Source organism: Onychomys torridus, chromosome 18 (genome assembly GCF_903995425.1).
Source record: "Onychomys torridus chromosome 18, mOncTor1.1, whole genome shotgun sequence".
NCBI lineage: Eukaryota > Metazoa > Chordata > Mammalia > Rodentia > Cricetidae > Onychomys > Onychomys torridus.
In genome coordinates, this window is record NC_050460.1 from 12,705,433 (window position 1) to 12,849,611 (window position 144,179).

The window sequence follows — 144,179 nt, forward strand, 5'->3', positions numbered from 1 at the left end:
GGTGAAAAATCCCAAAAATATAATTAAACTTATAAAAACATACCAGCTAGCTTGGGGTTAGAGTGAAGCTTCTGAGAATTTGCTGCTCTTGTAGAGTTTCCCAGTACCCAAGTTGCATGTCTCACAGCCCCTGTAACTCCAGCTCCATAGACTCCAACATTTTCTTCTGGCTCCCATAGCCATCCACCCCTTTTTATACACTCACACACATATTCAAACGCACTCACACACATATACAAACACACACACACACACACACACACACACACACACACACACACACACACACACACACACACACACACACGTACACACACACGTACACAAACATACACAAAGTAAAATCTTTAATTAAAATATCTAATTGTATCCTGGACATCAGTAAATTGTGGACATATAGGTTATGTTTTAATGAAGCAGTTGTTTAAAAAATAATTTTCTTAAAAGCAACTGTAACAAAATTAGGCCTGATATTGTATATATTCAAAGAAAATAAAATATCAGACTGCATTTAAATAGATGAATATTCAAATAAATTATGAAATAAATGTCCAAAATATGCACTATGGGGGGGGATTTTCAAAAACATTCCTTTGTGGCTTGCATATATAAATAGTGACTCGATAGTCATTTAAGCTCTTAAATAAAGCACATTAAAGATAGGGCTTTGGAATACTTAACAAACATCATCCTGAATATAGCTATTTCGTTTCATTACCATATGCTGTACTGATGTTGTAAAGCCCAAACACAATACCAGCAATTCTTATGGCAGCCTTAAATTGAACTTTTTTTTCTGAAAGCAAATTTTCAGTATCTTCCCTATAATATGAGATAAAAATAGTCTATCTTTTACAGAGGGGACTTTACAAGATTTCCCCAAATTAAGGATTTCTGTGCAAGATTCATTTCATTTAATCTGGTTTTTAATTTTTAGAATAATGGGCTCTAGTTTGAAACTTATTATTCCTAAGCATAGTGTTTGAGCTCTAACACGTAACTAGAATTGATTCATGCAGCTCAACATTTAAGGATGATTCACAGATGTGAAGAAAGGAATCTTTGATCACTACTGGTAGATTGCAAATCACTACATCAATTATGGAAATGAGTTTGGAGGAGCAGCCAAAATTTAAAATAGAAATACCATGTGACTAAGCTATTTCACTCCTGGGAATATACCCAGAGAACTCAATATCTAATACAGAAAGATCTGTTCACCCTCTTGTTTATTGATGCCTTATTCTCTACAGCAAGAAAATGAAAAGAACCTAGAAATCAATCAGCAAATTAATTGGTAATAAAAGTCTGGAACATACATAAAATGAAATGTTATTAAGCTCTAAAGAAAAATAAAATCACTAATTTATAGGAAAATCGATAGACATACAATATTTGATATCAATTGAGGCCACACAGTCTCAGAAAGAAAAAGCTACATGTTCTTCCTCATATGGAAATGCTAGCCTACAATTTATGCTTATATGTGTGTGTACACATCAGTATTGGTGGGTACAGTATAATATGTAGAAAAGAGAGCAAGAAAGAATGAATATTACATGATGAGGAAGAACAGAAGGAAGATGATAAACACAAAAATGATATAAAACTATTTTTTCTGGTTATAGTTCTTTTATGAACTTTTCATTTTGCAGGTCAAGGAGATAAGGGCAAAAACTGTAATTGATAATTATAGTGTAAAATCCAGTGTGAAATGCAATAGCTTCAGAATGGTTCTTCTAAGTATATAGACATTCATGTATTGAGATGTGTAGACTTTAGGTTTGACCAATCTTATTGAGTGACTTTTTATTTAAAAATCATTTGCAATAAAGTTTTTAATAACAAAAAAAATATGATTCAGAAACCCTTCTTCCCAGGGGGCTACCTCTCCTAGTATTTGAAAGTGCAATACATACATACTTCCAATGAGAAAAGTAATTAGTGCACTACTCAATTATTAAGCTTGTGAATCAACTCAGCTGGATGTCTCAATGTTGCTGTAGTTGCTGTGGAATAATCCTCCTGTACACTGTTAAGATTTGTCACTTGAATTGGTGTAATAAAACACTGATTGATCAATAGCCAGGCAGGAAGCATAGGTGGGGCAACCAAACTAAGGATGATGAGAAGAAGGGCAGAGTCAGGAGTCACCAGCCAGATGCAGAGGGAGCAGGAGATGAACATGCCATGATAATGAAGGTACTGCCACATGGCAGAGCATAAAGAGAAATATGAGTCAATTTAATGCAAGAGTTATATAATAACAAATCTGAGCTACTGGCTGAGCATTTGTCACTTATGTCAAGCCTCTGAGTGCGTGATTATTGAGAGTGGCTACAGGACACAGGAAAACTTCCATTTACAAGTAGCGGCACTTATATCATGAGTACAACCAACATCGTTTAATTGGACCTGAGGCTCACTTTATACTACAGAATTTGTTCTTGGTGTTGCTAACCTAACTATCCATGACTTGAGGTTATAGACCTTAGGGGAGATCCTATGAATACCACTTTCCTAAATTGATGTAGCATCTCACTACATTCTAAACACTTATCCTTATCTCACAAAACCGTATTTTTTGAGCAACTAGAGTTCACTCCTGAGATCACAACTGGTCAGCCTTCAAAGAATAAGTAACAGAAATTCACAGCCCCAATTTGTACATCTACAACACAACCATTTCACTAATGACTCATGGAACAAGCAAAGGGGCAGAAAACTGTAAAAGGCATACAATGCCTGCTAAAAGTTAATGTCTTCTAGACATGACAGATAATCTTCACCCATGAAATTTCAGCACTACCTGAATAATGATAACACCAGCCAACATACCAGCAAGACACACACACACACACACACACACACACACACACACACACACACACACACACAGAAAAATATTGGTTCAGTAACTTTGTTTTTCCCACAGGTGTAGTCAGAAGATTTCCTGTGGCTGGCAGTCAGGACAAATCTCTCTGACTCATGTCCCTGAAGTAAACACACAGAGGCTTCTATTATTTGTAACTGCTTGGACATTAGCTCAGTCTTATTACTGACTATTTCTTACAGTTAAATTAACCCATAATTCTTATTTATGTTTAGCCATGTGGCTTGGTACCTTTTCTCAGTTCTGCCTTGTCATTTTGCCTCCTCTGTGTCTGGCTGGTGACTCCTGACTCAGCCTTCCTCTTCCCAGAATTCTCCTTGTCTACTTATACCACCTATGCATCCTGCCTAGCTACTGGCCAATAGGCATTTTATTTATAAAAAAACAAAACAAACAAAAACAAAAAACAAAAAACAAAGAAACACACAATAACAGCATACAGAACGACATTCTACAGCACACAGGTTTTCACTGTTTAGGACTAAGTTCCACCTAAGAAATTCCTACCTTTCCCACTGTACAACAGAATAATACCCAGATAGCTTGCACTCAGCCACATCCTATGCTTTAGAAAGCAACTATTCTATCGCTTATATTACTTCTTTCCAAGAGCAATATACCAAAGTAAATCAGGGACATAAAAAGTAAGGAAATGGAATTTCACAGTGATTGTCAAATTCAAACGTTTTCAGAATTTCTTTCACTGGAGTTGCCCTCTAAAACACACTTAAGTTAGAGACAAATTAATAAATTTCCTATTGAGTAGATATCTCCCAGCATTGTAGTTTATCTTAAGGCAAATTTAATCACATTGATTCTGTAAATGATTTTTTAATTATTATTGTTTTCTTGCATTTAAGATAATTAGAAAACAACAATGCATTTACTTTTCTTTTGCAGATTATACATAATATTAAGAGCAATAATGACAGAGCACAACAGCATATTAAAGTTATAGGTGAAGTAGATATGGATTATGTTTTTAATTTTCATTGTGATCTTTGTGGTAAAGTCACTTGAAACATTTATCCCACAAATATTTATTTAGTATTCTTTTTTGCATACACTTAATATTGCACTTAGTCCTATATAGAAAATAAGATGAGTAACTGAGTGGCAAGGAAACTATTTTAATAAAATGCTGAGTAATACAGATAATATAAACAAAATATTTCCTCTTGGACTTGATGCTTGAGGCTCCCCAAACACTCTTGAACCAGTAACAACTAAAGTAATTACCTTAGGCAAGGTGCTGTGGGATGTTCTCTATGCTGTTAATGCCTTGCTCTGATTGGTTAAGAAATAAAGTGCTGATTGGCCAGTAGCCAGGCAGAAAGTATAGGTGGAACAAAGAGAGAGGAGAATTCTGGGAGGAGGAAGGCTGAGATAGAGAGATGCCACTAGCCTCCACAATGAGAAGCAAATGTTAAGATACCAGTAAGCCACAAGATATGTGGCAACTTATAGATTAATAGAAATGGGTTAATTTAAGATATAAGAACAGCTAGCTAGAAGCTTGAGCCATTAAGCCAAACAGTTTAAATAATACAAGCATCTGTGTGTTTATTTTATAAGTTGGCTGTGGGACTGCAGGGGTTTGGTGGGACCTGGAGAGAAAGAATTTGGTGATATATTATTTGCAATTTGTTAAATAAAGCTTTCCTGGAGATCAGGGGGAAAGGGCTAGCCATTTAAAATAAACAAAGTCAGGCAGCACACACCCTTAATGATCACTTATCAGGCAGGGTCTCTGTGTGTTCAAGGCCACACTAGAGAACAGCCAAGCATAGTGACACATGCCTTTAATCCCAGTACCGACCATAGAGAATTGGAGGTCTGTACAGACAGGCAGTGATAAGGAAGTGAGGTAGCTGGGCTAAGCGCCAATGAGAAGGCAGAAAAGCAAGGCACATAAAGGCATGAGTAGACAGGGAAGTAGCTCACATTTGGAAGCTACAGATTTGGTGAGAGAAGGTTGGCTGGTGGCTCTCCCTATTTCCCTTATCGGTCTAAGGCTCTCATTTTGGTATTTGGTTCTGTGTTTTTTATTTAATAAGACCATTTAGAAATTCATCTACAGGCAATTAGATGCAACAGAAAACAAACTACATTTTCTTCAGTTTCTGTTATCTGTGTTGTCATTGCCAAGTTAACGTCTCCAGAGAAAATGACTTCTGAACACTTCTTTAGTGTGAGTGACATAAGTATGGTAGCTGTGTGTTTCACTCTAGCCAGAGGTCTCTGACTAACAATTTCTTTGCTTGTTTGAGACACCTGAGTTAAGTATTAAGGCAATGTGTTATGATGAACAAATTAATCAAGCAGCTTAAAACCAGAGAGAATGTCATTCTTCCCCTATGTTTTCAAGAAGCTCAGAGATCCCACCCATCATCTTCAAGGCTGGGCATCAGGAGATAGTGCATGCTTTATATAATAAAATGCAAACCCGCAAAAAGCGATCTCATCAGAAAACAGAAACTAGGCCTTTAAAAAAGAATTTGTTGCTGTTATAAAGTTTTCTTTTCCTTTAGGTAGAACTTTTGTGTGGCATTATTTTGTGACAGATGGTGAGCCACATGCCATGCAGTACAAGCAATTGCCTTTGCTTCCAAGAGTAAAGGAGAGTCCAGGGGCCAGAGGGCATGCATTTACCTTCTGTTCCAGATGGCTTAAGGGGTTTTTCTTTAATTCTCAATGTCTTGCGTTACAGTTGTGAAAAATAAAGCAATCCTCAAATTGAAATTTATTTTTATAACTCATTCATCAAAGAATAAACACCTTGCAATAGCCTTAGCAAGAAGGAGCATTTGGTACCTCATAACTATTTTGTATAAGGAAATACTTTAGATAGCATAAAAAATTTTTTTTGATGTAAGATTTTTTTCTTTTTTTATTTATTATATTTGTGTTTTAATTTTACACATCAGCCTTGGGTTCCCCTGTCCTCCCCCCATCCCGTTCCCACCCCCACCTTCCCCTAGCCCCTCCCCTCCATTCCCATTTCCTCCAGGGCAAAGACACCCCTGGGGATTCATTTAAACCTGGTGGATTCAGTACAGGCAGGTCCTGTCCCCTCCTTCCAGGCTGAGCAAAGTGTCCCTGTGTAAGCCCAAGGTTCCAAACAGCCAGCTCATACACTAAGGACAGGTCTTGGTCCCACTGCCTGGATGCCGCCCAAACAGTTCAAGCTATTCAGTTGTCTCACTTATCCAGAGGGCCTGATCCAGCTGGGGGTTCCACAGCCTTTGGTTCATAATTCATGTGCTTCCATTCGTTTGGCTATTTGTCCCTGTGCTTTTCCAATCTTGGTCTCAACAATTCACACTCTTACAGTCCCTCCTCTTTCTTGACCATTGGATTCCTGGAGCTCCACCTGGGGCCTGGCCGAGGATCTCTGCATCCACTTCCATCAGTTATTGGATAAAAGAGTTCCAGCACAACCATTAGGGTGTTTAGCCATCTGACCATCAGACTAGGTCAGATCAGGCTTTATCTCAGCCATTGCTAGCAGTCTACAGAGGGTGTATCATTGTGGATTTCTGGGGACCCCTCCAGAACTCTGCCTATTCCTGTTCTCATGTGGTCATCATTTATCATAGTCTGTTATTCCTTGTTCTCCCTTTCTGTTCTTGATCAAGCTGGGATCTCCTGCTCCCCTAAGCTTTCTTTCCCTCAAACCTTGCCATTCATTACTCCCACTGTCATCCAGGTTGTTCATGTAGATCTCATCCATTTCTCTGTCATTGGGTGATCCCTGTGTCTTTCCTAGAGTCCCGTTTTCTCAGTAGCCTCCCTGGAGTTGTGTAGCAGTCTGGTCATCATTGTTTTACATCTAGAATCCTACTATGAGTGAGTACATATCATGTTTGTCCTTCTGAGTCTGGGTTACCCCACTCAGGATGATTTTTTTCTAGATCCATTCATTTGCCTGCAAATTTCATGATGTCATTGTTTTTCTCTGCTGAGTAGTACTCCATTGTATATATGTACCACATATTCTTTATGCATTCTTCAGTTGAAGGGCATCTAGGTTGTTTCCAGGTTCTGGCTATTACAAACAATGCTGATACGAACATAGCTGAGCAAATGCCCTTGTGGTATGATTGAGCATTCCTTGGGTATATGCCCAAGAGTGCTACAGCTGGGTCTTGGGGGAGACATATTCCCAATTTTCTAAGAAAGTGCCATATTGATTTCCAAAGTGGCTGGACAAGCTTGCATTCCCACCAGCAGTGGAGGAGAGTTCCCCTTGCTCCACATCCTCTCCATTAAGCTGTCTTCTGTGTTTTTGATCTTAGTCATTCTGACAGGTGTAAGGTGGTATCTCAGAGTCGTTTTTATTTGCATTTCCTGCATAATTAGGGATGTTGAACAATTTCTTAAATGTCTTTCAGCCATTTGAACTTCCTCTGTTGAGAATTCTCTGTTTAGTTCTATAGCCCATTTCTGAATTGGACTGTTGGGCATTTTGATGTCTAATTTCTTGAGTTCTTTATATATTCTGGATACCAGCCCTCTGTCAGATGTGTGGTTGGTGAAGACCTTTTCCCATTCTGTAGGCTGTTGCTTTGTCTTGTTGACCATGTCCTTTGCTCTACAAAAGCTTCTCAAGAGGTTTCAAGAGGTCCCATTGATTGATTGTTTCTCTCAGTGTCTGCGCTACTGGTGTTATATTTAGAAAGTGATCTCCAGTGCCAGTGCATGCAAGACTACTTCCTACTTTCTCTTCTATCAGGTTCAGAGTAACTGGATCTATGTTGATGTCTTTGATCCACTTGGACTTAAGTTTTGTGCATGGTGGCAGATATGGATCTATTTGCAGCCTTCTACACATTGACACCCAGTTATGCCAACACCATTTTTTGAAGATGCTTTCTTTTTTCCATTGTACATTTTTGGCTTCTTTGTCAAAAATTATATGTTCATAGGTGTGCGGGTTAATGTCAGGGTCTTCAATTCTATTCCATTGGTCCACATGTCAGTTTTTATGCCAGTACCAAGCTGTTTTTATTATGGTAGCTCTATAGTAGAGCTTGAGGTAGGGGATTGTGATGCCTCCAGAGGTTGTTTTATTGTACAGGATTCTTTTGGCTTAGATAGCATAAAATTTTGTTCAACATAAGTTTTGTGATATTGAAATATATTATATGCTATTTTTTTTGCTTTTTCTGACTGTCTCTCCATGAATATAAAGACCCCTGCCTGTGTTTTTGTAATAAAATTAGCTCTGGTGAACCAGTATTATCATCAATCTCTTAGTGGTTAAGACAGAGGGAGATAATTTCATTTCATCTTCAAAATGAGATTAGCAGTTGTTTTTGAGGACAAGATAGAGGATGATTTGAATGTTATTTTATGAAAATTACTCTAATATATATTCTATTTATATATGCATATATAATATCAATAATATATATATGGAGAAAGAGTTGTGTGTGTATGTATATGTGTTTGTGATATTAAATATGTGTCTTAGTTAAGGGTTTTGGTGCTATGGTAAACATTATGACCAGAAGAAAACTTGAGGAGGAAAGGTTTTGTGTCATGCTGATATAATTTCATCACTGTCCATCATGGATGGAAGTCAAGACAGAAAATCAGGGTAAGAAACTAGAGGCAGGATGAAAAAGACATGAAAGGCATGGAGGAAATGCTTAATGAATTGTTCTTCATGGTTTTCTCAGCCTGATTTCGTATGCCATCCAGGACTACTTGCCAAGGGGTGGCACTGATCACAGTTAACTGGACCCTCCTACATCCAACATAAATCAAGATACACCATAGGATTTCCTGAAGACCAATTTTATGGAAGCAATATTTCAATTAGCATTCCACCTTTCCAAATGACTCTGCCTGTGTCACCCTGACGTAAAACTAGCCAGAACACATGAATTGGTATATATTAGATATTTAATATGTAAAGACACTAGAATAGCCTCAAGAATGGGGTAAATCAAGGTTGAACGTGCTACATATTTTGTTTGGTTCATAGATGTTTATGAAACACTTCTTTGGCTCACTAATTTGAAAGAACAAAGTCAATGAATGCATAACTTTTCTCTGTGAAACCTTGCAAGAAAATGTTGGCTGAAATTCTTCTTAAGCATTGATTGACATGGATTCCAGAATTTTCTCTTGTTCAGAGAAGATAAAAGACAGATATTCAAGAGTTCTCATTAGAAGTTCTGCCAGAAACTAAATAAAATAGAAAATTTAAACAATAATAAAAAGATTAAACACAGATAATGAATCTACATTTTTCTTGTCTACATGGTCATTTATCATATGTAAGTAATGGGCTATATGGTTTCCAGTGTATAAATTGTTTGAGTTCAATTTACCTGTCCTTTCAGCAATAACAAATTTCATATAATTCAATAATCCAAGAAAAAATTTATTACTCTCCCCAAAAAGAAACATCAAAGGATGTAATTCATAGAGCTATGAGTGACTCAATGATATGAACTTCCTAGCTAAGCCAATTAACATTGATCCAAATACATTTAATCGGAGTTCAGTAATGCCAACAATTCAATTAAGCTCAAGATTCAATAAAAGCTATATTTTGTTATCAAATGACATGAGCTGATGCTTTATTTTGTCCCTTGCTTTCTTTTAAAAGGAAGAACAAATTGTAAGCTTGGAGGTATTCCAGTTATTGAAAATATCTAATGGCAGATAAGTTGCTACCCATTGATGTAAAAAAATAAGAGTGAGCATAGTATAGAACATTTGAGACATACTCTGAGGTAAATAAACAATATACATTACTGGTTCTGAAGAACCGTTGGAAACTTGGGGAATAAGATATGATAATTCTATTTAAGGTTATACTTTAAATTTAAAAAATAATACTCAATAATTTTATTACATTTAAATGAGTAATAAGATAATATCTCTTAGGAAAAAATCAAATTTCCTATTTTGACAAGCAGTTTCAAAGTTTTAAAAATCAATATACCAGAGCCATATTGTAAAAGTTATCAGTAAACAGTTATCAGTAAATAAACAACACCAGGAAAATAGCAATATATTTACTCTGTTGCCAAGGTCCTTAAGAAAATGAATACTTCTACACATAGAAAACTACCAGAATCCCAACGTAATGTTTAGGGAGAATTTTGAAGCTCGCTTTTCAGCAAGTTGGATTCTTCAAAATTCTTTTTCTCTATTTTATTTGATTTTACTCAATCAAATAGTAAAGTTTAATAAAAAATTTTAGCTGTTGGTACACACCATGATTGGATCCCATGGACAGAATTCCCTTGACCATAGCCTGTAACTGTGTCTATATGCCACTAGATAACAAAGAACAAGTTTGTATTGATGAAAAATTAACGTTCTTGGAGGTGATCACCTGCTCCTACAGAGACAGGGAAGGAAGCTGTAGAGTCTTCCTCAGAGCCTACCTCATACATGGATTCACTTGTGTAAGCCTCCAGACTTTATAGTCAACCTACATTTGTAAGTAGCTTTTTCCTGTATTCTAGTCATTTTAGTATATTATTTCATCTGAAGGGGTTAGGAATTAAGATTCTGTAGGAACTACATTATATATGGCTTTCATGGAAGCATAGGCGACTTTACTGATTAATCTGCAATGTTCATGATAATTTTGGTGTTTAGTTTCAGACGTGAATTACAATACAGTTGATTGATGTTTAAACTCAATATAAGTGCACATTAGTTATTTGGAAAGAGGTATTCCTCATACATTATTTCTTTAATTTACAACTCTAAAATTCCCACTTCATATGCCTGCTGTCCTGTTTCAATAAAATACACTTGAGCCTATATGCAAATGGTATACATCTAATAGGAGTGAATCTAATTAGGAAGAAGTAAAAAATTCTCTTTATATTTCCATTATTTAAAAGAAATTATACTAAGAAGAAAATTTGCTCTGCATTTTTTTTTCGGTGTTAAGAAAACAAAACAATGACATAGTATACTTGCAGGGAAAAGAGGGATATGTTGTGATACCTGAGGTCCTAGTCATGCTTGAGTGGGCATGAATGAAGACATCATGGTAGTGTGTGCATAGGAGGGCAAGCTGCCCACCTTATGGGTCCCAGAAAGAAAGAGAGCATAAAGCGTTGTGGTTCAAATACATTTTAAGGACGTTCCTAAGTGGCCTGACTACACTTTACCTTTAACTTTCAGCCACCTCCCCATAATGCCCTAGACTGAGGACCAAGCCTGAAGCACATAAGCCTAAATATCCAAACTATAGCCTTTTAGAAAGCAACTGCTCAAACACCCATGTTTCAGAAATATCTAAAAATATGATGTGAGAGTCCGTCATCTTTCATCATATTTGTATTTTAATTAGAACACAAAGTGATTTTTAACAAGATTAGCTTTCTTTCAAAAGTATACACTCTATGAAGATTGGGAAAGCCAATGTTTTATAAAGAATATCCATTACAGCAATGGTAGTTCATAAGATAGCATCCACGTCTGGTCACAGATGTGGTAATGACTGATTCACTGTTTGGGTGGTTGTATTATGAGAATTTCAAAATAATATACCTGGCCAGCACTTTAATTACTTTCACTTCTGAAGCTACTTTAATGATCTTCCTGGTAGCAATTTTTAAGGCCCTGGATGAGCTTATTTATAATGAAGTTAAAGGCATTAAATAATTAGAAGAGCTAGAACATGTTTGTACAGTCGCTGGTGATGTAAATGATTATTAATGTTTGTTCTTCATACAAAGAGCTTCAGCAACTAATACTGGTAGCTTCACTGCATTTTGAATTACAGTGATACATTTATAAGGAGGATAATGTTTCAAGGAAAATTTTGTTAAACAGGTTCACATAATTATTCCCTGTATTTGTAACCAAGCTTTTGAGCAATCACCAGAATTACAGGTGGGCAGTGTAAGGGATTCTGCTTCACTCCAGGTTATCAGAGCCAGTTGACAATCAATCTGTTTGCACTCATGGTTAATAGAGGAGAATCTGACATCCCTAAATCTATCAGCTTTCTGTGTAAGGAACTGGATGGAATGTTGCTGAGAGCTGTGGAAAATCACCAAAGGTCTGAGGTTGATAACGTGATTTGCAGAGGGGAAGCCCTGCAGAGTCTGTAACCTAAGGTGGGCTTTTACTCACCTCCTTCAATTTCTCCTTCATTCTGAAAGGACCTGGAGCACAAAACAGGTCATTCAGGGAAAGCCAGAAAGAAATAGCCCATGTCTTCAGACCTCTTAGGGTGACAGCTGCGTTTTAGTTACTTAATTCATTTTATTTAGCCTACTTTCCACAGTTTGACCCTTAGTCATGGTAGATGGCCCCTTAACCTACAATTGAAGAGAGGGAGTGAGAGGGAGGAAAAGAGGGAGGAAGGGAGACACAAAGAGACAGAGTCAGAAACAGGCAGATAGACAGAAATAAACCATCTTCTTTATAGTTAGGTGACTCTCCTATATGATTAACACACTACTAAAGGAATTAGATATTTATTCATTATCTGAAACTTGGAGAGCTAAATTCCCTGTCATCAATACCATCCTTAATTCTAGAAATGTATAGTTTACCAACACCAACACACAATTCTTATGGCAGATATCCTATCTGTAATGCCATAAATATAACTCACCTGTTTCCAGTTGTGTATCTTTGCTTTTCTTTCCCCCACCATTATGGATTTGTTCATCAACTGTGCAGAATATGACTTTCTCCCAAGTCCACTCAGCATTTGAGAATGTGACAAATCCCCTTGTATTTAGGCTATTAATTGTTTCTTAGCTAAAGATGATGAGCTTAGCTTACAGATGATTGTATAATATGTCTTATCTATGTTTTTAGGATGTTGGATATTTCTTGTAAGGTTTTAAAATACTTTGAAATTGAGGACTACACATCTGTAATTCTTGCATCATTGTTGACATGTAAACATATCAATGGCTAAAATAGCATCAGGTGATCCTTTATTCTTATGCTGTAAAGAGTGCACAATGGAGTTTTATTAAGCCATAAGGACAAATGGCGCGTTTGCTGGACAATGTAAACAGCTGTATGTCATCATGTTAAATAAAATAAGACAGATTCAGGAAGATAATAGTGTATGATTTCTGTCATTTTCACATCCTAGAATTCTTTATACATGAAAACAAAATAGTGAGAAGTCAAAGGAAGCAGAGGATTGGGAGAGGTAAAGGGAGATGACTATGGGAGGGATGAGCATGGCCAGAGTACAGTGTACACTTGAAAGATATTGTCTGTATGAAACACAACACTACAAATGTTGAATATATGCCAATAAAAGTAAAGACAAGTTTGCATTGGCTACTGACAAGAGTTGGGATGAAGGGAACATCACTCCCTCCTACTCATTGCTCTCCTTGGCGAGTATCTAGTCCCATGAAGAACAATAATGAAATGACTCCGACAGAACCATTATTCATTTTAAGACATTGGCCAAAAGAGAGTTTTAAAGCATGTGCTTGACATTTTTCTAAAATTGTCATGTAATAATACTTTCTGATTTTCTTTTTTAAAGTATACTATTTTTTCCATCAATGACAAATGACAACACCAGGAAGACTGGCACGTGCTTATAATCCCAGAACTTGGGAAACAGGGGCAAGATGGATTTGGAATTGAAAACCAGACTGCTTCATAATGAGTTGGAGATAAATCTGAGCTACATGAGATCATGTCTCAAAAATCTATTACAAAGAGTAGCAATGAGCATTGTAGTCCCAAACACAAAGCTAGCTTGAAATTTGTTGCTTTTTAAAATTTTTGACCAAAATACAAGCACTTAATATACTGTTTGTTGAAAAGAGTGTCTTCTTTGAAGGATGGCAGTATAATTACCTGGTTTCTGTGGTAACTCAGTGTCATAAAAAACCAGACAACCAGGAAGCCTGCTGTGAAATAGTCTCTCCTAGATATGGCTACATAAAGAAGACACAAATAATAATTATTTATTAGTGACCATGGTAATGTGGAAGGAGGAAGATTTCATAGAGTAGCACATGTAAATAAAATGTGTCAGACAGCTAACGACCACTGGAAGGAAGGGAATGAAACTTCTGCCAGGGTGAGTCTCTTTATCATGGTGGTCAGCCATGAAATCATACACACACACAACAAAAAAATGACACAGCAGGCTTTAAATATATATTTGTCCAGACATATGCATACATGCATATATACAATATATGTATCAGAAGTCAAAGAAAAAGAGGCTACCAACTTGAAAATGGGTGGACACAGTAGGAGTTGGACGATAAGCACCCAGGAGGGGCTGGAAGGAGGAAAGGGAAGGAAAGAGAGAATTCTATTTCAATAAAAAATATAGTTTTAAAGTTTACTATAAAATATGGGTATTTAAATGAATCTCAGAAAATTGTCCAGAATAGTTTATAAACCATACAATCCAAGTCTCTCTCTCTCTCTCTCTCTCTCTCTCTCTCTCTCTCTCTCTCTCTCTCTCTCAATCTCTCTCTGTATGTGAGGGGTGGGGAGGGGGGCTAGTACCTAAGATAACAGCTTATAAGGTTGTTCTGAAATAGCCATTGATTTGCAGTAGCTTCTATGTAAAGGAACAAAATTCATTTAAATAAAAAAAAAATCTCCTTGCTTATACTTCCAAATGAAACATCATTTGAATTCCTGAAATTGATTAGGAATTAGTGCAAACAAATAGAAACCTTCTTCAGACATCTAGATTTAATTAAGGCTTTTGTTACTCCACTCCACTAATGTGCTTGTCTTTATCAACCTTGCCTCCCTTTGCCCTCTCTCCCCATCACGGTTCTCCCTTTCTGTGCTTCAGATAATACAGCAATGGTTCTCAAGTTATGCCAAGTAGGTGCTGATTTTCTCAATGTCATCAGGTCAGGAATAAACAAATACCCGTCTCTTCCCCAAGTTCTGGACGCAGAGAGCCAGGCATTTTCCTGACTCTGACATGGTGCTTTCAGAGCTACTTGTCTCAGAGACGGCTTTTGCATATTTATTCTTCTTTTTTTCCTAAACACAGTTACCTCTCTATCTTATTTTTAATTCCATCAGATAATTAAATTCCCTCTCAGTTCTAGAGAAAAAAACTTTCCTGGAACTATTTTTATTAATATTAGCCTCCTATCTAGATTATTTAATTTTGTGCAGAGATTTGTTAGCATGAGGAGAAGGAGCTGGTCTGGTGACTTACATGCTTAGTTTTCTGAATGTAATGTTCACTTCTGGAATTCCGTAAACTCTCTAATTATACTGTTATCTGTAGATTATAATAGTGTCTGACTTCATCCTATGTTTTTCTGATCTGATGAAATGTCAGAATAATCTTTTAAATAGAGGTATAAGTATATATAAAGGTGAAGTATGTACTTTATAAAAGACTGTCTTGGGAATATTAAGGATCTTGTGGTTTTCCTATGCTGCTTAAAGTCCTTACATGAAATATGTATATAATGAAATGAATCACTGAATTGGTATTTCATGATTATCCCACTGTGTAATTTCCAAATTCCCAGCCACAAGCATTTCAAATAACTACCAGCAAAGAATTGTGTTAGGCTAAGAAATTACCTTAATTTTTAAGTATTGTTAGGAATTTAGGAATATTTATTCTAGTAATTAATTAAGACTACATGCAAACTAATATATCATGTATATAAGTAATTTTCAGAGAGACCCCAGAAGGATGATAACCAGGAAATCCAATCAAACTCAAGAGTGCACATGCACAGCAAATTCCATGGAATTAGAAATATGCAAATGAAGTCATGTCACCCTATTGCCTAACCCCGCACAATAGTCCTCATTGCTTTTTCTGAGCTCTCTCAAGTCTTGAATATAACTGGCTCTGGCTAGATCTTCCCAACTTCACAACCTTACTAACTCTTCACTCACTGTGCCACAGCTTCCTTGATGGTTTTGAACATATGAAGCTTCTTCTTCTACACTGCTATCTCTGGGTGCCCAGGACCTGCCTGAGGATCATCTGTCCTGCACCAGCCTTTCTGTCCCACTTCTGGTCTTTGCCTCTTCAACAATATTGTCTACCAGCTACAAATCAGAAACAGGATATGGACTTTTTAAATAATAACTTCCTGTTTGATTCGCATGTGCCATATCAGACCCTGTGCCTCTGGAAAGAGAATATATTGACTATTTGAATTCTTGGTCTTTCATATCCTGGCAATAAATGTGAATTATGCTAATGTTTATAAAGAGAGGTTAATATGTAAATGTTATATACAAATGAATGATTAACAAGTGAAGAACTTGAAATATTTGATGGGGCACTGAAGGGTTCATGGCAGTTAAATTGGTATGAAAAGACTAAAGTTGATTTTATTAAATTTATAGTTGTGCTGAGCAGAGAACACTTCACTTATGACAGTTTACCTTTGCATTGTATTTTGAAGAAGTTATTCATGATAGGTATGAGTTTATTGTATGTTCAAGTGTCTTACTCCCAGTATATCACACTTTATATCATTTGGCTTACATATGACCATTACCAGGCTTCTGGAGTCAATAAATTTTAGAATGGATGACAAATTTGCAAGTATGCCAAGGAAAGTTTAAGATATGGTATTTTATACTTAAACCTGTTCTTCTTTAATTGTTATCATAAAATTTTACCAAGAGTAATACTGATTAAAATGTTAAATATATTTAAAAATATATTATGAATAATATTATAGAGCACATATAAATCAAATATTAACACTCTGATGGTGTCTTTTATGTTTTGCTTTGCTACAAAAGAATAGTAATAAAATAAATACATTGAGATAGATGGATTATAGATAGATGATGATAGATAGATGATAGACAGATGATGATAGATGACAGATCAATAGGTAGATAGTGTGTAGATAGATATTAGATATATCACATGCACATTCATATATTTATATGATAACAGTAGAATACCTTTGTACTTAATCAGTTTATAGCATTTCTAATTCTTTGGCACACTGAGCTATTACATGATAGTTAACTAACACCACTAATTTTTTTCTCAGGATGCCTAAATTTGAAACCTTCCTTTGCCACTTTTACTCATCTTTGAGACTTTGAGTAATTGTCTTATCACCAATGAACCCCAGTTCCTTATCTACAACATGATGGTATATATCATCTTAGACTTTGCAGGTCAAATAATATTAAAACCATAGATCAACAATTTGTTTATACTGTATTTTCAAAACATGTTTGCATTTTTTAAGTGATACTCACCATGTAACTTGAAATTTAAAAAAAAATCTAACAAATTTCAAGAGAAATTCCTTTGGTTGTCAACATTTAACTTTAACTTTTTCCGTTCATTTGTATGTTTGCTTAGGGAAAACATGGTTTACAATGATATAACAATGATTAAATATGAGCTTTAAATGGTCACAGCAGAGTACCTGGCTTAACATTCACAGAACTGTTAAGCTATTGTAGCAGTAGTTCATGAGAATGACTTCAATGTAGCTGAAAAACCAGCCTGTGAAAGGACTAGAGATAATGGGTTGAATAACTCCATACAAAGCATAGTGTGACTTTTCCTTACCTTGCTGCATTCTTGTCTGCACAATCTCTGTTAAGAAGCTTGTTTGTCCTTAAAAAGCCAATGAACCCTCACTATCATGATAACATTTCTTCTGTAAGGATGTATCTGTGTTATGTAAATAGGAAGAGCTGTATTTCTAAAAAAATAACCAAAGTCCACATTTGCTGGTGAAAAAATCATGGCAAGGTATAAACACACACCTCTGTGAAAAACTTCTTAAGTACTTCCCTAGGCATACATCTTCCCAAATGCTTTGCTTTTTAAGAGTTTTTCCCTAGTTTTAATTTTTTTAATAATTGTATATATCATTACTTTATTCACATCCACTTACACTTCTCCCTCTCTCCCTCCAAATACTCACATTTTCCCCAACTCTGTCTCAAATTCAACCAACATCTATTATTATTGCATATGTATATTTATCATTGTTACGTGTGTGTGTGTGTGTGTGTGTGTGTGTGTGTGTGTGTGTAGCCTACTGACTCTTCTTTAAACACTGCTCATATGTGTGTGTGTTTGGAGCAAACCACTTAGGATTTTAGGATTGGATAGTATTTCACCTGGCTTGATCCTGGAGGATACAGATTCTCCCTCAACACCCACTGATTGTATGTAGCTCTTCATTGAGGGGTAGGGAACTGTGGAATTTTCCCGATCCACAATGGTATGCTGACTGGTGTTGTCCTTAAGTAGATCTTGTTTATGTAACCATATTTCTGAGATTCTATGAGTGTATTTTCCCTCACAGAAGATGTCTTGGTTCTCTTCTGTGATGTTCTCTGAGCCTTTAGTGTAAAAGCAATATTGTATATATACTAACTGGGGCTACACACCACATGGTTCCTTATTCTCTGCATCTTACCAGCTATGGTTCTTCATAGCATTCTCTCTGTTCTCATCATAAACCTCCTACTCATATGATAAAACATTTGGCTAGTGTGATACTCACTCTCTGAATTAGGGAATAAATGCAAATGCTGTGATTTTCATTTTTTAAGATAGTCAACATCATTTTTTTAAATTTAACATAATTTTTTATTGATTCTTTGTGAATTTTACATCATGCACCCCAATCCCACTCATTTCCCAGTCATTCCACATCCACTCTCCACCCTTGTAGCCTCCTCCCAAAAGGAAAGAAAATAATAATAATAATAATAATAATAATAATAATATTAACAATATTCATAATAATATAACCAACTTTATTCCTCCATCTTGTCCAGCTCTCCATCACATATCTGTTCACAATAGTGGTATTGGGAGCCACATTCCCTGTGTCCAGGCCTCCAGGGCCAGCTCTCCCACACCCATGCCACCAGGGATGCTGACTGGAGGGGCTAGTTCTCCTGGTGTCAGCAAGGGGTAGGGGCAGCTCATCACACCTCTGGGACATCAACATGGCTTTAGGCAGCAGTCCAGACAGTGTGCATCCACATGGCCTTTGATGGTAACAATGGCCATGGATATCAACACAGATCCTGGCTGCAGTAGAGCATGGGTCCAGATATGGCCCTTGGCAGCAGCACAGGTGTGTACATCAGCCTGGTCCTCACTGCTGTGGCATCTCCAGTTCTGTCTCTCTCCATAGCACATGAACCTCTCTGCTTCTTTTTCTCTCCCATTTCTTCACCACATGTTTACTCATTGGAGAGCATCTGGCTCTGAGTCTCTGACAGTTGTCTTCGGCCTTCCTGCATTACATGGCAATGAATGGCCACTCAGTTAACATCTCTTAAGAATGGCTAACACTAGAAAACTCCAGAACTTCTAGGATGTGCTTGTCTCATCTCTCCTCATTTATATAAATGTTCTTCCCCCTCCCAACCCATGCAAACTTTCCCTTGAATTCTACCTTTCAGTTAGATGAGCTCCCCATGAGAGAAAGGGAAGTAAGAACAAAAATAGCTTCCCTTGTTTCCAAAGGTAGAATTCAAGGGAAAGTTTGCACCCACTGTTAACATTGGCCCACTGCCCACTCAGCTATCGCTAATGACCTCCCATCAGTATGCTCCTCCTAGTGTTACAGATGCCGAACAAAGCTACTCCATTTGGTAACTTAAAACAGTTCTGATTTATTGCTGTATCTGGCTCTGTTCGTTATGGTTTGCATCTGTTATCCAAAGTCCAGGAATTCAGCCAGTATGACTGGGAATGCAGCAGAGGTGATGGTGGCTGACTTAGATGTGTGGGTGACTTCTTAAGGGAGGCTGACATGAACATTCAATTTTGCTAAAAATTTGACTGGTGTGGCTAGATTTATGGATTGCACTTACCACAGATGGTAAACATTATTCTTCAAAGTTGTGCAAAGGGATAACAGATGGGTGGTGTCGTCTTCTCGGTGGCTCTGTAACTCTTCCTCCTCTTCCTACTCGGATGTAAACTCATGAGGATATTTTTGAGGCAATCTGAATTAAAGACTAGGTGTTTTACCAGCTTACTATCTTTTAAAGTATTCTCCTTCCTGTTGTGTTTGGCCAAACATTTATGGTACTATACTCAATGGAACTACCTTCCTGAAAAGTGTTGTCTCTCTCTCCAAAGCCCTGCTCTGGATGTTGCAAATTCTCATCTGTCCAGCGCCTGCAAATCAGTGGCAGGTTGGAAAGTTCGAATTTGAGAATGCCCTTTAAGAATTTTGTTTCATTTGTGTGCTCATGATATTCTCCTGAATTACAATGAGTTGTCTGCTTTCATGACAACAGATGTTTCTGTTATCTATCTGTTCTCCCAACTACAGAACAAAAGCCAACAGAATGGATGTTGTGACTGTGTTGCTTACTCCAGCCTGATGGCCTTTCTTCAAAAATATTCTTTGAAGTATTAATAGATGATAATATTGAAGGATTAATAGATGATAGAAAAAAGCAAAAGAAAAAGGTATTTTCCACATATTGAGTTTCTACTCTTTTCAAAAATCCTGATTCTCTTCCTGGTCATAAAACATGAATGCACTTGAAAATCAGTAAGTCAGAAAATGGCTTCCAGCTAGACATTTGTAAAAAGATCACTCATATTGATAACCACTCTCTCTTCTTAAAACTGGTGACTAGGAAAGCCACCTTGTTTGAGAATGTATGTGGCTTTAGTTGCTGGTATTTTTTTTTTCTATCTTCTTATGTTTTTGATAGTTTAGTGAAAGGTTACATTGCATGTTGCCATATCACTTCTAAATTGTTATATTTAAGTGTCATTAAGTGATAATTTTGGACTACTATAGTTTGTGTATAAGATATTTCCTAAAGACTTTATGTTTCCCATATGTATTAGGTCTCCAAGCTTGTGGTATTAGTAAGAAATGAAGGATGCTATATGAAATGGAGCCAAAGGGAGATTTCCTTCTTGAGGATACTGGGACCATAGCCACTGCTCCCTCTTTTTGCTTCCTAGCTCCTGGGAGTTGAAAAACTCTGTCATATGCTACCAACATCATACACTATGTTGTCCTACAACAACAACAACAAAAAAAAAAAAACAAAGCAAGGGTGCCCTATGTGGACAAACTGAAAATTCTCTAGTGATGATCCAGTATCAACCTCTCCTTCTTTTAATTAGTGTCAGGCATTTTGGTGTATAACAGAAAGGTGATTAAAAAGGGATTGCTTAGAAAAGAGCCCCTGAATAATGAGTTGTAAGATATAGGCAGTTGCACTGTCCTAAGTAATATGTACATGGCTGATGAATTAAAATTTAAAAGTTATTGTCACTTGTTGGTGGAAGATTCTTTTTTTTAATTTATTTTTATTAATTAAGTGATTTCATTTATTTTACATCCTGACCTTAGCTTCCTCTCCTCACTCCTCCCATTCCCTCCCCCCAACCTCTTCTTGGCCTTCCCTCCACAATCCAGCCATCCTCTCCCTCTGTTCAGAAAGGGACAGGCCTCCCATGGGTGCCAACAAAGCATGGCCTATCGAGTTGAGGTAGGACTAAGTAACCTAGTGTTAACTTTTAAAGCGTTGATTTAAACTGGCAGAAAGTACTGTCACCATTTGGATTTCAATCCTTACATGTATGTGAATCAAACTATTTCTACATTATACTTATGTATATGTAAACAGTTTATCAGTTTGATCCTGTATAAAATTTTCAGGAGATTTAACTAAGGTCATTAAGCTTGGCAGCAAGAACCTTGGTCCCCAGGTCATCTCTCCAACGCTACCTCTTCCTCCTGAGATTCCCACTGCTAGAACTTAGTGAGAGTCATGTTGGGAGGCCAAATGAAGAAGCTCCTCTTGATGCATCAGTCAGTTGTTATCAGTAACCACTGCTAAATGAGTGAGCATGCCATCAGATGAGTCACTCCACCATACATAACTTACCAGCCGCAATTCAAACATACCAGCTGATATATATGCCAAAGAATGTCTTCTCTTGAATACTTCCCCCCCCAAAAAAAAACTGTGAGCAAATTAAATCTTTGTAGCATCCATATGCAGCTTCATGCCAGGTGTTGTATGCAGCTTTAGATACCCAAAGTAGGTAACATTTATTATTTCATCTAAAAATTATTATCTATGAATTAAATGTGGGATAATAAAGACACCTACTTGGTAAATAAATATATCAACTATAAATTTGGAAAAGCATGCATATCTCTTTTCAAAAATAAATTATAAACCAGCTGTTCTATATTGTAGCAGATTTTATAGCTCTGAATTCTAATAAGAGGTATGAGAATTCAAGTGGAGATTATTATTCAAATTATATGTCATATCTTTATCCTTTCTTTAATAAACCCTCAACTCTGATAGTTCTTGATAGAAGGATATAGCATAGAATAAACCCCAGACAGTCATCTTGACCTTAACTATTTGTCTTATATTTAAATGCCAATCATTTTAAGTATCTTAAACAAAAATAATAATATTTTTCTGCTTTGTCCTGTCTCTGAACTCAGTAGAAACACTGGGCATTTGCCTTTGTAGTTTACTCTTATCCTATTATTTAGCCAACCTCTTTATGAATCATTGAGTCAGTCAGATACCAATATTCATGTTAAATTTAGGAGTTTTCAAGTCTTACCAATGTGCATGTCAGACTGAGATATTATTTTGTATATAGTAGGTAAATTATTTATAAATATGGCAAAAATATTCTATATGCAATAATTTTTTTCCAAATAGAAATTTTAAAGTAGTCATTCTTATCTACCATTCAGTAAAAATGCCTTTTTCATGAAACTAGAAGTCTATGGAAAATGTTAGATTACAACTAAACACAGACAATTCTCTTATTTTGTCAAAGTTTAATAAAATCTCTAAGAAATATGGAATGCGTTACTGCAATTAAGATGGCCATGTCTTAGATTTCCAAATGTTCCTATCAAAACTTGAGAAATCTTTAAATTGGGACATGTCTTCAGAAGAGTGTCTGTGGGTGCCTATTTGACATTGAAGCAGGAACCTTTGTTTTAATGGTTAGAAAAAGCTAAAGTTAGACTCTAAGGTAAAGCTACATGGAACATCCCTGGTATTTCAATTGGACTGTTAATAGAAGGGAAGGCAAACTGAGTCTTAAGAAAGGGGTCCAGCTAGTTAGAGATTCAATATTCAGAGCACCAAATTTTAGAATAATATTTTTAACCTCTTTTTATTGCCATTAGAAGTTCTGGTTTATGAATTTTACTTCTTGATATCCAACCACTATAATAAACCCCTGTTGTAATTATCTCTGTGTCATTCTGGGAAACATTGGGAAAATTTATGGTTTGTTTTTCAAAAGTGCAATCTTCCTGAGATGTACAGAGCCCTTCTCTGCAGTATGGTACCCAGTATGGTACCTACACGTCCCTTTTTCAGTCAACACCAGAATTAAATTCACATTGCCTAGTCTCATATAATTGTTCTCATCCCCCTATCGAACTAAGTGTTTCTCTGCATTCAGAAAAAAAAATAAATGCTCTAGTTTGCTTTCTGTTGCTCTAATAAAATATACTCAACCAAGGAAGCCATTTGGCGGAAGGAGAGGGTTTATTTGGCTGACAATTCTAGGACACAGCTCATTAGTCAGGAAAGTCAAGGCAGAAACTCGACAGGAATCTGGAGATAGGCTTGCTTGCTATCTCTCACAGCGTTACCCACCACCTAGGAAGTCATTTCACAGCAAAGCAAGAACTGCAAAAATCTATAGAGGATGCTCATGGTTAACTGGCAAGAAACTCATACTTTGCAAGCTTTCTTATATAGTTCAGAAACACCTGCCTAGGGAAAGGTGCAACCCACAGGGGGTCGGACCGTCTTACATTAATCAACAAGATACTCCCCACAGACCAATATGATCTGGCAGTTTCTCAATTGAGAGTCTCTTCCCAAATTATTCTAGTTTGTGGCAAATTGTCAGTTACTGCTAACCAAACAAGAAATGACAATATTAATATACTTGATTTACATCATATAAAAGCCACAATTTCTCCAGGAGGTTTGTGTGTTAAGTAACATTTAAACTTTTCAAGGGGGAAACTATGATTTTAGCACATTGGGAATCTCTCTCTCTCTCTCAAGGACTGTAACAAAGAAATTGTTGAAGCAACAGGATATAATACCTGTGATCAATCATTAACATGTTTTGCCATATTATTGTGTATACATGAGTATTGATGTCAATTCTACAAGGAATTATGTAAGTGAGGTTAGAATGTATTAACCAAAACTACTTTTGAAAGAACAAAACATGAATTAAAAAGCTAAATCAAAAGTGGGGGAAGTGCTGGAGACCTGGTTTCGAAGTTAAGAGTAATTGCTTCTAGTTCAGAGGACCCAGCCTCAGGTCCAAATTCCCACATGGTGATAAAACAGCACCTGTAACTTAAGTTCCAGGGCATCCAACACCTTCTTCTGGTATCTACAGATAATATACCCATATGGTGCATAGAAATACATGGAGGCAAAAACACTAATACACATAAAAAAATCTTTTAAAACTGGGTTAGAACATGGGGAAAAGTCAGGTATTCTCTGTAGGTTCATAATTTTGAAAAGATTCATAATTCAGTGATACACAAACATAAGATTTACTACAACTTTCAAAAGTCAAAATTAATACAGAAATTTTAATGAACAAAATATAAAACTATGAACCTTAATTATCCTACCCCAGTCTACACTGGTTTCAATCAAGTTTATTGTTCAAGGGACTATCTTGATAGACCGGACTTTGATATTATTAAAGCTTTGCCCCTGACAGCAGATTATTGGTTGAATAACCACTTCATCATAGTTAAAACAGTCTCATTAAAAGGTTTGCACATGTGGGTCAGCACTGGAATTCTTTTTTATTATTCTTTTCTTTTTTTATTGAAAATAGATTTTTTTCTCATACAATGTATCCTGGTTATGGTTTCCCCTCCCTCCACTTTTCTCAGTTCCTCCCCACCTGCCCTCCTTTCAAGATCCACTCATTTTCTGTCTCTCCTTAGAAAAGAACAGGCTTCTAAGAGGTAGCAACTGAATATGACAAAATAAAATATAAGATAAAGCAAACATTATCATATTGAAGTTGGAAACAGTAACCCAACAGAAGGAAGAGTTTCAAGAGCAAGCACAAGTGTCAGGCACACTCGTCCTCACACTCAGGAGTTCCATAAAAAATACTAAGCTAAAAACTATGATATATATTGCAGAAAACCTAATGCAGACCCATGTAGGCTCCGTGTTTGCTGCATCAGTCTGTGTGAGCTTATATGCACCTTGCTTAGTTGATTCAGAGGGTATTGCTTTTCTGGTGGCCCCTATCCCCTCTGGTTCTGCCTCATCTTCCATGGGGTTCCCTGAGTTCTAAAGTGGGGGGATTTGATGGAGACTCCCAATTTAGACTTTCTCTGCATGTCTTGTTGTGGTTCTCTGCATCTGTTGCCATTAGCTGTTAGAGGAAGTTTCTCTGATGGTAACTGAATTAGGCACTGGTCTAAGAGCATAGAAGAATATTATTAGCAGTCTTTTTTACTGAAATTTTTTTGACAAGTAGTGTTTTGTCTGGTTTCCAAGCTATCTAGTCTCTTATTCTTGGTTACCCAAGCAGTATTGGACTGGATTCCTGATAGTGAAGTGGGCCTTAAGTCAAATCAGACATTGATTAGCCACTCCCAAAAGTTCTGTGCTACCCTTGCCCTAACACATCTCCAAGGCAGGACAGTTTGTAGGTCAAAGTCTTATTGCTGGGTTTGTATTTTTTTTTTTTTTGCTCTTTTGAAAGCCTGCAGAGTACCTCCCTGAAATAAAGAGACTAGAACCTAGGGATGAAGGCTCCATGTAGGCCTGAGTTTTACTTCTTCATGTTCAATTAGTTCTGTGGGTGTTGTCCTCACTAATGGGCATCCTTTGTCTTAGCAACAGCCTGGACTGCTTGGGAATGTCCATGTGACCCCTTTTTCCAACAATTCAATTGAATGCAACCCAGACAGACTTGCTACTGGAAATCTCAATATTTAGTATGTTGATGCATAACTTGGCCCATGGAGTGGTTACATTGTATTTTCTTATGAATTCTTAGGCTAAATATTTGTCAAATCATTCAATAAGGCTGTACTTTTTTATTTGAAGGGAATGTTCAATATCCAAGTATCATGAATATGCCTTTACTCTAGTTATTTTTGTGCTATGATAGCAGGATTTTAGAACTGATTTTGCATATATTAGAGGTTTAAAAATTCCAAGATGCTGAGTTTTTTGGTGTGTGTGAAGGACTCAGCCTCCATTTCCAAGTTGGCACATAAATGCCACATGAGAGAGAGAAAGAGAGAGAGAGAGAGAGAGAGAGAGAGAGGGAGAGAGAGATCTACTCTGCAGAGCATAGAAGAATGAGACAGAACTCATGCCTGTAGACATTTCTGTAGCAACAATGGTACATTCATGATGACAGGACTGGCAAGAGCTGAGTACATCTCATCAAGGCTCAAGTCCCAATACTGATTGAATTTCAGTATAGATTTTAGTAGGAAAAAATATCAAAACATGAATAAATCAAAATCAATGAAGACTTCACCAGTGACAGGGTGTCACTATCAAATAAAATTCTTGAAGTTAAAGTTAGCATGGGATTAATTTTAAGATAATATCTGTCACTCAAATGGACTTCAGACGGACTTTTCATTTTCTAAACTTATCCTAGACATAAGTTTTCCCATCAGAGGTTGTTAATAATGATTATGTATGACTCAGTGTTTAAAATGGCTTTTTCTCTTATTCAAATATTATAGCTAACCATATCAAATATGAGAACAAGAAAATTACCATTTTAAAAAAATGCTTCAACAAATTCCTGTACCATGAAGTATTTTCTTCTCCATTATGTTGTACAGGAATCCTGTGTGTGGATTTTTTACTGGGTAGCAGAAGTACAAAAAATATTAGCTGCTTTATAAACATTTCTATTTTTTGGATATGCTGTGGATATCGCTCTGTGTAAATAAAGTGCTAATTGGCCAGTAGCCAGGCAGGAAGGATAGGGTAGGCAGGACAAGGAGGAGGAGAGTTGTGGGAAGTGGAAGGCTGGGTAGAAAGATGCCGCCATGACAAGGAACATGTAAGTGGGCTACTGGACTGCTGGGGCTTAGTGGGACCTGGAGAGAAACTCTCCAACTACAAAGGAAGGATAGGGAAGCGGGACAAGGAAGAGGAGCAGGTGGGGAACAGGAAGGCTGGGAGGAGAGACTGCCAGCCACCGCCATGACAAGGAACATGTAAAGACACCAGTAAGCCACAAGCCACTTGGCAAAGTATAGATTAATAGAAATGGGTTAATTTAAGATAGAAGAAGTAGATAACAAGAAACCTGCCATGGCCATACAGTTTGTAAGCAATATAAGTTTCTGTGTGTTTACTTGGTTGGTTCTGAGCATCTATGGGACTGGTGAGTGAGAGAGATTTGTCCTGACTGTGGGCCAGGCAGGAAAACTCTAACTACAAATGGCACCCAACATGTTGGCAAGAGTTTCCACCTAAAACCTGACCAAAAAAAGATTCTAAAACAGAGCTAAAAACAGCTTCCTAGTTGTCTCTCTCAAATTAGCGGCAGCCTGCCTGTTTGACCTACTATGGTGGGTTCCTAGCCTGTGTGTCTGACCTGCACTGTGGCATGAATGAGGAATTAACAAGCAGTACTTTACTCTGCTGCATGGTGGATTTAGCCTTTGCTAGTTAAAAAAAAAAAAGTTTCTGGGCTATGCACTGCTTTTATAGAACTGCTTCTGATAGTTAACGGTACACATGGCTCTAGACCCAGAGCTGGCCGTAAACTGTACCACTGCCATGTTGGGAAGCTGAGGTGGGCAGAGCCAGCAGCCACAACAGTGTTTCAGTCTTACAAAGATGGATATTACACAGAGAATCTGGTTTGTGTTATCTTTGGGATTTTTAACTACAGAAAAAGATTTGATTGTAAAAGCTGTTGAGTTAAACAAATATGTCAATTTTAAAGGTACCTTGACTTCAAAATTTGGATGTAAGGATATGTTTCTTTGGAAAAGAGTCTCTGCTTTTGTTTCCACAGAAAGCCAGAGGCTGTGGATTTGTTCCAGATTAAGATACATCATGTTTGATCAGCCAAGACCACCTGAAAGGTCTCCAATGACACCATGGCCCAGATGATACCACATCCAGAATGGTTTCAAGGCAACTGGCTCAGAGGTTTACCTTCACAGACTACTCCATAATCCTAAAATTTTCTTTGTGTCCCCATAAGATACAGAGCCCCCCTCCAGCAGGAAGTAGTAAGAAAAACTATGCCCAATTTCCCAAAATTATCAAGCTGGCTTTGGAGATGGAATTGGCTAACTCCTTCTCTAAACACACACATATTGCTAAAAGAAAAGGTTAAGAGATTCTTGTGTCCCAAATCAGAAGAGCCCTCTGGTGTGGGACAGAAAAAAAAAAAAAAAAACAACATTTTTATTTAAAACAGGTTGATTATAAATGTGATCTCTTTCTAAAGAAGAAAAGGAGATATGATATAGATATAATAGGATGAAAGGGTAGATTAAGGAACTTACTTTTAAAGAACAACAACTTGTTTAAAATGTCTTACATTGGAATAGATTTTAGTCTATTGATACAAACTTAAAGTTAATTTTGTTATACTGTATATATATTTCTACTCTTGTTTGAGGTATTACATTTATGCAACTCATTTAAATTGTAATGGATAATTAAGAAATACAGATCAGTTAGTCTTCGATGATAGTTAAACTTATAGTCATGTTAAGTTTTCTAGGTATACATAGATATATTTCAGATAGACAGGTAATCTTCAAACACTTCAAAGGACTACAGAATATAGCTTTTAAAATATTTTTAAAATTTAGACTTTCTGGACAGTGAGACATATCTGCTCCTGGCAGCACCAATTTACTTCAGAGAGGAGGATGGGCATTGAAGACACTTCATATGGAGTTTATCTTTACCTTGGCAAAAAAAAATAGCCATTTGGGCAAGAAACTGTTCTTGCCTGGACTGCTTGATCAACTGGACATACAGGACCCATAGAAAGGTGACCACTGAACTTTGTTTGACAAAATGGTCCTTCAGGTTCCTGCTTTGCAGAGGAAACTGCCAGACATTCTAAAGGACACTGAAAAAAGTGACCAAGAGACTCTAGCCCTATGGGCTGAAGACAAATGCCCCAACTTTACAAAGGAACATTAGGTGACTGTCCAGGCTGCCAGCTGTCTCTGTCTACCCTACAAGACTCCCAAATGTTGCTTGCATACTTCTCCCAGTTCTCAGGTAATAATATATCCTTCTGAGGTCTTTGATGTGCTTGAAGACTAGATAGTTATAATTTACTCAATTATGATAAAAGATAAGTTAGATATAAAACCTTAGACTCACAAATATAAGATAGGATATCTTCTTTAATCATGTAACTGTAATTCTTGCTTGATAGTTTTTTTGTTATCTGTAATTTTACTATGTAAAAGTTAACCCTCCTTTTTTTTAAAAAAAAGAAAAGGGAAAGTGCTGTGGATATCGCTCTGTGTAAATAAAATGCTGATTGGCCAGTAGCCAGGCAGGAAGTATAGGTAGGAGAAGCAGAGAAGAGAATTCTGGGAACAGGAAGGCAGAGGGAGAGAGATTGCAAGCCACCACCATGAGAAGCAAGATGTAAGGTACTGGTAAGCCACGAGCCACGTGGCAACTCATAGACTAACAGAAATGGGTTAATTTAAGATATAAGAACTAGATAGCAAGAAGCTTGCCATGGCCATACAGTTTATAAGCAATATAAGTTTCTGTGTGTTTAATTGGTTGGGTCTGAGTGTCTGGCGGGTGAGAGAGATTTGTCCTGACTGTGGGCCAGGCAGGAAAACTATGACTACATGGATATCTTTTTATTTCAATATTTGTCATTAGATTTAGTGATAGACATTTGAAATAACACAAAGTGAAATGCTATTCAAGTTGTTAGTTACCTAATTACTAAAGAAGGATATGATTGAGTGAAAAATGAATAAAATAAGGTGTGTGGGTATGTGTGTTTCTCTTATAATGTTTAAAGTGAGTCTTGTCATAAGATATGTCTCAAGACGACTGTTAATAAAATAAAGACATAGCTATGAAAATAGACTGCTAAAGCTGAGTAATATATCAATGAAATATTAAATTGAAAACATTAAAAAATCTAAAGTGTATCATTTATCCTTTAAGTCTTAATAGGGGAGTATAGTGAAATAAAGTAAGCACCAACATTTATATTCAGAGTTTTTTAAACCGAAACTAACCAATTCCCTACTGTCATGTGGTTTTCCAGTTTTGCCTAATCAATTATGACTGTGCTTCATTCCAGATGTCTCCATGATGTACTCCATAATGAAGACAACACTTCTGGAGATATCTGCATTCCCATAGACAGGAACAATCCTCCATTTTATAAGCTTCCATCAATACACATTTTAGTCATAAGGGGAAATGTATTCTGTTTTCATATGGATTATCTGCAACATCTAAAACTAAATATCTAATCAATTGTCAAAAATTTAGTTTAATAAAGTTTGCTTTAATATTTGCAGTATGCAAAGTATATGTTTTTTCTCATGTTTCTGAAATACAAGTAGCTGGCTTATTATAGCGGAAGAGTACAGGCCCAAGAATAATCCAGACAAAACTTCCTGCATCTCTTGTCTCATAGGTTAAGTCTACTCCTGGTTGTCATCTTTGCATTGTGGGAACTGCAGCTTCATTTCTTTCACTGTCCTAGGCTCTGGGCACATGGGAAGGACAGCAGTGTGCCTGGTCCCCCGCCACACACACACACACACTATGGTGAAGGCAGCAAGGGAAGGAGAGCGGACTCAAGGTGAGCACTGGAGGACCATGGGATCATGGGGCTGTGACAGGGAGGCAGAGAGCAAAACTGTGTACTGCAGGTCACCATGCTGTGGCAGTCTCCCTCTTCATGCCCCTCAGACCTACAGGAACTTTTGAGCATTCATGATCTTCACTGATAATTCTTGGTTGTGTTTGGTGCTTTGCTCTGCACTAGTTACACAAAATTATGACCCTCTGTACTTACTTTCTCAGTCTTTTAATTCCTCATATCTTCTCTTCTCTTCCCTTCCCCCACTCTCCATTCCTGTCTGTTCCACACCTTTCCCTGTTGTTTTTCTAATTTCTTTCTTTATACATTATTAACTCAGTCTTTATAGTTGCTTTTTACTCTCGTTTATATAATGAAAGCTAGAAAATTAGCTAATCAGTTCCCTACCTTTCTACCATCAATATTTAATAATAACTACTTAGCTACACTGAGAAAGAAAATACTCTCAGAAGTCTCCTTACACTTGCACTCAATTGTGACCTCCCTTCTCTGTGCTTCTGACTCTAAAATCCCTATCTGCTGTCAAAGAAAAGCCTTCTTAGAGAAAGTGATAGCTGAGCTCAGGTGAGAATAGTCGTTAAATAGATGAAGAAGTGGGAGAATAATCTGGACAGAGTGTATCATGATTTCCAAGGCCCTTTGGTGTATGAGTGTTAAGAAATAATTAAGGGGAAGACCATCAGTTACTCAGCAGTGAGAGAAACAAGGAAGTGGGATGTTGTGGGATGTTGTGGGGATGGAATTGAAAGCAAAGCACTAGCATGTATGTGCCTTGGGAGTATACTCACAAGTATGGCTGAGATTACAAAGGAGTCAGAGGTAAGCAATACACAAGGAAGCACTTGTGTATAAGGAGCCTAGACCAAGGTATTATCTGATAATAATTAAATAAAAGTGTATGTATTCTATAGGCAAAATATGCAGTGAAAACATATCCAAGATTTACACAAGAAAATCATGAAACTCAGAAACAGATTATAGATAAAAAGCAAGAGAAAGAATCAGGCATAAAATGCTTCTTAGGTGTAAGATCCAGAAGGGGTAGAGGACACCAAGAAAACAAGTCCCATTAAATCAATACTGTCAAAGCACATATGAACACACAGAAACTGAGGAAATATGCATATATCTACACCAGATCCTCTGCATATATATTATGGCTTCCAGTTTAGTGGGGGTTTTTTATGGGGGGAGAGGAATTCCTGAGTGTGTAAACAAGTGAGTCTCTGATTCTTGGGCTCTTTTCTTTCTGTTTGTTTGTCTTGCCTGACTCTGATGCTAAAGTTTTTGTTTCATCTTAATATATTTTGTTACACTTTTAAAAATTAAAGGAAAATCTTCTTAAATCTCTGGGCTGAAAAGTAGTCCATGTCTGAGAAAAATTTCCTTTAATTTAAGCACAGTTGTGGTAAAAGATTCTGAGTTTTCAAAGGTCAAATTTAATGTGAAAGAAATAGGAATCAATAAAGGAGAAAGATTCATTTGATACAGACTGTAAATGTTCTATTTATATTCTTCTGTATTTCTATACATACCATACTTTAATCACTCAGGGCATTTTACTGTTACCTGGATGAGTCCTGGATACATTTTAAATAAAGCTCTGTTTAGGTTTCAATCCTTTGTGAACACACAAGTAGACAATTTCATGACTATTTAATCTGTACAATACTGAGGGTGGAGAAGATATTAAAAAATAAACCACCTATTCCTGCAGGTAAATCATTTTAGCATAGTTCTATGTATATTTATATATACATACATTCACACACCTATACATTCAAATAATGTGAGTTGAGAATAATTAGGAATGCTATTTTGTAATCAGCACCTAAAGCAGAAAGCCTTGGTAACATAAACTGAATCTTGAACAATGTACTAAATATCCATTACATACAAATGGGTAAAGGAATGACAAACTTTCTACTCTATATGGGTAAAATAACTCACATTTGCCTGTATGGCATAACTATTTGTATCTTTCTATAGTATATATTTTCTTCAAATTTCTTTCTAAATTTGTTTTAATTGAAATATAACCACATTACTTCCCCTGTTCCCTTTCTTCCCTTCTGGCCCCTTTCTTCCTGTCAATTGATTACATAGCCTCTTTCACTTTGATTATTATTATTACATATAGAAGGACAGACATATGGGCAGACAAATAGACAGATTCATAGGTGCAACTCTATAAATAAAACTTCCTGAGTCTATTTTCATTATTTGTGTTTATATAATTTCAGGGCTGACCACTTTCTACTAGATAACCAATTAGGGGTCATCCCAGTAAGAAGCCAATTCTACATTTCTCAAATTTCTTAACATCTTGTATTAAAATTCAGTACTCAAAGCACTGCAGACTGAAGGAAAGTTTCTCAGTTGAGGGATTGCATTGAGGGACTTATTCAAATGAATATGTTCAAATTTTCATGCATTCAGAATGTCTCTTTACCAAAATGTTTAGTAACTTCCTCCTGTAATATAATAGTTTCAATTGAAAGTTTATTTAGGTTTCATTGTCTTTGCTACTGCTTAATTTACCATAGTATTCATGAGTCCATGTGGAAACTCAGACTATTACTAGAGCTGTCCTGACCACAGACACTCCATTCCCACAAAGAAATGTTCATTTTAATAAGATACCTCCCCTGAAAAATCTCCACTGGTGTCATCCAAAGAAAACATGCTCCAAAATAGATCCTGTTTTAATAAGGTCATCAGAAGATCAGTGGAAAATAAATTTATCCTAGCTATTATACAAATGAGCCATTAATCGAAATCATTAGTGGAAAATTTAAACAGAAAAAATCTTCAGAATTAAAATATGTTTCTGTGGATGTTTAAAGACTTATTGAGACAACCAAGTACTATTAAATAAGCCAAAGAGAGTAGCTACTTATGTCTCCATTAATGAAAGGAAACAGACTTTCAAAGAATCCCCTTGCACAAATGAACATTCACATTTTCTTCTAGGTCACCTCCTGCCTAATAACAGTTTCCAGATTAGTTTTGTTAATGGAGGGATAAGTTTGCATATTTCAAAGGAAATTATTCTACTTAATTCAGGCATACTGCAATGAAATTAATCACCATTTTATATGCAAAATTATGATCCTCTCATATTTATTTGTATTAATTTATTTAATTTTTTGCTGACTTATTACAGTGAGAATGTTTTCCCCAGGGAGAAACAATCACAGGCAAAAGAAGTAAGAAGGTGAATACATTGAATGGTGGGGGGAATATTAATATTGAAGTATTTTGTACTAATACTAATATTTTTGGTGTGATAGTGATTGATTCCAATGAAATATTTTACTTTTTCATGAAATTCCCTAATAATCCTGGAAAAATAATATAGAATATATAGTTTGTCTGGACACTAAATCAAAACCCAAACAATACTCCAGCACACACACACACAAACACAAATAATTACACCAGTGTGAAAGAGAATATTCATTAATGTGGAACTAACCACCAAGTATAGAAAGAAGGAGGGATAACACACAAGTCAATTATATTCCTAAGTATTTTCAATGAACCATTATAATTTTATAGTAAAGATGCAGTGATGATTACATTAGCAGTCAAAAATAAACACTTAGGTATTGATGTAGCAAATATGTACATGAGCTGCAAAGAAAATCACGCGTTTTGATGAAAGTAAAAGAATTGTTCAGATAGTAATAACCAATATTGGCTATATGTGAGTTCTTCCCAACTTCCCTTTCTCACTGGTCTGACCAAATTTAAGAAGCAGCTTAAAGTGAGGGAGGGAGGGTTTCTTTTAGCTGACAGAGGGCATAGAGTCCATCATGGGGAAGGGAAGCTGCGGGACACGCTGTGTCCACAGTTATGAAGCAGAGAGATAAATGTTGGTGCTCTGTTTGTTTCCTTCTTTTAATCAGTCTGAGATCCTGTCAAATCCTAATGCTCCTGCTACTCACACCCAGGGTGGTTCTTCAATTAACCAAATATAGGAACCCCTTTATTGACATGCTCAGAGGATTTTTTTCCCTTGTAGTTCTAACTTCTGCTAAATGACTATCATTATTAGCCATACCATCAAATTCACCTAATCAAGAGAAATACCAATAAAATGTTATTCTCTAGATACAGACAAAACAATCCTAAAGATTAAATGGGAAGGACAAAGACCTCACAACTACAACCCAAAGCTAAAAGCAAAACAAAGTACTAACACTATCCAAGGTTAAGGCTCACTAAAATATCTATAGTAATTAATACATAGTGGTGTGATGGAATAAGAGAATCAATGGGAAAACACTGGGAGCCTTGTAAATTCCTTCTCTAGCTGGTAAACCTGTGTCAAACTGAAAAAAAAATTGTAACATAGTCCAAAGAAAGGACAGTTCTTTCAACAAACAGTATTGGAATAACTAGGACTTCATACTCAAGGTAAAATTTATGTAAGTGTAGATATTCTACATTTCTGCCAAATTAATCAGCATTTATCATAGACATAAATACAAAATATGGACTCATAAAATTCCTACTAAGACAAAACTGTAGATATGACTATGTCATTTTAGAGAAAATCCCCAAATCACTTACAGAGATCAATAATAAAGAGAACTCCATCAAAATTTTTAAGAAATTATCACTTAAAGGATAAACAGGACAATGAAAAAGGAACCAAGTAAAAAACTTTGCAAGCACATGTATTGCAAGAATATTATATGTGTGTATAGATATATGTATATATTATGTATGCATATACATACACACATTATACATATATAAAATAACAGAAAGGATACAACAATAAAGTAATCCAAAGGCTGGAGATGATTCCAGGGTTAAGAGTTCTTACACACAAGCATGAGAGTTTGAGTTAGAATCTTCAGCAACCACATAAATACTGGTCATGGCTGCCCAGTAACATCTGTAACTGTAGCTATGTTGCAATAGAGACAGGATTGTCTGTCACAAATGAATAAGAAAAATGATAGAGTGGGATACCCAATATCTTTTTCTGGTGTGTCTGGGTGCCAGCCTACTTCAGTGCATGGTGACATGCATCTTGAGCGTATACTACAAACACTTACATCATACCCATAAAACACACATACACTCACACACACACACACACACACACACACACACACAGAGAGAGAGAGAGAGACAAAGACAGAGACAGAGGGAGGGGGGCAGAGACATAGATGGAGAGACAGACACACACAAACACACACACACACAAACACAACAATTAAGAGGAAAAATGTCTGACTAGTTAACAAAGAGAATGTGTAGATTACAAACATATCAAGAGATGTTCATTATTATACATAATTAGAAATTTCAAATTAAAACAACAGTGTGATATTAACGCTTATTTAAATAGCCTAAATACAAAACACTGGTAGCATCAGATATCATTAAAATCATAGAGCAACAAGACCATCATCCACTTCTGGTAGAAACACAAATGGTTCAGCCATTTTGGAAGAATATTTCCCAAACTTATTTCAAGACTGTGTGTCATATTTCATGAAATACAAAAATAGTGGTGGTGGCACACACCTTTAATCCCAGCACTTGAGAGGCAGAGCCAGGCGGATCTCTGTGAGTTGGAGGCCAGCCTGGGCTACCAAGTGAGCTCTAGGAAAAGGCACAAAAGCTACACAGGGAAACCCTGTCTGGAAAGAACAAAAACAAATAAACAAAAAAAGAAATACAAAAATAGATTACTTGGTGTCTTAGTTAAGAGTTTTTTATTGCTGTGAAGAGACACCATGACCACAGCAACTCTTATAAATGAAAACATTTAATTGAGGGGGCTTCCTTACAGTTTCAGAGGTTCAGCCCATTATCATCATGTTGGGGAACAAGGTGGTGTGAAGGCAGACATGGTGTTAGAGCTGAGAGCCCTACATCTTGACTCAGAGGCAACAGGAAGTCAACTGACTGTCGCACTGAAGGAAGCTTGAGCAAAAGAAACCTCAAAAGCCCACCCCCACAGTGACACAATTCCTCCAACAAGGCCACACCTCCAAATAGTGCCACTTCCTTTAGGGGCCATTTTCTTTCAAAACACCACTTTCCACTCCCCTACCCCAAAGGTTTATAGCCATATCATAATTCAAAAATGGATAGTCCAACTTCAAAAGTCCCCATAGTCTATAATAGTCTCAAACTTGTTTCAAAGTTCAAAATCAAAAGTCTATTCTGAGACAAACGGCAATCTCTTAATTGTAATCCCCTGTAAAATCAAAATCAAAAAGCAGATCATATACTTCTAACATATAATAAAACGGGATGCACATTGCCATTCCAAAACTCAGGGAAGGGAACATAGCAAGGAAATAATGGACCAAAGTAAGACCAAAATCAGCTGGGCAAACTCCAATATTGTATCTTCATATCTGATGTCAAACACTCTTCAGATCTCCAAGTCTGTTCAGCTTTGTTGGTTGAAACATACTTCTTCTGTTGGGCTGTTTCCACTCCCTATTAATGACTCTCCACAGCAGGTATCCTATGACTCTGATATCTCTAAAGTCTTGAGGTCTCCTAGGCAATCCAGGCTTCAACTTCACAGCTTCACACAACAGTATTTCTACTAAGCCTCTATTCAGGAACACCAATGACACATGCCTGGCCTCAGGAGCTTTATTCCATAACTCCTTTCTTCTTAACTCTAAGCCCAGCACAATATAGCCAAAGCTGCCAAGGTCTGGGGCTTGCTGGGGCTGAAGCATAGACCTCTTGTTTAATTACATCTTCACCAGCTTTCCATTTTCCTTCACTGCCTAAGCTTGGCTGTCCTTGAACTTGATCTTTAGACCAGGGTGGTCTCAAATTCAGAGATCTGCTAGCCTCTGCCTTCCCAGTGCTGAGATTAAAGGCATGCACCACCACACCTCGCTCTAAACTTCTCTTTAGTTCCTTTTCACAAGTTAGAAATTTAGGGGGCTAGGATTTTGCCCTAAGGTCGGTATTGCTGGACCCTAGGCTCCCTCAGGGGAGGGGGTGAGAAGGCATGGTGTCAATGGCACAGACACAGGCACTGTTGAAGGCAAACAACTTGTTTATTCAGTAATGGGGAAGGACTTATATACCCTTTTCCCAACATCCAGTCTTCGTTGAAATCTGATGGCATTGTGTGGTTGTCCCTCATTGGCTAAGTATGATCAGGAACTCTGACAGAGCCTGTTGCTAGGCCTTCAAGCAGACTTCAGGTCGGCTCATAAGGAAATATATTATGTGCATGCCTTGGCAACTGGTTTGAACCAATTTCCTCAATCCTATGGGCCTGTCCTACCACTGGTCATCACTCCCTATATTCCATTTCTTAATCCATTTATCTCCTTGAACACAGAATTTAGTTCTACTCTACTTCCTGGTGCTCTTTTCATCCTCAAAATTTTCATTTTGTAATTTACCCTGCTCAGCTTGCTACTTTTCATTATAAATCTTCATTAGAGTTATCATTAAAAAACACAGGACATCATCTACACTGGGGCTTTTTGAGATTTCTTCTGCCAATGGAATTAATCCAAAACTCTTCACTTTAGCCTCAGGCAGACTATAGCCAAGGACAAAAGACAGCCACTTCTTTTACCCAAATATCACAGGAATGATCTCTAGACAACATATTAAAATTCTTCTTTGAAAACTTTTGACTCCTTCTCATAGTCCAAATAACTCTTAGTACCACTGTCTTCCATGTTTCTACTAGTATGGCTTATTAAGCAGAGCTTAAATTATTCCACTGTTTTCCAAATCCAAAGTAACAAAATACAAATTCCTCTAAACAAAAGCATGGTCAGGCCTAGCACAGCAATATCCTACTCAGACTACCAACTTCTGTCTTAGTGAGTGTTTTTATAGCTGTGGAGAGATACCATTAGCATGGCAACTCTTATAAATGAAAACATTTAATTGAGGGGGCTTGTTTACAGTTTCAGAGGTTCAGCCCATTATCATCATGTTGGGGAACAAGGTAGTGTGAAGACAGACATGGTGCTATAGCCAAGAGTCCTACATCTTGACTTAGAGGCAATAGGAAGTTGACCTATGTCACACTGGGGAAGGCTTGAACAAAAGAAACCTCAAAGCCTGCCCCAACGATGACATACTTCCTCTAACAAGGGCACACCTCCTAATAGTGCCACTCCCTTTGGGAGCCATCAACACTTGGTATCATTGAAACCATCACACTTGGTATCTACCCTAAAATAATGAAGTCATGTTTTCACAAATTCTAGCAAATAAATGTTATGGTAACTTTATTAACAAATGCCAAAAATGGGGATGAATTGCTACCTTTTCTTTTTTGTCCATTTTATCAAAAACGTTTTTTTTTTTTCTCAGCCAGGCAGTGGTGGCGCATGCCTTTAGTCCCAGCACTCGGAGGCAGAGCCAGGCGGACCTCTGCGAGTTCGAGACCAGCCTGGTCTACCAAGTGAGTTCCAGGAAAGGTGCAAAGCTACACAGAGAAACCCTTGAAGAAAAAAACAAACAAACAAAAAACCAACAAAACCTTTTTTTCTCAAATAATATATCCTGACTACAATATCCCTTCCTTATACTACTCCCAGGCCCACTCTACCTCCCCTTCTATACAGATACACCTCCCTTCTGTCTCACTGGAAAATAAACAGGCTTCTAGGGGATAAAAATAAACTACAATGTATTGTAATAAAATAAAATATATAAGATAAAACAAAGCTAGCACATTAGACCTGAATAAAACAAATAAACAGAAGGAAAATATCCCAAAAGAAAGCACAAGAAAGCTGGGCAGTGGTAGTACATGCCTTTAATCCCAGCCCTCTGGAGGCAGAGGCTGGTGGATTTCTGTACGTTCCAGGCCAGGCTGGTCTACAGAGTGAGTTCAAGACAGCCAGAGCTACACAGAGAAGCCCTGACTAAAAAAAAAAATAGAAATAAAGTACAAGAAACAAGAGACAGATACATTTGCACACTCAGGATTTCCATGGAAACACTAAACTGGAAACTGTAATGCATATGCAAAGCACCTGTAGATTTTATATATATATCAACAGCATCTTTGGGGGTTTTTGTCTCATAAAATTGTGTCAGATCTTCTTTTTTAAAAAAAATTATATTATTGCATTTTATTTATTTTTTTTGCCTGGCCATGAGGGCTATCTTTAAGAATAGATTGTCTCACCAGTGAGATTCCCTTGCCAAAAACTAAATTTTCATTTCCAAGTGATCATCAATTGGAGATAACTTCTGGGTTTGGGATAGGGGTATGTGTCCACGTCTCTCCTGAGTTCTAGGGCCCACCTTCTGCATGTTGGGTCCAGAGTCACTCAATAATGGGGGACAGACCTCCAAATTCTATTAACTCAGAAGCAGACTTTATTCCAAAAACTAATGAAAAAAAGGGAAATATTACTGCAGGGCACAAGACTGCTAGCTGAGACCACAGCCAGTGTTTGGAATTCTGAGGCTGTGGAAGTTGGTGGGGGATTATGAGCCCCTTCATATAGTAAGGGGTAAGCATTAGACATGGAAAAAGGAATTTTTACAATTTTTAAGTCAAACTTTTAGAGACAAATTGTTTTTAGGTTTTTACAATTTTTCATTAACAAGATTTTAGGAGGTTTCAGGTAAATAATATTTGTATATCCCTGCAGCCCTTCCTGAATCAGTTAATTGATGTTTGCCCAAACAGGCAACTTCCCCTGACATACCTGGGTTCCAATAGCAGCGGAATATGAAACAATGCAAGGCAGATTGTCAAATATAACTCATTAAAAGTTAACTTTGGTTTCAGTTATGAGTGGTAGGGGGTTATTCAACAGTAGCTAACCCCAAGGCTACAAAGGGCAATCTTCAGTAAAAGAAAACTAACATTTGGGTTGTCAACAGAACTGCCCAATGTAAAACACGAAAGGGCCCAGTTAAAGGTTAATCCCTTTGTGCTGGCCAAACTGATGGCTGTCAGTTTCCATCCCTAAGCTTATTCCTATATTCCCATCTTGTTCCTATATTCCTATCTGATTCCTATATTCCCATCTTATTCCTATCTTATTTCTATCTTATTCCTATATTCCTATCAATATTCCCATCTTATTCCTATATTCCTATCATCTGATTCCTATATTTCTATCTTATTCCTATATTCCCATCTTATTCCTATATTCCTATCCAATTCCTATATTCCTATCTGATTCCTATATTCCCATCTTGTTCCTGTATTCCTGGACCCTACAGTGCAGACAGGTGCAGCACCTGTGCATGCTGTCTCAGTCTCTGTGAGTTCATGTGTGCATGGATCCTGTTGATTTAGAAAGCCTTATTTCACTGGGCAGTGGTGGCACATGCCTTCAGTCCCAACACACAGGAGGCTTTGTGAGTTCAAGGCCAGACTGGTCTACAGCGCGAGTTCCAGGAAAGGCACAAAGCTACACAGAGAAACCCTGTCTCGAAAAACCAAAAAAAAAAAAAAAGCCTGTTTCCTTGGTGTCGTTCTTTCCCTCTGGCTTTTTACACTCTATCCGTCTGCTTTTCCTCGGGGTTCCCTGAGCCCTGAGAGAAGGGATTTGATTGAGACATCACATTTAGAGCTAAGTGTTCCAAAGTCTCTCACCCTACATAATGTCTGACTGTGGGTCTCTGTATTTGTTCCCATCTGCTGCAGAAGGGAGCTTCTCTGATGATGGCTGAGCAACAGACCAATTTGCTTCCATGGCTGAGTTATCATTGGTATGTTTTAACACAGGAATGGATAAACCATTCATTACACATCCGTAAATGTTGTTCATCACAAAAGAAATGCAAATACTTGCAAAAGCCCTAGAAAACCACCAAGGAGTATTGCTGAAATAAAGTAGCCAGATTGAAGGCACAGTACATAATTATAACTATGATGGTCAACATTAGTGCAAAAATCATGATTTAATAGTGAGAAAAGACGGGCATATGGTAGTGTTTGGAGGGAGGCGGGGAAAGAGGAAATTATATAATTATATTATCATCTTAAAACATGTTTTTTTTTTTTATTTAGAAAGATAAAACCTGTAAAGGAAAGACAATAAAAGGAGCAGGACATTGAAGTTTCCAGGGGATCAAGTCCAAGGAGGGGGATGTAGCAGGAATCTTAAAGAGTCTTATTAATAAAAACAAACCTGGAGCCAGGTATGGGGGTGAATGCTGGAAGATCAGAGAAGCAGAACAAGACACAGCTACTTCACCTTGCCAGCTCCTCAGCTGATCCTGTTTCCTGAGACTGGAAGCCTCTGTGTCCTCATCTGAATGGGTCTCAGCTGAACTGTGCTCAAAAGCCTAAAAGCTTAAACAGCTCTCTAGTTCCTCATCCTCACGCCTTAAATACCTTTCTGCTTCCTGCCATCACATCACGATTAAAGTTGTGAGTCACCATGCCTGGCTGTTTCCAGTTGGCCTTGAACTCACAGAGATCCAGACGGACTTCTGCCTCTGGAATGGTAGGATTAAAGGCTTGTGTGCCACTACTTTCTGGCCTCTGTATCTAATGGCTGTTCTGCTCTCTGCCCCCAGATAAATTTATTAGGGTGCACAATATTTTGGGGAGCAAAATACTACCACAGGAGGAAATAGACTGTCAGATTTCAGAGATTTCAGGTCACTTTCACTGTTGTATATGATACTGTAATGATGGAAATGTGATATTGCACATTTGTCAAAACCCCTAGAACTGTACAGCATAAGGATTCAAACATAATATAAATTAGAAACTTTACTTAGCTACATTATACTGATATTGTCTGATCATTTTTAACAAATATAACTTACTAATGAAAATATTTATATAGGACAAATAGTTCTGGGGAGATTACAAGATGTGGTAACTACATTTGCTGTTCATTTTTTTCTGTAAACCTAAGGCTAATAGAAAAACTAATCAATTAATATTTTTATGATTGTAGATGAACAAAAAAGAAGTTTCATCTATAAAAATGGGAAAAAATATCATGCAATGGTGAATAATTAATAGATAAATATTCACTGACTTGATTACAAAGGAAATTTTAAATTATAATTTCAGTGACTAGCATTAAGATTTGATGATGAAGGAAGTAGAGAAAAGAGATTATGCTGATTGTGTCATTGCTCTAATAAGTTGGTCTTCACAACTATAATAGGCTAAGAATAATACATTTATTATTCATTATACTTTGTACTATATGTAATTTTCTTAAAAATACAATGTATACTATACTTAAATATCAACATTAAATACTGCATACACATTATTATACACAATATAAAGGTAATTAAAATGCTAACTTCCACTGATAATAAAATTATTTTCTTGAACACATGTGTAAGTCCTGAGGTACATACCCACCCAATATGAACCACACTGAAGAAAGATAATCCAAACGTAACAAAAAAATAGGACATAAACCTCAATTACCACATAGCAGTGGTGGCGCACGCCTTTAATCCCAGCATTTCTGTGAGTTTGAGGCCAGCCTGGTCTCCAAAGCGAGTTCCAGGAAAGGCACAAAGCTACATAAAGAGACCCTGTCTCGAAAAACAAAAACAAAAACAAAAACAAAAACAAAAACAAAAAACCAACTCAATTATCATATCATATAATACCAAAGGGACTACCACTTCATTTAAAAATTACACCAAGAATAAAACTCAGGGACACAGAGGTAACATAGTGGGGAAAGGCTTTTGGCTCCAAGGTTGTGGACTTGAATCTGAGCCTAAGGATCTATAAGGTAAAACAGAAAACAGACTCCAGCAAGATCCCTCTAATCCCCACATGAATGTCCTGGCACATACCCGTTCTTCTCCACATAAGCAATAAAATGTAGCAAACAAAATGCAAAGTCCATTTAAGCAGTGGAAGTGATAACTATTTTCTAAATATTTGTCTTTCAACCCCAGGCAGGTGTAGTCATCTCTCCTCATCATTACAGAAAACCACAGCCAATCAAGATGCAGTTGTGGAGGCCAATCCAATGGATACACCTAAAAGACATTCCTACACCTCAAGCTCTAGGATCATTGCAGAAAATTTGGCATAGATCTCGCAAGAAAGAAGAGGAGTTTGCTGTGTGACTGTGTCTACTAGGAATGTCAGAAGTTACACCCATAAAGTCTCACCAACAGGGCTGCCTAAACATGAGCTGAACAAGGGCAATAGAGATGCCAAAGTCAACAGGTACTGGGGGAAAAGATGAAGCCTAAACTCCACACAAAGAACTACAGGCAGCTAAAAGATGCTGAGAGGAGAAATAGTCCCCCTGGGAAGAGCACTCCAAATAGTTATCCAGTAACGATGGTTAGCCTGAAGACAGATACAGTCAAAGTAACACAGACTGAGCAGATGAGACTTAGGAATATATGTGTATGCTTATTACATGTAACAAAAATCCATGAATCTGAGGCAGAGCAAGGAGGGTACAAGGGAGGTTCGGAGGGGAAATGGTGTACTTATATTATAATCTCAGAACTAAAAGGAATGAAAGGACAAGAAAGTGCATTCCAAGAAAACGCAAGGTAAAGGAGAGCAGACTATGCAGTTTTAATAACATAGGAGGCAGAACAGAAAATGTCGTCCTGAATGAGAAAATCGATGTGGTTAGAATTCTCTACTATATGACATTCATGGTAATTAAGAGAGTGTTTTGACACAAAGATAAACAGCTATAGTAATTTAATATAATGTAGGGCATAGAAGCACATGCAGGAATGTATTTACTCTTAGCTCATACCTGAGCTGCCTCTGAAGCATATTGAGAAGACTCTTTTTCAGTGTATGCTATTGAATACCATTTACACTGAAAAGGAGAGTAGATGAGGAAATACTAGGTTTTTTTTCCTTTTATTAAAATAGATTTTTTTCTCACAAAAATCCCCCCCAGGTCCTCCCCACTACCCCTCCCACTAAGATCCTCTACCTTTGTGTCTCTCATTAAAAAACAAAAAGGATTCTAAGGGATTAAAATAAGATAAAATAAAACTATATATATATGAGTTGATCATGTTGATTTGGAGGGCTCTGTTTTCTTGGTGTCTTCCATCACTTAGGAGGATGCTTCTCTAGCAATGGCTGATCAAAGCACTGATGATCCAAGAGAATAGCAGAATGTTAACCCACTCTCTAGCCCAGGCTGGCCTCGAACTCACAGGGATCCACCTGGCTCTGCTTCCCTAGTGCTGGAATTAAAGGCCTGCACCATCAACGCCTTGTTTAGCAGATTGTTCTTTGAAGTAATTTCATTCCCACATTTTGTTTTTGTTGTTGTTTTAAACCAGTAATATTTGATTTTACCCTCGGCCCCTGAGCTATCTAGTCTCAGGTTCTCGCTAACATAAATAGTTCCATCTCATGGAGTGGGCCATAAGTCAAATAAATTATCAGTTGGTTACACCCACAAGCTGTGTGCCACCATTGCACTAGCATATCTTGCAGACAGGACACAATTGTAGATCAAAGGGCTGTGGCTGGGTTGATGTTTGTTTCTCTTTCAGTAGCACTCAGAGTACCTTCCTATACCAAAGACGCTGGAATGTAGGGGTGACATTAGAATGTAGGGGTGACGGTTCTATGTGAGTGCTGGCTTGACTTCTCCATAGTCAATGAGTTGTGTAGGTGTTGTCTTCAGAAATGGGGACTTGCCATCGGTATGTGGGGAGCAACTTACAGTCTTTGCAATTGCCTGAGCCTTGGGGATTAATATGGGACCATTTGGCAAAAAAATTCAATTAAATATAACTCATTCTGGGTACTAAGCTTCATTTGGTGACAAGAGATTCCATTTGGGGCTGTTTCTCTCCAATTATTTGATTATTTCATTTAAATATCCTTCATATATGTATATATTTTAGGAATCTTCTATTGTATTGGGTTTCCCTACTCTCCCTCAAATGGCCCTTGCAGTCAAATTTCTAAACGGTCTTATTAAATAAGAAACACAGAGCCAAATACAGAGTTAAAGCCTAAGACATCACAGCAAGAGCTACAACTTCTTTTAGCTTACCCCTCGCTGTCATCCTTCCCCTCAGAGAGAGAGAGAGACCTTCTTACTGTGTGTCTTGTGTTTTATTGCTTTCCTGTTCTGCTTTCTCATTGGCTCTAAGCCGAGCCACATGACTTCCTCATCTCTGCCTGTCTATGCAGACCTCCTGGTCTCTATGGTTGATACTGGGATTAAAGACTCAAGGGTCTTGATCCAGCTGAGATCTCCCGCTCCCCTAAGCTCTCTTTCCGTCAAAACTTGCCCTTCATTACCCCTACTCACATCCAGGTTGTTCATGTTGTAAAACTCATCCATTTCTCTCTCACTGGGCAATCCCTGCATCTTTCTTAGGGTCCTGTTTTCTAGGTAGCCTCCCTGGAGTTGTGTAGCAGTCTAGTCATTATTGTTTTACATCTAGTATCCTCCTATGAGTGAGTACATACCATGTTTGTCCTTCTAAGTCTGGGTTACCTCACTCAGGATGATTTTTTTCTAGATCCATCCATTTGCCTGAAAACCTCATCTTGTCATTGTTTTTCTCTGCTGAGTAGTACTCCATTGTGTATATGTACCATATTTTCTTTATCCATTCTTCAGTTGAAGGGCATCTAGGTTGTTTCCAGGTTCTGGCTATTACAAACAATGCTGATATGAACATAGTTGAACAAGTGCCCTTGTGGTATGATTGAGCATTCCTTGGGTATATGCCCAAGAGTAGTATAGCTGGGTTTTGGGGGAAATTGATTCCCAATTTTCTAAGAAAGTGCCATATTGATTTTCAAAGTGGCTGTACAAGCTTGCATTCTCACCAGCAGTGGAGGAGAGTTCCCCTTGCTCCACATCCTCTCCAGCATAAGCTATCTTAAGTGTTTTTGTTCTTACCTATTTGACAGTTTAAGGTAGTTTCTCAGAGTCATGTTGATTTGCATTTCCCTGATGATTAGGAGGGGTGTTGAGCAATTCCTTAAATGTCTTTCAGCCATTTGAACTTCCTCTGTTGAGAATTCTCTAATTAGTTCTACAGCCCATTTCTTAATTGGACTGTTGGGCATTTTGATGTCTAATTTCTTGAGTTCTCTATATATTCTGGATATCAGCCCTCTGTCAGATGTGGGGTTGGTGAAGACCTTTTCCCATTCTGCCAAGAACAGAGAGGGAGAACAAGGAATAAGAGACTATGATAAATGAAGACCACATGAGAATAGGAAGAAGCAAAGTGCTAGAGAGGTCCCCAGAAATCCACAGATACTTTCACTGTAGACTACTGGCAATGGGCAAGAGAAAGCTTGAACTGACCTACTCTGGAGATCTGGATGGCCAAACACCCTAACTGTCATGCTAGAACTTTCATCCAATGACTAATGGAAGTAGATGAAGAGATCCATGGCCAGGCACCAGGTGGAGCTCCAGGTGTCCAATTGGAAAGAGGAAGGATTGTATGAGCGAGAATTGTTGAGACCTAGATTGGAAAAAGCACAGGAACAAATAGCCAAACTAATGGAAACACATGAACTATGAACCAACAGATGAGGAGCCCCCAACTGGATCAGGCCCTCTGGATAAGTGAGACAGTTGATTAACTTGATCTTTTTGGGAGGCACCCAGGCAGTGGGACCAGGACCTGTCCTTAGTATATGAGCTGGATGTTTGGAACCTGGGGCTTATGCTGGGACACTTGGCTCAGCCTGGGAGGAGGGGACTGGACCTGCCTGGACTGAATCTACCAGGTTGAGCTGAATTCTCAGGGGAGTCTTTGCCCTGGAGGAGATGAGAATGGGGGATGGGCTGGGGGGAAGGTGGGAGGAGGGGAGGACAGGGGAATCCATGACTGAAATGTAAAATTAAATTAAATTATAAATTTTTTTAAAAAGGGGTTCAAGGGTCACCATGCTTGGCTGTGTCCTGACCACACAGAGACTCTGCCTGCCATGTGATCAGATTAAGGGCGTGGGCTCCACCTTACTTCTATTCCTGGCTTGCTCATGACCTCTGATCTCCAGGCAAATTTTATTTATTATGATATAAATAAAATCACACTTGAGCACAATTAAAATATCACCACAGGACCTTAATTTTATCTGTCTCTTCCCTAACTTCTTTTTTGTCACCCTTTCCCTTCTCTTTTCCACTTGATTTAGCCTGGTCTACAGAGTGAGTTCCAGGATAGCCAGAGCTACCCAGAGAAACCCTGTCTCAAACACCTCACTGTAGTTAGAGTTTTCCTGCCTGGCCCACAGTCAGGACAAATCTCTCTCACCCACCAGGCCCATAGATGCTCAGAACCAACCAAGTAAACACACAGAAACTTACATTGTTTACAAACTCTATGGACGTGGCAGGCTTCTTGTTATCTACTTCTTCTATCTTAAATTAACCCATTTCTAGTAATCTGTACTTTGCCACATGGCTTGTGGCTTACCTGTGTCTTTACATGTTGCTTGTCATGGTGGCAGCTAGCAGTGTCTCCACCCAGCCTTCTGCTTCCCACAATTCTCCTCTCTCTTGTCCCGCCTATACTTCCTGCCTGGCCACTGGCCAAAGAGCATTTTATTTATACAGAGTCATATCCACAGAACTTCCCCCTTTTTTTGTTAAAGGAAGGTTTTAACTTTTACATAGTAAAATTACATATAACAAAAAAATTATCAAGCAAGAATTACAGTTACAATATTAAAGAGCATATCCTATCTATCTTATATTTGTGAGTCTAAGGTTTTATATCTAACTTATTTTTTATTATAACTGAGGAAATTATAACTATCTAGCCTTCAACCACATCAAAGAACTCAGAAGGATATAATATTACCTGAGAAATGGGAAAAGGATGCAAGCAACTTTTGGAAGTCTTGCAGGGTAGACAGAGACAGCTGGCAGCCTGGACAGTCACCTAATGTTCCTTTGTAAAGTTGGAGCATTTGTCTTTAGCCCACAGGGCTAGAGTCTCTCAGTCACTTCTCTCAGTGTCCTGTAGAATGTCTGGCAGTTTCCTCTGCAAAGCAGGAACCTGAAGGACCATTTTGTCAAGCAAAGTTTAGTGGTCACCTTCCAATGGGTCCTGCATGTACAGATGATCATGCAGTCCAGGCAAGAACAGTTTCTTGCCCAAATGGCTATTTTTGCCAAGGTGTCTTCAATGCCCATCCTCCTCTCTGAAGTAAATCAGTGCTGCCAGGAGCAGAAATGTCTCACTGTCTAGAAAGTCTAAATTTTAAAAATAATTTAAATGCCATATTCTGTAGGTCTTTGAAGTATTTAAAGATTACCTGTCTATCTGAAATTTATCTATGTATACCTAGAAGACTTAACTAACATGGCTATGATTATGATTATCATAGATGACTAATTATTAATCTATTTTTAATTATCCATTACAATTTTAAATGAGCTTTACAAGCATAATACCTTAAGCAAGAGTAGAAATATACACACAGTATAACAAAATTAACTTTAAGTTTGTATCAATAGACTAAAATCTATACCAATGTAAGACATTTTAAACAAGTTGTTGCTCTTTAAAAGTAAGTTCCTTAATCTACCCTTTCATCTTATTATATCTATATCATATCTTCTTTTCTTCTTTAGAAAGAGCATTTTATAATCAACCTGACTTAAAGAAAAATATTGGTTTTTTTCTGTCCCACACCAGAGAGCTCTTCTGATATGGGACACAAGAATCTCTTAACCTTTTCTTTTAACAATATGCCTGGGTTTAGAGAAGGAGTGAGCCAATTTCATCTCCAAAGCCAAATGGGAATTTGGGCATAGTTTCTCTTACTACTTCCTGCTGGAGGGGGGCGCTGTATCTTATGGAGACACAAAGAAAATTTTAGGATTATGGGATAGTCTGTGAGAGTAAACCTCTGAGCCAGTTGCCTTGAAACCATTTGGATGTTGGATCATCTGGGCCATGGTGTCATTGGAGACCTTTCAGGGGGTCTTGGCTGATCAAACCTGATGTATCTTAATCTGGAACAAATCCACAGCCTCTGGCTTTCTGTGGAAACAAAAGCAGAGATTCTTTTCCAAAGCAACATATCCTTACATCCAAATTTTGAAGTCAAGGTACCTTTAAAATTGACATATTTGTTTAACTCAACAGCTTTTACAGTCAAATCTTTTTCTGTAGTTAAAAATCCCAAAGACAACACAAACCAGATTCTCTGTGTAATATCCATCTTTGTAAGACTGAAAAGCAATTGTGGCTGCTGGCTCCACCCACCTCAGCTTCCCAACATGGCAGTGGTACAGTTTACGGCCAGCTCTGGGTCTAGAGCCATGTGTACCATCAACTATCAGAAGCAGATCTATAAAAGCAGTGCATAGCCCAGAAACTTTTTTATTTTTAACTAGTAAAGGCTAAATCCACCATACAGCAGAGTAAAATGCCGCTTGTAGACTCCTCATTCCTGCCACACTGCAGGTCACATGCACATGCCAGGAACCCACCACAGTAGCACAAACCGGCAGGTTGCTGCTAACTTAAGAGAGATAACTAGGAAGCTGTTTTTAGCTCCATTTTAGAATCTTTTTTCTCGGGTTTTAGGTGGAAACTCTTGCCCCACATTGTGCGCCATTTGTAGTTAGAGTTTTCCTGCCTGGCCCACAGTCAGGACAAATCTCTCTCACCCTCCAGGCCCATAGATGCTCAGAACCAACCAAGTAAACACACAGAAACTTACATTGTTTACAAACTCTACGGCCGTGGCAGGCTTCTTGTTATCTACTTCTCCTATCTTAAATTAACCCATTTCTAGTAATCTATACTTTGCCATGTGGCTCGAGGCTTACCATTACTATCTTCCTTGTCATGGCAGTGGCTAGCAGCATCTCTCTGCCCAGTCTTCCACTTCCCACAATTCTCCTCTCTCTTGTCCCGCCTATACTTCCTGCCTGTCCACTGGCCAAACAGCATTTTATTTACACAGAGCAATATCCACAGCACCTCACCCCCCAAAAAATTGGATAGGTGGATTTTTTTAAGAAGGTAAATGTGTTAGTTAGGATTTTTATTACTGTGCAAAGATGCTTGGGGCGGCTCACTTAAATCTCAGAGGTTCAGTCCAGGATCATCAGGATGGGGAGCATGGCATTGTGCAGGCAGATGTGATGCTGGAGCTGAGAGAGATGCATCTTCCTGGCAGCAGGAAGTGGACTGACTGTCACACTGAGGGGAGCTTGAGCAAAAGAGACCTCAAAGCCCACCCTACAGTGACACACTTCTTCCAACAAGGCCACACCATCTAATAGTGCCACTCTCTTTGGGAACCATTTTCTTCACACTACCACAATAAAAAAAGAATTACCAAGTAAATAAAAATACATTTAAATTCATGAATCACAACAGAAAACAAAAACAAATAAATGATAGCTTGATAATACCTCCTTCCTGCTAGGATAAGCTAATTGTTGCTTGCAGGAAATAAGGAAATGGTTTGTTCTAGAAGCATAGTGTTAAGTGAAGTAAACATTCTTAAGTAAAATACTATGTTTTCTCATGAATAGTTTTAAATAAGATACTTCACATCTACCTATCACTTCTTATTTTCCTTTCCAGTAGCCATAAACCTTCAAATATTTAAACTACAATATTACTCAATGATCTTCCTGCCCCTCATTGGCCTTCCACATACATACACCCTAAATTCAGACAAGTAATCCTTAAATCAATAATGAATTATGCACCTCAAGTTTCTATCTTAATTTTAGTGCAATTTCTATTTAAAAATATTATGCAATATGTTCTGATCATGGTTATCCCTCAATCATCTCCTCTTGGGTCCTCTGCACAACCTCTCCCATCCAACTCCAAACCTTCTCCCTCATTCTCTCTCTGTGGTGGTTTGAATAGAAACAGCTCCCATTTGTTCATATATTTGAATTCTTGGTCAATAGGGAGTGGCATAACTTGAGAGTGATTAGGTAGTGTGGCCTTGTTAGAGGAAGTGTGTCACTGTCTGTGGGCTTTGAAGTTTCAAAAGCTCAAGCCAGTCCCAGTGTCTCCCACTTCCTGCTGCCTGCTGATAGAGCTGTAAAACTCTCAACTACTTCTTCAGCACCAGCTCTGCCTGAGTACTACCATGCTCCTGACCATGGTGTTCACAGACTAAACCTCTGAAACTGTAAGCAAGATCAAATTAAATGCTTTTCTGTGTAAGAGTTCCTTTGGTCATGGGGTCTCTTCACAGCAATAGTAACCCTAACTAAGATACTCTCCTTTAAGGAAACAAACAAGCTAATATAAAAAGAAACAAACCAGATTAATACAAAAGCAAGCAGACAGAAATTTTTGAACATTCTTATTTTAAATTTTATTTTTATTTATTTTATGTGTATAAATGTTTTGCCTGCATGCATATCTGTTTCTGGTGCCCTCAGAGGCCAGAAGAGGATGTAGGATCCTGTGAGCCTGGAGTTACAGATAGCTGTGAGCTACCATGTGGATGCTGGGAATTGAACCTGATCCTCTGGAAGAGCAGCGAGTGCTCTTAACCATCAAGCCATCTCCCCAGCCCCAATGAAAAAAACAAAAATAAAGAGCATGAGAAACACATATCTGTGCACACATACACACACACACACACACACACACACACACACACACACACCATAAAAACACAAAATCAGAAACTGTAATAGATAAGCAAAAACCAAGTAAGGTAAAAAGAAATCCCCAGAGTATCATGAGAGAAAACTCTCCAAAAATACCATTGAGTTCCTTTTATATTGGCCATCGACTGCTTAAGTGTGGTTTGTATACCCAGTGAGACTCCATTGAAGACATTAATTGTTCCTTTGTGAGTGGTTGTCAGCTGGAGACAGCCTCTGAGTTAGGGATGAGGGCTCATGTTAAGCTCTCCTCTCAGCACTGGAATCCACCTGGCTTAAACCTATATAGTCCCTAAACAAGATGCTAAAGCCTCTGCGAGTTCCTATGTGCACCTCCTCTTGATTAGAGTTACTTGGGTCTTAATGGGAGGAGTTTGATGTAATCATCTCATTCAGTACTGAGTGTTCCAAAGTTACTTTTCACGTATTGTGCAGTTGTGGGTCTCTGCGTTATATCCATCGATTGCAGAAGGACGCTTCTCTAATGATTGGTTTTACTCGTCTGTTTCAGAAAACATGTATCACCTATTGTCTTATTATCCCTTTAAATTCAATGTTATACAATGTCAATAAATTATGAGCATCTTAATTAAATGTCTCACAGAATGGTTTCTCACTGATTTGTCACCCATTTCTACTTTGTATTTCAGATAAATGAAAATCATTATGCATGAATAAATGCTTAACAGAAGACTTGCAGTTATGAAACTGTTAGGCAAAAATAGGTACAATGGTGTAGGGCATGAAAATGGCAGAAGTTTGGAGGATAAAACATTTAAAAGAACAAGAAACACAGCCCCAAATAGGGTCATTAAGTTAGAAATCTTCTTCTTGGGACTAGGGGATGGTTCAGTGGGTAAAGCACAGTCCCTGAAAGCAGGAAATTCTAATTTGGATCCCTGTAAAGTGATAATGCTCTTAAGATAAGATGGGAATTTCTATATGCTCATAGTCCAGCTAACCTGTTATATGAAGCCACAAACAAATGAGTCAGAGACCAAAGTGGAAGGTGAAGCCTGATTTCCACACTCACACTATGGCATGTCTTGTGCATGCCTACACACACACACACACACACACACACACACACACACACACACACACACACACACACACACACGTTGACATACATAGACACTCACAATATAACACCACATTGTACAATCAATAAGTGATAATAAAGGTAAATATATATAATGTATTTATTAACTCACCATGTAGCACTAAATTTATGTCTGCTGGAATACTGCAAACTCTACAGGAAAGTAAAGATTGCTTTTCCTTCCATTCCTTGCAGTTGTAACAACATTTCTCATTGTCCTGGGAGGATGAAAGTTGGTGGTGCTATAGACTTTTAATGGAGCAACAATGTCACAAAAGGTAAAGCAGGGTCTATTGTCTAAATAATTGGAATATATCCTGTCCTTGGGGCTTACTAGTCAGTACAAGGCAGAGAGATAACTCAAGCCACAATATCATCAGCACAAACAAAAGCCATACCCAATGTGCTTTATGAACAATAGTTACATGGCAGAATCCTACATGGGGTAGAGATAGAGGGAATAATTCACTAACACATTCATGTGCACTGAAAACAAGTGATAGCTCATTCACTCTGGGGACAGCACCAGCTGCAGCTGGTAATATCAAATCCCTATTATACAACAGTCACTGTAATACCTACTTTATAAACTTCCACTTAAAACTACCATTGAAGTCCCCACATGTATTATTATTCTCCATTTATAATAATAAAAAGTCAGTTATAAATACCAGATATGCCAAATGCCACAGAATTGTCAGACAGTAGGACGGTATTGTGCAATTTCTTGTCTCCTCTTGCTTCTTGTTGAACTTCCTCTTCCTTTCCCCTGAATATAATCCTCCTTTTTACCCTGACTCCTCTCACATGCAGAGTGGTCTGAGGGAGATGGTGCCTGAGGAAGAACTTTTGGGAAAGGTGAAGTATATACTTGAGCTGAAGCAAATCTCTTCACTCCCAAAGCAGCTATGTATCTGCCTAAGGCATGGAAAGGAACTCAGTAGTTCCGTTTAGGGCCCTGAACAGACAGCAGAGCCTAATCAAGGTCAGGCAGAGGAAGACAGAATCATCAGACAAGGAGCCTCTAAGCCAGGGCTACTCCTGTGAAAAATAGTGTGCTTCTTAATTGATTTTCAGTTTTCCACAAGTCACATTGAAAAGTGAAACTACCTATTGGTGATTACATGTGATAATACATTTACTTGACTCAACTGCCACAATGTCGTTCCAAGGTATAAAATATTTTGACATGCTTTTTTTCTGTTTTGGTTACCTGGCAGCACAGGTGTGTTGAAGCTTCATTGTATTTACTCAAAGGTTGGACCCACCAGCTCATGGGTGCTGTCACAAACAATGTCTCTGGAAGATTGCATAGCTCATGAGAGACAGGGAGCATGTGCATGGAATGCTTCATTTGTTTGACCTTTGCCCCATTCACTGAAGGTCACATTGTCACTTACTATGTGCACAGCTGTCTGGCATTTAAAATATCCCACTGCTGTAAAGTTCAGTTGCTGTGTGTGTTCTGTAGTTAAGTAGTGATAACCAGAGTGAGTGTACACATGGAACATATCTATCATCTAAGAAACATGTACGAAACAAAACTGTTTGGAGAGTCATATCATAAGATTTAGTGATTCCACAAAATCGAAGGATGGTGAGTTTTCCTGACTTGACAGTCTTTTTTAATTTAAGGAAAGGGCTATAGACATTTTAAATGTGTTTTCAATGGTCTCTTTAAAAATCTATAGGTCATATAACATAGCCTTTTCTGGCTCCCATTTTAATTTGCCATTAGCATCGCCATGTATTTATTTAATTAATTTTCAAATCATATTGAGATTTTGTCCCTAACCTGCAATGAAACTGTCAACCATTTTAATATTACAATTAAAATAGATCATCTTGTGAACCTTGAGTCGAACAGTAGGTGAGAGTTCAAAAAATCAGTTTGATTTATTTGTGGCTTCTTCTCTGATTTAAGCATGGCTTTGCCTTTCAGATCTGTCTTCACTGCCTTTTCAAAGCTTCTCCAAGGCCTCATTTAATGATCAGTGGTCTAAGATGTGTTTGAGGATTTGTGAATTCTATTTTTACCAAGCTCTTTATGTTGGTGCCTTCTGACAGTCTTCTACACTCTATTTTGTCCCCAAATTTACTTTTATCTATGTCACTGAGATTGACGAAGTCCACTTGAAATGCATGCTGGTCCCAGTCTATCTCTGAAGTCACCTGTAGACTCTCGGGAACATGTCTTGATCATGGGAATATTACAAATGAGGTATAGTTTTCAATAAAAGTTTCAGCCTGTTTATTTACTTTACTTCTGCCAAGAGCTTTTCCTATAACATCTATTGGGAATTTTCGGTTTTAAATGGTATCTCTCCCATTTCTTAATAACTGCATTTGCCTCATGTCTAATTTCTATATTGCTAGAAAATTTTGTGAAAACTCTAGAACATAATGATAGGTAAATTAAGTACCAGTTATTATAAATTCTTTCAAATGGTAATGATGAATAAGGAGGACTGAAATAGTACTCTGATTTTTCTCACTTTAGTAACACGTTGAAGTATATCATATATACCTATATATGCACATATACATTCATATACACACAAACACAAACTATATGCCTAAACCAGTTTTAGTAGTCTTATTTGGGCACATGATACACAGTGAATTCCAGGACACCTTAGACTACAGAGAAACCCCCAAAGCTCAAGAATAAAAAGCAGGTATAAAAGTACAATATTTTGGTATGAAAGGTTTCATCTCATGCCAACTTAAGTAATGAAAGGCTGCATTTATATACAGCATGTGCCTGAAAATGAACAATCACAGATGTGACAGTCTTTCTGGAATAAAAATAACTCCATACTGAATAAAATTCCCAAGGATTTACTTTATTCATGAGGCAGTTGGGAAAAATGTAAAGGAAAGAATAAGTTTGAAATATGCAGTGGGTTATTAAGAATACTAAGAACTTACTTACCCTGCAGAAAGCTATATGACGTTTGTTCTGACTTTATTAAAGTTAAAGTATGTTGGAGTCTTTGGACACATTTTTCTCTATCAAAAGATTCCAGTAAAATAAATTATTCAAAGAAACAATCAGTGAGACTACTTGACTGTTTGTAGGATTGTGGTTTTGGCAGGTAAGTTCTGCTTATCTGTCTGTCTATCTCTATGAAACTTATCCTTGTATCACAGCTAATCACATCTTCCCAGTCAGGACTCAACTCAATTTCCAAGTAAATGAAGTTTCATCTCACTATTTGAAGAGAAGAGGTATGTCAGTGGCAGAAACATCTTAACAGCAATCTATCATGTCACATGTAAAAACTCGAGAGGTATCCTGAGACTTCATCCAACTCACAGTACTGTGAACTGTCAAAGAAACTAACTCAAGAACAACAAATACCTCCATGTTTTATAGATCCAGCTTCCTTCTCATTTATAACAAGTAGATAATTCACCAACATTGTCAATGTTATTAGTGAGTGTTTCTTACCTCCCTGCTATTTTACTTTGTTTTAAGGGGGTGCTGGGGATTGCCTGGACCTTCAAGCACTCCTCTTGAAACAGTCTTGCCAACAGGATGCATTTTATTCTCTCTCTCTCTCTCTCTCTCTCTCTCTCTCTCTCTCTCTCTCTCTCTCTCTCAGATACTTACTGTCATATCTGGAATAGAAGTGAAGTCAATCAAGACTCAGTGTGTAAAGAAGTTGAACACACCCACACAAATACATCATACACACAGTGGGGGTTAGCGAGTGTAATATTCTTTGCAACATCTTTCATACAGACATACAGTAGTATTTATTGATCGAAACAGCACAGTTCAGAAGAGAGCTAACAAGTATCACTTTTATAAGCATTATTTTTGTAGTTTTGAACACTTTGTTACATACATTGCCATAGTATGCCAATCACACCCATACAATGAAAAAAATATTTTTAGTAAGTACATCACAATACTTTAAAACATGATAGATTTTATGCTAATAAAAACTTTGCCTCTTATACATGTTATCCAAATTTAAGTAATTTTATGCTACATAGATCAGTAGAACTCAATTTAGAGAATGTGGGGAAACATAGTACAGAGTACCAATTAATGGTAGTCATGTCTTAATTTAGGTTAGTGGAGGTTTTAATAGGCAAATCCCCCAAAGTGTAATTATATATATTTGGTATAACTCAGCAAGATGTGAAAGAGATTGTTTCTGAAATCCCAACTGTGTAGCAACTTTTGATCAGGAAAAGTCTTTTTCTACAGACTATTAAGGAAGTCAGTGAAGACCATCGCAATAGTAAGATAAAATAGTATACTGATGATGGGATCCTGTGATAAAAACTTTAATGAAATGAAGAAATTTATTCAGTATTGCCTGGTATCATATTTTGTGAAATAATAACTGAAAAAATGAAATAATCTCAAGAGTGTTTGCTTGAAAGAAGTAGTTATCATCTAAGAAGCATGTGCTTTCTCTGTCAGAAAGTATGCTATTTAATGTCTATAAATAAGCATACTTGTGTGTGTGTGTGTGTGTGTGTGTGTGTGTGTGTGTGTGTGTGTGTGTTTTCTGAGGACAATTCATAGTACCTAGATTATCCAAACATTTTTATCAAAGCAATAAAACTATAGATGCTGTTAATGTCCCAGCTTATAAAGAAGGCAAGTGAGAGACACAGTATCCATCAGCATCTTAACCAGACTAAAGGGCCTAGGATACTAGATCCAATTGGGAAAAGAGACCTAAAATCATAACTTTTCAAAAAGTTAATTAATGATCATGATTCATTCCCAGCCAACATTTTAATGTTTACTACTGACGGTTTCATAAGCAAGTGTAGGTTTTCATGGAGTACTGCTAAAACCCTGACATTTCTGAAATGTTTTTAGATAAATAATGATAATCCTAAACTACATGAGCATATTTGGTATGCTCATTCAGTATTGATTCATTTATTTCAAATAGAATCTGGATAGTCTTACCCTACATTTCACAAACTCCTCAAAGACTATGACCCACTTTTCTCACTATGTCCCAGACCTTTACTGTTCCCCATGGAAATGGGTGGCAAGTAGAATGGGGCATGGCTTTCCAGAGAAAAAGAAAAAGAAAGAAAACGCCACTAAAGGATTTAGTATTTTTTTGTTTGTTTGTTTGTTTGTTTTTGTTTTTGAGACTGGGTTTCTCTGTGTAGCTTTGTGCCTTTCCTGGAACTCACTCTGTAGACCAGGCTGGCCTCAAACTCACAGAGATCCACCTGGCTCTGCCTCCTGAGTGCTGGGATTAAAGGTGTGCACCACCCCCACCCAGCAGGATTTAGTATTTTTAAATCACGTATTTTTTAAATTTTTCCATTATATGCGTCCAAGGAATGAATATTTACATATGGTCAAAGCTTTTGTATACTTGTAAAGATTAATAGAATATGTCAATTTGATTGATCCATGAAATAACCAAATGGCTGTTTAAGCACTATTTCTCTGTCTGTCTGAACAATAAACTATCATTTTGGTTGATTACTGGATAAAGCAACTGCCTCTTCAGTGTGAGTGGGCGTCACCCAACCATTGAGTAAGTAAAATGAAGTAACTGTTCTTGGCTGCTTGAGCTGGGACATTGAACAGCTGCCTTCAGTTCTTGATCTCAAGCTGTCAAACATGAGCAGAACCCAGAGCAACAGCCTTTAGTTGGCGAGACTTAAACATGCATAGCTAGTTGTCCTGCATCTTCAGCTGGTGTAATTTCTTAGCTTCCATAGTTATATTGCCCAATACCTTAAAATAGACTGTATAGCCATGTGTGTCTAATAAGACAATGCCATAATGTGGCAATTGCATGTGCTTTGTTTGTCGGAAGAACTTTAATTATAATATATGAATTTTTTTGTTATAATAATGACTGGCAGTCCTGCTCATTGTCTTCTTTCTTGGCCTCTGAGATCATAGTCTACAATCTGCAAGTCAAAGAATTTTAATATTTTTCTTGCTTCTTCTATGTGCTAATTTTTATGTTAAATCATGTGTAGAGACATTGTATTCAGAATTCCTTCAGTTCAATCACAAAAGAAGTCAATGTAATGATTGTACTCCTGCCCTCTTAGAACTGTACACTGGGAACAATTTCAGAAATCTAAATGAATGGAAAGCTAATATTATCAATTCAGACAATCAGAGAAAAAAACTAAACCTCATTGTCTGTTGCGGAATATTTGATCCAACACCCCAGTTTGCATTTGTATTCATTAAATAAAATCAACCCTGGGTCAGGAGGCTGAGTTAGCAACTAGTTAATGGGAAGTAATCATAGAGTTATAATGGTATCTGTAAGATGATTGAGAGAGATGCCCAGGAAATAGCAGGGAAGGACTTAGTGCAGCATGGATTCTTTTGTTTGTGTGGAACAGAAGCAAGCGAAGAGAAGTCAGCTGGTGGCTACTCAACTTCTCTGAGCTAACACGTTTCCACCCCAGCCTTGACTCTTATTGATAAACAGAATGACAGAGATTTAATTAAAAGCTATGTTTGACAGCAATGACATAGTGAACAGAATTCCTACCAAGCCACAGCCTGAGCTCTATGGAGGCTGCCAGGCAAGCAGGCCTGTAACTGCAGAGCTGCACTCGCTGGCTGAAACAGCAGCAGATTAAAGGGCAGTCTCTGTGGTGACAGGAAAACAATAACTATCTTGCACAGCTATAGTGCAGTCCAGTACAAAATACAGGTGAATCAAAGGAGAGTGAAACTCTAAGATCCCACCAAAGGCACAATCAAATAACAGGGATAATTATGACAGTACAGTGTGAAGAGATTCTATTAGATGTATTGATCTGCATCAAGTACCCCTTTATGAAAAGGTAGCCAGTTTTGCACCACCCTTGAAAAGATCCTCATCAACTCTAAGTCCCAAAGACCATGAAGAGATTTTGTGTAATTTGGAAATAAGTGACACTTCAAAGCACAAGTCCTAAGATTTTACATTAATATCATTGAGGTTTTATGCTTTCATATTCTCTCTGTATTCAACTGTTGTGCCATGTCTGTTAATATTTCTTTATGGTAACTAATATAAATGTCAACATGAATAGGACAGTTGCAATTTGTGTTAAAATTTGCATTGGCATGCAATATTTTAAAAATTACAATAATTCTTTGAAGTGACAAAGCCTGTTATGAATAGTCCCAATATGAATGTTTGAAACTCAGATTAATAAACTCATGTTAAAAACCAAAAGACACTTAGGCCAGAAAACAAGAGCTAGTGAGCAAAAAAGAAAATCTCTGTATCAGACACAGGGTACCTCATGTAAACCTCATAAACACACAAAACAGGACAAGCTATTGCCATTGTACTCAGTTACCCATCATAACAATGAGGTAAACCCTGATTGCTGAAGACAACCACTTGCTTTTGATGCAGGACACAGAAAAATAAACCTCACCCGAACAAGAAAGTCTCTCCCTGAACTCTAGCTTCCATAGTTCCAGTAGGTTCTATGCAGGCTACTAGGAGAGCAGCCATCAATGGCTTAGTCAGCACTAGACCCTGCATGCTGACATGACGGCATGGTACTTACATGGGAATCACATTGATTGAATGTGGGACTTACTTCATAAAAGAGATTTCATGTCTGGAATTGTAAACCAGGCCAAAATTACTTTATTTGGGACGTTTGGGGCCTTACATGGGAACTTACTGTTGCTTTGCTCAAGGCCAAACTTTCAATAGCCTTCTAAATATTTGTGATTATAACCATAGAACTGGCTGCTTCACAAGTGTGGTGCAAATGGATTTCATTTCGTAGTATTATTTGCTATATTGGAGGTCATAATAAAGTATATGTTTTCCAAAGACACAGTGCAGTAGACTTTGCACAGAATGGGACAGAACAACAAAATTGAGCTTTACCAGAAAAAAAAAAAGAATCATATCTCTTTTAATGCTGAGTTCTGATCAGAGCTAGAGAGAATATGCTACCTCCACTGTGTTCACACTCACATCACCTCCTTTTGTTCTTCATACCATTCCCACTAGCACCCTTCACAAATAAGTCACCAGTTTGCATTGTGTCATATGTATGTGGATGTATGATTTTTTAAATCTATATTCTGAATATGATGGAAAGTATATGGTATTTGTATTTATAGCCTGATGTACATCACTTACCATACTCTCAGCAATTCCATCAGTTTTTCAGTAGGTACTGTTAAACTTGAGTAAAAAAACGAAATTTTTGGATTTTTCATATGAAGGTGAATAATGTCTATCTTTGGTGTTGCGGTGTGTTTCTTGTATGTAGCAGAAGGATGGGTCATGTTTTGTTTTGTTTTGTTTTCCATTCTGTTAGCCTGTGTCTTTTTATTGGGAAATTGAGTCCATTGTTATTGAGTGATATTAATGATCAATAATTGTTAATTTCTGTTTTTTGTTGTTGGTGTTTATGGTGCGTCTCTCTCTCTCTCTCTCTCTCTCTCTCTCTCTCTCTCTCTCTCTCTCTCTGCCTATGTTTCATTTTTTGGGTTTTGCTGATATGAGATTATTTCCTGTGTTTTCACGGGTGTAGTTAACCGTGGGGTAGAGTTTTCCTTCTAGTACCTTCTGTAGGGCTGGATTTTTGAATAACAATTAAGTTTGACTTTGTCATGAAATATCTTGTTTTCTCCATCCATGGTTATTGAAAGTTTTGCTGGGTATAGTAGTTTGGTCTGACATCTGTGGTCTCTTAGAGTCTGATAGACATCAGTTCAGGCCCTTCTGTCTTTTAGAGTCTCCTTTGAGAAGTTAGGTATAATTCTAATAGGTCTGAATTTATGTTACTTGGTCTTTTTTATTTGCAGCCTTTAATTTCCTTTTCTCTTTTCTTTTTTTTCTTATTGTTCTGTGTGTTTAGTGTTTTGATTATTATGTGGCATGGGGATTTTTTTTTTATCTATTACTATCTATTTGGTGTTCTGTAAGCTTCTTGTACCTTTATAGCTATGTCCCTCTTTAGGCTAAGAAAATTTTCTTGTATGATTTTTCTGGGTCTTTGAGCTGGGATTTTCTCCTTCTTCTATTCCTATTATTCTTAAATTTGGTCTTTGCATGGTTTCTCAGATTTCCTGGACATTTGTATTAGAACTTTTTGAGATCTAACATTTTCTTTGGCAAATGATTCTATTTTTGTTGTTGTTGTTGTATCTTCAACCTCTGAGATTCTCTCTTCCATTTCTTATATTCTGTTGGTGATGCTTGCATCTGTAGTTCCTGTTTGTTTATCCGAATTTTCATCTGCAGAATTCCTTCTGTGTTTTCTTTGTTGCTTCTATTTCCATTTTCAGGTCTTGAACAATTTCCTTCATCTGTTTGTTTGTTTTTCCTTGGCTTTCTTTAAGGGATTTGTTGATTACGTCCAATTTGTTGTCTTTTCCTGAATTTCTTTAAGGGATTTTTTTCATTTCCTATTTAAGGACCTCCACCATCTTCACAAAGTTGGTTTTAATGTAATTTTCTTGTGTTTCAGATGCATTGGAAAGTTCAGATATTGCTATGGTAGGATAACTGGGCTCTGATGATGCCATATTGCCCTTTCCATTGTTGATGGTGTTCTTACACTGGCATTTAAGCATCTGGGTTTGGGATGACAACAGGGCTAGGTGTTAATCCTAAATTTACCTTTGTTGGATGGGCACTTTGTTCCTTGGTTTCTGTTTCCTCTCTGCTCTTGTGGCCTAAGTGGCCAGTGGTTCTGGTGATGAGTGAGTCTTCAGGTCAAGTAGGGTGTCTCCACTGGGAATTTTACAGACTGCAAGACCTCTAGGGTTTGGGGTGCCAACATTGCCTCTGTGGTCAAAGTACCTGTGTGGACTCTGGGATTTGGGGAACCTGCTTGTGCTCTGAGATTCCTAGTATGACATGGTCTCTGTACAGCAGAAGCTTTCTGCTCAGGTTGTGGGCTGAGTTTTGGAGCTCAGGGAAGAGGGTATAATTGGGGGGATGCTGGGCCAGGTTTATGGAATGTTAGCTGGCTATGGGTAATGTGTTACTTTGGGTCCCTAGAATTGGCCTGTCCGCAGGTAAAGCAGAAGACTTCTGCCAATGTTGTAGGCCAGAATATGGAGCCCAGGTGAGAGGGTGCAGTCTAGGGTTCGTTAGGACCAACCTGGCAGCTGGTAAAGCAGTCAGAATTGTGTACTCTTTGCTTCTCTTAACACTGCCCCCCCCCAAAAAAATATCATAGCTATTCAGGAATTGCATTTGTATATAGACTTATATTCCTTCAGGTACATACCCTGGCATGTATTGTATAACTGGGTCATATGGTAACATTCTAAGTAGGCTTTTTGAGAAACCTCTATACTGATTTCCACCATGATGATATAAGTTTGCATTTATACCTTCAGTATCTAAGAGTTCTTTTTGACACTACATCCTTACTACTGTTAGGGTCCTGGAAAAGTCCCACAAAATACCACCATCCATGCATGCAATCAGCAAGAGCATTTATTACCAGCATGCTGGGACCATCTATCCCACACAAAGGCAAAATGGCAATGGCCCAGAAAGAAGCTCACAGGCTCCTTTTAAGCACAGCTAAAGGGAGTTCCTAGGGCAGTTAGGTCATCTCAAATATGATTGGCTTAAGTAAGTGGCAATCATATTATTACATTCTAGTTGACTAGGACTAGTCAGGGCCTGGTTAAGACCACAGCTTTTCTATTTTTAAACCGACCTGGACAAGTCTTGGGCTTTGTCCTTATTTGGTTATCACCTTGAGCTGGTGACTGTTGGGGCTTCCTCAGTGGTCCTGGCTTGGTATGTCCTATCTCCCTTGTTACGGCTGTCAGGGGCATTGAAGATTGATTGTCCTCTGTTCATGGCTTCCTGAGAAACTTCCTGCTCAGTTCTAAGAAATGAAGACTGAGGCCTAGTTCTTAATTTTGTTACTAGGGCAGGCTGTAATGATATTTTCCTGCTCCTCTCAACCAGCATTTTTTATCATCCTGATAGACATTTTAACTGGTGTGAGATGGATTCTCAATATAATTTTGATTCGCATTTCTCCAATGTTGAACATTTTTCTTTTTTCATTTTTTTTTTAAATTGTGTATGAGTGTTTTGCCTGTATGTGCATTTTGTGCTATGTATCTACATAGTGTCTGTGGAACCCATAAGAGGGCATCAGATCTTCTGGAAACAGATTTATGGATGGTTATGAAGAACTGTATGTGTGTTGGAAATTTAAGTCTGGTCCTCATCCAGTACTTTTGAGCATTGAGCCTTTTCTCGAACCTTGAACACTTTTTCTTACACATTTATTAGCCACTTGCAGTTTTTCTGTGTGCTGTCATATCTAATTCTTTTGCCCATTTATTGGCTGTATTATTTGTGTTATTGGCATTTAATGTTTTGAATTCTTGATATTATTCTAGGTTCTGTCCCACTGTCAGATAACTAGATGCTAAAGATTTTCTCCTATTCTGTAGACTGTCTTTTCACTTAGTTGGTTGCTACAGAAAAAAATTTATTTTCATTCAGTCCTATTCATCAATTCTTGGTATTATTCCCTTTTTGGAAATTCCTTGTATATATATATATATATATATATATTCAAACCTGAAATGTAGAACACTGTTACTTACCACACTACAATCATCTGAATGACCTAATTCAAAGTGATCAGACAATTTCACAAAACCTTTCCTGTAAAGTAATTTTCACATGTAAAGAAGCACATTACTAAAGCAGCATCCCTGAAGTAGAGTTTTAAATGATCTGGCTTCATCAGAGATGACCTCTGAACTTCACATGTGTTTATTACCTAATATGATAGCTGGTATTTCTAGTATGTCTACAAGTTTGTTTTGTTTTCTTCTTTATTCCTTTAAACAAGAAGTTGACATGAATCAGAATTAAAATTAAAGACATATCAGAAACTTCGAGTTAATCTTCTATTTCCTGTTTTCTAGCACAGGGTGAAGAGTGAGCACCATACTAGTGTTTTATCCCCCTTGACCTCCTAGTGCTTATCAGTGCCATCCATATTTATGGCTGTTTGCTTTGCTTCCTCAGGGGCATCTAATCTCTAAATGTGGCTTTGCTATCTCAGCATCTCTTATTGACTTTCCCTAATCTTATTATTTCTGCTGATATTTACTCTGCATGTCATTTTGCTTTCCAAGCCATATATATTGATGTTTGCCCCTGAGGAATCTTTACATTGTTGGCCTAAACAAATGACATTAGGGAAACAGAGTGGTCAGACCCAGATTATGAGTAAATTAAAAAAAAAAGCAAAAACCTACTTGGAGTTAAGGGGAAGAATTCAATATGAGATGAGCATATGAAGAATGCTGACACATGTCAGCATCACAAACCTATTTTTGTTTTACCTTGGTATATTTTGTTTTAAAATTACTTTTCTTTATCCATGAAAGGGTGATCAAACAAAAATCTTACTCTGTGATCAAATTATAAAACCAAGCATTTTATTTATTTTAACAATTTTATGCAAGGCTATGTGCTTTGGACTTAAACATCATTTACAGTCAAATCTGAGCTCTATCACCCATAGAAATATTTTATCAATACCCACAAGCCCTGATTTGTCTATCTATAAAGCAGAGAGAGGTGGCAATACTTGAGTGTGTCTCTTGAGAGATGAGTAAGATTTGGGATGTAAAGTGACCCATGATATTTTGACATTAATGTATTATTATTAATTGTTAATGAATGATTTATTATTTTGACAGTAACTATTCTCATCTCCACATCTTAACTCCTTGAGTCTGTGTCTGACCTGACATCATCCTTAATCCCACAAGAAAAAGAGCAGGTATTTCAGTCTGTGAGTGTTGAGGAACTGACACCCTAAGTCTCACACTGTTATTGCTCTTCAGTAGAGTGAAGGAAGGATAGAGGAGGAGAGGAAAGTTGAACTTGCAAAGATAATGAATGGCTAGACAACAAAGATAGATGCATACATAGCTGGGTAGATACCAGATATAATACAGAGCCTAAGTGTGAATCTTCTGCTGGGAGATAGGGGTGGGACACATGGTGATGATGTTTTCATACTTGTATTAGAAGATGGACAAAACCCTCAACAAAACCCATAGATTCTGAAATTGTTCCAAGTATGCAATGTTGCATTATTCATACCATTTTCTTTAAATAAACATGCAAATCTATAGACCATGACTTTTAAACCATGCTAGCATCATGGAATCCATATGTAATTGTGTTGACATAATACAATATGACTTCTAAAGAGAATCTGCAGCTTCACACCATATACCTGTTTATCTCTACTGTCACTGGCTTAGTACAGCTACAGCCAATAGTTATTATTTCAAATATTTCTTAAGATACTTCAATATTCATTTTTCTATCACTTTCTTATTTATCAATATTAGTATGGTGTAAACTTTTCATAATGCATATTTATGTCATCCATGATGACATTCCCCACTTTTCTCCATTCCCTTCCAAAACATTCTGACCTTACTGTTAGGTTCATTGTTTGCTGTCTTTCTACAATCCCTGTTTCTATTTAATTGCTTTACAACTCCAAGACATTTAAATGCATGATTCCTCTAAAATTCCTTCTGAGGATCCAGTAACTAGAAAGTAGCTATTGCATAAAGTATTTCAGTTTGGCCCTCATTCACATGGGAAAGTTTGACAAAATATAGAATGACCTGCTACTATCATTTGTCACGGGTGCATAAAAGGTTTACTGTATTACTGGATTCACCCTTAGAACTGATCATAACTAACAAAGAGTCTGATACCAATGTATATTTTGCAAGATGGGCATCTGGAGACAGGCCTTGAACTCTCTTAGAATGTTCTGGACTGTCATTGACATGCTTAATGCTATACATTTGACTTTCTGTAGAAAGTCTCCTTTTCCTTGCCTGTTTAGGAACTTAAAACAGTATTTTTCCCCTTATAAGAATATGTCTAAGAATGCAGTGTCAAACTAATTGTTTCACTGGTGAAATGTTGAATTTGAAAAAAGTATTTGGCTCTAGAGAGTTTTTCTACTTTGTTTACATGATAACATGTCCTTTTCTCTGTTGCCTTCATATTTTGTTTTCTTGTTATCAGATGTTGGAAATACTCATTAATCCCAGTGTCTATTTTGTCATCTCTACTGCCTTTGAATTCTTATTTAAGTATGTTACCTGTTTCTATATATTTTCTTTTTTACTTTTATTGAAAATAAATTTCTCACATAATATATCCTGATTATAGTTTCCCCTCCTTATAGTCCTCCCATTTCTTAATCATTCCCTTTAATCAGATCCACTCTCTTTCTGCCTCTAATTAGAAAATAACAGACTTCTAAGAGATAATAATAAAACATAACAAAATATGATAAGATAAAGACTATCCTATTAAAGTTGAACAAGACAAACCAGCAGATGGAAAAGAGCCCAAGTGTAGGCACAAGGGTCAGAGACCCACTCATTTGTACACCTAGAAATCCCATAATAACATTAAACCATAATAGCAATGCAGAGGACCTGATGCAGATTTATGCAGGCCCTGTGTAGTTATAAATATCATACTATCCCCAAATAAAAATCTCCTTTAATTATAATCTATGACTATAACAATCAAATAGCACTTGCTCAAATATATTTATTGTGATATCATTTACATTAATAAAACTTAAAAAAAGTAAAATTCCCAGTAACTGACAGATGCTTTATATGATACACACTTCTTCGATTTGATTTATGTTAAAAAGAATAAAATTTTGGTCAAATTGCTATAATACTTATATCTGTAATAAGATATATTATGTATTTAAAAATAAAATGTACCTTTTAACATTTATAATCATGATAGTGCTCATATGCAGAAGTATATTTAACAATGAAGACATATTTGTATATGAAAATAGGAACAGGATTATGGAAAATATCTTCATTTTTCTTTATCCTTCTTTCTTCTTTGTTTCTTTTTCTTGTTGTTAATCTCTATAACATTGTCAGACATTTTTTGCAAAGTAATTAAATTAAAGTAGAATTCTGTTTTCTTAGATATTTCTTCTATGTTATCTTTATATTCTTACACAGAATTCCTTTATTTTTAGAAATAGATTTCTAATTCTGAAATTGACAATTGGTTGCTCAATGTAATCATATTGTTTTGTATGATATATGAACATAAGTAAAAGACTAAACTTTGTTTGTACTAATATTTTTCAATTATTTAATTTATTTATCTTTGTGGACATTGAAAATATTTTTCAGTATTCATTCCTAAAGCATTAATGATGCTTTCCAAGACTCCTCATAGAGACTAGAAACTATGGCTAGTAAAAAACAATGCATGTAATAGGTTCTTTCCTGTATATAAATAGCTATATAAATGTTCTGTTAGATACAGTAAGATTAAAATAATAGTAACACTATACTTAATAAGAGTGAAAGTAACACGGTGTCCTTGTCTCTCAAAACTGTCTTACATCTTTGTACTCAGTCTTTATATGATGATAGAGGTTGATGCAGTACCTGTGAAATGAAGTTTGATGAGATGATTTATGTAGTCAATGTGGCATTATCTCAAACTATCATGTAAAATGTTATCTGTGCTTAGGTATTTTGATGCTTTGACAGTCATACAACCAAGGTGGCTATGAAATGACAAATAGGCAGGTAGTATATACCCTATAGATACATTGGTTTGAAGAATTTGCGTTACACATATGAGGGACTCAAAGAATGTGAGATTTTATAACTGTACTCAGGATGATACACTAAATGCATTATTTGTTTCTGAGATTTTTCTCTTGCTATTTCCCATAAACTGGAAATTAAGAATACCATACTGAGTAAGAAAAAGAGATTCAGTTAACTAGCATATGGAAGATACTGAGCCTATCCCCAGGAGACAGGAAAAGTGCTGCATTGATTTTGGAATTTATTATTTTCTTTGTTTCTTCTCAAACATTACTCTAATATTTTATAAGTTTCATTTCATATTTAAACACAAAGCAACAAGGAGTGGTAACTATGGTAAAGAAACGTATTAGGGCATTCATAAGATTTGCTAATTGACATGTGAATAGAGGTGAGTCAGGGTTTATCTTTTACATTTTGAAAAATCTTGCCTTCTAGCCTGAAGACTGTTTTATTCATCTCAGTCATTATTCCCTCTGTCTTAGGGTTATTTGGATGCTATTTGAGCATTTTCAAGTAATAGTTACATTTCTGTTTCCCTTTCACTGCAGACATAATTTATGTTTGTATTTAGACATAACTTTCAATTTGTTTTTCATTTGTGCTTTGCTGGTATAAGTAGATACTAAAGTATATGGCAAAACTATTTGAATTTCTGAATCAGTGTTTTAATACTAGCATGCTAATTAAAATAAACACTACTAAATCTAAAACCAATGGAAGCTTCATCTGTTTGTATACCTAAGTTCAACTACCTAGGGAGGCTGATCTGAGAGTACAGATTGAGCCTTTGAGGCCAACTTGGATAACATTTTCAAACCCTTTTTTTCAATCAATTAAAATAAGGCCAATGTAACTTCAAGTGACCATATTATACTATGAATTTAAGGGTAATTTACTTAAGGGTATATTACTTCTAAATTTCAATAAAAGGAGGGTCTGGCAGTGGTGGTGCATGTCTTTAATCCCAGCACTCAAGTGGCAGAGCCCGGCAGATCTCTGTGAGTTCAAGGCCAGCCTGGTCTACAGAGGGAGATCCAGGACAAGCATCAAAACTACACAGAGAAAACCTGTCTCAAAAAAAGACAGAAAGAAAGAAAGAAAAAATTTCATAAAAAAGGAAATGAGGCCTTTAGTAATTACACAATTCCCTCAAATTAACAGAGATACCACATAACAGACAATAAGTTCAAACTCTGTTTTAATTGTGAAGCCCAAACTTCATAAAACCCTTGTGAAACATCAATACAATTTTCAGATGACATGGCTTTGAGCCCATAGAATGCTTAGGAATTTCGTAGTCACTTTTTTTATCACTCATATGATGCACTAAACATCTAGTTGGTATAGGGTGGGTGCAGGAAGATAAGGCTCAATCCAGTTGCCAAGGCATGTACAGAACATACTTCTTTATGAGCCAACCTGGACTCTGCTGAGGGCCTAGCAACAGGTGCTGTCAAAGGTCCTGATCGTGTCTACCTAATGAAGGGCAACCAGACAATGTGACCAGATCAGGATGCAGGCTGGGTGCTGGGAGGAGGGTATATAAGGCTTTCCCCATTACTAAATAAACAAGTCCACTGTTTGCCTTTCACCCGACTCTGGGTGTCTATGTCATTGACACATCACCTTCTCACCCCCTCCCCTGAGGGAGCTCTTAAGACTCAGCAACAGGTGGGTACTCTGCTAAGCATCATGCATGTCGAGAGCATCCCTTCTTTAGAGCTATCCAGTCCCATATGGCAATGGCAAGGACCCCTGATATAATTAAACATAGAATTGTCATAGGAGTTGGCAATCTATTAGCAACAAAATTTTAGTGTTCTCTTAAATGTATGGCATAATTTATACCATAGGAATATTTGCACAAAATGGAAATAATAAATTAAAATTCTGGATATAGTTAAAGACATATGTCACTTTTACAATATTTCCCCATAAGCAGTATCCTTTTCTTCCGTGATGTGAAATGTTACTGAAGCCATGTCAATGAAATCAGAGGACCGTTCTGTGCTATTTTCCCAACATAAGATCTAGTGAAAATTAATTCAAGATAGCAACAGTTTTACTAGGGTAAGTGTGGTGGTTGGAATGAGAGTGGTCCCCGTAGGCACATAGATTTGAATACTTGGTGACCAGGGAGTGACACTATTTGAAAGGTTTAGAGGGTGTGGCCTTGTTGGAGGAAGGGTGTCACTGAGAGTGGGCTTTGAGTTTTTCAAATACCCATTCTAAGTCCAGAGGTTTTCTCTTCTTGCTGCCTACAGATCCAGATGTGGAACTCTCAGCTACTTTTCCAGCACCATTTCAGCCTGTATGCTGCCAAGCTTCTCATATGATGATAATGGACTAAATCTCTAAAAATGTAGGCAAACTCCAATTAAATGCTTTTCTTTTGAAGAGTTGCTGTGATCATGGTGTCTCTTCATAGCAATAGCTCAGACTAAGCCACTAAACATAATGACAAATAACAAAAGTGTTATTTGTTTTACTCTTTAACATGCATTACAGATTGTGGTGGTATTATGTTCCCCAAAATATTGTGCACCATAATAAATTCATCTGGAGTCAGAGAACAGACAGCCACTAGACAGACATAGAGGCTAGAAAATGGTGGCACTCACACCTTTAATCCTAGCATTCCAGAGGCAGAAATCCCTCTGGATCTCTGAGTCAAGACCACATTAAAGACAGCCAGGCATGGTGACACACACCTTTAATTACAATAAGTAAGCCTTTAATCCCAGGGAGTGATGGCAAAAACAGAAAGATATATAAGACATGAAGACCAGAAACTAGAAGCATTTGGCTGGTTAAGCTTTTAGGCTTTGAGCAGCTATTAAGCTGAGTGCCATTCAGATAAGGACACTGAGGCTTCCAGTCTGAGGAAACAGGATCAACTGAAAAATTGGCCAGAACATTTAAGATTCTTGCTACAACAGACGATATTCTCAATCTCTCCATTATGTAAACACACCATTTTGTGTCTTGCTCCTTCCATAGGTAGCATTCCATTTTCCAGCACTAGTTGTGGCCCTCTTTTTCTCTGAGATCAGATTCCCAAAGAGCACATTCTGTTCCAATACAGACCAATTTATCCAAAATTATTTATCTTGTAGAACTGCTAGGTCATTCCAAGCTCTTTTTTGTACCTCATTTCTATAATGCGCCAATTACAGGGAGGATAATAAAAAGGAATTAATGAATGTTTCATAGAGGACTTTTAATACATACACTTAAGCAGGTGAAAACAGTTTCTTTTAGTAGACAGAAGAGTTTCTTTTTCCTTGAGGTTTACATTCCTTACAAATGATTGTGCAATCCCCTCAGGTTCTGTCCTATTATATTTTGAGAGATCTATTTTAATAAAAAACATGAAAGTTTTGAAGTTTTCCCATGATTCTTATATCTTTAGTTAAACAGGTATGTTCAGTTAATACCTTTTTCCTTTCAGCCCCCATCACTTATGTTTTTCAATGGATTTTTAAAACATAAATGATGACACTATACATATTGTAGATTTTTCTTTGACTCTTCAAGGTAATTAACACTCATCAAGAGTATTTCCTTCTCTTGTATGTGGATAAGTTAAGAAGACATGGTAGAGGAAAGATAATTCTTAAAGTAAATTGTGTTAAGGATTCAGAGGAAGAGAGAAACAGAGAAATAGGAGAGATACAGTCAACTGACATTTTAACAAGTGGGGATACACAAAGGTTTCTGTGAGGGGATAATCACTGGGGTGAATTAATCTGATGTCTGTGAGTAGGTCAGAAAATACCATGTGAAGTGTTGGGCAATGTAAATGTTGTAATAAATTCATAACGCACAATGTGTCTACAATAGCATTGAGGATGAGATGTCTTCTGTGATGCTTTCCTGATGTACAATTATTCACCTGCTAATGTACATATTTAGTTCCTTTCCAAGGGTTCCAATGTTGAAATTTATCATTATATTTATTATTTATATTACATGAGATATTTCATGGCTTTGATGTACATGTGCATTTAGTATGCTATATGATAGGTTCATTAAAATGTTATTTTATGAATCTATTCTTGGGCTTTTTTTAGTTAAAAGCAAGTAAACAATTCTCATTTGATTGATATGGATAAAATTTTCTTTGATGAGATGTCTAAAATTTATCTCCACATATTCTGTCTTTATCTACTGGTAAGATTGCATTTTCCATCCTGGTTTTTGAAGTTTTATGGAGATAAAATATAAACATTTAATGTGTTCGGTTGATTTCTTTGGTACATGTATGTATATTATGAGAAATTATTATCACCACTACACAAAGTAAAAGAACACATCCATGATTCAAAGTTTCTCACTCTTTTGTATAATTTATTCCATATAACAAAAAAGTAAGATATTCTATTCTACAATATTATAAGCTGAAAAACATATATATGCTTAATATACTTTTGTATAATTTCCTCAAATTATTATATTCATTTTTATATTAATCCATTTATTCATATCATGTATGCATCAGTACTTAATTTTATTTGAAAGCTTTATGATATCCTGTTCTTTTATCTATTCATCTGCATATGTGCTTTGAAGCTGTATCTAGGATTTCAGATTATTGCAAAACTATCTTCTATGAATATTTTATAAAAGTATTTGTATACACTAAAATACTTGTTAAAGAGATAAAATTTATATTTGGAAGTAGCATATAATTAATTAACTTTGAAGGGCCCAAAATTCTTTCCCAAAGAATATATACAGGCAAAGAGATCAAGAGAACTCTGCCTTCTTTCCTTTACCAGCTCTAGAGAGCATGAGACTTCAGACATTTCTTTGTTGTATTTGACTATACTGTTTTATCTTTTGGTGTGCATTTACCAATTCCCTAATTAATAATGATCTGACCGTGTTTGCTTTCCATTATAGTCACTTGGTAAACTCTCAATTCAAAATTCTAATCATTCAAAAATGTGTGAGTTTGTTTCATTATTTAGTGCCTATATATACATATAAATATATAAGTATATATGCATATATGTGTTTATATAAGCATGGAGACATGTGTATATAATTGGTATTTAATGAGAAATTCTTAGAATTTTTCAAATCTCTGTATTTTTAAGAATAATTGTTTTGGAACAGAATTTTTTTAGGAAATTAGATGAGGTGTAATCATGCTGTTGCTTTTTTGTCTATCATGGGTTCGGTATTGTGTTGAAGAAAGTTCTGGTTTTAATTGACAATAATTTTCTCCTAGAGATTTCTGCTCCTCTAAGTTCTTTTTAGGTCTGTGACATATTTGGATTAATTTCTGTATATGATAAAAATTACAGATCTGGATTATTATCACTATAAATTTTATTTGGTAACTAAGTGCTTCAGTAAAATGTGTAGAAGAACTATTCTTTGATTATATTCCATTACTGAGCTCAATTATCTACAGATGTAAGTTATTTCTGGATCCTGTATTCTTTACCCTTTAATCCGTTTTACTGTTAGGGTGTTCATATTCAACTTTGCTCATTTTCAGAACCATCAGAAATTCTTCTTTCTTTGCACTTTCATATAGTTTAGACCAGGCTTTCAAAAAAAGATAGCTTTAAATTTCTTATGTCTTTGGATCCAATATTTTAAGTCTTTATCGTGAACTTTCCTTTGTTTTTTCCTTTTAATTTTGATGTTAAAATATTGTTGCAACATTTCTCCCTTCCCTTTATTCCCTTCAAATCCTTCCATATTCAACCCCCACTCTCCTACAAATCCATTACTGTCCCTCTTTTCCACTAAATGTTATTGCTTGCATATATGTATATTTACATACATTTATATTCCTTAATATAATCTACCTAGTCCAAAGCTTAATTAAATTATGTTTCCTGGGATGACAATTTGACCCTACTCAGCCAATTGGTGAGGTTTTCCCCAGGGAAGATTACCTCTCCCACTCCCAGATTTCCTTAGTTGCCTGCAAGTTGAGTCCTAATGGGCTTTTTCCTGTCCACTTTGGCATGTCTACTGGTGTCATCCTTGTCACCCCTTGTCAAGGAAACTTCTCTTTGCAACAAATGCAGAACGTTACAGAAAACTACACCCAATCAAAATGCTGAGTTGTGGAGCCCAGTGCCAGCTTAATCTACAAAACACTTTCACATTTAAGGCTCAGGGAACATTATGGAAGAGGTGGTGGGAAGATTCTAAGAGCCAGAGGCCAGAGAGTTTCCTGTGAAGTTGTGCCCTCTTTAATTTTTTATGACATATCTTATATATTTTGAAGTTCATGGTACACAAGACTTTCCCACTTTTCATCCCATTGTAATTTCATTCTGTTGTAATTTGGCATGTTTGACATGCATTAATTTCTGGTTAATTTTTTATCACATATGAAAATAAGAATGACTTTGGTATATTCATCTTGTATTTAGTAAATTGTATAAGCTAATTTATTTTACTCAGTAGAGGTGTGTAGCTGAAGTTTTCCTGGTTCTGCCTGGCCCATGGTCAGGACAAATCTCTCTCACCTGTCAGTCCTGCAGCCAAGTAAACACACAGAGACTTATATTACTTATAAACTGTATGGCCATGGCAGGCTTCTTGCTATCTAGTTCTTATATCTTAAATTAACCCATTTCTATAAATCTATACCTTGCCATGTGGCTTGTGGCTTATCAGCACTTTCCATCCTGCTCCTCATGGTGGTGGCTAGCAGCAAGCATCTCCTGACCCAGCCTTCCACTTCCTAGAATTCTCCTCTCTCCTTATCCTGCCTACACTATACTTCCTGCCTGGTTACTGGCCAATCAGTATTTTATTTATCGATCAATCAGAGCAACACATTAATAGCATCCCCAGCCATTCCCCTTTTCTTTTTTTTTCAAAAGGGAACATTTTAACTTAGTAAAATTACATATAACAGGACAATTATCAAGCAAGAATTACAGTTATAATATCTAGTCTATCTGACTATTTCAACTGATTTTTATGTAAGTTTTCATATTTTGAAGAAACATATATTCTCCCTCCTTTCTGATGCATGCTTTTTTAAAAAGTCTTTTTCTAAAGATGGATGTTAATGTTACCGTAAAAGTCCAGCAACATACCCAGCAAAGCAATCAATTCATAGAGTACAATCATACCCAATACTGGAATCCACCAATGTACATTACCTCTATTCAGATGAATTTTAAAATCATATAATTTATAATTTCATTAAATAATAGAATGCATATGCTTTTATGTACATTCTTAGCTTTGCTTAGCCCCCTCCTCCCTTTATCCCTCCTGTATTTCCTCACTCTCAAGTCTGTACAAGTTTTCAACCCCAAATCTGCCCTCACCCTACTGCTGTTTTGTCTTGCTTACTTTTCTTTTGCTGTAACAAAACACCATGATGAAGGGAACTTTTAACTGAGTTTTCAGAGGGTCGGATCTAGGACATCAGGACAGAGCATGGCAACAAGAAGAGCTGAGGGCTCACAACCTTGACTTACATCCACAAGGCAGAGAGAAGATAGAAAGTGAGAGACAGATAGACAGACAGACAGACAGAGACAAACAGACAGGCAGAGAGACAGAGAGAAAGACAGAGACAGACAGAGAACTGGAATCACAGGAATCTTTTGAAACCTCAAAGTCCACCTCCAATGACATATCTCCTTCACCAAAGCATACCTCTGAGTCCTTCCCAAGCAACTGCACCCACTGGAGACCAAGTGTTCAGATAAAGGAGCCTTTGTAGGCCATTTTCATTTAATCCACCACACTTTGCTTCTGTTCAATCCCCCATTCTTTGAGCTATCATTCTCCCCTACTTATCCAATGTCTCCTTCATAGCTTGAAGACACTCTGAGTTAAATACATTAATCTAAGAATTCAAAGCTGAGAGCTCTTCATGAGAAATAACATATGGCATTTGTCTTCCTAGGGTAGAGTTACCTTATTTAGTATATGATTGTTCAGTTTCTTCCATTTTCCTGAAAATATAAGAATTTCATTTTTTAAGTTGAATAAAATTATAATGTGTATTTGCATAGCAATTTCATTATCCATACATCAGTCGATGGATCTCTGGGCTGTTTTCATTGCCTGGCTATTGTGAATAGAGCAACAAGGAACAAGAATGTGCAAATACTCCTGTAGTAATAAAGAAGTCTCTTTGGCAGAGAGAGCAAGAGGAATTTATCCCTTGTTCCACTGGAGTGATAATGACAGCAGCTAATTTAATAAAAATCGGAATGAAGGGCTGTTGGGGGATCCTCTTTGGAGGATGGCATAGAACCAAACTCTGTAAAGGTGACATACATATTAACAGCACTATTTTGTGGTATCTTCAGGCCTGTTACCAATGCCATCCAGGCCTTATTGGAAAGAGTGTTCTTTCAAGTCATCAAGCATCATCCAGTAATTGAAACAAGAGCCACACTAGATAAAGCACTAGAAGGAATGTCACCTACCCCCTCTGGATCCTGGAATGGTAATGGGCACAGGTTTCATAGACAGGAACATTTGGCTGCAGGAATACATGTGAGCACAGACACCAAGTATCTGGAGAAACCAAGGAGAAGAGATTTGAGAATAGTACTGATGGTATTATTGAGATTTGGCCTGTGACAGTCTACATTGGACAGGGCTATAATCAGAACCTGAATATAAAAATGGCCCAGTATGGAAAGAAGAACTAACAAGTGCCTGATTGGCCACAGTGTGGATAGCAGATGTGAAGGGGATACATGTGTTCATTAGCAATCAAAACATATGGTAGTGTTCCATATGGATGCCCAGAGCCCATTTAGTCATCCTGGAAATTACAAGGCAGATTCACTCCCTAAAACAAGAGATATCTGCCCTGAGGTACCTCTGAAAACTTCTTTCCAGGCTTATATAAAAATCATATAAATAAGGTCACTAGTGTTGGTGTGAAATATTCCAATATTTTGCAAACTGTCCAAACACATGAGGTTTGTTCTAAATTAAAGATTCCACAGATGGATGCAGTAATTAAGCAAGTTTATTAGTCAACCTGTGGCATGTGAGATTGGCAGGTGCACTACATAGGTCCTATGCTTGGTGAAGAGGGATACAAATATGCTTCATCTGTGCAGCACTGCCTCAGGCCTCTTGGAAACATTTTCATGAGATATAAAAACAGGCAAAGCTGCTATCAAGAGTGCCTGCAGTAGCACAGGTCTGGCCCGATGTCCATGGCCTATGTCACCACCAGTGACTTACTACAGCTACCATGGCAAGATTTATTTTAATTCTTATTTATTTATTTTGTTTTCTTTTGAGGTAGAGGTTGCAAGGCACAGGGCAGATGTGGAAGGACAGAGAGATGAGTGGGATTGGGGTGCACGATGGGAAATTCACAAAGAATCAATAAAAAAAGTTTAAAAAAGAAAGTCTCACCCAACTCTGTTATGTATGTATACCTATGAGTTGTTAGACAAGGAGGCCTCTGAATCCCCACCAACATAAAGGGTGTTCATCCTTCAATTGGATGACCAACATGGAAGGTCTCTAATGGTGAAGATGCCACATGCTTTGGCTGCAGAACATAGAGAAATAAGGCTGGGGCAGCACTGGAAGTTCCTTCACTGTTGACTGATATTCGTAATGCCAGATGGTACCATGCAGGTTATTAGGGGAGAATTGTTACCAACAAAGCTAGGATCCCATGGACTATGTGTACGATAGTACCACCATGAGAAGCAAGGTGTGTTGAATGACACAATAGTGGAATGATTGTTTTGCATGTAACCTAACCTATTGGATATAAGGCACAGCCTATAGGAAAGAAAGTACATCTGGTACTGTGAGTCAGAACAAAAGCCTGAAGATGGGGAGGCCATAAGTGAAGAGGCCACTGATATCTTCCTATTAAACATATTTTGCATGTTTCTCAAAGAGCCTTTTGAACATTCATGTTTACATGCTTGTATTACTTCTGCTGTCAGTCTTAATTGGTCATGGATGCATCTTTTCATTTACAATGGCATATGAACTATAGAAACTTATAATCATGTTTCTGAAATAAATGAGTGTTGCTATGACAAAGTGGCAAAACACTCTACCATAGATCAAAGAAAATAATCAGCCATCTATATCACTCTTTGCCAGACATGGACTACATTGCTGAAGGGGAAACAGGAAGAATGTAAGGGGCTGAAGAAAGGGTAAGATTTTACATATTTACTTTCTACAAGTTAAAATATCCCATTAGATCTCAGGAAGTAAACAATGTATACAAGTATCAGGTAGTTTCTAAGACTTATAAATTCTATTCCTAAGATTATAAAAGCAATAAAAATGTCAAGAGAAAGACTCTCTGAGGAGCTGATCTATCTGCAAGATATATAGAGATCTTCAGTGATACACATTTCTTGAGTTATTATACATACTGTGCTGGCCTACTTGGTGATACAGCTGCCCATGAGTCACTGGTTTTCCTGTGATAACTCTTACACATCCACCTTTAAGGAATACTAATTAACTTGCTGGTTCACTAAGTTAGATTTAGGTAGAATAATTTCATTGGTGTGCTGTCAGTTTTTTATCCTAGGTTAAGCAGACATTTGTTCACATCGTCCCAGGAAAGCCACAACTTTGTGTAATACATAAAAACTCCTGTGCCCTAAGTACAACTTTCCTTGCAGATTCCTAGCAGAACTACAAGCATAAATGTCCCTTGGGAACATGCCCTTGTGTACTTACTGAAAATCACTTTTCTGTAGATTTTTTTAAACAAATTTTCAGTCAAATTTGACAATATTTAGGGGTACTTACTCACGTATAAGAATACATTAAGTTAGCTTATAAATATTTTTAAATGGCATAGGAAATTCTGATCCTTCTCATACAGGACACATCAGTTGATCCTAAAAGCAAGTTCTCTAAAGCTGAAGAGCTTTGAGTAAAAATCCTATCTTAAAGCTTGTGGTAGTGTGAAGGAAAACTAAGGCCCCAAAGAGAGGCCTTGTTAAAGTAGGTGTGGTCTTGTTGGAGGAAGTGTGTCACTGTGGAGGGAGGCTTTGAGGTCTCATATATGCTCAAGATACCACCCAGATTCTTAGACCACTTCCTGTTGCCTGCAAGATGTACGAAACTTGGCTACCTCTCCAGAACCATATCTGCCTGCATCCCTACATATACCACCATAATGATAATGAAATGAACCCCTGAACTTTAAACAAGCCACCTCTTTTAAATGTTTCCCTTTATAAGAGTTGCTGTGGTCATGGTGTCTCTTCACAATAGCAATTCTAACTAAGACATAGCTGTACATCAGTTCTCTATTGAAAAGAGCACAGAAGTGCAAAACAGAAACTATGATGGCTAGTTTTGATGGTTGTCAACTTGAAGAGACTTACAATCACCAGGAGAACATGTCTCCAGATCTATCTGTGAGGGATTATATAAATAAAGTTAACTGAGTTGGAAAGACACACATTAAATGTGGTTCCATACCATGGGTTGAGTTTCCAAACTGAATATAAAAGAGAGAATGGGTTGATCATAAGCATTTAAGACTTTCTGCTTCTGTGTGTACAGGAAATATGACCAACCACCTATTTTTGCCATGCCTTCCTTACCATGGTAGACTAGATTCTTTGGAAATTTTAACAAGAAAAAAAAAAAAAAAAAAAAACAACTTCCTTCCTTAAACTGCTGTTATCAACAAAATGACCATCAGGATTACCTTCAAATGGCAAACTAATTTTATGCCTGCGTGGAAGCATTCACTGTAGCAGATATAGAAGAAAAGATTCATTAACAGTTGAGCACTTGTAATGAACATTAGCAAACTTCCTCACTGAAGAGCAACAAGACACGCCAAGAACTAAGTTCACTTAGCCATGATATGCTATCCTATGCTCCAATACTATTATTTCATTGGGACATCCTTCTTCCTTAGCATTTTTTCTACACAATACTACCTCATGAAACCTGAGTATCATTTTTATCTACATAAAGAGCCTATGGAGTTGTAGTGAAAAATTAAAAAACAAACCAGTTTTACTTTGTAGTTATGAGACAGATTTATAAATAACAAGATTAAAATTGCAAAGATACCTACTTGGTGGATAACATGATATACATGAAAGTAGTTACATAATTAATACTCATATTTCTTTTTAAATCTGTGTTTTACTTTTATATTTTATGTTCTACTTCTCTGTTGCCTCTTCAGCAAAACCCTGAGGAAATATGTGCCCACAAAGTAACTGGTAAGTGGATAGGGATGTTCTTGGTATCTCAATGTTATCAAAATGTGACAAGTGTATAAGTCATCAGATCTTAGAAACTGGGAGAAATACATTATGTGACAGAAAGAAAATTAAGGTAGAACTTGGTATGTCATTTTTCTAAATTGAATAGCTGAATTAATTAGGATTCCCCCAGAACTGAACAAACTTGTCTAATTTCTATACATAAATTTTTATTATTCCCCAAGAAATTGCACAAATCCTTCAACATAATTTAAGGATGGTTTAACATTAGAATTCATACTCTCATTCTGAAAACTAGAACTAAGCAGAACTCCTTCCTCTGGGGCATAAATGCAACATCATTACTTATAGAGAATACTAGATTTATACATCCGCATTTATCAAGCATACTCAGACTTGAAAGTAGAAGCTCCTTATTTCCTACCAATACATTGAGCATAGGAAAAAGAGCAATTTTTAAACTCAATTTTTTTTTAAAAAATCAAAACTATTCAGTCAGACCAGTGGCAGCTAGGCTTAATGATCAGTTTTCACAGAAAGCTAAAAATACAGAAAGACAAAGCAAATAAAAGTGAGAGAGAGAGAGAGAGAGAGAGAGGGAGGGAGGGAGGGAGGGAAGGGGAGAGAGAGAGAGAGAGAGAGAGAGAGAGAGAGAGAGAGAGAGAGAGAAGAAAGACTTCTTGAGACTGGAATTGAGGGGAAATAAATATTTAGAAGTACTTTATCAATAATGAGCTGATACAGTAGAAAGACAGTGAAAAGAATAATCTATAAAGTCTTTAGCTATAGTGCAAAACAGTCATAATTCTAAAAAATTAAACAAATGAAGAGTAAATAAACAAAATAAAAATTCTTCTTGGAATGATCAGGCATCTAGAAAACAGAATTTGCTACAGAAAGTATTGGAATAGTCACTTTAAAATGTTTCTTCTCATTTTAATTCTCATTGTTGAAATTTCACTAAGTGATGTGTCTGTAAACAAATGTCTCACCCTGTACTATAAGTGAAAATTATAAAATTTCCTGTAAAATATTAGCATAATACATATCAGTTTTATTTGAACAAATTGACTTCCCATAAATACTTGCTTAGTCTCCAACTCTATACATCTCAGTGAACTTCTGTACAAATAACAAGATTAAAATTCTGAATTTTGTATTTCCTCAGTTGGTACAATGAGCAGAGAATGTCTTCACCACATACCTTGTGTAGATAAATGTTTTCATTCTTTTCATTTTTCAATATCATTACATATAGGATCACAGAATCTCCCAAACCATCTCAGTTGTACAAGCTGCTATAAAAAGGTTGAAGTAGGAAGAAAAATCAAACAATCAAACAAAACAAAATAAGGGAGCACTAAGTTCCCTATTTGGCTCGGTCATGGCATCATCTCTAAAACAGTTGTCAGCATAATAAGACGGCCTACCAAAAGCAAAGAGTAACTCTGAGTTGTAGATGAGAACTTTGAGCTTATCATTTTCCATTAGTATGTATTTAAGCAAAATTCTTAAAAAGTGTCCCTTGCATTTATTTACATAGTATGTATCAATGATCAGATTTTACAACTATCATACCACCTGTGTGACTATGACGAACTTGACATACCTGGATATATACCAGAGTCAAAAACTCTTTTATGCCATGGGACTATTAGAAAAGACCAGAGAAGTTAGCTGCTCAAGAGCTACTTAATTGAGTGCATATGGTAATTTACCACAGTCATTCTTTGTCTAAGCCCACAAAAGGACAGAAAGTAATGTGTGGATTGGAAAACATCTGAGAGGAGGTCTAGGTGGAAGGATTCTACTTACTTCTTATTTTTACATTATATTATAATCATATCATTTCCCCTTTCATTTCCTTCCTCCAAACCCCACCACCGTGTACCTCTCCATGTTTTCTTTTAAATTCATGGTCTCTTTTACTTTAATAACGTGTGTGTGTGTGTGTGTGTGTGTGTGTGTGTGTGTGTGTGGTGTTTTACTTTAACTGTCTATATGTGTGTGAGTCTATTCCTAAATTGAGGGGAAATAAATAATTAGAAGTACTTTATCAATAATGAGCTGATACAGTAGAAAGGCAGTGAAAAGAATAATCTATAAAGTCTTCGGCTACAGTGCAAAAACAGTCATTTCTAGAAGATGGAATTTCACAACAAAGTCCCTTATTTCCTGGCTCTTAGAATATTTCTGTCTCCCACTTCCCAAATGATCCCTGGGTGTGGTGGTATTGTGTTCCCTGAAATATTGTGTGTTCCCCAAAATAAACATATCTGGGGTCAGAGAACAGACAGCCACTAGATACAGAGCCACAAATGGTGGCTAGAAAGTGGAAAGAATAAGCCATAGCAGAAGTTGGGTGGTGGTGGTACATGCCTTTAATCCCAACACTTGAGAGGCAGAGCTAGCCAGATCTCTGAGTTCAAGGCCAATTAGAAACAGCTAAGCTTGGTGACCCATGCCTTTAATCCCAGAAACCCACCTTTAATCCCAGGGAGTGGGGGCAGAAAGAGAAAGATATATAAGGTGTGAGGACCAGGAACTAAGGAGAAAAGCATGTAGTTAGTTAAGCATTTGGTTGGTTAAGTGTTCAGGCTTTGGAGCAACACAGTTCAGCTGAGATTAATGTGGAGGAGGACTCAGAAGCTTCCAGCCTGAGGAAAAAGGATCACCTGAGGAACTAGCAAGGTGAGATAGCCATGGCTTGTTCTGCTTCTCTGGTCTTCCAGCATTCACCCCAATAACTGGCCTCAGGTTTGAATTTTATTAACAAGAACACTTAAGATTCATACTACACCTGGGTCTTAGGTATATGCATTAACCTGGAGTAACCAAATGAACCAGAACACTAAGGGGGCCATTTTGAGGGATGGGGTGAGGAAAGATAGAGCAGGATGTACTGGCAATTTGTTTAAATCAAATGGTTTCTTTGTTTCTTTTCCTTTGTGTTATTTTACAATTTGCTTGATGATTTCTCTGAAAGAACAATTTTTTGTGATGCTAATTCTCTATGCTTAGGCTGCATAAATTTAGTTGGAAATTTCATTTTGATTTTGATATCTTTTCAAGGTGTCAAAATAAATGCATTCTGCAATTTATCCCTTCTGGCACCAAATCCTTAGTTTTAGGAGTGAATGAATAAACACAGAGCTGAGTTTGCAAGCAAAAGTGTAATGTCCCACAAAGTTGATACTCTTGGCAAAATATAGAAGAAGAAAAATGTGGAGCTTTAGTTGAGTCACATTTATCATTTTGCTTAAATTCCTAATCAATACTCCCAAGACAAAAAGTAGATAGAGATAAAAGAATTAGAAGGATAGACATGCAATACTTATTATTTTAAAAATAACCATCTATATAGATAATCTAAAGTAACTCCTTGATAAATTATTATGTCAACTGAATAAGGTAATGCCAAAATTTAACTCTAGAGAAAGCACAAAATTTAATAAAGTTTTTACATTAGAAAATATTTAAAAATAATAAAAAGCAATGTCTAATATTTCTTTGGGGGAAAATTATCAGTCTAAAGTTTCCTAAGTAAGATATACATTCTTATAAAAATATGAATGTGTGAATATCCAAAACACACTAACTAAATAAGTGAACTAGCATATTGAGTAAGTTATATTTTATGGAAAGACAATTAAATATAAATCTAACACATGAAATTAATTTCTCCACACTCACAGCAAAGACAGAGAAACTTGTCTGCAGTAAATTCTATTTAAACTTTCTCCTACAGAATATGTCTCCCATGCTCACTCCCTAGGAGATTGAGGGAGCTGGGGTGCATACGTGCATTCAGTGATGAGGAGTGAGGAAGTGCCAGTGGTTCCTGCTTTTCCTGTGAGTCTCCCAGTGACTCATAACATCCTTGGCAATAGCAGGTGACTGCATCCTCCTTTCTTCCTGGGAAACTTCCACATTGTGACTCATTGCTCAGCTTTAGACTTCAGATCAATCTGTGCTCTCCAATTCCAGAGATTATATAAATATATAAATTTCCTGCTTACACCAAACTTGTAGTTACTTCACCATTTTTAAAATTTGTCTGTCACCTCTTCCATCTCCTATGTAATGTCAAAAATGTATCACCTTATTGAATTCAGTAGGGAAAACTCCACACAGTGGCTTCATGCCCATATTCATGACAAAAGAGCAGTTACAATACTTTTGCTAGTCATAGAGTTTCCCAAAAACAAAGAGCAAGAAAGGACAGTTATCTGAAGAACTTAAGCCTCCTAGAATTTAGGAAATATTTAACACTCAACTTCCATCTTTGGAAAATGACACATTACAGAAAGCTTAAGTAGAAAGATAAAACTTTGACCAGAGGGTTTGAGTAGGTAACGGTACAAACAGTATATTGTAAACCCAGTAGCCAATCAAATGTTATCATGGATCTCCTAAAAATAAAAATAAACTAATAAAAATATCTGAAGTACAAAACTGCTGTACAGCCAGGCAGTGGTGGTGGCGTATGCCTTTAATCCCAACACTCAGGAGGCAGACCAGGTGGATATCTGTGAGTTTGAGGCCAGCCTGGGCTACCAAATGAGTTCCAGGAAAGGCATAAAGCTACACAGAGAAACCCTGTCTCAAAAAACAAAACAACAAAAAAAACTGCTGTACCACACCTGACCTGAAATAACCAAGACACTGATAATTTACACTCAACTCAAGAAAGCACTTTGATTAATATTCAGGATAAATCCTACTATTAATAAATAGAGTTCCATATGATGGAAGGAGGATGCCCCTCTACCCTAAGAACTATATGTGAAGGCCAACAACAAGTGAAGATACTTCCTTACTAAGCAAAATAATTTTTAAACTTAGATTGATGCATTGTTGAATAGAACACATTTAGATTTAATCAAATGTCAAAAATCATAGTTTAATGTAATATGTCACAAAGTTGCTCTTTAATTTTAATGAGGGATATTTTTAGTAAATTATTCTGAAATACCTCTTCTTTAAAAACATCAGATATTTACACTGTATCACTTACACAGTAAATTCTTTATGGATTAATATTTTAAATATTAGAAAAATATAGCTGTTAAATATTTGCTCAATTGTCTTTTAAAGTTACAAGAATATACTCCTAAATACAAGAGAAACTGTTCTTATCCTTTAGATATATGCACAAAGATCTTTGTGATAGCCAGTACTATAGCAGTGAAATAAAATAAAAAGACAATTGGCTTGACAGTAATTCTATTATATGATGAATAAATAAAGGCAGACCTATTTCATAGACTATTTTATATTCATTATAAAGACAGGAAAATATCCAAACAGCTGACATAATGATTCCCAAAGTACATTTTTGAGGAAGTAAAATAGTACATAAAAGAATAATAGTTTCAATAGTTTCTGGCCTTTTAAAACAGAGTCCAAAACTATTTGTAGCTTTCAGAACTCATCAGAAATGTTTCGGTGGGCACTTAACCCAAAAAATCACAAGTGGTCAAACTGCAGAGAATAAGTTTCTTCAAAGAGATCAGCAGCAAATGCAACATTTATTTTAAAACATGCCCCTAAGACTTGGGATCCATTGAGAAAAGGGAGAAGAAAGATTAAGAGCCAGAGTTCAAGAGAAACAGGACAAGTGGCTTATTTTAGATACGACAGGGCCACTGCACTCATTAACTCCAAGCAGCCGTGGATGCCTGCATAAAATAATGATTTCTATTCTATTTTGAAGACTATAGTATAATTTTATCATTTTTCTCCCTTCCCTTTCCTCCCTCCATACTCTCCCAAACTCTCCTGCTTGCCCCTTTTCGAACTCATGGCATCTGTTATTAATTAATTGCAATTATATGCATATATTACAATGTTTATATGTGGATATAATCTTTTCAGTTTATCTAATGTCACCCATACATATATTGTGAAGACTGACCACTTAGCATTGGGTAGCCGATTGACGTGCTCTTGCCTAGGGAGGATTACTTCTCTCATTCTCGGAACTCCTTAGTTGCCTGTCATTCTTTGTGTAGGGCTGAGGCCTCATGGTCTTCCTCCTGTTCACTTTGACATGCCTATTGGTGTCATCTTTGTTCAGCTCATGGTCCTGTTGGTGACTTTATGATCATGTCTCCTGGTAAAGAAAAAAATTGTGAAAAAAAAAAATGTTAGTAAGACATGGCATTGGGAGGATTTGGGACATGCAGAGTTGGATCCAGGAGGAATCCAGAATGGGGAAGACAAGAGTGAAATATTATCAAAATGCATTCTATGCATGCATGATTTTTTTTAATTAATAAGATCCTATATTAAAACTTTAAAATGCTACATCCTCACAGAAACTGATAAATAGGCAGCAAAAGACTAATAATAAAATAACATCAAGCCATTTATTATTTAACTGAAATGAAATTAAAACCAGTAGTGTGGAGACTGGAGAAACATCTCAGAGGTTAAGAGCACTGGTTAGGAGTTGCTTTTCCAGAGGACCTGGGCTGAATTGCAGCACCCAAACTGTGGCTCATGAGCATTTGTAAATCCACTTCCAAGGGATCTGACCCCATTTTCTGACCTTCATGGCACCAGTCACATAAGTAGTGCACAAACACACATGCAGGCAAAGTAATAAAATAAAATAAAAACAGTTGTGTGTGTGTGTTTGGCAGTTCCATTAAAAAAACATGACAGAAACATTATATAACCCTATGTGTAGGTTGTTGACAACTATCCTTGGACATTCTAAAAGATTCAAACTAAAGCTGTAGAGATATAAATTACTCTAAAATTTCAACAACCCAGACAGTGAGATCACTGTAAACTCAGGATCAGCAACCTCAATGGGGTTTTTGACATTCCTCCATGCTTGGATTTTTGTCTGGCTTGAACTTGTGCGTGCCATCCTCCTTGTTGTCTGTTTTGATGTTCATCTGTCCTGTGTGTAGTGAGAATGCTGTCCTCTAGACTTGTGAGCCTCTGGGGAGGGGTGTGATATAGACATCTCGTTTAGGGTTGAGAATTCCAGAGTCTCTTCTTCTCTGTATGTTATTCAGTTGTGGGTTTCTGTGTAACACTTGAATTTTTTTACAGTTCGACACATAAATACAGTGCATCTCCATGACGTTCAGCCTCTCTTCTCTCCTTCAGTTCCCTGGAAATCCCCCAACACAACTCTTTGACAACTTCAGTTCTTTTGTTTTATCATCCACTTAGTCTAATTACTGCTGACTGTATGTGCAGGTTGTGCCGTGGCGGGGGGTTGGGGGGTAGGTGGGTGTAGGCATTCCCTGGGCTATTAGCAACCTACTGGTGGCCACACCCTCCAGACAAAGGAGCCCTCAAGAGGTAGCCTATCCTTAGAAAGGAATCAGAATTAATATTTGTCTTCAATATGTGAGCTAGCTATAAGAATCTGATGTCCACAGCCCTGCAATAGGTCATGACCAGTTTACATTTTTAAAAAGGTAATTCCTGTGCAGAATGAATGGTGTCATATACAGTGTGCTAATTGAAATAAGTACCATTGGAGGAGATGGATGTTCATTCTTGGCTAAGAATCTAGCCCATCAATTGAGTGTTAGCCTAGCATGCATAATGCTCTGGATTTTATTCCTTTGGTTTTTCAAGACAGGGTTTCTTAGTGTAGTCTTGACTGTCCTGGAACTAGCTCTATAGACCAGGCTGGCCTAGAGCTCACAAAGATCTGACTGTCTCTGCCTCCCTGGTGCTAGGATTAAAAGCATGAGCCATCATTACCAGGCTAGTGCACTGGATTTTATTCCCAGTGATTCTAAATTTGAAAAACTATAACAACAAAAAAGCAAATCTATATGCTTCCACTTATGTGACATTAAAGCAAGTGTAAATTCTAAGGCCAAAATGTAGATCTGAAGTCTTGAGAAGGCTTTAGAAATGGTGAAATTCTTCTCTACTTTATAACTGTTCATCAGTGTCAAGCTTCACTCAGAGAACTAGATCTGTAGGAAGCTGGATTATGTGTATACTGATTATGTATTAATTTATTTAGGGATTGTAAAAATCAGTACTAATGAGGTAGAAATTCACCCAGGAAACATTTTGCATCATTCCTGGAAAGGCAACAGTGTTTATATAGTTCTTTTTCTTTTTTAAAGATTTATTTATTTTAATTTATTCTGATTTTATTTTATTTTATGTGCATGAGTGTATGTACATAGCCTGTTTGACTTGTGCCTGATAACAAAAGAGATGGCATCACATACCCTGACATTGGAGCTATGGACAGTTGTGAGCCAATATATGGGTACTGGGAACCAACCCTGGTCCTATGAAAGAGCAGCAATTGTTTTGAACTATTGGGCCATTTCTCCAGCCCCTGATCTCATAGGTTTGAATATGAAGTGATGAAAGGACCATGAAACAATAAACAACTGATGTCAACAGGACTATAGCAAAAATGAACATTGTAAAATATCTCGGGAAGTCAAAGAAAACTCAAGTGAATTGTCTTTGGAAACCCTGGTGATTTATCAAGACAACTCTGCTCAAAAAACACAGCTATCCTTAAAACACATGTATCTGGGGAAAAGATGACACCAGCAAAACTGTGATAATCTTTTAAATTACCAAATGTGCAAAGTTATTACTTAGAAATCAAAATTTTTAGCCTCAAAATTAATACTCGTAAAATAACTTTATACTGGAGAGGATGTGGAGCAAGGGGAACTCTCCTCCACTGCTGGTGGGAATGCAACCTTGTACAGCCACTTTGGAAATCAATATGATGCTTCCTTAGAAAATTGGGAATCCATCTCCCCTAAGACCCAGCTATAGCACTCTTGGCATATACCCAAGGAATGCTCAATCATACCACAATGGCATTTGCTCAGCTATGTTCATATCAGCATTGTTTGTAATAGCTAGAACCTGGAAACAACCTAAATGCCCTTCAACTGAAGAATGGATAAAGAAAATATGGTGCATATTCACAACGGAGTACTACTCAGCAGAGAAAAACAATGCCATCATGAGGTTTGCAGGCAAATTGATAGATCTAGAAAAAGTCATCATGAGTGAGGTAACCGAGACTCAGAAGGACAAACATGATATGCACTCACTCATAGTGGGATACTAGATGTAAAACAAAGATGATGAGACTGCTACACAACTCCAGGGAGGCTACCTAGAAAACAGGACCCTAGGAAAGACATAGGGATTGCCCAATAACAGAGAAATGGATGAGATCTACATGAATAACCTGGACGACAGTGGGAGTAATGAAGGGCAAGGTTTGAGGGAAAGAAAGCTTAAGGGGGCAGGAGATCCCAGCTGGATCAAGAACAGAAAGGGAGACAAAGGAATAACAGACCATGATAAATGAAGACCACATGAGAACAAGAATAGGCAGAGTGCTGGAGAGGTCTCCAGAAATTCACAATGATACATCCTCTGTAGACTGCTGACAATGGTCGAGAGAAAGCCTGATCTGACCTAGTCTGGTAATCAGATGGACAAACACCCTAACAGTTGTGCTGGAACTCTCATCCAATAACTGATGGAAGTGGATGCAGAGATCCTCAGCCAGGCCCCAGATGGAGCTCCAGGAGTCCAATTGTCGAGAAAGAGGAGGGACTGTAAGAGTGTGAATTGTTGAGACCAAGATTGGAAAAGCACAGGGACAAATAGCCAAATGAATGGAAGCACATGAATTATGAACCAAAGGCTGTGGAGCCCCCAGCTGGATCAGGCCCTCTGGATAAGTGAGACAATTAAATAGCTTGAACTGCTTGGTAGTCATCCAGGCAGTGGGACCAGGACCTGTCCTTAGTGCATGAGCTGGCTGTTTGGAACCTTGGGGTTACACAGGGACACTTTGCTCAGCCTGGAAGGAGGGGACTGGCCCTGCCTGTACTGAATCCACCAGGTTTAAATGAATTCCCAGGGGAGTCAGGCCCTAGTGGAAATGGGTGTGGAAGGGAGGGAATGGGGTAATGTGGGGGCGGGGGAAGGAGGGGGGAGGACAGGGGAACCCATGGCTGATGTTTAAAATTAAAACACAAATATAATAATAATAAAAAAGAAAACAAAAAACAAGCAAACAAAATAACATTATTATAATTTGACAGGATCACCTTTCTATGACAATAAACAACCATGTTTTGAAAGGCTGAAAATAAAGATAAAATTATAATGTTAGTTTTCACAATAAAAATTACAATGTCCATTTAAAAAGTAGAGACTGGTATAACTAGTAACGGGTAGATATGCAGACTTTGCTCTTTATGACCTAAATTCATGCCTATACAAGAACACAAAATCAAAGTGAATTTTTATCATGTTAAAATGAACATTATCATAGTTGAGAGAATCTATTTCCCCTGTTACTTCTGATGTTTCAATCAATTTATTTTTGTTGTTCCATACACACAGACTTGATTTATCTTGAATATATGTGCCTTACTTTATGTCTCAGTAATTTTGGGCTGTAGCTAGCTGTCATAGAAAGATTTTTATTATTGAAAGAAAATTGCTGATGTCTTTAACTGCTGAAACAGTTTTATGTCTGAATAATTTTTCCTCTCAATTTTCTCACATCCAAGTATTCAATTTACTTTAAAATTCATGGAAATTCTTTTCAAGTTCCTTTCTCAGGCTATCAGAAAAGGCCACAGGAATTCACAGTAGATGTATCTGGCATTTCTAATGCAGAGTAAAACATTTACATATTTAATATTAACTATAAACAGGAGCAAGAATAAACATCACTGTATATCTCCAAGCCTGTTAAAAGCATAGTCCTCTATTTTTGATTTGTCTTTTGAGAGAGATAAAGGAGTGCATGCGTGTGTGTGTGTGTGTGTGTGTGTGTGTGTGTGTGTGTGTGTATGCATGTGTATGAATATGAATGAGACAATGACTAACCTTTTTCTTTTTCTCTGGGCCTTATTTACAGAGACACATATGATAATAATTCAAAAGAGTAAAGCTCCAGAGTGAGTCTTTATTTTATTTTGTGTCTTCAGCCAGGCAACTTGGATTCTCTGGCTGTTTATCTCCCCAACTGTAAATTGAATGAATTGCATCAGATGACTCTAAGTTTGTCTTTTCCAATTTTATTCCTCCTTAAAACAGAGCTTTGGCACATAAACTTAGCTGCTAGTAGCATGGGGAGATTAAATTCTTTGAGTAGGAATAAGCAAAAAGGAAGAGTGAGTGATCTCAGAAGAAGGCAGTTTAATATAAATTGGCAATGGTTGTTCTGCTGTATTCATTTCCTAGGGGTGATAATTGATGTACAAGATGCCTCCAGGTATGAGTGTGCAGAGATCAGCCATACTGGCTAACCCTCCCTAGATAAGGATTATCCCCAAGTGAGAACACTCCAACATCATTCCTATACTTCTGGTCTGCTTCTGGAGACTGTAGGTTGGAGCTGAGGAGAAACCCATGGCTTAATAAAAATCCAGGAGAAAATAGATTGTGGTTGTACATAGCGGATATTAGGAGAGTCCCTGAATTTAACTGCTGGCAATAGCAATGACTGTAAGTTGACATAGTGTGAGGCTGGGATGCAACACCATGAGTATATAAAACTCCATTAGGTGTAAGATCAAGATTCTCTTTATTTATTTAATATCATATTCCACTGTAGTCCAACATAGTCTTAAACTTTCAGCAATCCTCCTGCCTCAGACTCCTAAGGTATGGAATTATAGCTATAAACTATTCACTGAATGACCATGATTCTTTAAGCTAAAGACTGTATTTGAAGTGAACTAAATATTATGGTCATCATAGTCAAAAGAAAAATGAATAAGAACAGGGACTATAACAAATTATAGTGATCTCCATGTTATAGATATGAATGGTATAATATTAAGTAATGTCCCTATCTTTTTTATAGTAATTGCCTGTTTTTAGTATTTTCTTCACTTTTTCTTAGGCACCATCTCATGTACACCATGGTGGGCTCAAATTCACTGTATAGCAGAAGTTCAATTCACTATGACCTCCTGCCTTCACCTTCCAAGTACTGGGACTGCAGGAGTGAGTCACTGTGTCTGGTTGCTTTGATACTTTCAAAGAAACTAAGAAGATCCTAGCATCTTTGAAATAATTACTTTTAAATGGCAAACAATTCATTATCATATATATCATGTAAACCATCATGTTCACTGCTTTAAAATAGGTGTTTATCATGCAATGGCTATACCGAACTAAGTAAACATATACTCCAACATGCATACTGAATTTTTAATGTATATGTGTCAGTGTATTGGGGACACTTCAAATATCTCTTAATATTTTTCAAGGGTGCAGTAAACTATAAATAACAAATGACTTTGTTGATACATAAATCAGTATTTCTTGTTGAGTCATTATAAATCAATGCATCCTGGCAATGTAAATATTAGAAAAGAGAAGTGGAATTCTTGAATATGTGAATGTTGGAAGACTTGTTATGATGACTGACACTGGAGCATCCTGCTGATGCTGAATCCAGATTTCAACAATGAAGAGCTGGAATGGCTGGACAGAGAAATGAGTGAACTCTAACTCCTTTATGTGTGGTAAGGCTACAACTAAAACCTACTCTTTCTAGGTAACAACTCTAATTAGCAAATACTAGTATATATAGCAATTCAGAAACTTTTCACTTGCATTTGGTATTCTGGTGTTATATTTTCCTTTACACAAGTACTGAAAACAATCAAATTATTGTTTTGGACACTTCACATCTATGTATTAAATTACTATTTTTGTGTCAACTTCTAAATTGTTGCAGCCATTTTTGTACAGACATACTTATATTCTGGAGTATGGTAAGGAAACACAATTAAGAGTGGATAGGGAAAAGGCAAGGCATTTAACATTTGGTTCTATATTTTTCAAATATTCAGGCATAAGTCCACCTAAGTAAGAAAACATAAACAGCAAGGATCTCTGCCCGAAGATGAAAGTGCCTTGAAGGTGAAGGACTTACTGCAGCTATAGAGCAATGCATGAAACAAACCTTGTCTTGGTAACAATGCATGTGCTTGAGAGTCAGTACAAAGGGATACTTTTCTAAGTAATTTATAACCACAGACAAAAGGGTGCCCATTAAGCATTGCTTAGGGGCAATGCTGTGGTCATGCTTGATATGGAAAAAGAGATGGTATATCTGCAGATTATGCTTTACAATTTCAGAGGGTTACATAATTCCTCCATGATTGCACAATACAGGAAATATTCATAATTTGAAGTCTGACTTTTCTTTTGAAATGTCTTTTCTTTTATTATTAACAATACATTCTTCTACTGAGTGGGTCTTCTCAGGGGCTTCTGTCACATCCACTGTCTTAGTTAGGGTTTCTACTACTGTGAAAAGACACCATAACCATGGCAACTTTTATAAAAGAAAAACATTTCATTGGGGTGGCTTACATTTTCAGAGGCTTAGTCCTTTATCATCATGGTGTAACATGGTGGCAGGCAGGCAGATGTGGTGATGGAGAAGGAGCTGAGAGTCCTACATCTAGTCCCAAAGACACAGGAAATGGTCTGAGACAGTGGGTATAGCTTGATTGTAAGATACCTCAAAGCCTACCCCCCCCAGTCACACACTTCCTCCAACAAGGCTATACCTCCTAAAAATGTCATTCCCTATGAGCTCATGGGGACCAATTACAGTCAAACTACCATATACCACATTCAAACACAAACACACACACATACACACACACACACACACACACACACACACACACACACACACACACACACACCCCACAGTCACCACCACCACCATTTTCAGGCCTTTATTTTGCTCTCACATGTATCTATAGTTCAGTCTGATTGACATTCTGCTTTCCTTCTAAAACCTCAGTTGTTCTATCTATACTCTTTTTTTTTTTAAGATTTATTTATTTATTTATTATGTATACAGTGAGTGTTCAGCCTGCAGGCCAGAACAGGGCTCCAGGTCTCTCATTGTAGATGGTTGTGAGCCACCATGTGGTTGCTGGGAAGAACAGCCAGTGCTCTTAACCTCTGAGCCATCTCTATCTATACACTTATCCTCTGCCCTGAGCCACTGTACATTCTGGAGTTGTATAAAACTGATTTGGGAGTTAAGGAGACAGTTCAGTGAGTAAATTGTTTGCTCTGAAAGTATGATGACCTGAGTTCATATTCTTGGCATCCATGTAGAAGCAAAATGTGATCATGTCCATCTGTAACTTTAGCTCTGGGGGATAGAGTGAGGCTGATCTTGAGAGTTTCCTCACCAACTAATGTAGCCAATCAGTGATCTCACTGAGAGACCATGTCTCCTAGGATGAGGTAAGGAACAGTGTTGGAAGACTCCTATCACCAAACTGTTGCGGTCTTCTCATGCACACACACACACACACACACACACACACACACACACACACCATTTTTCAGTCCTTACTCCATGCACATGTATGTACACACAACACATACATATAGAAATGCTGATAACTGCATAGATATATTATTAACTGTTTAATATTTTTATATTTCTGAATCTGTTGTAAACTCTGAGTATGTATATATTGTATTGAAGGAAAGTTATAAGATGTATATATGCAAATAGGGAAAGCAAACAGTGTTCTATTTCCTTTCCTATGGGGAAGGCCAAGGGAGGGAAAGGTCAGCTTTGAAGACAAACACATGTGCTCCTCTCTTGGGAAAGACAGCAGGAAAGAAAAGGCCAATTCAGGGGCAAGCATCTTGGTGATGTGATAAGGGAGGTGAGAAAATGCAGGGGTCTCATAAATTGCCTAACCCAGACCTCCCAGACAACTTCTAGCTCAGGGTTTCCCCTCCCATCCCAATGATATATGCCAAGCTGAATCAATAAAAATGTTCTTTTCTCCCTCTCCACCCCTCAGTCTTCTGTGTTTCCCATAATACAGTGTGTTGTGTTTCTTCTACAATCAGTTCTTCACCTGTCCTAAGGAACAATATCCACTTATAGCAGAACAGCTAGTAGAACGTCATCACACATAAAAAGGGTAGAAAAGACATTGACAAGACAGTAGACAATTGCTTATTTAATTGACTTGGTTTTCATAAAGTTCAGTAATGTCAGTGATGATTTCAAACTCATAATATGTATGGTAAAGGTTGTATAGCATATCTGACTCATGTTATAAGAAATAGAAACTAGGTTTTCTCCACCCCATTCACGGATAAAACTTACTATAAACAGTCGACTTCTTTAGGTTTTGGAAATAGGTAAGACAAACATCTAAGAAAGTAGACATACAGTGAATTTGTGTTTTGCCCACCATACTGCATAGAGGTAGCTTCCATACCAAAGTAAAGGTAAGTAAAACCTAACCAAGATTCAGGCAGTGTTGGAACAGGAGAGAAGGCTCAGCAGTTAAGAGCATTTTCTTCTTTCAGTAGACTGGAATTTGGTTCTCAATATCCACATCTGGCTACTCACAATTTCCTGTAACTCCAGCTCCAAGAGATCTAACATCTTTTGACCTACACAGGCACCTGTAAGAGTGTGCATATCCCTTCACAGAGATTCACACACATGAACAAAAATTTTAAATATAGGGGAAAAAAAGGTGCATCTAGCTTGCTAATTCAAAAATATAGATAGAAGGTGAAGGTAAAAGAGGTCAGGCTACAAAAAGTTTGCGGGGCAGAAAGTCTCAGACAAAATAGTACAAAGAAGAAATTGCCAGAGGTTTTAAAGGCTTCTTCTAGACTCTTCTCCTGAGTCCTGATTTAAACATAATGCCACTGTATTGGGAAGCCAAAAACTCCTCAAGGGGATTTTGCTAAGTGTGTAAACTGCAGCATCAGAGCTGAGAAACGGCTCAGGAGATAAAATACTAGCTAATTATACCTGAAACTGTATGGCAGCTTTAGAAGCGGAATCTGAATTAGTAATGACTGGAAACTATCCTGAAATTACCCTAAAAAAATCTTAAAAGCAAACAGAGACTGAAACTTACATAGATTAAAGCATCATGTATTAAACATAAAATGCCATTTTTCTCTTCTGTTCATGGTGAAATATCAGTGACGACTGTTTTATCATATGGATAATTGTCCTTCTGGAAACATCATCTTTTGTTGCTTTGCATCTTTCTTGAAATTCACTGATTGTTCCACTGACTTACATTTCTCTTTCTTTTTAAACAGCATGTTCACTTGACTTTTGTAGATTTACTAATTCAAATTAGTTAATTAGAGTTGCTCACTTCCAACAGTGTTTCAGACTATACCATTGTGCTAGTTCAGCTAGATAAATATTTCTATATTGAATGAGATTAAAATGAGTGAAATGTAAACTGAATTAGGAAACATAGTTACATTTACATGAGGGGGAGCATGAAACAGATGTAGTAGTTCAGTAGTAATTGTCAGACACAGAAATAAGTGGAGCAATGGTACACCAATCTGTACATTTGTCAAATGTTCTTTGTAGCAAATATTGAAATCAAGATGAATTTTATATAAATGCTAAATTCAGACAGTCATATTATGAATGTTGATGATGCTATATAATATGGAAAATGATTACTTATAATTATTCATCTACAGAAAAGGATGATCTTTCTTCCTCGCTATCTATAAGACTGAGTCAGCAATTAAAAAAATAACAGATATTTTTGGAGTAACTTAAATGTAATGCACAAAAGGTTTATAAGCCAGTCACCAGTAATCACTACGTCTTCAAATATTCCATGGGCACTTCTCTATTATGCACCATAGCTTAGATATGAACATCAGACTTGATGACAGATACAGGTAGTTGAAACACATGAGCACACAAGTCTCTTCCATGCAGATGACAACTGGATCTATTGTATGCCCACAATGATAGACAGTGCTACAATTTCTTAGAACTTGAACTGTTTTACACTAAATATATCATCCTTGATACAGTTTGTACTTTAGAACTTCTGTGTAGATTAATGCAAAAGAAGTTGGGCTATTTGAGGATAACCTGAATAAAAAATGAGTAGACTTCAAATATGTGGAAAAATTTCAAAATCAAATAGCTGTTTTACATAGTCTAGAAGGTATTATATTTATATAAAAACAAATAAAACCTCATATTTTGTATAATCAGAAGCCTGAATGTACATGTCTCTCTCTTTCTGAAAGCAGGTCTAGAAATAACAGTAGAGATTATCCTGCAGCTTTTGAATGTAGGAATTGCATGAGACAGTGTCAAATATTTTCATTGTTTGCTATCCACATTCACAGAGATATGCCTGGGGCTGAATTTTTCCAAAGACTGTATAAAGCAACCTAAGAGAAAACCCAGGGCATTTCTTAGTTCACAAAAGAAAATACACCCAACTACTGACAGACAATCATGTCCGCTTTCTTTGCCACACTGATGTCATGGACATTCCTGCTTAGAGTACAGGGAGTTGAAGATAACCTGCCACCATTATATTTCCATGGCAACCCCACAGTTTCAGTGGCTTTATTTTTTTAGAATATATTATTTTTCAAACCTAAAGCAACAGAGAGTGAGAGTGTGTCTATGAAAAATAGAAACTAACAAAACTCTCAAAATGCAGGCGTGGGTGTGCAACATTCCTGACCAGACTCTCTTAGATAAAGGCATGGAGAAATGATGCAATAAAAATGAACTTTGCTGGGGAAAATGTTTTAAACACCATAAAAATTATAAATATAAGGATAATCACTAGATTTTAATCCATTTGTGAAAGTGTTTTAATACTACAGAACTGCCAAACAAAATAAGATTAATGAAAAAACGTACTTGAAGAGGTTGGTCTGCCTTAACCTGTCTTTTACCTTTTATTATTATTTTTTGCATTCTTATTTATCTACCACTAGTTTCCTCGTGATTCTTATGTTATCCTAAAAAGTTCTTAGTATATTGTTCTACCCATCTTTCTACACTTGAGATACAACCACAGCATTTAGAGCTTTGTTAGTCTTTTTCCTTCAGCTAAAATGAAGCAAGCATGTTTAAGCTATGTCCACATACCTTTAAATACACACATTCTGTCAGCTAAAAAAGAACACCTTCGTAATGGGTACTAGGATCAGAAACAAGAAAAAAAAATGTTTTTTTATGCCATTTCTTCTGCAAGTAAAATTTGCACTAAAAAAAAAGAAATGAACAAGATATTCTAAGGCTGATTGGAGAAATCAAACGCAAGTGAGATGAGATATGAGAACAACAGAGAAAGATGATTGGTCTGATTTTCACAGACCAACATCTGCAGTTTACTGTTTCTGTTTCTGAAATCTGGAGTATGACAGATCCTGAATGGCACAGTCTAAAGCTTGATTTTGCAAATGAATGTCCTTTTCTGTCTCATGTCAATCACCCACAGCCATAAACACTGTTTTGCCATGTCATTTCCCCAACTGCACAACCACTGAATTTTTGGATTTTAAGTGTTCTATTTTATGAACATGATTACACCATTTCATGTAAAGTTTTGTCCCATTTTAGGCATCCTTTATTCACATACTCTTGCCTTATGTTACATTAAAAAAATTTAAGTAATTGGTGGTGTGTTCCCATATGGCCCTAGCACCAAATCTATTACAACCTCACACAGCTCCTCTCTAAATCCCAGAACTTTTTCCAAAGTATAAACCTTGTCTATCTGTTTCCCTTTGTCTTCTCAAGATATTATTGCAAAAATATTCGGTTCGTTCTCCTGGGCCATCATTTTACTTGTTAATTTATTCTTTGATGGTTTCATAGCATGCTGTCCCCTCTGCCTGCCCTTCTTGCTCAGTTTCCTCTTCCACCACTCCATTACCTTCACTTTTTTGTTATGTGTCATCTGTCTATCCCAGGGCTAGTCTGTCTCAATACTCATCCTGGTCCCTACTCTCCTCAACTGCAAACTCTGATGATTCCAGTGCATGCCCTGTGTGTGAGTGCTCTCTTAGGTAGTAAGCCAAAAACAAAACTTTCCACTTTGACAACCCCAATAATTTTATACTGATTTATTAAATCTTTAGTGTTCTGGTTTTCTATCCAGTAGATTTTTTATGTTTCTTTATGCTGAGTATAACTCTGTAATACAAACATGTTTATGAATTTCATTCTCCCCAGTGTTACATTCTTATTCTAGACTACTCCTAAATGTCAAGACAAGACCAATTCTCTTAATGTTCGTCCTGGTCTCTATTATATAACGCATTTTCTTGTTTATATTACACATAATTAAATTTCCAAGAAATAGCTATAATTCTATTTCATTTATAGATATATGCATTTACCATACTGGCATTTTAAAACTATATCCTTAGTTAATTTAAATTTTCACTTTAAATATATGTTGCTTGTGAAAATACTTAGCATTCAATGTAAAAAGAAATCTAGTGCTATTTTATAGCATGATGAGTCTATATTTCTCCTAATGTGATCAAATAATTATTTAATATTATATGTGTGTGAGTGTGTGTGTGTGTGTGTGTGTGTGTGCGCGCCCATGAACGTATAGAAATTTGACTTTATCTTTGAATATTTTATTTTCTCCATCTATGGTGATTGAACCTTTTGCTGGGTATAGTAGTTTTTGCTGGCATCTGTGGTCTCTTAGAGTATGCAGCACATTTTCCCAAGACTTTCTCACATTTAGAGTCTTTGTTGAATAATTTTATTCTATGGTTTTGTTGAAAATGGTTTCTGGGTCTTTGATCTGGGTTTCTTCTTCCTCTATTCCTGTTATTCTGAGGTTTGGTCTTTGCATAGTGGCCCATAATTCCTGCATGTTCATGTTTCATGAATATTTTATTTGGCCCATGTATCCATTTCTTCTATCATACCTTCAGTGACTGAATTTCAGTCTTCCATCTCTTGTATTCTGTTGGTGAATTTTGCCTCTGTAGTTCATTTGCTGTTTTAAATATTTAAATATTTCATTATTTAAATATTTCATCTCCAGAATTCTCTCAGTTTATATTTGCTTTATTGCTTTTATTCTCATTTTCATGTCTTAAACAGTTTTATTCATTTCTTTCAACTGTTTGTTTGCTTTTTCTTGGCTTTCTTTAAGAAGTTTATTCACTTCCTCCAATTCTTTGTGTTTTCCTAGATTTCTTTAAAGATTTTATTAATTTCCCTCATAAGTTCCTCTATCATCTTCATAAATATAGTGATATTTTATTTGTATTGAAATGTTATTTTATTTATATGTTAATAAAGTTGCCTTGAGGTCAGAGCAAGCCAGAGCAGAAACTGGGCGGTAGTGGGGCACGCCTTTAATCCCAGCACCTGGGAGGCAGAGCTAGGCGGATCTCTGTGTGTTCAAGGACACAGCCAGCATGGCAGACACACACCTTTAATCTCAATACCAACCATAGAAGACCTGGAGGTCTGTACAAACAGGCAGTGACAAGGAGGTCATGTGGCTGGGTTTACAACCAATGAGAAAACAGAACAGAAAATCTATAAAAAAGATAGGACACACAGAGGTAGCTCTGGGGCAGAGAGGAAGAACAGCAGAAGCAGTGAAGGGTAAGGCTTTCCACTCTTGCTCTGACCTCGTGGTTTTTAACTCTACAATTGGTTCTGTGTTTCTTATTTAACAAGCCGGTTACATCTACAATATAGGTGATTTGAAGTTCCTTTTCCTGTGCTTCAGTTATGTTGGAATATTTAGGGCCTGCTATGGTAGGATAGCTGGGTTCTAGTGGAAAAATATTGTCCTGACTGTTATCGATTATATTTTACAGTGGTGTCTAGATACCTGGGATTGGTATGATTATAAGTCTAGGTGCTGATCTCTGGGAGTTCAGGAGGGAATGGTCTGTGGGATTCACAAGAGGCATGGACATGGGGAAGGGAGAATGCAATTGGAATAAGCCTGAGGGCCTGGGTCTGATGGAGCAACAGAGAGTGTGGGCCTACTTCTATATAATAGCTAGACTACTCAACATCAGGACAGGCAATATAGGGATGCTTATCAATACTCAGGAGAGGGGAGATGTAGAGTTACAATATAATGTAGAGACTTCATTTTCTAAAGTGAAAGAAGATTTTAGATTGGTGCACAACTATTGCAAATATACTTGATCCTACTTAACTACATGCTAAAGAGAAAATCAATATGATTATTTGTTGTTGTTGTTGTCTTACATATCTTTCTCAGTGAAATATGCTAAACATTTCAGTAGAAAAATCCTCTGATTCTCTCACTGGACCATCCAAGATTCATTTAATTTGAGCTCCTGGGGTATAATTTACCTCCTACTTCAGAACAAGAAAGAGTGGTGCAGAAAAGAAAATATTTGAAGCTTTCTTTGTTACATACCAAACTATTATCAAATTACAGATGAGGGATCAAGATGGGAAACAATTGTTTTCTTTGGTTAGAGAAAATGTCTTTTATACTGAAAGGTATTAGGAATTACTCTCTGGATGCAAGGAGGAAATTGGGAAAGAGATGGACCAGGAAATTTGGCAGCAGTCATAGCTGTGTCTTACATATTTCAAAATCACATCTACATCGGGGTCAATCTCACTAGTTGCAGTTACTAGGAGGCTGAGGCAGAAGGATACCTTAAGTCTAGGCATTTAACACCCACCTGGACAACATAGTGAGACAGCCACAAGCAAACAAATAATGGTAATAGTTGCCCTGAAAGTTTTTTTCTTGAGTGTTTCACTTAACAATTTAACTTTTGGATGGTATTGATTCAGCTCCCCGTAATTCTTTTCAGCAATGAAGTGGTACAGTGCAGAAAGACTGCCTTGTGAAGAATATGGAACAGATTTCCTGAGGAACATACTATACTTTGTATCTGCTTGAAAACCCCACCTGAAATGACTATTCCACTCCTCCATGTAAATGCCTATATGTGATTAGTATACATAATCAACAATAACAAGGGGTCCCTTTACAATAGATGGATCCTGAACCAAAAGACAATTCAAAATTAAATAGTTACCAGATCAGAGGTGATTCTAGCAGCACTCACTTGTGTTGTAAACTTCATTCTGAGTGTACATAGTTCACAATATGTACAGCCTACACTGTAATGCAGAATAATGTCAATGAATACTGCAAAAATACCTTGGCTCAAACTCAAGATTAGTTTATGTTGTGCACTGCAGTGTTTTTAGTGTACCTACAAAGGTTTCTGCTCTAATAGAAACAAAATGATTTAATATTTCAAACAATAAACTTTTAATATTTTCCTACCATCATTAATCAGAATGTATTAAATCAATATACTTTTGGACTTTACTGTGATAAAGAAACAAGCACATCCATCTTGCCAGTTTACAAATTTGCTTTTGCCTTTAATAAATAACAAAATTTTATGTATATCCAGGAATTGTTCTAAGATGCATTTCTTTGTGATTTATCATCAGTACATATTTTAATTGTGCACCTGCTCTGTAGACCTACATACCTGGAGATGGGTAAAAATTTCTCAGGATCAAAGACAAACTTAAGAAACTAGGCTAAAGGAGCTGAGAAGAACTCAGTCATAACATGTTGTAGAGCCATTCTTTCTGATCATCTCACTGGAATCACAGAGATGTGGGTTTGGATATCATGATACTTAGGTCATACACTTAAAGCATTACTGCTAAGTTTGACTATACTTTATACTTATGACTAATTTAACTATATTTTGTTGTGACCTGAGGAGAAACACCATGTGGGAGGAAAGATGTAATTCGTCTCACAGTCTGAAAGGAAGCAGTCCGCCCCGGTGGGGAAATCTTGTTAATGGGAGTGCAAATACAAATGATAGCAGGCTGTCTGCAGTCAGGAAGCGGGATGGATGGGAAGTGAGGTGAGCTACTAAATCTTGAGGCTTGCCTCCAGTAACGTACTTCCTTTTGTCAGAGCCAACTTCTTAAAGGTCCGATAAGCTTCCAACAAAGTAATGCAAGATGGGGAACAAGTGTTCAAATACCCAAAACTTTAGACATGTTCACACCTAAACCACAAATGTCTCAAACTTCAACCCTGGTAATTCTGTACTTTATAGACGGATATTTGGCTTAATAGTCAAATTTAATGACTTTTCTATGTACTGAGTGTTTCTGTTTTGCTATCCACTCAGCTAGTTCCCCACATGCTATTATAACCATCTTGAAGGCAGCATGAATGTCTTGAATTTTAATGCTTCCTTTCCCTTTCATTCAACCCAAATGTTAATATTTGTGATATTGTATGTGTGGAAGTTTGAAAGGAAGATAAGAATACCATGGATAAATGCCCTTGTACAGGATGAATGTGGTCCATCAATGAGTATTGTATTACATACTTTTCTACTAGACTTCATAGAATTCTCTACAAATTCACCATATTATTGTGTAAATCCATATTATGTGACATTTAAATATTACAACTTCATCCTTTTGTAGATAAATGCAGTCTTATCATTCTAGTCCAAACAAGAAAAGTCATTCTCTTCAAGAAAATCAAATATTCATCAAATTTTCTGATATATTGGTCTTTAAGATCCAGAGAGTAATATACAATAGCTATGCTTTCTGTTTTGAATGGCTATATTAAGCATACAAAAGGCAAAACTAAAGCAGCAAAAAAGCAAGCAGCAGATTGGTAGAGGCAGCTGAGAGAGCAAAACACATCAGGTACCTACAACATCAGAGACAACTGGGGTAGCCTGACAGAAAGCAAACAAAAGTAACATCATCAAGTCAGGGACTTACAACATTCAGCAGAAATTGACTGGAGAATCCCTATCAAGGCAGTTGGGTTAAGAGGGTCACAGCAGGGCAGAGTCTATGCTTGGGTGAGATTTCTAAGTCAAAGAGCAAATAGCAATAAATAAACAAACAAATAAATAAATATCAACAAAAGAGGTGTTCACAATCATCCAGCAGAAGGTAACCTGAAGAGTCCTGCTGGAGCAGTCTTGCTGGATTTTTTTGATCAAAAGTTCATGGCAGAACAGGACTTCCCTTTCCTACTGCAGACAGTGTTAGTCCATAGGGTAAACTACAGTAACTGTTTCTGTGGGAAATCGTTGATGTTCCATCTTTTCTTAAGGGCATGATGTTCTAGCACCTGTAGTTGCTTGTTATTTTTCTTTCTTCTTGTCATGGATTTGGTGGAGAGCATGCCTCAGAGAGGGTATCCTCCATCTAAGAACCCATTTTCAATATGCTAAAATAGTACATGACAATTTACTAATATAATGTAAATTACAGATAGTAATGAGGATTAATGTTTGGCAAGGATTCTTTTTCTCAACCAACAGCAGTGTTCTAAGTCAAATATTTTAGAGCACACATGGGATATAATACGCTGAAACAGGGTAGTGACAAAGTAGGTCCTTTTATAAAAATGACAGGCTCATATCAAATCATGCTCATAATAAGTGAAACACTATATATAATGTTTATGTTCATAAAACAGTTTAAAAATACCTTCAAAAGCACTCAAGTGCATCTCTGGATCTAAGTCAGGGGTAGAACACATACTTAATATAAATGAGGTATTGTATTTGATTCCCAGCTCCTCAAAGAAGTAAAAATATTAAAAAATAATTATTTTATTTTTTAAAAACTAATTAAACAAGTTGAAACAGTATGGGATAATATATTACAAAGCTGAAAACTTTATTTTATTTTATTTTTTTGCAAATTGGGAAGGATCACAGATAGAATTACTATGTATTTTTACAAGAAAGATAGACTTTAAGGCAGTGGTTCTCAACCTTCCTAATGTTGTGAGCCTTCAATACAGTTCCTTATATTGTGATGACCCCAACCATAAAATTATTTCACTGTTATTTCATAACTATAATTTTGCTACTGTTATGAATCTTAATGAACATATCTGATACACAACACCAAATGAGTTGAGAACCCTGCTTTAAAGGACTCAGGCTAGGGGCCTGAAACTTGCCAGCAGCTTGTAATTTCCCAGTTGTTCTTTCCATGAGGTGATATAAATCCTTCAACTAATATATTTCAAAAATATTAAGAAACCATTATCATACACAAGCTTTTCTCTTCCTTTCCAGAAAGCAGGCCTCAATGGAGAGCTGTGAATATTATTTATATAGCCAATAGTCTCTTCTCTAAAAATAGTAAATAATTTCTTGTCTTGAATAAATTGGTGGCTTTACTTAATGAATTCTTGTTCATAAATAATGTTAAAGTAATTGCTGGCTGTTGGCTCTGTTCCTTATTCTAAGTGATAGAACATATTTGGAAACCTTGAAATATTTCAAGGTGATCTCTCTCTCCCTCTCCCTCTCCCTCTCCCTCTCCCTCTCCCTCTCCCTCTCCCTCTCCCTCTCTCTCTCCCTCTCCCTCTCCCTCTCTCTCTCTCTCTCTCTCTCTCTCTCTCTCTCTCTCTCTCTCTCTCTTTCAACACACATACACATACACACAGCAGGTACTTTCATATTTCGTATGGAAAACCTGAGGATTGAAAAATGAATATGATGTATGATGCTCCCCATGATAAATTCACATAACTTAGATGAAAGATTATCACAAATGGTATCCAATCTTCTGTTTATTCATTTATATGATAGGCAATTCATTTGCATACGTGGCTAGAATTATGACATTCGACAAAGAGAAAGGTGTTAGCCTCTACTAGTTTAACAAAGATAAACAATGAAAAAATAACTGAGAACATAAGAAAATTTGTAAAAGAAATTGCAAAGTTCTCTTTACATGGATACTAGTCTAAAATGTCTTATAAATCATGTAAATAATCTATGACAAATAGTGTTTAAAATGAGAGTAGAAGACAGTAGAAAATAAAATAAACATTATCCTGGAGAGGTCTAAATCTAAGGTAGCAGAAAGAAATATAAGTTTATGTAATATTCTAGAATGTGAAAGTTCAGTATGAGATTACTACATGGGAAGATCTCTCTTAATTAGCTATAGCTCTCAATTTGAAACAGTCTGAGAGAGTTCTAACATGAGGATCGTCTTCAACAGATTAAACTACAGGACAATCTATAGGTCATTTTCTTGATTACTAATTTATGTAAGGGTGCTCAGCCCACTGTGAGCACTGACATCCTTGGGCAGATAGACTGGAGCTATATAAAAGTCTAGCCAAACAGCCAAACAAGAGCCAGAGAGCAAGCAGCAAACAGCATTCTTCCATGGTTGCCACGGATTCCTTCGACTATAGGATAAACTCTTTTTGCCCCAAGTTTCTTTTAATCTAAATGGCTTGTCACAGCAACATAAAAGTAAACTAGAACATAGCCTTTCCCAGCTGGATGCTCTTAGACGTTGGTTTATTGGTTTTTGGTTTTGGTTTTGTTTTTTTTCATCTAGTACTTGGTTTAGAGTGTATCTTTTCAGCAATGTCTAATTGCACATACAATTAAAAGTAAAAGCCCTCAGACATTTAGAAGTTCACTCTTCTTTATTGTCAGTTACTATCTCACACATACTGTATGTGAGGAGACTCTAGCCTACGCGAGCATGGCAGGCATTGCTCCAGCAGACCTTGCCCTTCTCCCTGATTCCCTCTACCTTGCTAAAAAAAAAACATCAGATTACAAGCCTGGTGATGGTGGCAGTGGCGCACATCTTTAATCCCAGCACGCTGGAGGCAGAGCCAAGCGGATCTCTGTGAGTTCAAGGCCAGCCTGGGCTACAAATGAGTTCCAGGAAAAGCACAAAGCTACACAGAGAAACCGTCTCGGAAAAAACAACAACAAAAAAAAAACCCACAAACAAACAAACAAACAAAAAATATCATATTACATTCCTGAATAGCCACCAAGGTCTTTCCCCATATTTGGACACTTCCTTCTCTTGTGGCAGACAATGTAGGTCCAGCTACCAAAATATTGGAGCATGGCAATCAAAAACCCCCTTTTGGCTCACCTAATAAACATGCCGAATTAAAATTAAACACCTCATCCTTTCCCCTTGTACTTTGTGCCATTTTCCTATTTGCATATCTATCTCTTCTCTATCTTTTGTCTTCCCTTCCCTGGAACAAATATATCTCTGTCCTCTTTCTTTGCTCCCTTCCCTTCTCCCTCTTCCTCTCTCTCCTCTCTTTGTCTCTTATTTCCTGCTCTCTGTCCCTCTGTGACAAATAAATCTTTGTGCTAAAACTTGGTCTTGGGGCTACTTATCCAGTACTTTTCCTTCCAGTATGAGTCTATATTTTTTGCTCATCTAGAATATAGCTGCTATGACTGCTGTGGCTGTCATGAACAGTTACCTCTGCATCAATGCGCAGGGTGCATCATCAAAAAACATGTGTCAAGTGAAAGACAACAAAGGAAGTATGGGGAAAGAAAGACAAGCAAAAACCACCAAGGGCATGTTTTTAGAGCTTCATGTGACATGAAATCATTTTGTTCATTGTCTCAACAACAATGCAAACAACTGAAGATAATTTTGGTAGGGAAATAACATGACTTAAAATACGCAATAAACAAACACTTCCAAAACCATAAAAGATCTGAACAAATTCTGTTTTTCTGTCAGGTTCCATCTGTAATCTTTTTTTAAAATATCACCTCACCTTCATGACCTGCTAAACATAAGTAAATAAATTTAGAAAAAAATGTATTTCACTTTTGAAATGGAAAGTTCTAGTTATGAGGGAAGCTGTCTTGTATTAAATATCTCTTGTTATTCATATTGGTTTGTTGAAGAGAATGAAAAACTAAAGTTTGTGACAATAAAATTGTACTCATTTTATGGCAAGAAAAATAAACTATCTAAAACTACTCAATCTCCACATTTTCCTAGCTGTTCAAATGGTAATGAAATACAGAACTAGTGCTTGATTTTGAAACTTGGTTTTGGTGGAAGGCAAGACCATGCTGGAAGCCAATCCTGTTTGTCTTGTAGTTGCTACAGAAAGCATTCCTCTAGCCGGTGATGCAATTTACACATGTGTTTGCCAGTCTAATTCTCATTTTTTATCAAGACACAGGCTGCTCACCACAAAATTACTTCTGGCTCTCCAAAGTCATCATCATTTAGTCAAAACATTGGCTTCTGTTTGGAGGTCAAGGTACAACAATAATTTGGCTCCAGCCCATGTGCCAACATGGTTATAAATAGATCTCATAATTTCCTCCATTGGCAAAAAAAAAAAAAAATGTAAGCATTGCAAGGGTCTCAAAGGTATATACAGACAAGGAAAATTGAGTGATGTTTGTCTTGGGCAAAGAAACCAGGCCTGAAGGGGTATGGAACAGAAATCCTGCCAAAAGCCAACCTGCAGATATCTAGAAAGAATAATTTTTTATTCCAATTTGCCTACAGTTTTGTCTAGCATGGTTGAGGCTAATGAGCTGTGTGACCTTGGGTACCACTCTCAAGCTCCCTGAACCTTAGTTTCTTCACTCATAATATAGGAATAGCAACAGTTAGACCATGAAATGCACATTTATATAATTATATTATAAATTATATACTCATGCACACACATATTTTTGTTTAAAATTCTAATGAAATTGGAACCTTTCCCAGATACACCCTGCCTCTCTTCCTTCAAGCAAAGGTTATTCTCTGGCAAGCATTTTTTAAACTTTTTTATTATGTTTGTGTTTTAATTTTACACAGCAGCCGTGGGTTCCTCTGTCCTCCCCCCTCCCGCCCCTGGCCCCACCTTACCCACAGCCCCTCCCCTCCATTCCCATCCCCTCCAGGGCCAAGACTCCCCTGGGGATTCATTTAAAACTGGTGGATTCAGTACAGGCAGGTCTAGTCCCCTCCTTCCAGGCTGAGCAAAGTGTCCCTGTATAATCCCAAGGTTCCAAACAGAAAGCTCATGCACTAAGGACAGGTCCCAGTCACACAGCCTTTTTGCCTCCCAAACAGTTTAAGCTATTCAATTGTCTTACTTATCCAGAGGGCCTGATCCAGCTGGGGGCTACACAGCCTTTGGTTCATAATTCATGTGCTTCCATTCGTTTGGCTAATTATTTATCCCTGTGCCTCTCCAATCTTGCTCTCAACAATTCACACTCTTACAGTCCCTCCTCTTTCTCGACAATTGGACACCTGGAGCTCCACCTGGGGCCTAGCTGAGGATCTCTGCATCCACTTCCATCAGTTATTGGATGAGAGTTCTAGCATGACCGTTAGGGTGTTTGTACATCTAATCACCAGACTAGGTCAGATCAGGCTTTCTCTCGACCATTGCCAGCAGTCTACAGAGAATCTATCATTCTGGATTTCTGGGGAACTCGCCAGCATTCTGCCTATTCCTGGTCTCATGTGGTCATCATTTATCATGGTCTGTTATTCCTTGTTATCCCTTTCTGTTTTTGATCCAGCTGGGATCTCCTGCTCCCCTAAGCTTTCTTTCCCTCAAACCTTGCCCTTCATTTCTCCCACTGTCATCCAGGTTGTTCATGTAGATCTCATCCATTTCTCTGTCATTGGGTGATCCCTGTGTCTTTCCTAGAGTCCCGTTTTCTAGGTAGCCTCCCTGGAGTTGTGTAACAGTCTAGTCATCTTTGATTTACATCTAGTATCCTCCTATGAGTGAGTACATACCCTGTTTGTCCTTCTGAGTCTGGGTTACCTCACTCAGGATGATTTTTTCTAGATCTATCAATTTGCCTGCAAACCTCATGATGTCATTGTTTTTCTCTGCTGAGTAGTCCTCCATTGTGTATATGTACCATATTTTCTTTATCCATTCTTCAGTTGAAGGGCATCTAGGTTGTTTCCAGGTTCTGGCTATTACAAACAAAGCTGATATGAACATAGCTGAGCAAATGCCCTTGTGGTATGATTGAGCATTCCTTGGGTATATGCCAAGAGTGCTATAGCTGGGTCTTGGGGGAGATGGATTCCCAATTTTCTAAGGAAGCGCCATATTGATTTCCAAAGTGGCTGTACAAGGTTGCATTCCCACCAGCAGTGGAGGAGAGTTCCCCTTGTTCCACATCCTCTCCAGCATAAGCTGTCTTCAGTGTTTTTGATCTTAGCCACTGTGACAGGTATAAGTTGTTATCTCAGAGGCGTTTTGATTTGCATTTCCCGGATAATTAGGGATGTTGAGCAATTCCTTAAATGTCTTTCAGCCATTTGAACTTCCTCTGTGGAGAATTTTCTGTTTAGTTCTATAGCCCATTTCTTAATTGGACTGTTGGGCATTTTGAGGTCTAATTTCTTGAGTTCTTTATATATTCTGGATATCAGCCCACTGTCAGATGTGGGGTTGGTGAAGACCTTTTCCCATTCTGTATGCTGTCACTTTGTCTTGTTGACCATGTCCTTTGCTCTACAAAAGCTTCTCAGTTTCAACAGGTCCCATTGTTTGATTGTTTCACTCAGTGTCTGTGCAACTGGTGTTACATTTAGAAAGTGATCTCTGGTGCCAATGCTTTCAAGAGTACTTCCAATTTCTCTTGTATCAGGTTAAGAGTAACTAGATTTATGTTGAGGTCTTTGATCCACTTGGACTTAAGTTTTGTGCATGGTGACAGATATGGATCTATTTGCAGCCTTCTACACATTGACATCCAGTTATGCCAGCACCATTTGTTGAAGATGCTTTCTTTTTTCCGTTGTACTTTTTTGGCTTCTTTGTCAAAAATTATATGTTTATAGGTGTGTGGGTTAATGTCAGAGTCTTCAATTCAATTCCATTGGTCCACATGTCTGTTTTTATGCCAGACCCAAGCTGTTTTTATTACAGTAGCTCTATAGTAGAGCTTGAGGTCGGGGATTGTGATATCTCCAGAGGTTGTTTTATTGTACAGGATTCTTTTGGTTATCCTGAGTTTTTTGTTTTTCCATATGAAGTTGAGTATTATTCTTTCCAGATCTGTGAAGAATTGTGTTGGCAATTTGAGGGGAATTGCGTTCAATCTGTAGATTGCTTTTGGTAAAATCGCCATTTTTACTATGTTAATCCTGCCTATCCATGAGCATGGGAGATCTTTCCATTTTCTGACATCTTCTTCAGTTTCTTTTTTCAGGGACTTAAAGTTCTTGTCATATAAGTCCTTCACATGCTTAGTTAGAGTAACCCCAAGATATTTTATATCATTTGTGGCTATTGTAAAATGTGATACATCTCTGATTTGTTTCTCAGCCTATTTTTCTATTGTATATAGGAAGACTACTGATTTTGGGCATTGATCTTATATCCTGCTATGTTGCTGAAGTTTTTTATAAGCTGTATCATTTCCTTGGTTGAATTTTTGGGGTCACTCATGTATCCTATCATGTCATCTGCAAAGAAGGAAAGCTTGACTACTTCCTTTCCAATCTGTATCCCCTTAATGTCTTTATGTTGTCTTACAGCTCTGGCTAGAACTTCAAGTACTATATTGAATAAGTATGGGGAGAGGGGACAGCTTTGCCTTGTTCCTGATTTTGGTAGTATTGCTTTGAGTTTCTCTCCATTAAATTTGATGTTGGCTGTTGGCTTGCTGTAGACTGCCTTTTTTATGTTTAGGTATGTTCCCTGTATTCCTGATTGCTCCAAGACCTTTATCATGAAGGGGTGTGGGATTTTGTCAAATGCATTTTCTTTGTCTAGTGAGATGATCATGTGGTTTTTTTCTTTGAGTTTGTTTATATGGTGTAATACATTGATGGACTTTCGTATGTTGAACCACCCTTGCATCCCTGGGATGAAGTCTGCTTATCATGGTTGATAATTGTTTTGATGTGCTCTTGGAGTCTGCCCACCAGAATTTTAATGAGTATTTTTGCATCAATGTTCATGAGGGAGATCAGTCTGTAGTTCCCTTTCTTTGTCACATCTTTGTTTGGTTTAGGGATCAGGGTAATTGTAGCCTCATAGAAGGACTTTGGTAATATTCCTCCTGCTTCTATTGTGTAGAACAATTTAAAGAGTATTGGGATTAAGTCTTCTTTGAAGATCTGGTAGAATTCTGCACTGAAACAATCTGGTCCTGGGCTTTTTTTGGTTGGGAGACTTTTAATGAATGATTCTATTTCCTTAGGGGTTATTGGACTATTTAAATGGTTTATCTGGTCTTGATTTAACTTAGGTATGTGGTACCTATCCAGAAAATTATCCATTTCTTTTAGATTTTCCAGTTTTGTACAGTAGAGGTTTTTGAAGTATGACCTGATGATTCTCTGGATTTCCTCATTGTCCGTTGTTATGTCCCCCTTTTCAATTCTGGTTTTGTTAATTTGGATGTTCTCTCTCTGTCTTTTGGTTAGTTTGGATAAGGGCTTGTCTATCTTGTTGATCTTCTCAAAGAACCATCTCTTTGTTTCATTAATCCTTTGTATTGTTCTCTTTATTTCTATTTTATTGATTTCAGCTCTCAATTTGATAATTTCCTGGTGTCTGTTCCTCCTGGGAGACTTTGGTTCTTCCTGTTCAAGGGCTTTCAGGTGTGCTGTCAAGTCACTAGCATGAGATTTCTCTAGCTTCTTTACGTGGGCATTTAGTGCTATGAATTTCCCTCTTAGCACTGCTTTCATAGTGTTTTGTAGATTTGGGTATGTGGTGTATTCATTTTCATTGATCTCTAGGAAGTCTTTAATTTCTTTATTTCTTCCTTAATCCATTGGTGATTCAGTTGAGCATTATTCGTTTTCCATGAGATTGTAGGATTTCTGTAGTTTTTTGTTGTTGTTGTTGTTGAAATCTAACTTTAAACCATGGTGGTCTGATAGAACACAGGAGATTTTTCCAATTGTTTTGTATCTGTTGAGATTTGCTTTGTGGCCAAATATGTGGTCGATTTTTGAGACGGTTCCATGGGGTGCTGAGAAGAAGGTATATTCTTTTTTGTTCCAGTGGAATATTCTGTAGATATTGATTAAGTCCATTTGAGCCATAACATCAGTTAAGACCATTATTTCTCTGTTAAGTTTCAATTTGGCCGATCTGTTCAGAGATGAAAGTGGGGTGTTGCAGTCTCCCACTGTTAATGTGTGAGGTTTTACAAGTGATTTAAGCTTTAGTGATGTTTCTTTTACATATTTTTGGGGCATAAATGTTCAGAATTGAGACTTCATCTGGAACTTTCCAGCAATGAGTATGTAATGTCTTTCATCATCTCTTTTGATTGATTTTAGCTTGAAGTCTATTTTGCTGGATATTAGGATGGCTACACCAGCTTGCTTCTTAAGACCATTTGATTGGAAAGTCTTTTCCCAGCCCTTTATTCTTAGGAGGTGTCTGTCTTTGAATTTGAGATGTGTTTCTTGTATGCAGCAAAACGATGGGTCCTGTTTTCATTTCCATTCTGTTAGTCTCTGTCTTTTTATAGGTGAATTAAGTCCATTGATATTAAGGGATATTAATGACCAGTGAGTGTTTGTTCCTGTTATTATATTTATTTTTTGGTGGTAGTGTGTGTGTACTTCTCTTCTTTGGGGTTTACTGCTGTGGTGTTATCTATTGCCTGTGTTTTCATGGGTGTATCTGCCTTCCTTAGGTTGGAACTTTCCTTCTTGTGCTTTCTGTATGGCTGGGTTTGTGGATAAGTATTGTTTAAATCTGGTTTTGTCTTGGAAGGTCTTATTAACCCCATCTATGATGATTGAAAGTTTTTCTGGGTATATTAATCTAGGTTGGCATCCATGGTCTCTTAGTGTCTGCATTATATCTGTTCAGGTCCTTCTGTCTTTCAAAGTCTCCATTGAGAAATCTGGGGTTATTCTGATGGTTTTGTCTTTTTAAGTCACTTGACCTTTTTTCTTTGTTGCCCTTAATGTTCTTTCTTTATTGTGTATGTTTAGTCGTTTAATTATTATGTGGCGAGGGGTCTTTTTTGGGGGGGTCTAGTCTGTTTGCTGTTCTACAGGCTCTTTGCATCTTCATAGGCATTTCCTTCTTTAAGGTGGGAAAGTTTTCTTCTATGATCTTGTTCAATATATTTTCTGTGCCTTTGAGTTGGTATTAATCTCCTTCCTCTATCCCTATTATTCCTAAGTTTGGTCTTTTCATGGTGTCCCAAATTTCTTGGACATTTTGGGTCATGATTTTCTTGGCCTTAGTGTTTTCTTTGACTGATGAATATATTTGTTCTACCATATCTTCAACACCAGAGATCCTCTCTTCCATCTCTTGAATTCTGTTGGTTATACTTGCATCTGAAGTTCCTGTTTGTTTACTCAGATTTTCTATTTCCAGCATTCTTTCTGCTAGTGTGTTCTTCATTTTTTCTATTTCCCTCTTCAGTTTTTGGACTGTTTTCCTAAACTGTTTCATTGCTTTTTCATGATTTTCTTTCCAGGACTTATTGTTTTCTTCTGCTTTAATTTTCCTTTCCTCTAGTTTTTTATAGAATTCTTCCCATTTTTTTGTTTGTCTCTTCCTCCACTTTATTTTTGATTTCTTCTATATAAGGCTCTACCCTCTTTATGATGTTACTTATAGGGTTGTTTTCTTCTGCTTCTTCCATTCTGTGATGTTCAGGTCTAGCTGTTGGAGAAGGGCTAGGTTCTGGTGATGCTGTATTGCTCTTTATTTTGTTGTATGTACTTCTGCCTTGACGTCTGCCCATCTCCTCATGGATTCATTCTTGGTCTTATCAGTGTACTTGGTCCAGAGCTGGCATATTTAGGGAGCTTCTCTCTAGTCCATATGGAAGCTCTGGGCTGGATGGAAGCTCTGGTCCAGATGAGAGTGCTGGCCGGATAGGACCTTGGGTTGCTGGACTCTGAGTCTTAGGAAGTCCCTGGAGTCTCCTTATCTTGTCCAGGTGGGAGCTCCTCTTGTCCAGATGGGAGTTCTGGGACAGGATGGAAGCTCTGGTCCAGATGGGAGTTCCCGGGTGGATGGTAGCTGGGGGCTCTCTAGTCCAGATGGGAATTCTGGGGCAGGATGGAATGCTGGATGCTGGTCTCTAAGTCTCTGGAAGTGGCTAGGGTCTCTGGCAGATGGGTGCGTGGGCAAGGCGTTGAGGTTGTAGTGTCCACCAGAGGGTCTCTTTGGTCTAGATGTGAGTCCCCGGCCGGATGGGAGCTGGGGGCTGGTCTCTGAGTCTCAGGAAGTGGCTGGGGTCTCGGGCAAATGGGTGTGGGGGCAGGGTATGGAGACTGCAGGCAAAGGGGAGCCTTCCCGAAGGGCCTGCCGAATGGCCAGAAACTCAAAGCATTTTTTTTAAATAAAATATCATTTCCTCATAATTTTTTAGTAAAATAAATTCTGTTCCAAATTTGTCAAAAATAATTTTCATTTTTAACCTTTATTTTTGCAGCACAGGTCAATGTTATGAGTTATGGAATGACAAGTTGATTTAAAAAAAAAAAAAAGACTGAATCCTCTGAATTGCAACTGAAAGGATCTCTGACATTGTTTTTAAAAGTTAGAGGTGGACCTTAGGATGGATTTTCAAATACACATTGTAAAAATAATGATAGTATTCAAACATTTTTGTTTGGGTAGAAGATAAAGACATGCTTTAGGAAATATCAAGTTCATGCTGTAAAAGAATAAAAGATAAATGTAAATTTCTGCCAGTCCATTGTTCACCATATAATATGTCCCTATGTGTAAGCGTCTATCTTCACTTTGTACAAGCCAAACACAGAGATCATTGCATTTTCATATTACCCAGAACTGGTCCATTCAAACAAGAGAATCATTGGAGAAACATCACTAAGAAGACAGCAGAAATTTTGTAAGTAGTTGTGTACACCATGCATGCTGCACCGTTGAACCTTCTGGTCACCAGAGGACTGAGTATTAACGGAAGTGATCTCTTCAGCTTCCCCTGGTAGCTACTCTAAACACTGTTTAATTTCCATCTCCAACCTCCTGGTTTCACAACTCTTTTATGCTCCATTTCTTTTTTGTAAAGAAAATTATTCAGTCAAGCATAACCACCCACTCAAGGACAGGCCCATCCTTCATAAGCAACTCTTATTTCTCAGTAAATGCCTCTCTGTACATATGAAATCTCAGCACTTTGGAGGCAAAAGCATAGAGTTGCTATAAGTTTGAAACCAGCCATGCCACATAAGGAGTGCCTAAAACAAAACAAAATGAGCAAGAAAGGTGGGTGACTGGGATAAGTATCCTAGAATCTTCATATTGAGAGGCAGTGTATTAAATTTTAGTAAGTGTGTCACTAATTTTGGGAAACCCATATGGCACCTCTACATAGAGGGACATTTTCACTACAATTTCATCTAATAATGCCTTGAATGGTACATTTATTCCCCTGTGCATAGTAGCTCTCTTCAAACACTCATACGGTTAGGAAATATGAGTCTGAAATTTTGCCTGCAAGGACTTACAAGGAAATAATGAGAATTTCCAGAAGATTCTCCTACAAACTAGGAAGCTTTTTGGGAATAGTGAGTCTTTTGCTGCTGTTCCCATGAAGTTCCCACTCCTAGGTATTAGGGGATTTCTGTGGTTATGGAAGTATTTCAGGGCATCAAAAATATTGGCCTCTTTATGTCCTTCTTTCATATGAACATCTCCTAATTAGTAAATAGTGATTTGTGACTCTTTATAGATATGAATATTAAATAGCAATTTTAACTAGATTAAATAAGAGCACAGATAATAGTGACAGAAAAATAATCTCCCTATATTTTATATACACACACACAAATATGTATATATTTATATACAGGAAACATTTGTTCCTTGAAATTGAGGAAAAGAAATGGTTTTTATGTCCTAATATTTCAAAAGGAAAATAGGAGGTAGAATATAGGTGTACACATAGTGTAGCTGGGTTTAAGTGTTTAGTTAATACTATAGTCACTGAAGCTTAAAATAAATAGTACTTAAAGTTATGGTTTTAAACATAATCAATGTGTAAATAATTGATGACATAGGACATGTGCTTCTCAACTGTGGTTGGTGACCCCTTTGGGGGTCAAACGACCCTTTCACAGGGGTTGCCTATCAGATATTTACACTACGATTCATAACAGTAGCAAAGTTACAGTTATGAAATTAGCAACAAAATAATTTTCTGGTTGGGGGTCACCACAACATGAGGAACTGTATTAAAGGGTTACAGAATTAGGAAGGTTGAGAACCGCTGGCATAAAGGAATGTGATCATGGAAGGGAAAGAAAAATAAAAATCCTAGAGCAAACACTTTGGACACAATTAAAGAGATCATAGCTTAGGAAACAATGTAGCAAAGATTTAGTTAAAAGGCAACATTCTGCTTCTAACATTTAACCCAGCATATTCTTGCTGTGCTGAAGATGAACACTGAAATAAGGTAAAGAAAGCACATTTACATGAACAGAATGGGTCATGGTATAGGTTCTTTAAGTGGTTTTGCATTTACTTAAATATATAATAGTAATAATAATAGTTATGGAGCTGAAGGCACAAGCTACCAGAGCTTGGAGAGATGATTATCCAGCACCTCTGAAAAACACTAACATCAAACTTACAGTAGAATTTAGGGACAGAGTGGGAAGAGACCCATGTTGCATCAGCTTCCCTGGTGAGGACTTAATACCCTAGAAAGCTCTAATTTATACTATAGCCAATGACCCTATTTGCTTATATAGTGATAGTCTAGGAATTTATAGGTCACTTGAATTTTATATAAAACCCAAAACTCAAGAAACAGAAAACATTAAAACAAAGATAGCCAACTGAGGAAATGGAATCCATATGCCTTCTCTTCCTTGGAGTCTCATTGACTGGATGTAATACACTTTATGACTTCAAGACAAGAAATTACTTTAGAATTAGAAATTACAAAGATGGTTACTAAAGCTTTGGTTGCTGAAGCAGCAGTGACATGTACCAATATCCAGGGCAGAAGTTTGTCTGAGGTAAGCCCTGCAATGTGACATTGTGTTGAGTCTGTGATTTTCCACATCCATGTTATTAATTATAATAAAGATAAAATATCGGCTTCCAATGTTTCATAGATTTCATCTTGGCATCCCCAACAATAAAAGTCTTTCTCCTCATTTACAATATTTATAAGTTGTGGTTATGGGGAAAGAAGTATCTCACACTGGACCTGGAATAGAAACTTTTGCTTAATGTCATTGACAATCTCTCTGAATGTAAAATTCTTTTAAAAAATTTTGTGAAAGACTGTACTAACTAAATTTTTTGAAGCAAGTTCAAGGAAACACACACATTCATGCAATTATCATTCAAGGGTCCTGAAACTAGACATCAGCAGTTTCAGTATGCCTTCTGTCAGTATTTTGGGGACAGGTGCTAAGTATTTACTGAAGAAGAAGAAGAAAACCTTTAATGAATTGGGTTATTTCTTCTTGTTGCTAGTGTGCTGTGGGTCTTACTCAAGTCACAGACATAATAGAAAAGTATTCTTAAACTGAGGTTTAGCCCTCTTCTCTGCACGGATGTTTGCTTGGGTTTTGGTTTGTTTGTTTGTTTGTTGGTTTGTTGGTTTGTTTGAGTGACTTTGGAGCTTGTTCTTATTGTGGAAATTAATGAGGCAATTCCAGGTAGTTTGTCTGATAGTCAAAAGATATTTTGGAGTCAGTTAAGGGATCTAGGAGAGGTGAGGTGTCATCTAACATGGTTCCCTGGAGATCTCTAACTTGGTCTGCAGTCCAGCATCAAGATCCAGCATCCAGAATCACAAGGTAGCCAAGAGAGAGCGAGCATTACACATCTGAGGTCTTAGGGGGTCTCTGTCTCGGCCACGCCCCAGGCAGGGGCAGGTACCTGTCAGTTATCTCCTACCTACTAGGAGCAGTGCTTAAGGGATGAAGCACAGACAACTACCCATATATGGTCTTTATATTTATTTTTTTGAGATTATAATATAATTACATAATTTTCCCTTTTCTTTCCTCCCTTCAATATCTCTTGTATACTCATACCCCTTGCTTTCTTTCAAATTCATGACCTCATTTTATTTGACACAGAGCCATAGATTATCTAATAGAAACCCCAGCACAAAACATAAAAAGCACCTCTTTTGAGTGGTTGGCCAAGGGTGCCCAATAGACTCCTAAAACATAACGGTCTATGGCTGTTGTTCTTGGTTGCCCTCTCCCCCAGAGATGGGAGGTAAGTCCTTATTGCTGAAGACACCATGCACTTCAGATACAGGACCCAGAGAACCTGAGTTCGATCTGACATGAATGGTCCTCCATGAAGACTAGCTTTTATGGTACTATAAGGCACCAAGGCAAGACTCAAAAGGAAGGAGGCAAACAATAATTGTACCCAGCTGTGGTGTCTATGAATCACAACAATGACAAGCCTGTCAGGATAACTGTTAACTGTGCAGTAGTCACACAAATACCTTGGTAGTAACCAAGAGCTCTCTAATTGAAATTAAAGGCCAACTCAAGAAGAGGGAAATTATGCCTAGTACTAGAAACCTAGCCAACTACCCAGGAATGCTAAAGTCATGAATCTTAATGGTGAACCTACAATCACCACTTTACTAAACCAGCCCAGTCACTAACTACATTCTAAATATTTACTATTATTCCTATAGATAAATGCAGTTCTCATCCCTTATAAAGGAAACTTCTCACTGGAACAGACTAAGACCATTAACCCAAACCATAACTGTCGAAAATTCAGATCTCAGGAGCCAGGTCTCAACTAATACATCTACAATATAGCTCCTGCATCTAAGGCTCGGGGATCATTGTTCTGAGATTAGATCACTCACAGGTCTGGCTTTACTCATGCGTGAGCTGGCTTGCAAAGAGTACATTCACAGTAAGCAGGGGGAACTTTGTTTACTCCTCAGGACACCAACATTCTCCCAGATGCCACTGTTCCTTTTTCTCTTCCCCAAGACATATTTAATTCTATGTTAGAAGATTAGTAATTAGAGTAAATCTACTTGTGTCCAAAATATGCTTCAGTTATTACTGCACATAAAACACTTGTGTGTCCTCTGCTGTGCTCTCAGATTACACGATTTATTAACCCATGAAGTCCAGGTTTAGATGGCTACTGTAGACTCAGGGACACAAGCTTGGGGAAATAAATGAAGTGCCTTGCTTAATCAAAGGATTGTATGTACAAGTTAGATGTATGGTTTCTGGGACTTTGATAACTACTGCATGAATTTTCCAGCTCTTTCATGGCTTTGAAAGAAGTTCACTTGCTGTGGTTTCATTTGGCAGAGATGGCAGTGTTCAGTCTAGAAGCTTGGCCTGGTCTGTCCATAGATACGCAGAAAGATTTAGAACTTAATGATATGATCTTAGTGTATTTTACATATGTGAATCTCCATTTTTTGAAACACAAACAATATGATGGTTGAAACACTTATTTATTTTATTTAATTAACATTTTTTTCATTTTTTACATACCAATCACAGTTCTCCCCCCCTCCTCCTTTTCCCTCCCTTGACTCCCATCTACCCCCCTCGCCATCCACTTACCCTCCATCTCCATTCAGAAAGGGGCAACACTTAATTTTTAAAGCTACTTTTCCTTCTGCTTTTTTTTATATATAGTTTATCAAGACAGGATTTCTCTGTGTAGCTTTGTGCCTTTCCTGGAACTCACTCCATAGCCCAGGCTGGCCTCAAACTCACAAAGATCCGCCTGCCTCTGCCTCCTGAGTGCTGGGATTAAAGGCGTGTGCCACCAACACCCGGCTTTCTTCTGATTCTTAATTGGCTTATACCTACAGCTACTAGTCAGGAAATGTTTCGATCCATAGCTGATAAATGATGAGCAGGATCCTGAGGACAGTTCTGAAACTAAACAAGCAGCTCTCCATCCATGTTAGTATGTAGAACCAATAACCCAGAGATACCTTGGCACTCTGAAGCAGACAAGGTGACGGTAACATTACTAACATAAGAGAGAATGCATCAGGCCAAGAAATGATTTTATTTTGTCATCTACAACCAGATAGGTGAAAATGCATTTTGGGTTCTGAAGATTGGAGATAAATAACACCTGAAGTTATGGTTTTAAAAGTAATCATGTAAATAATTAAAGATATGGGAGAGGTATGTGGTCAGAGAATAGAAATGGCTAGAAATAACAAAAAATGAAAATCCAAGAGCAGAGAAGAGTCATTTGGTGAGGATCAGTATAAGGCATGAGTCAATATACAAAACAAATGCATCTGTGTGGAAGTGGGAGGAAAATATTTCCCCAGGGGGGCAATAAGGAGAGAGGAAGGGGCCTCCCTATAGATCAGTCCATAGAAGTCAGCTTATGTCCCAAAGCTTTCTGTCATTGCTGAAATATTTAAGTGTGGCCATTTTCTTTGTGTGAGCCATTTTTTTTATTTTTCATTCTTCTGTTGCTCAAGGAAAGTTGGTAGCAATCAATTATGAGTGAAAGTCAAACACTAACTAAAAAAAGGGGGGGAAATATTCTAGTACTTTCCTCTTAGAGTATCTAAAATCTGAGTAGTTTGCTATTAGCAACCAGAAATATCAACTCAATTTCAGCAACTTAGAAAAATTTCAGAACTTTTGTTACATGAGGAGCTCATTCATAGTCTGGGTTATTGTTTCCAGCTATGACACCATGCCAAGGAGTTCTGAAACAAATAAACAACAACAACTAATACAAACAAAGCTAAAAGAGGAAGATAATGACTACAAGTTGTCAATGTAATAAAATATGCTTGTTATTAATCACAAGCTTTTAGTTTTTCCTGGAGTCACTCTAATTATAAAATAATGGTTTAGATGAGATTTGTGTGTGTGTGTGTGTGTATGTGTGTGTGTGTGTGTGTGTGCACGCACGCACGTACACACACACTCATGTGATTGTGCATGTGCCATGACATGCATGTGAAAATCAAGTCAGAGAACAACATTCAGAAGTTGATTACCCCTTTCACTATGTGGCTTCTGAGGATGGAACTCCAGTCATTGTCATTTTTAGTATCCCCAACTCAGCCTGCTGAAGCCTCTTACAGGCCTGGTGTTTTGTGGTTGTTATTGTTGGGTATTTTGTTTTTGTTGTTGTTGTTTTATTAAACATTGTTTAAATATTTACAGTTCATTTACTCTGACCAAGCCTATAGAGGGAATTCAAAGATAAAAAACACTAAAGACATTACTTCACCATTAAACAGAGGCATGGCCCTAGCAACTCCAATGGTTTTATTCTCAGGGTGTGTCTAAAAATTTCTAGGTAAGTATCTATGGGTTAAATGAGAACATTAAAGCCATGGTAATACTATATCCTTCAGAGTAAATATGTTCTAGCTAGGTGATTATATATATATATCCCACTCAGTCTGTATAATGTTATAATGTTACTTGTATGCATTAAATATCAGCTCACTAAAATTTAGAATCATGAAGAAAGTTTTCCTTAATGAACTGCCTAGGTGAGGTAGGCCTGTGGGTAGGTCTATAGGGGATTGTCTTGATTGTTAATTGATATGTAAAAGCTCACCCAAGGGCTGGAGAGATGGCTCAGAGGTTAAGAGCACTGACTGCTCTTCCAGGGGTCTTGAGTTCAATTCCCAGGAACCACATGGTGGCTCACAACCATCTATAATGAGATCTGACACCCTCTTCTGTATACATGGTAAATAAATAAATCTTTGAAAAAAAGTCTGTAGATGTATTACAACCACCTATCTCAATCTCCATATGTGCCAAATAAATCCTTTCCTCCTCTCTGTTGCTTTTCTGGGGACATATTTTAGAATAACATAAAAGAAGTTAAGACACAATGAGTTGCTTCAAAACAGTTAATGGCATCCCTTAAAGTGACTAGAATTTGTATCAAACTACTTGAGTTATTGGATTCTTAAAAGAATATGGGATGTGGTGAGTTTTCAACAGTAATTTGACAAGCCTTTAACTATCCAGACTTCTGTTTGGCTGGGAGAATCATCCAGTAGGAAGTGAGAAAATCACATGGAGCCAGATATGATAAGGAAAACTCACCATGCAAGGATCATGCATCTTAGTGATTAACTCTGACAACAGTAACTCCCTGATGTAACATTTAAAAATAACCCGAACCCAAGGCTGATGTGTAAAATTAAAACACAAATATAATAAAAATGAAAAAGAAAAAAATAAAAATAAAAATAAAAGTGCTTATCCATGGAGTCATTTAGCCAACAGCAAATTTTGAATTTGTGCTCTGTTTGTCGTCTGCCCTCTGCCTGTCTGTTGTGCGATTCTGAATCCATGCCTGACTGAAGGCTGACCTGTGAATTTGTTTGTTCCTGTGTCTGTGCCTGTCTCTGTGTGTGTCTGGTTTTGTCTGTGTGTCTGTGTATGAGTGGTGTCTGTTGTGTGAACTGTCTTAGAGGGTTGGCTTATCTGTCTAGTACGAAGTCTGTTAGCACTATCCAAAAATGCATCAGTGTCAAATTAAGAAAATAGATAGTACTTCCCCTTAGAAGTTTTTAACCACCAGCCAGTCCAGATTTGAAATCTCTACTTCTTACTTACTGTGTCTTCCATATTGTAGGCTGTTGTGTGAGTCTAAATCTGTGCCTGTGTGAAGGCTGTCTTGTGAATCTATATGTGTGGTGTGAGCTGTTGGATGAGCTCTCTGTTTATCTGTTGTATGAGTTGTTTATGTCTGTCCCTAACAAAGGGATTAACTCTGGATTTATTGAACAGCATAGAAAGCATCACATAGAAAGGAGTGGGATTCTTTACAGATATCTCTAACAGAATTTTACAAGGGATTAAATCACCAGTTCGAACTGACCCAGATGACAGACCTCACTGTTTATCAACCAATTGTCATAAATGGTTGCTTCTGACCTTTATAGCAGATTTTAGGAAGCCCCTTTCAACTTTCATATTTTCAGCTTTCAGCAAATGATACACATGGATTCCTTTGAGTCAGAGGCATGGAAAAGTACATAAGATTGTAGCTATGCATTAGCTTAGGTTGTAGAGTTGATTATACAGAAAATCCAATGTAAGTAGGATTTGTTGTTACATTGTTCTCCTAAAAGGTGCTTAAACAAACAGTTTTAGTACACAGTAGCATACCAGTCTTAAGGGACATCCAGATATAATATTAGCTTGGACTGTAAGGTTCATGTTCCAGTCTCTTAGAAACTAGTTATTTTCAGAAATCCCATTGCTGCATTACAACATTGCCAGCAGATGAGCAGTGGCCTCTATACATCAGTCTCCTCAGCAACTGTTCAAGGAAGACGGCCTTTCCATTACCTGACACTGATTTGCCACATTATTTTCTTTTATCTTATGCATATGTACATGTGTGTGGCACTAACCACTTGGGACAGGGCTTCCTGTGTGGGAGCTCGAACTTGGAGAAAACTAGTGCTCTTCTCAGCAGCCATTGATCTACCTGGGTCTTTGTTATGAGGTGTGTTACAGTTTTTCATTTAGGAGTGGGAGATGTGTAATTTACCACCCCACCGCACCCCCGTCACTGTTAGTATGGCAGCTGCTGTTGCTGTGCTGATCTTGTTCAGGGAACCATGTTGCTTATCTTTCATGGATGCATTTCCCCATCTTACCTAGGGAACACTGCCTAGCAACAGGCATATGAGTCCCCTGGATCTCACAGGCTTCCTTCCTTTCTTTTTTCCTTTTCCCTGAGCCTTGGGTATAGGAATTGCATTTCAGATGTGTCAGTTGGGGTTGGCTGTTCCTTATTCTCTTCATTTTGGGTAGTCCTGGATCTCTGTAATAGTCTCCACTGATTTTTTAATCAAAGCTTCTTTAATAAGAGCTGCACTTATCTGAGGTTGTAAAGAGAGTATTTAGAATACAGTTAGAAATTATATTGCTTTAGGAAAATGGTAGTAATAGGTTCTCCTCTGACTTCCCCAGTTGTGGATAACTACATAGGCTTACAGGACCAGATGTGAATTTCCTCCAACAAAGAACGCCTTAAGTCCAAACAGACAGCTATTGCTTACTCCAAGATAAAAGAACCATTATATTGGAGATTTCTCACCAATAAAGTCATTTTTGTGGTTGATAGGCTTTACATCTAGCTAGAACCATCAAATGCTCATCTCCCTTACATAGGCTTACACCTTTGGATACTATGAGAGCTAGTACTCAAGGAAAAGGCCTCCAAGTCAATTCCAGCTCAATTCCTCCATGTCCTGTGTGTCTATGGTGTCACCAACAATAGGGTCTTACCTTCAAGTTCTAGAAGGCAACCAGTATCAATAACCTACATTATCATGGTAAACTCATGCCTGGCACTGGGGTTTTTGCATGGCTATCAGGGGTAGCATCATCACTCTATATTTGAATTTCTAATCTTCTCTCTCCAACTTTTTTTCCTCCCTCACTACATCCTCCCTCTCCACTCTGAAACAAATGTCCTAACACATTTGCTAGGGTTTTCAATTTATCTTACATTCAGAGCTCAAATATTTTATATTCTGGGTAAAATCTGTCCTTCCACAACATACTCACTGTTCTCACTCTTCTGGTGGTAGGATTTAAGTGCATTCTTATAAAAGGAACAAGATCTCACTCAAAGACACTAGCAGCCTCATGACATGCAGTGAGCAGGCATAGATGCTCCATCTGTATGAAAAAACAAAACAAAACAAAACATGTTCCTACATCACAACACATAAAAACATAGAACTGCATGCCTACGATATTCAACAGAGAATTGTTGATAAGTACATTAATAGGCCAACCTATTCTAAATCTATAGTGTTAAATGTGATGACATTTTTCTTTCTGAAAGCAAAAATCATGTCTAACTGAATCTGAGTGCTTTGAATCTGCAAAGAATGGCACATCAGCCAATCTTTGCATTTGCAAAAGGTTGTTTCCATGACACAGCATTTACCGCCCTCTGTGTTGGAAAACAAACAGCAAATATTTTCCATCCTGTTTTTGGAAAAATGATCTGAGATACACTGCTGGAAGTAAAACTGAAAATGGATAAATGGAAACAAACAGAAAGTCATTTTCAACCTACCAATCATTTTTTAAAAAATCTTAACAGCATTCAAACTTACCTGGCATGATGGCATATTCTTATCATCCCAGCACTTAGGTTTGTACAGGATGCTCTGAAGTTTGAGACCAGGCTGGGCAACACAGTGAGACTTTTTCTAAAGAAAATTTTTAAAAAATTAAAGAAAATCATATAAACTTACACATTAACTGTTTTTTGCACCTTAAAAGAAGAAAGATGCATATCCTACATTTTAGCAATTTAAGGATTCAGCTAAAATTTTAGCAGGCTGAGTGGGTCCAAGATGTCGAGTAGAAAAAAAATTGAGGTGACAGACACAAAGAGATGAGTACATTCTTGTAAATCTCTCCCCATAGCCTTTATCAAGGGTCATAAAAGTGCCAGGAAACAGGAAAAGGATGAGTACTCAGGACTCTGTCATGGATATATAGGAGCATATTGTCTAGCCTGTACCTTGAATCTTCTTTTATAACTATGGTTAAAGGTATTCTGGCTAGTTTTATGTCGACTTGGCATAGGTTATAGTCACCTAAGAGGGAGGATTCTCACCTGAGAAAACACCTCCTTAAGACTGAGCTGCAGGTAAGCCTATAGGGAATTTTTCTAGTTAGTGATTGATGTGGTAAGGACCAGGCTATTATGGGTGCGGGCATTCCTGGGCTGGTGGCTCTAGGTTCTATAAGACAGCAGGCTGAGCAAGCCATGAGGAACAAAGCAGTAAGCAACACTCCTCAATGGCCTCTGCATCAGCTCTTGTTTCCAGGGCCCTGCCCTCCTTGAGTACCCATCCTGATTTCCTCCAGTGATGAAGAGTGATAAAGAAGCATAAGCCAGATAAACTCCTCCCCAAGTTGCTTTTGACCATTTTATTTCATCAGAGCAATAGTAACCCTAAGTACGACAAACAGACATTAACCTATTTTAATCTCATGTTCTAAGAAGAATTAGAGACCATATCCTTAACTTGTAGGAGGAGCGTTGGGAAATTCTCCTGTCCTGGGCAAGAGACAAAATATCCATTACTGTTAGTGATGCTGGAGAAGCATCAGTGACAACTGATAAAAGATTATTGATTTTTCTTGACTAAAATCCACATTAAGTCCAAATTTAATGCAACAAGGACAGAAAGAGAAGCTATTTCTCTTTAGGAGCCAAGCAGAAAAATAAACAAACAAACAAAAAAACAGCAAGATTACTTTGACCAGCTGAATACCTTTTCAAAGTTGTCTCCAAAATGGTAATAGAGGAATTTCACAAAGGATTCTTTCAAACTGCCCTGAGTTGGGGCCAGGTTAGATGCCAAAGACAGGCACTGAATGCTGATATGGCTAGGCCAAAGCTGCATCAGTCCTCAGGATGGACACTAAGAGAGTTTTAATCTCTTATATGCTTTACCTCTATGCCTATACAAGGACAATGGTTATAGAGTTTATATGATGGCTTAAGGAATTAAGTCTCAGATCCAGGTTTAAAGTAAACACCACTAATTTCTCAGTGTTCTATGTGACAACGTAAATGAGTTTGTCAGTACTCAGGAAGGTTCAAGGCCCTGGCTCCTGGTCTTACCTCTACAGCTCAAGGCAGAGGAAAAAAAGAGTGAGCCAAGAAAAAGACAACCGAACATACATCCTATTTCAGCTTAATTTCTTGTTGCAATGATACAGTGCCTTGGTAAGAAACTTGGAATTGTGAGCCAAGTTGAAAATAAATAAATTAATAAAAGAAATCCAGGCTATATCTTTCTCTTTAAAACTTCAGCTTTACATTCTAACATGTCTGTTCATTGGGTGTACCCAAAGAAGACAAAAATTTGAGAATTTAAGATATGCCAGAAAAGGAATATCTATAAAACGGTTGCCTGTATCATTTCCTGAGTGTACGTCTGTAGCTAATAAAGTGCTAAAAATTTATAACCACCAAGACCATAAATAGCTGCAAAATTAATTGGTAAAATCAAATACCAAGAGATTGGCCATCTCCATTACTATGTCTTACTCTTCTATTTACCCATCATGTGTGTTAGGTTTTATCCTATAAAAGCTGATTTTTAAGTTTGTTAGCTATGGTTGCAGGTTTTGTGGATAAAAGTCCCTTAGGCACATTCCAACTGCCATGTTGTTTTCACTCTAGAGCCAAAGCAGTCAAGAGTACATTGTGATGCTCTTTGGCAGAAGCTTTCCTAAACTGGATTCCCTTCAAACCCCTTTCTCGGGCTGGCCTCACTTTGTGGCAGCTCACTTCCTCCTTTGATATATATTCCGATGATGAGAAGTGTGCTCTTTGCCAGGCTGCCTCTTCTATGAATCACCCTCACAGAGGAGCTTCCCTCTCTTTACTGTTTTTCTCAGTAATGACATAATCTTTCAAGGGTTGGGATGTCTCTGTAAGGCTAGTGTTAACTGTGAATTTTTTGTATGTGACCTGAATAAGAAGACTCCACCTGCTGGCACAAAATCAGCTGGTGATTTAAGCTTAGCTTTCTCTACAGACTGTAACTTGTACATGTGAAAACTGGAAATAAGACAGTTATCTAAACAAGACTACCCCAGAGTTCATGTCACTAAGACTTTCATCAGGCCTATTTTAATATCAGAGGATTTTAAACAATGACCTATCTTGTATTGAGAGCCATTCTCTTAAACATTTTATAAAGTACTTTTCCAGAAAAAATTATTTTAATTAATAAAAATAATATGAATATTATTTGCTAAATAAAATGACTTTAAAATGTTAAGACTCTGAAATAGGAGGATCTAACTTTTCTCATATTTCAATATGATCTCAGTAGTAGATGAGCAAGATCTCAAAGGTGGAATACTGGCAAAGCGGTACATAGGAGTCAATTCAGTCATCTTTATCTCTGTCATTTGCCAAAGACCTAATTGCTTCATAATGAACCAACAAGAGAAACAACAATTCCAAGTGAACTGCTGACAAGCTAAATGGATGCATTTAATTGGTACTTGGAGAGGCACTGTCTGCCTGTTTGCTGAAGGGCATGCTCAAGAATAGAATAGATGCCTTCGTATGTGAATGGGACTAAGTAGCTATTGTCAGAACATAGGAAATGCATGGAATTTGCAATGAGACAGACATATATTAATAGCAATTTGCTGAGTCTTGTAACTGAAGTTTTCTTATTGGTAAAACTGAAGTATTGAAGAAAACTGTCTCTCCCTCTCCCAGCAGCTAATACTTGTCATTATCTACACTTTTGGGAGTGGGATTTTATGCTCAATTCCCTTCTCTATGCTTTATAGCTTAGGCTTGCACAGGTCCCGTGCATGGTAACAACCCTTGTAAATTCCTGTGTGCAGCTTTCCCATGTATAGAAGGACACTGTTTGATTGTAATCACCATCACATCTGGCTCTTAAACTCTTAATACCTTTCTCTAACAATGATCCTTGCATTTTTGGAGGAGAAAGTGCAACATGTCCTTCTAATTTAGGGCTGAGAAATCTACAGTCTCTTAGTTTGCATTCCTTGTTAGAGGTAGGTCTCTGTGTATATAACCATCAATTGCAAATAGAAGGTTCTCTAATGAGGACAGAGAAAAGCATTAATCTATAGGTATAGTGATAAGTAACTAGAAGTCCGTTTAACACTATAGCCTATGACATGTATAGCTAGTGGTTCTTGGACCAATAATAATACCAAGTATAGGTTTCATTTGCATACCAGGACTTAATCAGAAAAGAATTGGCTACTTCTCTGATACTAGTTTCTCTAACATTCTAGTCCCTAGTAAGTCAACCACACTCTAGTGGAAGGCCATATATCTAAGAATATTTGGTAGCACAAATTTGTCTTGATGGGGAAAAAAGTACACAACATTAGGTGGATGGAAGGGAACAATAGATCTGGGAAGAGATGGCAGCTGGGTGAATTCGATCAATGCACAGCATAAAATTCTAAAAGTACTAATAAATATTTATAAAACATGGCATATCTAGATTACCTGTGTCTTCTAGACATGACAGAACCAATTAACTGGTTTTCATAACAGCAGCAGTTGCCTACAAAAAAACAGCACATGATCAAGGCTGTCAACATTCTATCTTGGATGGGAGGGACTCTGGCTCCTTCAGCCTTAGCTGAGAAGTTACTGAAAGTTGATGGTTGTAGGTTTTAAGAATGTGATCTTTGGTAGGTTGACTCCTATACCCATGTATATACGGTTAGCACAATTTGGAATCAGTAGGTTATATTAAATAAAAAGCGATGACATGAAGTTGGAAGGAGTCAGGGAGATGAAAGTAGACACAGGAGAATTTAGTGGGAGGAGTGAAAGGTAAATATGATAAAACCATATGTATATTTGAATCATGTATTATGAAATCTTCAAAGAGTAAATAAAATATTATATTACAAGGTCCCTTGAAGAAAAACTGCTAATGTCATTTATAAGGGAGGTGAAATATTCCTCACATTAGTTAGTGCACATGATGTGGTCAATAAATGTTATTATTACAAGAGAAAACTTTAGAAAATGAATCATACAAAACACCTGCTTGGGACTTTAAAGATCTGTGTTTAAATTAAAGTGACTGAGGGAGTTTCTTCTGCTAGTTCTTTTTGTTCTTCTACTGCTGTGCAAATGCATCCTGGAAGCAAGGATCACAAGTTAAATGGGGGGCTGAGCGGAGTTAAAGTAATTTGAGAAATAAAACACAGACTTCAGATACTTACAAAATGATCTGGAATTTTGTTCTCTGACTCTCAAGTTTCTAGCTTTGTTTATGTTGGGGAATTTTATTAAAGTGAGTCACTGTTCATTTCATATCCCACACAAATGGTGGAACTCATTTGTTTGTGAGTCATTCTGCTTCCCAAGGTAGGGTTGTGTAGGAATTAAAGCACTGTATCATTGCTCACAAGCATTTAGTGTGAAACAAAAAATAATAATAATGTTTAAAGTGACAGTATCAGGGATTCAGAAGAAACCACGGATTTTTATCAAGTCATATGCACCAAAACTCAACAAACAAAAACTCAAAGGGAAGCCACCTTCTCTGTCCTTCACAGTGGGCCTTAGAGAATCACTTAATATGAAAAGAAAAGGGAAGTTTTAGGTTATTAAGAAATACCCAGGTATTTTTTAAGTTATGAATTGTTTGACTCTTCAGTTTTATTTAAATTCAATTAATAAGACATCCCTAATAGTCAAGTATGGATGATAAAAATGATGTTGACTTGTATAAATACCCTTACACATAAACATGTGAGAAGATTGATGTCTGAGACTTCTGAAATGTGAGAATCAGCCTTTTTCACTAAAGTTCTCAGTTTGCTGGTCATCTTTTCAGGGATTGCTTATTGCTTTTCATAAGGTGAGCTTTAGACATGGGAGCAATTGTTTGTTAAGATGCTTTCATACATACATAAATTCATATGATATCTATAAAATTTATATCTTTCCCATACCTGTGTGCATTGTAGTATTTATAAATGTTTACATTTGATTATTATGAAGTCTTTGAATATTAAATCCTAAGGCAATAAAAACAGTGTCATAGAAAACAAACTGTAAGTCATTATAAGTGTTGATTGACATTCTCATTTTGTTTTGATTGACATGTTGACTAATTGGGGCTTAGAATAAACAGGGAAAGTTGTTATTTGTAGTGGTCATTTATCATGGCTGTTTCTGCCATTTTCTCTCTTAAATCAGCACCTTTACCCCCATGATCTGACTTTATTACTGACAAATAAACTACTAGTTTCTGAAAAATCATTGATTTTGCTGGCACAAATGGTTCTTTATCATGAGAAAAAAAGAGTCATTCCCAGGCTCATGATGCCATCTTTGCTGAATCCAGAATACCTCATTCTCTCATTGCTGTGGATATCGCTCTTTGTAAATAAAGTTCTGATTGGCCAGTGGCCAGGCAGGAAGTATAGGCAGGACAAGAGAAAAGAGAATTCTGGGAAGTAGAAGGCTGGGGAGAGACACCGCCAGCCGCCGCCATGAAAAGCAACATGTAAAGACACTGGTAAGCCACAAGCCATGTGGCAAAGTATAGACTAACAGAAATGGGTTAATTTAAGATAGAAGAAGTAGATAACAAGCAGCCTGCCACGGCCATACAGTTTCTAAACAATGTGAGTTTCTGTGTGCTTTCTTGGTTGGGTCTGAGCGACTGTGGGACTGGCGGGTAAGAGAGATTTGTCCTGACTGTGGGCCAGGCAGGAAAACTCTAACTACATCTCATAGCACTAGTTGCCACGTTATAGGAATTTAGAGTAGTCTTATTTTACAGTGGCCATCCCCCAATGCTCCCCTTTGGGGTTGGGTATATTCATATAATTTCTGCTATTACAAATTTTTTTCTGAAGAAGAGACATTAGTTCCTGTGCACACAGTAATTATAAAATAAAATAGTGATAATTGTGTCATTAAATGAGAGATGTAAGGAACAAGACTAGTTTCAATCTTGAGTGGTCTGACAACAAATTCCTACTTTTATTTTAATGTTTTCCTTATTAATTCTTTAAGAATTTTGTACAAGATATTTTGATCACAGCCACTCTTTACCAACTCCTCCCAGACCCAACTCTCTGCTTTTATTTTATTTCTGCTTTTATACCTATTCAGTTCAGGTTTGCTCCAGACATACCCTTGAACATGTGACCTACCACTGATGGACCTGACAGAGCCATGCCCTTGAAGAAAACTGACTCGTTCTCCCAACATCCATTTATTGCCAATAGCTCCCAAGTTGGGGGAGGTGCTTAGTACTCACTCTTCCATGCTAAGATATTTTTCTGCTTTAAACAAAGTTCTAATTTATCAAAGGAAAAATTAATTCAACAGCTAAAGATTTCTTGGAGGAAATCAAGAAATGTCCAGCAAGATGCAGGTAAGAGCCTCCAAGACTGACAACATGAGTTTGATTTCTGGGCTGCAATGTGATAGAAGAGACCAAACTCCTGCATTGTCCTATAAATTTCCAAATATATTCCATAGTGCATGTACACACACACACACACACACACACACACACACACACACACGCACACACGCACGCAAGCATGTGCATATACATGTACACAGATCCACTACATATACTCAAATGCAATAAAAATGTAATAAAAACTTTAAAAAATAAATAAAATTTTTAATTAAACCATGAAGTCAAGAAAAACAAAGGAGAATAGAGGAAACAGATACAGGAACCTATGTTTTTTCTCTAGTGAAACTGTAAGAAACAGAATATTCTAATACATATTTGTGAAGTATAAAATGAAGAAAAAATTTAAGCAATTTATCCCTCAAATATGTGCCTCATTACAGAAGGAAAACTTTAATTGAGAAAGATAGGATCATTATTCTAATCATTTATTAGACCAGTAGTAAATTTACAAAATAATTTTATATAAGGATGCCTTTCTTAAACTCTTTCTATCTGTATCTCTTTAAATGATTTTCAAAAAATAAATAGAAACATAACAATTGCAGAATTCCCAAAGAATTTCAAGTAAAGAGTAAATGTTGAGAACAAAGGCCACATGGCCAGTTGACAAGGGCACAACATGGCATTGGCAGGAACAGCTGGCATGAATCCATTAAAACATGATGACACATCCATGGGGGTGGGTGTGAGTCAGAACAAGATAACTCACAGGAAACCTGAGGAACCACAAAGCAAAAGCAATAGAATCTGTCATATAACTATTTTTACCATAATGGTACTGTGATGTGATTCTATATGAAAATGGCCATGAGGTCAGAGGTCTTAGCCTCCAACTTCACCAACCTGCCTGTGTGTGTCACATCTGTGCAACATGTGTGCTGGTCTAGTTGTGTGTCTATGACTGGTTGGGTGAGACTCATGTATGGGAGTGCATGCCTAGGTACCTGTCAGCATAACTGTGTATGTGACGTTCACCCTGAGGAAATGAAGTATGGCCAATACCTCCAGATCCATTCTTCACTGCTCTGGCCTTCCTTGGAACTCCTGATTTCCATGGATTGGAACTTAGACCTCATGGAAGACGAGGGATTTTTTTCAACAATTTTTAAATTTTATTTTTGAGATGATAGCATAATTACATCATTTCTCCCTTCCCTTTCCTCCCTCCAAATGCAGCTAGACCCCTACCTGCTCTATCTCAAATCCGTGGCCTCTATTTTTTTCTAGCCTAACAACAAAGGAGGATGGTGCTACCTTATATAAGTTTAATACTTTATTGCAGTTGTAGAATGTGTTTGGTGCACCTATTTAGACTTTTATTTGGGTTCCATATAAAGTGTTATGTAACACTTATCTTCTGAAAGATAAAAATCTTTTGTAAAAGGTCTAGTGGAAGAAAGCCCTTAACTCAAGCCTGTTATAAGACAAGAATCCCAGTTGTTAGAGAGTGGCCATGTTAGTGGTCTGCTCCTGGTTGGTTCCTTGTAACCTGAAAAGCAGAGTGAGAGTGAAGACCACAGATAATGGGCACTAGGAGACACAATCTGCCTGAGAAGATTTGGAGGCAGAATTAGCATGGTGGATCACACTTGCAGTTCCATCCTATAGATGCTGTAACTATTATATCTCACCACATAGTTCACTTTCTTCTCCTCCAGCCTCTGTGTATGGCCTTTCCTGATGATATATTTCACTGCTGCCTAATGTGGCTTTTTATTCCTCTTGTCAAAGCATTTCCCCCCTTTCCTTGGAGCCGTTTTTTTTAAAGCGCTGAAGTTGCTGAACTAACATCAGTAAAGAAATATTGTCCTTTCAAATCACAGTCTCAGTCTGCAAACACTCTTGTGCCTGTGAATATGCCTATTGGAATTTTCACAGTTGCTTTAAAGATAGAAGATGCTTTTCTCCACCAACCCTTTATCTTATTAAGAGTCAATATCATACATTTTCTTGCATTTGCAGCTTCAGCATATTCAGCTCAGGTCCAAGTTTCCTCTGGTTTCACAGAAAGAACCTTGTAAATTTAAATGAAAATGGACACTTGGTTAGTCAGGAGCAATATTTCTATATATTTAGAGAAAGAAGAAATACCACTCTGGTCGATTGTTTTCAATTTGAAGAAATTAGATAATAATTAACATTGCAATGCTGTTTAGCTTGATAAAAAATATTATGATTCTTTTGATATTTGGACAAGCAATAATTAGGCCAATTTCCACTGAGTCCATTTACAAATATGGATAAAAGTATCTACAAACTTATCATGCCAAATCAAAAACAAATACCAGTGATAATGAGAAACCATTCCATTATTGCATCTAGCATTCTTCATTGTTTACAGCCAGTGAATAACTTTCTAGTCAGTGCTATAGAACAGTATCAAATTTATTCCATCAAGCAATGATTTTATTTTTTATGTAATTTCTATTATAATTAACAGCATAAGCTACATACTGATTTGTAATAGGAAAGAATATAGCTAGTGACAGAGTGCAGACAAAAACCACTGAAGTTTGTTGTATTTTATGGGTTTTTTTTCCTGTTTAAATAGCCCTACTGTGTGATAGCCCCAACAAAGTGGATTATTTGATCACATTATTATGCAGTCTAGGGGAAAGGCAATGAAACTTAATGCATGAAATTCAAAAACTCATTGAATGCATATAGCTGACAGAAAAAATTGCAAAGAGAATTTTCCCATACTTGTGTTGTTTTCTGTCTTGTTATCTATGTATTTGGCACAAGACGCTCATCACAATTAAAAATATCACACTGAGAAATTACTACCAATGTTCATATACTCTTTAGAGTTCCTTGGTTTCTTCCTGATTACATTTTGTGTTCCAGATCACCCACTAAAACCCATATTGTATACAGGTACCATGTCTGTATAGATTCTTCTTAGCTATGACATTCTCTCCAATTTGATTTTGATGACCTTGACTGTTTTGATGAGACATTTTCGTAAAACATTCCAAAATGAAATTTTATGAGTTTTTTCTTTGTGTGTGTGTTTTTGATGTTTATGTCAGGGTGGTAGGCATTTGCAAGGAGTCAACAGAGATGAAATAAAATTGTTATCATATTGTATAAAAATGCATGCCATTATCATGACTTACAACTCATCATTGATGTGTACATCACTGATATGGTATAGGTGGTGTTTGCCTTCTTTCATAAAGTTACCGCTACTCTTTCTATATTGTACTCTAGGGGTGGAATTTCCATGTGCAGCACACCTTTACAGAACTAGGAATTAATACCAAATTTTTGAAAGCAGGATATCTTTATAAATTATCTGAGATTGTACAAGATTCACCTATTCCTCTCTATAGATGTATCAGCCGTTACATATGCCAGTATTGGCTAATGGTAGTTAGTGTTATGCTTAGATTTATGATCCAGTACTGTTTTAGCTAATATGTTACCACAAGTATTCTCTCTCACTTTGACCTTTGGGAATTGTTTCAGCTGGCTTCCATAGCTCCTTGGCACCCCTATAACTTTTCATGCTACTTTCTGAGTTTATAGAAATACCATATACTCATTTTACACACTGTCCACCTCAGTCCTACAACCAACCACTTTTCTGTATATCTTGGCTACTGTTTTGAAGGACAGTAAAACATCAAAAATAGCTAGAAAATATCCATCATTTCTCCTTTCAAAAATAACATAGTTAACACAGCTAGCTAAGACTCACCTTATGCAGCCATTTTGCTGGGCATTTTAATTCTCACTGAAAACTCAGCAGGTAGATGTAGTAAGTATCCTTACTTTACAGATAAGACAACAAAAGCCAATGGACATAAGCAATTTATCATTTTGATTACCAGAAAAGAAATTTGAACAATAATCTTTCATTTTAATTATGTTCAATTATACTTTGCCAAACGTTAGCCTCATGTCCAGTCCCTCTGCCTTCAAGTACCATCAGGTGGCATTAATTGAATATCTTACCTACCCTTCACTACTTTCCACCCTGCAGGAGTTCTCTGCTCTCCCTCCATGTTAATGGATGTGTATGTGAATTTCATCCTGAGTTCTTCCTCCCGTCACAATCTTCTCCTACACCGTGTACCACCCCTGCTCATATGCCCATTCTTTTGACATTTTACAGACATACTCTTCACGCTAGTGACTGGTTTTTCCTACTAAGACATATTTTCTTGAGATGCTAACCTCTGAATGCCTACAATTTAATTTGAACCTTGTAGTGTATGTGGACAGAAACATCCAATAAACACAGGTTGATAATCACGGTAACAGCAACAATATGAGTAGATCATGAAAGACCAAGTTTGATAAGGACAAGGTGTAGAAAATGTGTTATCAGTTGATTATCTTTTCTAAGGAACTAGGGAAAGTAGAAAATAAAAAGACAATTGCTTTGTATGTAGTGCTAATCAAAGTGTCCTTGGAGTACCACGAGGCAACCCAGATTGCATAAATAATGTATTAACTGATGAGTAGAGAAAATGAATTGAAAGGGCTTTAAAGAATGAGGAAATATGGGTTAAAATAAAACATGGATTAAAAAGTACAAAATATTAGAAACTATTAATTTAAGAAAAGATGAAGCAAAATATAGAAAAATTAAGGTAATTTATTATAAGTGAATGAAAAACAAAGGTCAAGTAAGAATTTTCTCCCTTTCCCTGAACACTTTATCTTGTGGAACAGCCATTCCAAGGCAAGAATGTAATGCTTAAAATTAAGAAATGAGAACGTGTGTATTGAAAAGCTTCCCCGTCTTAAAATGTAAGTGTAATGGCTGGCGTAAGGTAAGGCCAGGCTGTGGTAGTAGCAGATGTGGATAGTTCCAGTTAGTTCTGAAGCTGACAAAGACGAATGTCTGATTATTCAAGCCCAACATCAGAGTAATGGTACAACAGTCTATCTTAAACTATATAAAATAATTGACTGAACGTTGTGTGTTTCTGAATCTGCAACATTTTGGAGGACTTGCAACTGAATTGACCATCATTCTCTGTGAAGGAACTTGAAAACAGTAATCAACATAAATAATTAAAGCCTAATAACTTGCTCCAGTAACATGCTTCTGAACTCTGACTGCCACTAGGTATCCTGCATCCATGAAGTTCTCCTCCAATATCTGAAGGATAACCCCTTTATTGGTCCAAGTAATGAGACTTACAACAGTATACATGTGCCAGAGGCTACTAAAACTCATTACTTGTACAGCTAAGCCCTCTGAGGAAAACAGGACAGACATTTCAAGAAAGTCCAAAATGTTTAGACAAAGGAAGGAGAGTGACTCTTGTTAGAAGTTAACCCCACACCAGCTGCAGCACTCAGGAGAACAGGCCCTGTCCCTTGCCTGGGCAGCACAATAGATCTGGCCCTGTAGACAGGGGCACAGGGAAGCCAGCCCTGAGGGCATGAAAGGGGCATAGCTGGTACTGCCTCCCTTGTCTATGGTGTGATGGTGGGAGTGAAGGAAAGATGCCCTCACCCCCTAGACCCTGCCACCTGTGGTGGGCAAGGGAGCTGACCTTCCCCCCTACCCCCCAGCAGCTGCAGCACTCAGGAGAGTAGACCCTGCACCTCACCTGGGCAGCACAGCGAGCTGACCCTGTTGACAGGGACACAGATGAGCCAGCCAGAGAATTCCAGTGTGAAAGATCTGATCCTGTCCCTCATCTATGGTGGCATGGGTGGGGGAGAGATGCCCTTCCCCCACCCCTCAACACCTGAGGCAGGTGGGAGAAGTGGCCCTGAGGTCATAAGAGCAGGAGAGTTGCTTCTGCCACCCACCAGCTGCAGCCCTCAAGAGAGCAGATCCTGCACTTCACCTGGGCAGCTCAAGAGAGCCAACCCAGTTGGCAGAGGTGTGGGTGAGCCAGCCCCAAAGCAATGAGCATGGGAGAGCTGTCCTTAAACTTAGTCATCTGTCATGTGGCAATATGGGCAGGGGAGATATGTCCCTCCACCACCATTTGCCCCTCACTACCTACAACAGACCCTCCCTGTTCCCAGCTACAGCACTGAGGAAAGTGGGCCCTGCTCCTCACCTGGGCAGCACAGTAGATCTGACACTGGTAGCAGAGGCATGGGTGAGCTGGCCCTGAAGGTGTGAGAGTGAGCTAGCTGGCCACACCCCCCTCTTCTGCCATGTAGTGATGAGGGTGAGGGAAAGATACCCTCCCCCCTCGTCTCTGCCACCTGTGGTAGGCAAGGGAGCTGACCTTCCCCCTTACAAGCTGCAGCACTTTGGAGAGCAGACCCTGCATCTCACCTGGGCAGCATAGTAAAGCTGACCCTATTGATGGGGAGTGGGTGAACCACACTAAGAGTATGAGCATGGGAGATCTGGTCCTGTCCCTCATCTGCCATATGGTGGTGTTGATGAGGGGAAAATGCCCTTCCCTTTGCACCCCTCATTACCTGTAGCAGGTGGGAGAGCTGTCTGCTCATCAGCTGTAGCACTTTGGACAGTGGCACCTACACCTCACATGGGCAATACAATAGAATGAGCCCTAAAGGTGTAGGTGTGGGAGAGCCAACTCTGAAGATGTGAAAGCAGGAGAAATGGCCCTACCACTTGCTAATTACTGCAAGGGGTGAGCTAGCAAGGGCAATGCTGGAGAGCTCACCCTGGTGGGGAAGACTGGGAGAGAGCTGGTGGGCTGACCAACCCTACAACTACCAGGCCCAGAGCCAGGGTTATGAGATGACCCACCCCAATACCCACCCCATCCATGATCTGCAGGAGCACGTGAAAGGACTGGTATTGCAGACCCAAAGCCAGGATCTCCACAACACAGGGTTACAAGAAGATATCCAAGTGGAGTCCCAGCAAGGATCCAGCACCCATAGTATAGCAGATACCAGAGGCCTCAAACCAGATCAATGACTCTTTGCAGTGAATACTTGCACATAACAATATATGAATAATAGGGTTTACTGTGTGACTCACTATGTCACACTACATCTTTCATGGTGAGTTTCTTTTTTTCTTTTTTCTCATAAATTTGATTTTATTTTGGAGGGGGGGTTGTAAGGGTAGAAGGTAGATACAAATGGACAGGAAATGAGTAATATCAAGATGCATGATGTGGAAGAATAAATAAAAAGAGAGTTTAATAAATTAAAATGAGGAAGTTCGGTAGAGAATGCTTGCATGGAGGGCCCAGAGCTTGTTTTAATTGCAACTCCTAGCACCAGTGAGGAAAGCTTCCTAGAAATGAGTGCAGATATGAAGAACAAGTGAAAGGGGGAAGGATGTGCTGAAAACAACAGTCAATCACCAATAAATGCATTTGGATGTCATTGCATTGAGCATGGGTGCATGTGAATGCAACTTCAATATTTTTACCAAAATGTGTCTGTGAATTTAGTTAAGTTGATCCCATGACATACATACACTTTGATTTTCAGACCTCATCCCAAAGTACATTTTTTTTCTGTCCTGTTGCTTATCCCCCTAGTAGTAAGAATTGTCCTGTCTCAAAAAAACAAAAGAAGAAGAAGAAGAAAAGATATACATAGTTGACACAGATTTTCCAAGATATATCATTATTGCCACACTGAACTCATCTATTTACTTGCGTAACTCTTCATTGGTCTCTTTTCCTATTTCATAACACAAGGTAGACCAATTGTCAAGTGAGGATAAGCAGAAGGAAAAGCTACATCTGGAATGATGATTGGTTAAGATTTTATCTGTTATGTTATCAAGTCAGGAAATAATTTTCTTCTTTTTTTAATAAATAATTTCTTTATTTATTATTATGTTTTAAATTTTATACATCAGCCATGGGTTCCCCTGTCCTTCCTCCTCCCTACCCCACCCCCACCTTCCCTCAGCCCCTCCCCTCCATTCCCATGTCCTCCAGGATCAAGGCACCCCTGGGGATTCATTTAAACTTGGTGGATTCAGTACAGGCAGGTCCTGTCACCTCCTTCCAGAATGAGCAAAGTGTCCCTGTGTAAGCCCAAGGTTTCAAACAGCCAGCTCATGCACTAAGGACAGATCCTGGTCCCACAGACTGGATGCCTCCCAAACAGATCAAGCTATTCAATGGTCTCATTTATCCAGAGGGCCTGCTCCAGCTGGGGGCTCCACAGCCTTTGGTTCATAATTCATGTGCTTCCATTTGTTTGGCTATTTGTCCCTGTGCTTTTTGCAATCTTGGATTCAACAATTCACACTCTTGCAGACCCTCCTCTTTCTTGACAGTTGGACACATGGAGCTCCACCTAGGGCCTGGCTGAGGATCTCTGCATCCACTTCCATCGGTTATTGGATGAGAGTTCCAAGATGACTGTTAGGGTGTTTAGTCATCTGATCACCAGACTAGGTCAGATCGGGTTTTCTCTTGACCATTGCCAGCAGACTACAGAGGATATATCATTGTGGATTTCTGGGGACCTCTCGAGCACTCTGCCTATTCCTGGTCTCATGTGGTCTTCATTTATCATGGTCTGTTATTCCTTGCTCTCCCTTTCTGTTCTTGATCCAGCTGGGATCTCCTGATCCCCTAAGCTTTCTTTCCCTCAAATCTCGCCCTTCATTACTCCCACTGTCATCCAGGTTGTTCATGTAGATCTCATCCATTTCTCTGTCATTGGGTGATCCTTGGGTCTTTCCTAGGTTCCCGTTTTCTAGATAGCCTCCCTGGAGTTGTGAGTAGCAGTCTAGTCATCTTTGTTTTATATCTAGTATCCTCCTATGAGTGAGTACATACCGTGTTTGTCCTTCTGAGTCTGGGTGATTTTTAACAGAGGAAGGATATGTTTGTTTTTATGAAGTTAAGTTTATAATGCTAACAGCATGAAAAGGCATCTGAAGCAAAGAAGCTGAATTCAGAAACAGTGAGCTGAAAACATGAACTTGTATTTGGAAAGTAAAACCAATGAAACCATGATTTTATATGAAACAGTAAAGCTACAGCAATGGTAGACCAGTGAAGGAGTCTCATGTGAACTGTAGAGAATGCTCAGGGGTGGGATGTGAGACATAAGGTTCATTGAAACTTACTGATAGGGAAGTCAATGGGCTGTAACCTTACTAAACGGAAGTTAACAAGCAAGATAAACTGATAATAAGGTCAAAGCCAGACTAGACAACTCACAGCTCTAACCATAATAGCACTCTTCCTGCTGTCTGGTGGGACAAGCTGGGCAAGAAATATCTATGTCCCTCATGATGCTTCATCAGTAACACTTGGACTCTACACTATAGTCACTGAAGGACTGCCAGATGGACCAAGAGCACTCCCTCTCATCATAGCTCTTCCTTATGTTCTCTGGCTGTAGTAACCATGGCTCCTGAAATTAGAACACATAAGCAGTGGCACCATTAGCTCAGCTTGCTTTGTCTTTTTATGACTGGCATCCCCATGAACAGCTGGGGACCTAAAGAGCATGCCCTTTCATCGATATTACCTTGCTTCCTTCCCAGTGTGTTAGTGATTTAATTCTGAGCATTTAGGATTTGATTCTACCTGGCCCACATCCATTCCTCCCTGAACTTAGCTAGAGGCATGGCAGGGACATGTCATTCGATGTTATACTTTTCTTAGGGATCATGCATACATAAGTATGCATGCATATATGTATGCATCTAAGTTATATTGATATTTTAAGTACTAGAAAAGACCAATTAGTTCCCCTTCTTTAGTGGACAAGGAAATCTCCTAAATACTTCCTTTATTGGGCTTTCAAATCCCAGGCTTTTTTGCACCAAGACTTCTGCCCATGGCTGAGTGCCAGACAACTAGTGATAGTCCATCTGCTTTAGACTTACCGAAATATTTAAAATGCACCAGTTCAGAATGAATCAGTTTGGAAAGACAGGGCATAATGGGGGAGACAGGAGATGGGAGCAGAGCTCCTCATCCGAGTATCTGATTAAAGCATCTGGCAAGCAGAGGAACAGGAATTCCACTGTGTAAGATTTCTATGAATCTCATTAATGGGGAAAGGACATGTACTAAACTCCTAGTGCAGCCCTGTTGGCTTCTGTTTTTGCTTTGATTATAATTCACCAAAATCAAGAACCACATTTTGTAAAGTTGAGCTCTGACCTTCATACCTGTGCCATGACACACACATGTTACCACATTCACACTCACACACAAGGGAGAAAAATAATCATCCATCTTTCACAATTGTAAACTCTGTGAGATATTATAACAGCTTAGCAAGACATGATCACTGGTGCAATTGTAGCAGGAATGTCCTAGGAATAGCCAGCCAGTTTCTGATTGTATTTACAACCCACCTTATGAGATGAAACACATGCCTGGCACCATAATTGTTGCAGGACCTGTAGGATAGCTAATATTA